This window comes from Amphiura filiformis, chromosome 17, assembly GCF_039555335.1.
Source record: "Amphiura filiformis chromosome 17, Afil_fr2py, whole genome shotgun sequence".
NCBI lineage: Eukaryota > Metazoa > Echinodermata > Ophiuroidea > Amphilepidida > Amphiuridae > Amphiura > Amphiura filiformis.
This window is the reverse complement of record NC_092644.1, coordinates 15,980,747-16,115,480: the sequence shown is the minus strand read 5'-3', so window position 1 is coordinate 16,115,480 and position 134,734 is coordinate 15,980,747. Positions and strand designations below refer to the sequence as shown.

The 134,734-nt window shown below is 36.2% G+C and overlaps 3 protein-coding genes across 3 annotated transcripts; all 3 read right to left on the bottom strand.

The window, feature by feature from the left end:
* Window positions 1-17,746: 17,746 nt before the first annotated feature.
* Window positions 17,747-29,676, bottom strand: LOC140137366 (uncharacterized). Its single transcript, XM_072159006.1, has 12 exons — window positions 29,303-29,676; window positions 28,574-28,721; window positions 25,572-25,696; window positions 24,609-24,744; window positions 24,045-24,140; window positions 23,096-23,226; window positions 22,400-22,500; window positions 22,079-22,235; window positions 20,505-20,606; window positions 19,583-19,741; window positions 18,548-18,643; window positions 17,747-18,193 (listed from the first exon to the last, which is right to left on the bottom strand). The coding sequence occupies exons 1-12, from the start codon at window positions 29,435-29,437 to the stop codon at window positions 17,762-17,764; spliced, it is 1,818 nt and encodes a 605-aa protein (XP_072015107.1). The 5' UTR covers window positions 29,438-29,676; the 3' UTR covers window positions 17,747-17,761.
* Window positions 29,677-42,687: 13,011 nt separating this feature from the next.
* On the bottom strand, window positions 42,688-56,064 carry LOC140138239 (uncharacterized). The gene is made up of 18 exons (XM_072160153.1): window positions 55,962-56,064; window positions 54,752-54,805; window positions 54,310-54,363; window positions 54,033-54,086; window positions 53,198-53,251; window positions 52,390-52,497; window positions 51,649-51,702; window positions 51,450-51,512; window positions 50,354-50,425; window positions 50,014-50,049; window positions 49,520-49,537; window positions 49,144-49,161; window positions 48,732-48,749; window positions 47,580-47,669; window positions 47,185-47,317; window positions 44,505-44,620; window positions 44,147-44,359; window positions 42,688-43,247 (listed from the first exon to the last, which is right to left on the bottom strand). Exons 2-18 carry the CDS (start codon window positions 54,782-54,784, stop codon window positions 43,086-43,088), a joined length of 1,296 nt encoding a protein of 431 aa, XP_072016254.1. The 5' UTR covers window positions 54,785-54,805; window positions 55,962-56,064; the 3' UTR covers window positions 42,688-43,085.
* Window positions 56,065-56,233: 169 nt separating this feature from the next.
* Window positions 56,234-122,869, bottom strand: LOC140137003 (uncharacterized). Its single transcript, XM_072158664.1, has 46 exons — window positions 121,953-122,869; window positions 103,173-103,285; window positions 101,690-102,207; window positions 89,254-89,307; window positions 86,416-86,469; window positions 85,543-85,596; window positions 83,889-83,942; window positions 82,764-82,817; window positions 82,158-82,211; window positions 81,984-82,028; window positions 80,690-80,743; window positions 79,690-79,734; window positions 79,193-79,246; window positions 78,926-78,970; window positions 78,459-78,512; window positions 77,400-77,444; window positions 77,150-77,203; window positions 74,343-74,387; window positions 72,318-72,371; window positions 71,662-71,715; window positions 71,090-71,143; window positions 70,258-70,311; window positions 69,762-69,815; window positions 69,470-69,514; window positions 68,723-68,776; window positions 68,061-68,105; window positions 67,860-67,913; window positions 66,433-66,486; window positions 65,978-66,031; window positions 65,272-65,325; window positions 64,657-64,710; window positions 63,820-63,864; window positions 63,447-63,491; window positions 63,224-63,277; window positions 62,503-62,556; window positions 61,839-61,892; window positions 60,623-60,676; window positions 60,312-60,365; window positions 59,653-59,706; window positions 59,035-59,142; window positions 58,617-58,724; window positions 58,338-58,391; window positions 58,028-58,081; window positions 57,209-57,262; window positions 56,550-56,603; window positions 56,234-56,290 (listed from the first exon to the last, which is right to left on the bottom strand). Exons 1-46 carry the CDS (start codon window positions 121,988-121,990, stop codon window positions 56,234-56,236), a joined length of 3,021 nt encoding a protein of 1,006 aa, XP_072014765.1. The 5' UTR covers window positions 121,991-122,869.
* Between the last annotated feature and the right edge of the window lie 11,865 nt (window positions 122,870-134,734).

The window sequence follows — 134,734 nt, the reverse complement described above, 5'->3', positions numbered from 1 at the left end:
AGCTTTAAAGTTGTAAAATGACATGTAAAGGACTAGGGTTTGGCTCAGAAAATGCTAAATTTGAGTGCTTTAGATGTAAAAAATATTTTGTTTTCAATGGTAAGTTAAAGTAAACATATTTTAAATCAATCAAAAAAAACAAAAAACTGAAAAACGAAATCTGCAAGATTTTTCACCCCTTTCCCAACTTTGACTCGCCGTATCTCGAAATGGCCGAGTGTGACTTATGACGGGTTTCATCAGAGCGGGTCACATATATTTTCACGTCAAGACATTTGACATCAAATTTCTGTAAACAGACAGCTAAAAAATAATAATTGAAATAAATTGAATAACAACAAGTACATGTTGAATGAATATTCTATGTTGAATATTAGTAGTGTATATAGCTCTTAAGAAATGACAGTTTAGATTAGAAACGAGGCTAAAAAAATTATGTCTCAAAGACATAACATTTTTTTAGCCCAATCAATTTGGATTATTCTCATCAAAACCAGAAGATGTGTGTGATTAGAATACCACCATGGTTATAATTCAGCAGGTGGTCTTAAATTATCAAAATTTAAGGGGCTGTGTGATAATTATATGCCCATGGGGAGAAAAATTCCAAAATTTCCTTCTAAGCCTGCTAAAATCGCTTGCCCCCAGCCTCTCGGTGCATATTTAAACGTTTATGTATTGTTTTCCCGAAGGCTTTTAAGAGTGTTTTATCTAAAAGGTGCCTCGTAAATGTATGCTTACTCCCCCTGCTTGGCTTGCACCCACCCCCCCCCTCCTTTTCTGGCCAAAAGAATCCCCCCCCCCCTAATTTTACCCCACCCCAAGGGCTCATACTTATTGCACAGCCTCTAAGGGTTTAGTGCAGGAACATTGTCATATCTGCAATAGCTGCCCTATTAGACAATTTCTGCACATATATTGTAAACGTTTGACACATGGCAGCTATTGCATATGGCCTGCTTACACTAACCTCGATATGTGAAATGTGTGTGATATTTAAACTTGCTACAATAATAATTTAATATAAAGTAATAAGAATAAGAAACTATATACAAAATGTAGTAAAAGTGTCAATATCTTGCAAAACATTTACATGTAGATATTGTTTTTAAATATCTCTAAATGTAATGACGTACATGTAATACATTTTCAGAAAGGAAATGATGCTAGGAATCCAACTAGCATGACAGATTCCTGCAAAAAATTAAGTTTTTGAGAAAATCTCGAAATTGTATTTTACTTAACTGACTGGAGGAAAAAGTAACACTAGATATCATATGGTGTTTTTGTGCCAACTTTTCATGTACACATATATGTGATGCGATCAAGCAACTCGGAACTCGGAAATATTGATTCTGAGATTTAGCCAAACAAAGGAAATGTTTCCTTTTGTTTCCTCCTGTTTTGGAAACTTTTTAATTGCTTATATCTTTGGAATTGGTTGCTCAATGTCAATGGGGTTTTCGGCAAAATACAGCTGTGTAAATGCTGTTTACTATCCTATAAGAAACTGAAAATTTAATATTTCCGAGTTTGATCGCATCACATATTACTACTACAAGTTAAAAATGGTAAGATAAGTAATTCTTAGATCAAGTGAGTACCAGTCATACTGGAAAGAAATTAAAATACAATAAAACCTATTATTAATTAGTTTAAAACATTGTTATTTGTACACATTAGTCAAAAATGTGGAATACAGTCTTAGTCTTCCAAAAACAAAAAATCCAGACCGACCGTCCCACCCAGTGCCCCACCCTACTTGGCATCTCTTGTCTACCTGCCAGTAGAAACACATCAGCACAGCAAATTTTGAAATAAAGGCATTATTAAATTCAAAAGAAATATACCATCAAGATTGGTCCATTTCTTTACTGATATGTTGAATCATTGGTTGTGATACTTGCTGTACTTACATTTATGTTAACCCTTATTCAGTTAGTTGGAGAATGCATTGCTATATTTCTCAGTTTACAGTTAGTAAAAGATCTCTTGGCAAATTGTATCTTCAAAAGTATATAGGTATATGCTGCAAAAATAAATCTGGTTTCATAAAGCATATAAACTATAATTTGAGACAGAATTTAAAAGACTAGTTCGCATCTGATATCACTGTTAATCAAACTTCCCACAACCCTTGGTTGGATACCCAACAAACACAAAACGTTTTTTTTTGGTAAAAACGTTTCAACAACATTAAATATTGTTTTATATAAGACAGCGTTCAAGCTTTGACTTACGTTTGGCGGACAAAAGTGTGAAAAAATTATTTAGGGGTGAAAACAATAAAAATTCTTGATTGTTTATATGTTTTCAAGGGTAAAATATCATGTAGTTTCAGATTTTGGCACTTAAAACTTCCTATCTTTTATAGATTTCAAGAAAAATTCAATTTTATGTCAGATTTTGGCCGAAAACAGCTGTTTTGGGGTGACAAAAAAATTGACTTGCAGATTTCCTTTGAGTGTATGAACATGAACACTATTAACTAGAGCTTAATTTTCTATACTAATTGTGTAACAAGGGTACAATTGTGATATTAAAAGCATTGAATGGGATCAACATACTTCTTTATTTTCGTAACAGCAGTAGAAACTCAAGCGTTCGGGTGACAATTGATTTGGAAAAAAGTACGATATTCGCCTCATTTTCTATTTGAAAAGGCCATATCTCCCCATTGGTATGAGCTATAGGGATGTTTTAAGTGTCTTTTTGTTCAGTATTTCAATAGCTAAATGGTAATATAATAAATAAGTAAGCTTCATTTACAGAAAAGAAAATAACTTGCAATATACTACCCCCACCCCTAAGAATTTTGAGGGCGTGAAAAAATTAATGGATTCTCTAAAAAAAATAAGTCCTTCAAAACTGGGAGGTTTAAGGCTAAACAAATACAAACTTGCTCTTGCCAATACCTCCCTCTAGAGCAAGTTTATGTTTATTTAGCCCTAAGTATCCCCATTTTGAAGGACTTATTTTTTTTAGAGCAAATTTTCACTTATATTTGAGGATTTCGGGCAGAAATATGCCTGTACAATGCTATGGGGAAAATTTTCAAGTTGATAATTATGCATTTTTTATGTCAGATTCAGTTTCTGCACAAAATTTCACCCTAGAAAATGTTCCTTTAAGTAGGATATCTTTCACTTTATGTTTTCACCATTCTGGCCACAAAAAGTAAGTCAAAACTTGAATGCTGTCATAAAGAAATTATAACAAAAAAAAATCCACATCTTCAATACGAAAGGTCAAAATTTTCAATTGATCGTCGGCTTTAAACTTTAAAGTATAAATCATCAGATTTATAAAGTTTACTTCAGTACTGTTAAATATCAAAAATATCAATTTTTAATCATTTGCCATAAAATGTGTATTACATTGCGTAATTTCAAAAATCAAAATTATTTGATATCGGAAGGACATTCTTCGTATTCAGAATGCAATTCGATATGTCTGATGTGCTCTAATGTCCCACAATAAATACTGTCCAAACGCTCATACCCCATCCCTTAACTCTGGAATTATGGAAATTTTATCTGGACCTCATAACTTTTAAATTGTTGGTGTAAAGTATATAAAAGTACATATATTTAGAATGGAAATTACTTGTTGAATCCATCTGTGACGCCAAATTTGGGCAAAAATGGAGAAACTTCCCTCCCCCAAAAAATATTTTTTGACCCAAATTTTGTCAGTCACCGTAGCAAAACATTTCTTGAGTAAAAAAAGCAAGTTAAAAAACTAGGAACGGTTTATTTATTTTTTTGAATTTTGAGACATTTGCACCAAGGTGCTCAATTTTGCACAAACATAAAAAGGCTTGATTTTCACCCAAATTTCAAACATTTTTGGTGAAGTTGATCAAAATTCAAGAAAATAAAAAAACTGTTCCTGGATATTTTATCTAGTTTTTAAAGATTAATAAAAAAAAAATTACTCAAGAATTTATTTGTTACAGTGACCGAAAAATGTTGGTTCAAAAACCCTGTTTTGGGGGATTTTCTTAAAAACGGAGCACTTTTGCCTAAATTTGGCCTCGGGGAAAACCCAACAAACTTTCGTTTTTTATTATTGGACTCAAAGACATGGAAATATAAATGCAAATTACACTATTAATTTTTTTTTTTCTGGGGGGTGGTGGTGTGTGTGTTTGGTGAGAAGCTCAAATAGAATTACTTCTTACCCCGTAAAACGTTATATCAGGATCGCCTGTCTTATCCTCAAAAGTTGTCCCAAGCCACTGTGACCAGTCTAGACCCAGGATGCCAACCGTAGGAACGGTAAAGGTTCATCAAGCCAAATTTGGCTTCTGAAAAATAACAAAAGGTGTGTAATCAGTATCATTATCATCATCATGCCGTCGTCATCATCTACATGATCACCATCATATGAGCATCATGATTCACATCGTCATTGTCATCATCACCCCCCCCCCCCCTCCCCCAAGGAGGGGGCGGGTGCATCATCAAGTTTTTGATGGGTACGCTCCTCCGGAATTCGGAGATGGTGGGTCTATAAAGCTGACGACGTACGGGTATATAAGGCTGAGCTGCGAACGATGAAAATCAATCAAGGGGCCTTGGCTTTCTGGTTGAAAATTGCTTGAAAAAACAACCCAGAAATGAGAGAAATAAGCAAGTTAGCTTTTAGGGGCCTTTTAAGCACTAGAGCTGAAATGATCAAAATCGGAGTCTTTCAGCGCTTTGTTATTACGGGTCTTTCGGAGCTTTTCGGACCTGCGCTGTCCGTCTTTCCGGGAGCATACCCGTAAAATGGCCTGTTAAGAATGCTTCCTCCCCTCTCTCGATCTGCCAAAATGTCATACCCCATGCACATGCTAAATATTTGGGCAACCCAATTTGAAAACCTGAATATAATGCAAGCGTAGAGAGCAGGACATTTTGCATATTGAACGTTTCCATACTGTTTTTCATGTTCTAAGCCTTTTAGAGCAATTTATTTAAAAGGTGCGCACTCCTTTCTCCAAGCTAAAAGTTGTTTGCCCCTCTTTCGATATGTCACAAATTGATTTCCCCATCCACCTTTTAGCCAGGGGTGGGGAGAGGAGAGGAGAGATGATTATTACACACTAGTACTAACGCCTATGACGTATAGAAAATAATGCTTTGAATTGATGAGGGAGGGACCGGCGGATTTTGTTCAAATTAATGTAAAGTTATCAAATGCGGTCTTTTCCAACAGTGCTCGGAAAGGAGTACCCGTCCTTTTTCTTTTTCCTTTTTTGATTTTGAGGTATAAACTCCCTATAAAGACAACAACTTCGAAGTAACCATTGTTATATCTATTTAACTGATTTATAAGTCTTAACAGCAACAAATTAACATAAAAATCTAACAAATCAACAACAAAAAATAGGAGGGAGGAAGCGAGAACCAAAACATATTTGCCCATATAGAAACGATAAGAAATTAAAAGAAAGGTTATTTGTTATGTTTTTTAGCTTTTTTTTAACCTATACAATACCATGACATAATCTTTTGAGATCCCTGTCACATAAATCTTCTATTTCATATGAGGTATATCCAGCCCACGCAGCAGATATGGCACCAATACTAGCACCAGATATACGACGGATATTCTTCCACACTCCAATTTCCTCTAAAACCTGGAAAAGAACAAATTTTTAATCTTTACCCAGAGCAGCCAGTGCACACAAACGTTGCTCTCATTTTTCACCACACATTTTCAAAAAGATACATAATTATTTAAAATATGTAACAATATTGGGAACAGCTTCTCTAAACGCTGAGAAATGTAACCTTTCAAACTGGGTAAAGTGTTTTTGGACCACCATGTATAGAGCTCCATGTGTTGAAGCAGTGAAAATGTAAGGAAGAGGAGGGTTAACAGAATTATACAATTGAGATAATCCAGTAGGGGGCACTCAACACAAATGACCATACGGATATGCTCCCCCGGAAAGACCCACCTTTTTGGGTTTCGCAGCTCCGAAAGACCCACTATATTTGACAAAAATACAGCTCCGAAAGACCCTTGATTTTGATAATTTCAGCTCTAAAAGACCCAAAAATTGCTCATTCCTCATATTTCTTGTTTTTTCAGGCGATTTTCAACCAAAAAGCCAAGAAAGACCCTTGATTTTGACTTTTCGCAGCTCCAAAAGACCCCATTTTACTTGTTCACAGCCCGGTTCGCAGCTCCGAAAGACCCCTTTTACCGGTACGCCATCAGCTCCCAAAGACCCACCACCTCAAAATTCCGGGGGAGCATACCCACCAAAATTTTTGATGTGCCCCCCCCCCGGGTAGGTAATCCTGTCGCATCTATTCATATAGTTCTTTATTCTGAAGTAGTTGGACATCCACTTATAGTAGCCTTTGATGTAATGTGTGAGACCGCTTACGGTTGACCGATTTGCACTTCAGAATGGGAAATATTTCCAATGTTTCTATAGAGATATTGTCGAAAAGTTATGAAAACCGTGTATATATTAAGGACCTACTGTTGAATGGGATACCACATGCATGTGGGTAATACAAGAAAGAAATCGAGTATTGTAAAATTTCCCCCACAATCCGCACTTTTTTGTAAACATATAAATTTCTAAAGAAGAATTTTTTAGGATATTGTTAAAGAATTGATGATTGTTGATCATTTCTATTTAATTTTTTTATGTATTTTCCTGTCATTTCCTGTAAACCTAATAAAGATATTCTGATAATTGAAAGCACTCTCTATCATAAATAGTAGAGGCTGAAAGTGACAAGAAGCGACGAAAATTGTAATTTGCCATGGAACTTCAGTCATATTTTATCTGAAAAATTACTGCATGACAGGGCCTGCATGTATGATACGCATGGCATGATGACATTCAAGCACTGACCTATCCCTAAAACTAGTTAGCTGCAACTTGTGTATCACATCCGTCCCGGGTTCAAACCCCATTGTGGTATTCTATTGTTTAGCGGCTATAGAGGGTAATGCATCATTTACTTTGAATGAGCGGTCTCACACATATTTTGTCTGAGGATAGCTGGATCAACCTCCTCTTCCTTAAGCGCGCTTCAGACTCCATATTGTACGTACAATATTGTATGTACAATACTTTTCGTGACGTCAAAAAGTATTGCACGTGCAATAAATAGTATGTACCGGGAAAATATATATTGTGCTACAATCGTTGGTTGCTTAATTGATACGTAGTTGCCAAATTTCTAAGAGTGGTAAATTTAGTGAGTGTTCGTGCACGGAATGATGAACATCTTTTATGTCTTTTTGTATTCAACTGTACTTAATATTAAAAGGCCTATTAATACTAACGATATCAATAATATTAAAATTGTAATAATAATATAAATGGCGCATTCAGTTCTTATTCATTTATTTATAGATTTATTTATTTAGGCCTATTTGTTTATTTATTTATTTGTTTATTTATTTATTGATTGATTGGTTGATTGATTGATATTAATATTAAAAGGCCTATTAATACTAACGATATTAATAATACTAAAATTGTAATAATAATATAAATGGCACATTCATTTCTTATTTATTTATTTATAGATTTATTTATTTAGGCCTATTTGTTTATTTATTTATTTGTTTATTTATTTATGTATTTATTTATTGATTGATTACTGATTGATTAATTGATTTAGCGATTCATTTATACTGACATTTAGTCATATATTGATTTAGTCAGTTTCTTAAGTATTATTTGTAGGCCTATGTATTTATTCTGGTTTTGATTTGATTGATACTGATATTTTTATTGTTTTTAAAGTTTTGGCATATAACATTATACATTATAACACGTTGTGTTATGAATTTGCAACAGCTTTTACATGTTGATATCGTTGAGGCATGTTATGATGGTGTATGTTATAGACCTACTTATGATCATCCCAATACATCCATAAACGTGTTAATGTGAAACGAGATTACTTGAAATATATATTTCAGAGTTGAAAGAGTTTCAACTACGAACATAATTCTAAAATATGTCTCTCTGATTGGTTGATTGTCAAGAGGATTACGGCATCCTCAAAGCCTCTTGCTGTAATTCTCTAATCGATATCTATTATAGGACCGATCTTTTGAAATCCATACAACCGTGTCAAATGAAATAGTCTCGGATCATAGTTTGTGGACGATACAACATTGATACGTCAGATTTCGGAATTGTATTAAAAATAGGCACAAATCACATTGAAAACAGGTTGAATGCTGGCAAAAGTAGATAAAATAACTATGGGTCGAATTTACATTAATCAGTGTCCTGGGCCAGGATAACATTTAGGACTCCTTCGCATTCTAAAACAATACTTTGAACACCAAATGTCCTTGCTTTCATTTTCTCATTTAATTTGTTTTAATTGTAATTAATTTCTTTGTCCACTGGCTCTGTGGTAAATCCGGTATTGCCCAATATTTATCGCCCATTACCCGTGTTAATCTATTTATTTATTAAAATGCACCATCTATTAAATTCCTGTAATACAATGTATAGGCCTAGTGTATTTGATAACAAATTTGTTTTTATTTTTTATTGGAATTTGGGTGCCATTACACGATTTCATATATATAAAATATGTTTGGGCATGGCGGAATTAGTATATGATTAAAGATAGACATACTCTTAGGCCCCCCTTTTTTAATGTTTGTACATTTATTAATATTAATATTTATGTACAAAATGCAAACGAATGTATATATATATTTGATTGTTTTGTAAACATTAAATTTGATGTTTACTCATAATTATGTCTGGAAAGTCAGGGAAAAACTAAGCAGCATCGGTATTTAGTTTCCTGGGAAAGTGGATCAGATGAGCAGTGAGTAAAAGCATTCGCCCTAAATCTTTATTTGATTTTTATCTTTTATGAATTTATTAGGCCTACTGGTAAAGTGCAGAAAAAACCTCAAAACGCACTCTAGGATTTTTCATCAGCAGCAGTAGAAATTTATCTTGCATAGATTTTCTGGTGTCCTCGCTTGGATTTAGCAAACAATGAACCGTCATGGTTATAGCGCGGGGATTTAATCTGATTCAACTAGTCGTGGCACGTATATTTATTGCACGTGTAATACTTTTTGACGTCACGAAAAGTATTGTACATACAATATTGTACGTACAATGCGGAGTCTGAAGCTAGCCTTAAGGTGGGCTTACACGATGAAATTTCCATTGCAAGGCCCATTACTTAGTGGGTGAGATTATGTGCTCACTGACCATGAAGCTGTGTAATTGATCAAAATAGACGAAGCAATGTTCGGCCTTGCAATTCCTTGAGCGTGGCCATAGCCTCATTTCAAATATATAGTTTTAGTTTTGGTTTTGGTTTTGGTCACGTGGTTTCCTATTGTCCTGCCTAACCACTTGAATCATAAGATATCGAACTCATTGTTTCTACCTTTTGTTTAAAACCGAACATTTGTGTCAGTCAGTTTCGGTTTTGGTTTCAGTTTCTTATAAGTGGCGTGGATCGTAAAATTATTTGATTTGAAGTTACCTACTCTAAGTATACAAAAGAAATGTTTAAATTTCGCAGTGCAATATTCACGAGCAGAGAAGTCGAACAAAGCAGTCTACATTTGAAAGCATTGATTTAGTTTGAAAGCATTGACTTGAGACTACGAATTAGCCTAAGCTGATTTCACTGTGAAAATATATAGACCATCGAAATATTTCCACAGACATTACAATAGGCACTTGACAGATTATGACTTTAGTGATATAAACACTATTATACACAATTCTATTTATGTGCATGTCGCATGACGGAAGATCAATATCATAGAAAGCTGGTTTAAACTAACTTTTATTCAATTTATTTATTGGAGAATAGAGAGAGATAGAAGAGACCGCCAGGGAAAGAGGGTATGTGTGTGAGGGGGAGGGGGTAAGGGAAAGGGAGAAAGAGAAACAGAGGGGAGAGAGCATTGGAAGTGGGAAGGGAAGGAGGGGGAGAGGGGGGCCCAAGAGTGGAGTGGAATAATAGGGAAGAGTCGATATCGAGTGTGGGGAGGGGGAGGGAGGAGGTTATATATAGGTGGCGGAGGGAACATAGGTAAGAGGTATGGGTTGTGCTTTCCGGGGAATAATCTAATTCATAATCAAATCATCTACATCATCATGCATCGTTTATATTCAGACAAATAAACAAAACACCCCCACCCCCACCCCTCAATATATGCACATGATGTCTATGCATAACTTATCAAACGAATCTCGGAACTCGTGGGTGTAATATTATGGTGTCATGGAAGTGTGCCAGCTACGGCAGAGAACATCAAAAGTCGTCCGCGTTGATAGATATCGATAATGAAAATGTTAGCACAATAGGCTATTATATGGTCGAATCCAACGAAAAGTGTACACGGCATGTTCAGGGCCATAACTTAAAAGTATTAATCAATTGGCATTCGTTTTTGTATTGTGTTTATTTGCCTTGATCATACGCTTCGCGCCATATATAATAAGACCCCTTCTGTGAAAAACTTAGACACAGAGACCCCAAAACATGCTAGTTTTACCCATTTTTTCAAAATATTTCTTAAAGTATTTTTAAAAACATCTAAATCAGTTATGAAAAGAAGTCATTGGATTGAATCTAAATAGATTTCCTGAAAGGTGTGTATTCAAAGATTGCCTGTTCATTTTTTCACATATTTGTACATAATTATGAATTTTTTGTGATAATTTTTTGAGTGGTATTTTTTTTACATTACCTACGAATACAATTTTTCATAGCACTAGATATATCTTTAAAAAATGGAAATCACTAATAAATGCGCAATTGATACAAGCTTTGATATGTCCAATACTGAAATGCATTGCATTCGGACATCTTTGTTATTGTGTTTAGCTGCCAGAAATTCTAAATGGCACAAAGGTAGGTTTGGTAAAAAATATGCATTACCTCCGAATACATGTTAAAAGCTGTGCCATTTCCACAAAGTGAGAGAATAGTAAACAATAGTTAAGCAATAGGTGCAGGGTAATACACTCTTTATTTCTACCAAGTTTCAATAACCTGCGTTTAAATATTTCTGAGATGTCAACAATAAAAGCAAGTATTCGTAGGTAAATTTCGGTAACCGAATGTTACCTACGAATACACTTTGACATCATGACAGTATTGTGAAACACCGCCATTCATGCCAATGCCCATATTGGTACATAACGAAGGCCTGCATGTTTGCTATCAAATCATATCACAATGAAAGTTGCGAATTCACATACATGCCCACCATGCAAAACTGAATACGGCTTAATTGGTGAAAAATATGTACTGAAATAGACAACGGTCTGCTCATTTGAAAGAAAAATCAGATTCAAAGAAGATTAGAAGGGATAAATACTTGGATTTGTCAACTGTCATGTGTGCTTCATTTTAAATGTTTACCGACCTTCCGGTTTCTGAGTAATTTGTGTCCAAATTGATTTATTCGAAGATAACTTTTGACGTTTTCGCTAAGGTTACCTACGAATACCATGGAAAAAACGACTGTTCTCATTGTCTCATGATCTAGACAACACATTGATGGACCCTGGTATAAAGCTAATTGTAGTTGCCCTCAAACGAAAGGCCACAAGACGTAACTGACTCCAAGATGGACTTCACAAGTCTGCAATAACGGTTTTAAGCGATTTGTGTGCAATTAAGCAAATTAAAGTCACTTTAGTGCCTTTGTTTCTTACTTCAATTACTCTTTCAACCGCTGTGAACCGACATTATTAATACATGATAGGGTCTAAAGTATCAATAAACGCACATAAAGAAAATAATACATTCAAAGTGCTTTATAAAATGAAGTTTTGATTGCGATATCCACCAAAAGTCTAATTCTTACCTACAAATACTGAAATGTTACTTACGAATACAGCATAATACATGACATGTGTAATGAAGTGTCCCTACCAATGGAAATTAATTGTCAAAAACTTTAAGCGGTACCCCAGGACACTATTATTACCCATATACGGATTCATTCAACAATTATTTATTATGTAAAATTGCTGATTAACTACTTGTATATCAAAATGAAGTGGTCAAAATCTTGCTAAAAGCATCAAAATTTTTTGATCTAAGGTAATAGCATTTATTCATTTGGACGTACCATCTGAAAGAGATCTAAAACTACCATTTTATTAATTCATTACCATAATAGCAAAATTTAAACCTATAAACTCAATATAGATATTGTTAAATCGCTCATGTTACCTACGAATACCCGGGTTTCTTCACCTTTTCATTGTATAAAGCGTTAGGTGTATGCGTATAATTCCTAATATTCTTGAAAACATATATCATACTCGTTCTTAATACAATGTGTAAATTGATTCATACTCATTTGATAAATAAAATACAGAAACTGACCTAAACTTCATTTTCAAAAAACTAGCATAAATTGACTAAGATCATATTGATCGCGTTATAAAAATAAAAACAAATATTTTCTGGTTGAGCTAGCATTTTCCTGACACCCTGTGGTCTACATTACACGAAAAAAGCATTAATGGGAATATTCCATTTGTTTTAGGCTGATTAGTATTGCGATAGTGAAAGCATCCTAGTGGTATTCGTAGGTAACATTGGGTTTTGATATCACATTTACTATCACACGTCCTGGATTTATTTTTCAAGATTAGTAATGGCACTTTTGGTTCCTATAAGGCCAATATGTCATCAATCAATGGGCAAAAGGAAAAATGGTGGAGACATCTTTATTTCGGACTTTTATTTTTGGCCCGTGGACACTTTTGGTTGGATTCGACCATATACGTATGGTTATAGGCCATTATACTTTTGATTATATATACCCTCTTGTGTCCTCCCAGCACAATAGTGTTATGATTGCACACCAGTTCATCTCCACATTTTAATCCCTTGATTTTTGGTTTCTGAACAATAGAGAAACCAAAACTATATATTTGAAATGAGGGACTGGTTTGGGATATACTCAAAACATAAGTAGTGGTTAATGATTTTCGTAATCATATCCAAATGGCTCATGTGTTGTCCTGAAAGCAAAAGATTGCCATCCTCTCCTGTATACAATTTTCCATAAAGAAAAGGCCAAGGACAAACTAAGATCAAAAGGGCTAAACACCACCACCGCCAACAACATAGGCCTACAAGTGTATAATGTAGCATGTGCACACATTTATCATGTTATGGATGGTGAATCAAGTTGGTCCCTACATTTCCAAAATGAATGCAGCGACCAGCTCGTGTTCACTCAGCTGATTGGCTGAAGGAGGTTAGATTGCATGCAACAACCTTGAAAGTAGAGCATGTCTCTACCTTTTTGCCTGTTGCTCGGGGGATTAATTTGCCTGATGCCTCGTGTAAGTCGGCCTTTACATCTTCTCTGGTTGAAGCGATTATCTGGAGTGTTTTTGTTGTTTTGTTTTGATTTTGAATAGCGTAGTTCAGCTCCATAAGTCAAAAGACCCATGAATTTGACCAAAACAGAGCATTGAAATACCCTTGATTTTGATTAGCTCTATAGACCCTAAATAGCGCGTTCTTCACACTTTCTTGGTTTTTCCAGGCGATTTTCACAGAAAGCCAAGGAATTTAGACCCTTTTTAGCGGGAATTTACGTAAGTTACATATTGAAGTTATGAAGGATTGAAAGACTACAATATGTACTCGAAGTTCATGTGCTGGTGATAAACATTTTCTATAAGTTTAAACTGACTTTCAGCACAGATATCCAACTTTGAATTTTCGATGTGTGATACACATCTTCATCAGGAGAACATCATAGGACTTCCTCTGATGAAGATGTGTGTCACATATCGAAAATTCATGGTTAGTTGGATTTCTGTGCTGAAACTTCAGTTTAAACTTTTAGAAATACAATATCATGTAAAAACAAGAATGTTTTGGTCATTATCTTGTTGTACTTGATGCAGATCACATAGGTTCAGGAAATACTACTAAGCCTGTAGAAATGATGACCAAGATAATGTAATAGAGTAAAATGTAAATCTGTGTTTTAGCTAGAGTATCTCGAGCTATGTGCCGCTGTTTCCGAGGCTTGGGGGGAGGTTTAAAGTAACTTGAACTTACCCTTATAGCCCCTATGTATGCGCTGCCTTTGTTGCCACCACCTTCAAATGCCACATTTTCGAATGGATAGTCGTAGCCACTCAATTCCTCTTTCTCCTCATCAGTTAACATACCGTAAACGTTCGCCTAATAACGCTCCTGGGCTCCTTTACCTTGGGGTAAATTTCATGTACAAATAGAAAGCTCCCTCCTCTAAAAATCCCAACAAGAATTAAGGGTATGTGCCTTTATTTGCTGGTGGAATTTTTATGGGAGAGCCCTTTTAGTTTGTGTCCAAAATTTCAGTTTTGTCAAGGGAGCCCATAGCGCCATTAGGCGAACGTTTACGGTAGTCGCTCCTGTGCCACTTGCCATTACGCAAAGCCAGTCACTTGCTGATGTTTATCAGGGAAAGTGAAATTATGCGTTTTTGTGAAAAGAAATAGAGAACCCGTGAACAATTTTACGCATGAACAAATCATTCAAGTTGCACGCTTTGTGGTCAAAATATTAATATATCGTAAGGACATTCATAGTTATTCATGACATTATTTCTGAAGGCCTACTTATTTTGTGACAAAATACAGTGGATGCCGTGGATCGTGGAATTATCGGCAGATTTGTTTTGCATACTGCATATTTCTAGAGTTTCTTAAGGGATCTGGAATGAGCGTTTTAAGCGTTTCGACAGTATTTTTTGTGGGACGTGAGAGCACATCAGACAAATCGAATTGCATTCTGAATAGGAAGAATGTCTTTCTGATATCAAATAATTTTCATTTTTGAAATTCACGATATAATACAAATTTTATGACAAATTATTAAAATTTGATATTTTTCACATTTTGATATATAACAGGCCTCGAAGTAAATTTTACAAAGCTAATGATATATTCTTAAAGTTTATGTAGCTGGGAGGAAAAGCCGACGATCAATTGAAAATTTTGACTTTTCATATTGAAGATATGGATTTTGTTCCCAAAAAGAACTAATTGTTTTTGGTGTTTTGGGAAAAAAATCCATATCTTCAATACGAAAGGTGAAAATTTTCAATTGATCGTCGGCTTTTCATCCCACCTACATATACTTTAAGTATAAATCATCAGATTTGTAAAATTTACTTCGAGGCCTGTTAAATATCAAAAATATCAAATTTTTAATGATTTGCCATAAAATGTGTATTAAATTGCGAATTTCAAAAAATCAAAATTATTTGATATCAGAAGGACATTCTTCGTGTTCAGAATGCAATTCGATATGTCTGATGTGCTCTAATGTCCCACAACAAATACTGTCCAAACGTTCATACCCCATCCCTTAATGGCGAGTTCAACAAAATAGAGTTACACAAGTTAGGTCTACAGCAGCAGAATGGGGTATGTTTGTCCCGGTGGGTTCAGTTTGTATTTAAAGGTAGGACGTATGACCGTTCCAGGATTTGAAAATGACCCCTATTTCACGGGGAATCGAGGACATTTGCAGCAAATTTACCCCCTATTTTGCGCGAAATCAAGGAAAATTTTCCCCCAAATACTTCCCCTATTTTTATCATTTTGAGGACGCATTTTCATTTCACCCCCTTATTATGAGGAATCGAGGATATTTTTCCGAAATAAATACCCCTATTTTTACCATTTCAAGGACGCTTTTGAACCCCCCTATTTCACGGGGAAATGAGGACAATAACGAAAACAGTAGCGGTAAAACGTGGACGGGGTGTGTGTGTATTTTGATACCAAATGATATTTTCTTTCAATGGTCCCTTTAAGACTAAGATCGATTATACTTTTTCTGAGAGAAATAATTTGGTGTGCTATTTAACCTGATTTGATCAACTTTGAAATTTGACCTCTGTGTTGACCTTTGACCATGAATATGACCGGAGTGTCGGGAATTATATTTTGGTAACATGTGTTATCACTGGTTATAGGACCATAAAAGAAAGGCTAAGAAGTTGCTTTGGTAGATAGGAAGAGTCCTGGGGGATGCACTTTAAATCTCTCTATAAGCTGATGGTATAAAAATCTCAACTTTTTTTGGAGAAAAGTTAGGGAATGGGCTGGGGATCACAAAATGCCCCTTTAAACTGTAACATATCATTAATTTATTTACAGGGAAATATTCGTAGCATTATACAACTCGGTTGTCTTAAAATTTGTATAGTTTATTAGTTCTTTTATTTGAGTTGATCAACAAGTTTATGATATTAAAATAAGCTTATATATTCTATATAGAATACTGTGGTTACTATATAATCACTCAAAAAGCATTTTATGTGAATTTTACATCAGAACTAAAGTGCTATTAAATTTTTATGAGCCTTTTTATTTTACATATGGACGGCAATATTGAAAAACCCTCATTTTGGGCCATTTTAGACACTAAAATGCCCATAAAAACAGAATATCACCTAGTTCGGATGTAAAATTCACACACAATGCTACATGAGTGAGTACAAACATATCAAATACATTTCATTCGGGGGCTATATCAAAAACAAAAAATGTCCAATACCTTAATGGTTATGGAACAAAGGTGCCATTAAGGGGGTACTACACCCCTGTGGTAAATTTGTTACTATTTTTGTATTTTTCTCAAAAATAATAACACACTGGTAACAAAAGTTATGTATATTATTGGGGCAAGGAATCCAATTACTACACTGAAATTTCAGTGATTCAAGACAAGCGGTTCGTTATTTATGATAAGAAATGAGGTACATCATATCGGTACCTTATTTCTTATCATAAATAACGAACCGCTTGACTTGGGTCACTGAAATTCCAGTGTAGTAATTGGATTCCTTGCCCCAATAATATACATAAATTTTGTTACCACTGTGTTATTAGTTTTTGAGAAATATTCAAAAATAGACACAAATTTATCGGAGGGGTGTAGTACCCCCTTAAAAGTCTCGAATTACGAAGCTCTTTTCTTTACTTTATTTGTGAATATTTTACAGGAAGAGAGGTACGTGGCACTACAAAAGTTCATATTTCTGACCAATTAATCTGACCTAAATCACTATATTTATAATGAAAGACAGAGATAAAAAGCCTAGTTCGCGTCTAAAATTCTGGCAACTATACAGAAAATGCCGTACTGCGCAGGTCGGCAACCAGTCACGGCGCGCCTTTGCCCTGACGTCAGACGTGATGTAGTCTTTTTATCTGTCTTTCATTATTAGATCTTAGGAAATGCCCAGTTGTGAAGCATTAGGTCGATTTTATTATCAACGTTGTTGTCAAAAATAAATTCCAGGTAGAAAAAAAGTGGAAAATATTTCTTGAATCTTGTCTCATGAGCTTCAGTTGGCTCTTCATTGTCTCTTGAACCAGGCATGAGAATGATCATCCATGAAAAAAACCGGGAAAGTTTGGAAATGCCTGAAAAGCACGTGAAATTTGGCTAAAAAGGCCAAAAGCGGACTGAAATTAAAAGAAAGTGCGAAAATTTGGACCAAAAATGGTCTGAATTCAGGCTTAAGCATGGGGGGGAGTTGGGGGGAAGTGGGGGGGTAAATTACAAATTACTCTGCCCATCCTTCCCATTCCACCCCTCGCTGAAACGTCCTTCACTTGGACAAGCGAAGATTTTTCATCTTGGCCAGGCGAAAGTTTGTCATCTTGGTAAGGCGAAAGTTTGTCATCTTGGTAAGGCGAAAGTTTGTCATCTTGGTCAAGCAAAAGTTTGTCATCTTGATCAAGCAAAAGTTAGACCTCTTGGTCAGGCAAAAGTTTGACCTGTTGGTCAGGCGAAAGTTGGTCACCTTGGTCAGACGAAAGTTTGCCATCTTGGTCAGGCGAAAGTTTGCCATCTTGGTCAGGCGAAAGTGTGTCACCTTGGTCAGACGAAAGTTTGCCATCTTGGTCAGACGATAGTTTGCCATCTTCATCTATCTTTGTTGTAGTTGTAACAGCTACATCATCAGTATTTGTCTTCTCATCTTCTTCATGTCTGTCTATCTCGCTTGTCTTCACTTCGAGAGTGTCCTTTTCTGGAGACTTTTCAAGATCAAAGGATGTCTTGACCGTCGGCGACTGGCACTGCGTATGACCATTTCTATTCGAATCAAGAGACTTTTTCTGTGGTTTCTTGGTTTCGATGTAGTACCTCAAGAATGCAATGCAGCCTAGCTTGCCTTGCTAAATGAAAAATAGAGACGGATAAAAAGTGAGTACGTATATAGTAAATTTAGCTTGTATATGTTATAATACTGCGCTATTATCATGATTATTAATATAGGCCTGTATGTTTTTTATGTGTATTTTTCATTAACTGATTAACATCTTATTCTTTCTGATGCCTACACATATATTAGGGGCCTATCACTCCCTCGCTCTCCTTCTCCCCCTCTCTACCTTTCTTTTTTCTTATTGTCTTTCACCCCTACCTCTAATCTCGATAACCCACCCGCTTCCCCTTGATAACAAAATCTACGAAACATATACCCGATAGCCACACCACGTTGTTACGGGTAATCAATCAGCTTGAATTACCTCAACAAGAAAGAGCTTATCCTGGCTTTCGAGATCAAAGTCCAACGTGTCCAGATACTTTGTGTTAATGCCAACTGTCCTGTCCAAATCATCTCCCTGAAAACAGATCATCAGTATTTTCAGAGTATTTGTTACATATGGAAAGGTTTCTATACGAAAACGATTCTCCTATAAACCATCCATGCACAGTTTCCACCTCGATACACCTGAGCACACATTTTCGTCCAAGAGCTTCCAAGCAGAGAACAGCAAGCAGTGAACTGTCTTCACCACAGTCTTTGACTGAGCACACATTTTCGTCCAAGAGCTTCCGGGCAGAGAACAGCAAGCAGTGAATTGTCTCCACCACAGTCTTTGATTACACTACACGTAAACCTCAAGTATTCCTTACAATATTTGTCAAATTTTATGTCATTAAATGAAAAAGCACACTTATATTGTCTATACGCTAGCCATGCTATATAGCGTCACTAGAATGAGCAATGGCAAATTCTCTTTAAATTGCAAATCTTGTGCAAAACGTTACTATTGTCGCCTATTTTGTCATACGGTTGTAAATTCAATGAACTATGACTTTGCTAAAGAGCGCTTAAAAATTGATATGTGAAATATTGTTACGGTGACATTCGTAAGAGGCAAAAATTATTATGGTTAAATTATGTTGTTAAAACACGTAATGTGTTTCAGCAGACAGGATCTGTTTGAGTATCACTTTTCTCCCAAGTGTCGGAGAAAGACGGAAGAGTATAACTCCAAAAACTTGTACAAAATAAAAAATTCGGTATAATACCAAAACATTTTTAGTATTAATTTCCACAGAATCTTTGGTATTATCAAACTAGAGAACTTTGCTAATTACCAAAAACCCAGAAAACACACATTTTGCTACTTGATAGTAACACCTTTAATTCCGTATAGCATGTATAGGGAAAAGAACAGTTTGAGATTAATATTTAACATTAATATGCCAAATTCCAGAAACCGCGAACTTGAAAACTGTCATGATATCATCACAAGAAAAAAAAACATACTTACGTTGACTACCAGTCTTTTGATATTGATCATTAGGCTGTCCATGATTGCATTGAAGTAATCTCCGACACTGTTTATAGGGCGACTGTTGAAACCACGAAAGTTGGACATCAATGCTACCCCTCGTTGTTCAGCGAAGTAAATGAGTTCTTGAAATGAAAGCTGCGGTATTATGGCAAAATGTGGGATTGTGTCAAAATTATTTGCACTTGACACTATTACTAAAGAACTTATAACACAGGCCAAATACCCAGCAAACACAAAAACGTTTAAAAACGTTTTATCAAAACAAGTTATATTTTGGATTTTGGTTTAGGCAAAAACGTTTTAATAACATTAAATGTCGGGTTAAGCTCATGAAACATTTTAAAACGTTTATTTTTGCAAACATTTTTGCCAAATATTTTGTCAACACTTAAATTACATTATGTTAAAATATTTGCAGAAGGTTATCAAAAAATGCTTTTAATGTTATTTAAACGTTTTACACCCTTTATATATCCCGACATTTAAACGTTTTTTGTCAATCTTTTATAGCGAACCTTTTGCGAATGATGTCGAAAACGGTTTGTGTTTGATGGGTAGTAATATTAGATATTTAATATGAAAATGATAAATTGAAATCAATCATTATTTTACAAGTCTTGACAAACATTAGCCATGAGGCTTCCTTAGCCATTATACCAGTGCTTACAATTTTGACATCGTATATCACCTAGAAAGATAAATCAATAAAATGGATCCATATTGGAAGCCTGACTGACCACTAACCAAGCTTCGAAAAAACGGACCTTAGAGAATAGAACCATTTTTTAGAAGATACGTCTTAAACTAGATCAGTTATGCTTTAAGTACAAAATATTGGACATAAAATATCGCTTGTTTTATTTTCAAAATGAGAAATTAATGATTCTGTTATACTCACGTCCCCGCTCTCATCTGTATCAAGCCGTTTAAACAATTCATCAACTGTGGCATTTTCACCGAAAAGGAGATCTACCTGAGCCTTGGTCATATGTCCATTTTCCTGAGATAGGAAATAAAATATTGATACTGTCTACACAATAAGCTCCATCTCGATTCTCGATCTTGTCCCCTACTCTTTTGGACTTACTCCGTATGCATTACGTGATAAAGATTTAGGGTTGTAGATCGGGATATAAGTTTCTGCACTGTCCTCAACGCAGTATCTCCTTTGGATATACTATACTAGTATATTACTACTCCCTGTTCCAGAAAAATACAGCGCTAATATTTTTTTTGATTAAAACAATCATGTTTTGTCATTGGCCGTAGGACATTTTTGAGAGAATAAAATCATTATGTTCAATTCGCCGGCATGAGCTGTTGTGGCGTGTGGTGGTGAATTCAACAACATGTAATCGTGGGTGGCGCTGGTTCGAATCCGAACAGTTCTGATTTTTTCTCTCCTTTATTATAATGCAGTCTGTCTGAGCTCCATTTCCTTATTTGCCAAATAAAACATAGCTTTTCCGCTTCATAAACAACCGAACAGGTGGAACCAATATTTTTTGATGGTTTGAAAAGTGAAGAGCTAAACTAATGGGATTATAGGCCCTGGCAACCAAAAACCGAAGCCCCCCTCCCATATGCGCGCATGGCTATGTTATTTACTAGATTACTAAACATGATAAAAGATACTCGTGTGGTGATTCAAACAGAGAAGTGGAAAGGTCAGTAACTAAAGATATAATGATAAGTATTTTGGGTATTGTATCCGGTATGACACGGTTTTGACACGTGATGTTTCCAACGACAAGTGCCTGCGAAGTGGCAATCAAAAATAGAAACCGCTATATCCAACCAAGCCGTAAAATCTTACGCTTTTACAGGTCGATCGTGTCAGAAAGCATTACAAGCTAATCCTTACCCTAATCCTAACCCTATCCGTAATTTTAACACTAAACCTAATCCTAACCCTACATTTCGCGTGTAATCAAGGATTCTCGAGTAACAATATACTGGTATAATTATATGAAACATGTGAAAGGGTGGCCCATTTAGACAAGAGATATATATTGACTTTGCATAGAGATTTTGATCTATTTGATTCAGATTGAAGACGGTGATTGGTCAGTGTTATCACTTGGAAGCTCAACATTTTGCAAATTTAGAAAAGTAACGTTTACCAAATTGAGGGTAAATGCTGGTTTCATACTTTCTGCCGCTTGCCGCTGAGCGGCGTGACGCTTCATCATGCCGCTTGCACTTGCACTTGTAGTCTGCAAACAAAGCGGCACACCGCTGAAAGTTGACTTGAATTCAACTCACAGCGCGGGTGCTGCCGCCGCGGCAAAGCAGTGGAGTGATCGATATATCGGCTTGCCGCTGGTCACCGCTAGCGTTTCTGGTGCGACTGGGCAGTGAAGTAAAATCATCTTCATAGCGGCAAGCCACGGGAAAGTATGAAACCAGCATTTGATTGATTTATCCATAGAAGTGCTAGAGTACTTTCATGACTTATCTTGAATCTCTCACCTTATTCAATACTTGTTTGAGTTCTTCTTTAGAGATAGTCCCACTACAGTCAAAATCACAGTTGGAACATGCCAACAGGAAGGCTTCCATAGCTTCACTTAGTTTATCATGAGTCTCGGCATTTTTTGTCCGTCTCGCAATCAACGTCTTGCGTTTTCTAGATTCAAAACATATCAAAAGATAATTATGTACTTTATGATCACGCACTGCCCCCTGGCTACGTCATTATTTTTCCAAACTTTGCCAAAATATATTTAAAGTTGACTCCCCCCCCCCCAAAAAAAACCCCCAAACAACGGGGATGTTTGTGTGTATTCATACCTGGTCAGTGCTGTGTCTGGGAATACTGAACTATTCTTCAAATATTTTTGTTCCCGCTTTTCGAGTTCCAGCTTCATGAGTTCCTGCTCATCTTCCGAATACTATATACAAATATCAAAACAAAGGGTGATTTTCAAGAACTCATAATGATACTTGTTTTAATGAAGGAACATGGTCAAAGTTCTTGATCGTGCATTGATGGAGAGAACCAACGTCTTGGATAACATGATAAGGGCTCAATCTGTAGCAGGGTTAAATAAAATTCTAGGTGACAAAACACGGAATGTAAACAATATTTTATGACACAATAGGCTTTCTAGAAATATTGGTAGCCTACATTGTATAAGACTGCTCTTTCCTATATTTCCATGATCAGCTTCTTCATGGAGAAAGTATCAAGTTCGACTCTCTCCCTGCTTCTGTCGGTTTCTCCCTCTCCCAATCTATATTGTTTTCCGCAAAGTCTCTGATCCTATCATCTTGTCAGTATTCGTGTCCTCCTCCTTCTCCTCCCCATCTCATTCTCTTTCCTGACCTCTACAACTCTCTCTACTTCTCTGTCTGCTCGTCTCTTTTCATCCTTCTGTCTCTCTTTCCCCCATCTCTCTCTTCTCCTCTCTGTTTTCTCCCACCTGCCGCCGTCTGTTACGCTTAAACTAATGTAACACTGAATATAGTTCTAAAAAATGTTCTTACCAACAACATCCCGATCGTTCTATCATTTCGTTCACCAAACCTTTCACGAATATCCCATGCTTGAGAGAAATCTTTAGACCGAGGAATTCGTTTTAGGAAATTGTCACCTGGTTCCATAGAGAGAAACCAACCTGAGAAAAAATCAAATATATCCAGAAATTAATATGAAAAGCGTACAACTCATTTTGATCGAGATTTAGTGCGGTTAAAATTTAATTGCAGTTTTATTTTATTTACATGTAAGATTTGTGCAACTGTATGCACTTTTATTGTTCGCGAAACGTGCGACTTGAAACGATTTTATATACTTTTTATCCCCTGGCTTTAGCCATGGCAGGGGATATTGCGATGGTATGTTCCTTTGTGTAAATTGCTGGTAAAATGTTTGCAAGAATTCTGCTGAATCGCCTTTTCTGTCATCAGCTTCCTGGGAGTCAAGGTGGCTTTAGACAAAATCGAGGTGCAATAATGATCTTTGCAGCTTGACATCTTCTAGAAAACGTCGAGAATAAAATGTTGATTTGTATTTCACCTTTGCAGACTTTACTAATGCATTTGACACCGTTAGCCGTGAAAGAGTCTTTGCAGACTTTACTAAAGCATTTGATACCGTCAGCCGTGACGGAGTCTTCGGTTGCCCTGATAAATTATTCATAACCATTGTTCGTCAGTTGCATGATGGCATAATGGCTAATGTACAAGATCAAACTGGATCATGCAAATTCCCTGTTACAAATGGAGTCAAGTAAGGTTGTGCTCTTGCACCAAAACTCTTCAGCACGATGTTGTCTGTCATCTTGGTCATATCATCATTTGCATCACGGTGAACATAGGTCCATATAAGGTGTATAATTGCTAAGAAGTCCGTAAATGTTTAAAAAAAACCTGTCGTCGTTTATCATGTTTATCGTTATGAAAAAAGATAAAATAAGAAATACTATATACTTACCATCAAATACTTGGATTGGATAGTTACATAGCAGACCGCCGTCGACAAACAAGTCCGATGTTGTGTACATATTATATTTTACAGGACTGAACACACCTGAAAAAATACAAAATATTTATCAATATGTCGTGTTTTGTCGGATGATAATGGTGATTAGGATGATGACGACGATGAAGATCATGTTATTGTTGTTGTTGTTGTTGTTGTTGTTGTTGTTGTTGTTGTTGTTGTTGTTGATGATGATGATGATGATAATGATGATGATGATGATGATGATGATGGTGATGATGATGATGATGATAATGATGATGATGATGATGATGATGATGATGATGATGATGATGATGATGATGATGATGATGATGATGATGATGATGATGATGATGACGATGATGATGAAGATAATTATATGAAATGGTGATGATGATATTGGTTGCTGTTTATGATTATGATGGTATTGGATCATGATATAGGATAATGACGATGATCATCGCATGGCTGTAAATTGACACTTTTCACTTGAGCTCTGTAAACCGAGTTCTCATGAGGCGTATTTGAGTTTACCTGGTATCGACAGTGACATCCGAATCGCCATTCTGATAGGAAGATCCGGGGTAGTTTTGACATGACAATATACACAGTCTAGCTGATTCAGATTGGTGGTCGTGATACAAAGCTCTCGGCCATACTTTCGGTATAACTATATAGAACATAAAAAGTTCCAGTTTATAGGCTACGCACATATAAATTTATGCAAACAACAAAATGATTAATCTTTATTTATACTCATGCATACATATTCGAAGTTCTTTCAATCATCATAAAAGCCCCATACAAATATCATATAAACACAACAAAACAGATGAAGCAGCTAAAAGTAACAATGTCTGACGATTGATGCACTGCTATACACAATAACCAAACAAAAGTTGACAAAAGTTGCTACTTTACGGACAGGATAAACAAAACCACAAACAATTCCACATGGGCAGACATTCATTCATTCATTCATTCATTCATTCATTCATTCACTCATTCATTCATTCATTCATTCATTCATTCATTCATTCATTCATTCATTCATTCATTAATTCATTCATTCATTCATTCATTCATTCATTCATTCATTCATTCATTCATTCATTCATTTATTTATTTATTCATTCATTCGTTCATAATTCATCAAATGAAAAAGTTTGGCTACAAACGATTCTTTTTCAAATTTTATGTCATTAAATGAAAGAGCCCCGGGGAAAGAGCACACTTATATTGTCCATAATACTAGCTTCATTTCAATAAGCAAATTCTCTTTAAATTGCAAATGTCTTGTGCAAAAAGTTTTGCCTGTTTTGTCATACGGAGCGCTTACAAATTAATTGATTATGTAATTCATTGTGTGCATGGAATTGCTTGCCGTGGTGCTGTGTGTGAGAGGTGTGCGTCTACCCAGGGGGCTGGGTTTTCTATCTTTGATTTGTATATTGGCCTATATCTTACCGATATAAAATAACAAAACAATAAATTTACCTCGAAAAATGTAATATCAGGGTCGCCTGTCTTATCCTCAAAAGTTGTTCCTAGCCACTTGTACAGTCTAGACCCAGGATGCCAACCGTAGGAACGGTAAAGGTTCATCAAGCCAAATTTAGCATCTGAAAATAACAAAAGGTACACGATAATGCCAAGAAAAAAAACAAATTGTTTGGCTGTCCTATACATCTTTCTGGGGTAGGAGCGGACAACCTTTTCTAATCATAGTCCAAAACTGTATGTGGAACTGGCAATGAAATAAGATTAAATAAAATAAATTTACAAGATATATAAAAAAGAGAGAATATTTTCACTTTTAAATTACTTCATTAATGTTTTAAACCAACTTGTGGTCTAACTGTTTTAACCCGAAAACTACCACCCCCTATTTGTTATCCGTCATCTGGTCATAAAACACCACCGCGTTTACGCCCAAACGTCCTAAGCTAATCATAGCTTCATCCTTAAAAATACACATAACATTTTTTACCCCAGCAGCCAGCACCTTTTACCCGGAGGTAGGACCGGCAATCAAAAATGACCGTGATGTGGAGGGGGGGGGGGTGAATTGTAAAATGATTCCAATAGCTACTGACTTTTTACTTATTAGTGAAGTTGAAATAGTCATGTCATATAGAACATTATGTGAAAATCCCATTTTCGCAGAAATTCTAGCCGAAAATCAATTATACTTTCGTGCATCGCCAGAATTTCCCAAATTTGCATGGACGCCCTCACATTATGACGTCATAACGACATTATGCGGGGAATGTTTGTACTTATTTTGGTATTACTGGATAAAGGAGCCCCATAACCATAATTGGTACCAAATATAATGGTATATGACGTTTATAATTGAAAATTACTGGGGGGTTCAACCTCCCCTTCGTAGTCCGTGTTGCAAAATGTGGCTCAGCAGTGTTTGGTTCAAATCGTAATTTAAAATGCAACATTTCTCAAAGAAAAAAAAAAACATTTTTAAAATTAGGGTAGGGTACATATGGGCTATTCCAAAATATTAGCGCACTTCGCCTTAGAGGAGTAACTCTTCAACAAAAGAAATGTCTGGATTTCCAAGTTTGCTTTCTGAAAACGACTGGAATTCCAGCTGTCAATGTTTCTGCAGAAATGAAATAAATAAATGAATTGGCAAAATGAGCATCGCAAATTGAGGATGTTTTCCGATTTTGAACTATTTTTCTGCTGTTTTGTCCGCCTTTGGGCACTTAAAGGGGCATTTCGTGATCCACAGCCTCATCCCCCACTTTTCTCAAAAAAGTTGAGATTTTTATATCACTGGAAACCTCTGGCTACATAATGTTTATGTACAAAATATTTCTTGCAGATTAATTCGTTTTGCAAAGATATCGTGAAATTTGAACTTCGTTCTGGTGCACCAGAACGAAATTACAACGCATTGTCTATGGAGCAGTGTAATACACATAATCATGCATAACTCGCAAACGCAACATCGGAATCAACTGAAATTTTGGGAATAGGCTTTTTTCGTGGATATGTACTGAAAAATGTCATAAAAAGAGGATGCTAGGATCACGAAACACTCCTTTAAATGTCTGGATTTAAATCCAACAATCATGGCTGGACAAAATGTCCGGAAAATACGAACTCTATACGGGGTGTACATTTATTTTCCGGAATAGCCCATTCATACTGCGTGCAGTAAAGGGAAAATAAATGTTCCTAGTTATAAAAAAATTTGGCGCGAGCGTTTGACGACCAGCCGAAACAACGGAGGGCTCACCCTTTTCTGAAGTGGAATATACCCGATGACCCCTCTTTTTGCAAAGCCGTACCCGATGACCCTATACCCCCTTTTTTAAGGTTCAGCGACCCAAAGACATACATTTTTAGAATTTTATCATCAAAATACCATACATTAATGATGAAATTTTCAAATTCTCTTATTTCAGCAAATTGTATATTGTAAATATTCCCAATTTTGGAAGAAAATATTTGCTCCATTTAACAGTTAAAAAAAATTGATACCCTTTTCTCAAAATGTTACACCAAATGACACCTTTAAAAAAAAATGTTTATCACCCAATTAATAGCCTATAAAGCAAAGCCTTTTCACAATTATTAATAAGAGTAGGTATAGCATGTATAGTGTACACACATGTACTAGTACATTCTTATACAGAAAAGGCAAAATAAACGGGAGCTAACGGGTTAATCCTAGTTTTCACAATAAGGTGCTGGCGTTGGACGACCAAATAATAAAAATAAAAATAAACGGGAGCTAACGGGTTAATCCTAGTTTTCACAATAAGGTGCTGGCGTTGGACGACCAAATAACTGTTAAGTTTAAAGTTAACGCATAATACGTAATCTTGAGCAATGATCAGACTTCTATTGACCAAATAACCTGCTTCTGGGCAGAAACAAGAATAAAAGGTCAAATTTATCTTTTATAGCTTTTTATATATTGCATACCACCAAAAGGAAGTGTTATGGTCGAGCACCCTTACCTGACAAACAAGGCCCTATGTCACATGGGGGAAAATGGCAAATCACACATAGTTAGCCTGTTTTCACAGATTTCGTCATTATTTTAAGAAATCTGGCTGTTTTTGTGTGATCTCCCATTTCCCCCATGCGATATGGGGCCTCAAACAGTAACAGTGGCGGCGACAGGAATCTTTTTTTTTTTGGGGGGGCTAAGTGAATTTCGGAAGGGGTGCAAAATTAACTAATTCTGCGCAAAATTGACGCAAAATGGAAATTTTCGTAATTTTGGTGTTTTACTTTGGGGAACTGGGGGGGGGGGGGGGGGGAAAAATCTGGGGGGGAGGCCCGCCTTGCCCCACCCCATAGTGCCACCACTGCTGACAAAGCTATACCATAATGAATAATGTTGTTAAAGTTTAAAATTCATCATTATTAAAATTAATATGACGAGAGAAGGGCAATTGAGAGGAAAATTTGAGGAAGGGGTCCGGGTGGGGCATAAAATGGATGAAAATAATATAATGGCGTACCATGACATATTCTTTTGAGATCCCTGTCACATAAATCTTCTATCTCATATGACGTATATCCCACAGCAGCCCATGCAGCAGATATGGCACCAATACTAGCACCAGATATACGACGGATATTCTTCCACACTCCAATTTCCTCTAAAACCTGAAAAAGTTCAAGAACAAATTAAATAGCGTTCTAAGTTATGGGCTGTGCTATAATACTTGTAATGATAAATATTTTATATTCAAAACTCTATTTGGTGTGTCTTATGTGCTCTCGATCTCAGGTCGAAGAATACGTGAAAATGTTGCTTTCCGAGCCCTTAATATAATGAAATTAATTTGCCACACAGCGGAAAACAACAATTTTCAGCAGGGGGGAGGGGGGCTAAAACTTGGCAACTTTTTGGTAGGCCATCCGGGGGGTGCCCGACGGAGTCAAAAATGTTGAACTTCACCTGGGATTATGGGGGGGGGGGGCTGAAAGGTATTCCAGCTCCCGCACATTGAGCGGGCTGAGCCCCCCCAAAAAAAAGCCCCCCGGTTCCTATAAAGCCTATGGTCAAAAGCAACAACAAAACAAAACCGTGAACAAATATGTTTATTACAAAATAGACAACACATACCATAAGGCCTACCAATACCAATACCAAATGATCTAACTTTACTTAACTTTGTTGTTGTTTTTATGTTATTTGACATAACTTAATACTAATGGTAAATAGTGGTGTATGTTAAACTTACCCTTATAGCCCCTATGTATGCGCTGCCTTTGTTGCCACCACCTTCAAATGCCACATTTTCGAATGGATAGTCGTAGCCACTCAATTCCTCTTTCTCCTCATCAGTTAACATCGTTGCTCCTGTGCTACTTGCCATTTTTATCTGGTGTCTAAATGCTAAATTTACATGTATACTATTCTGGTATGGCCCTATAGACCACAGGCATATCTCCGGTTCGTCAAAAGCAAGTTATTGTTTTTTTTTCTGCGACCAAGGCTACCTTTTGTATTATACATTACATGCAATACAATGAAGTACAATTCTCCACAACAATGGTTTTAGTGAATACATACAAGGTATTTGATAGATATCCAGAAAGGTCACGATAAGAGTTTGCACGTAATTGCATAGATGAACTCCTGGATGGGGCAGCTTTAATTAGCATGAGGCCGCATTGATATGTAAATAGCGTATTGTTATTTAAATTTGCGCCCAGACGTATTGAGGGCGACAGTCATGTTATCCAGACGGAGAATGGCTGCATATGCCGGGCATGTCAATTTGCTGAGTGAAGGCTGATAATCACCTTTATGTATAGGTAAATAAGCTAGTATATTTCGTGTACCAGTTGGTTATAACAAAAAATTAGTATCATATAATATATTAAATGTATAAACTTTGAAATTTACATGAATTTGAAGAGCAGAGCTTCGAAATGTAGCTAAGTCAGGCGATGTGAAATTCTGCTGCGTGACCCCCTCTGCGTGGTAGAATTATATTCATAAAACATTGAATTTAACAGATATCATGGGTAGCCAACCACGATTTATCAGCATTTAAAATATATGTTAATTAACAAAGATAAATAATAAAGAGTACAAATGGCAATTAACTAGTAAACAAGCCTGAAATCTTAAAATGTTGCCACGTGATTTCCCGAACACATGATATGTTAACATGTGACCACTATTCAGATTTACCGTAAATATTTGGAGTATGCTTGCACATCATGCACATACACTGTGCATTTCTTTACTTCCGTATAAAATCAATAATTCATGCTGGGAGCCAAGTAACATTGTCTGCTCAGAGCAGATTGGTATTTTATTTTACTTGAGAGCATAATAGAAATACATAAAGACGAATAAGGCGCCATGATGGAAGGTCAGGTCGGGTATCAAAGGTTATTATAACTTAAGGGACCGTTCATTATTAACGCGGGAGGGGGGGTCGGAGGAATGTTGAGCTTTATGGGTGAAAAATACCTAACCCCCTATTGCGATGAATCAATTTCACGTAACCCCCTATTGAATCAAACAAAATCACATAACCCCCCTCCCTCCCCTTTCAAGCAAACTTTATTAATTCAGTCACAGAGATTGGGATTTAACTTTGGGGGATAGAATAAAAAAAAAATTCTTAAAATCATAGTAGTCCAGGTCTTTTTGGCGACAAGTCTATTGTACAAATGCGCGCAAAGCGCGTGGAAATTGTGGCAATTTTGAAGCTAAACTGATGAAAATATGGTGCAAAAGTGGAATAAATTCATGCAAAGCACAAAATAATTTGCAATTTTTAGACTAAAATGGCCATATGTAAGGTTAATTTGGTCAGAAACCTACATAGGCATACAGGCCTCAACATTGGGGGCAGTGGCGTAACTAGCGCCCGGGGCAAGAAACTGCAAGAAATTGGTGCCCCTACCCCCCCGAGAATATCTTAGACGCGGGCAGTGGCGTAGCTAGGGGTTGTGGCGCCCTAACCTAAGGATAATCCCCCAAATCTTGAAACAATTGCGCGCGGAGCGCCCAAAATTTTGGACAAAGGCCTACCACTAATTAATTATGGTTACTAGAAGTTGAATATCGACGGTCTTGAAATGTTCTTTCAATTGATTTTGTGCTAAAATGCGCGTGAAGCGCGCATAAATTTTGACTTTCATCGCTTGGAAGGGCACAGAATCGATGCTGAATTGGTCAATTTGGCACCCCCCTAAGGCTGGCGCCTGGGGCACTTTGCCACCCTGCCCCTAGTTACGCCACTGATTGGAGGGGAATAATTGTATGGACCATCCCCCTGGCAAAATATTGGGGATTTACTGCCCCACCCATCCCTGGGATCTACGCCTATAGATCTAGGGCTAGGCCTACTTTTGGTGAGAAAATTTATAGGTGTGTGCTTGCAGGTGGGGTGGTCATGTGGTGAGGAGTGAGTTGTTTGTGTGTGTAGCATCTGGCAGTGGCGTAGATTTCTTTTTTGACATTGGGGGATGGGGTAGGAAAAAGAAAAAAATTCTTGAAGTATAGTGAATCCAGCACATTTTGACCGTTGACTATGTATATGGAACAAATGCGCGCGAAGCGCACAATTTTTTTTGCCCTATTGAAGCTAAAATGGTGAAATATGATGCAAAATTGGAACAATTTTGTGTGAATAACTGAATAAGTCATTAGACAATTATGTATGGTATGATTGACTATTAAATTTCACATGACCCCCTATCAGGAAAAATAAAATTACATAACCCCCCTTGTTTGTCAAAGTGAAAATCACATAACCCCCCTACATTTCCTCCGGCCCCCCTCCCACATTAATAATGAGCGGTCCCTAAATACTACTTGTATTTCCCACCTTGCCTCTGTCACATAATTTCCTTCATATTATTGACAGCAAGTCCTAATTTTGACTTTGCTATTGCAAAATGTCATTTCATATCAAATTAGTAGACTTTTTGAAAAAACATATCACTGGTGCCTGATGGGAATACCCGTTCGCCATTTCATTAAACTGGATCGTTTTCGCCTGTTTTGTGCCCAGATGTATTGGGGGCGCGCTATACTCTCATTGAACAGGCAAAGTTCGCAAAACTAACAACGTTGTTATTTGCCAAACTCAATTAACATGATCCAAGGGGTCGAACATGAATTATTCATAACGAGCTATAACGGATCGATAACTGGCCTCACTTTCTAGCTAGTAAACCAGCTGAATTTTTCATAGATTTTGCGTTGCTAAATAGAACAACCGTGAATTTAGTGTCACCCCCTTGGGTAATTGGTATCAAACCATAGAAGGAGCACTCGGTCTGTGGATATATATGTCTTTACTCTAGGGGAGTGAGTTGGCAGAAATATGGCTAAGTGGGTTATAAGGTCAGGGGAGTAACACAATTTATGCAGGACTTACTTCTATGTTGAAGTGCAGTACTTAGTATTTTGTTTATCCCTATTAGTGGACACATACCTCTAGCAGTCACTAGAGAATAGTTCAAGAAACACGTGCATGCACCATAATGTCTACCCAGAATCCATTGCTGCAAATTATTTTTGAATTTCAAACTTTGTCCGAATGGTCTGCAAATGGTAGAGATTTGTCATTTCTGTCTGTTGGTAAGGGTATGGATGTGGTTGTGTAAGGCTTTTAGCCTACCCATAATGCAATGTGAAGTGGTTGTTTACCCATGATGCAATTTGTAAACTTGCTCCTATCGGGTTGGAATTCGGGGGTAGACACTCTGGGAGTATAAAACTGCAAAAGTCAGGTCAAATTTAAAGTTGCTCCGATTGGTCTGTAAACCGGGGAAAATAATCCCTACCAAACTGCAAAGTTCATCCGAGGTCAAAGGTCAGGTCAAATTTGGGCTGTATCTCGGGGAAAATGATCATCCCCAACACCCGGGGTGTCTAAAACCGCAAAGGTCATCCGAGGTCAAAGGTCAGGTCAAATTAAAAGCTGCTCCGATTGGGCTGTAACTTGCGGAAAAAAATCCCTGGCTCCCGTGGAGTATAAACCTGCAAAGGTCATCCCAGGTCAAAGGTCAGGTCAAATTTAAAGTTGCTCCGATCAACAAAGCTCATCATCAGGGAACACTACAGTTTGGAACATTTTGCAGCAGTCGTGTCAAAGGTCAAGGGTCCACCTCCCCCAACTTAATTTACGGTCTACAAGAAGGAGCACTCGGTCTGTGGATATATCTGTCTTTACTCTAAGGGAGTGAGTTGGCAGAAATATGGCTAAGTGGGTTATAAGGTCAGGGGAGTAACACAATTTATGCAGGACTTACTTCTATGTTAAAGTGCAGTACTTAGTATTTTGTTTATCCCTATTAGTGGACACATACCTCTAGCAGTCACTAGAGAATAGTTCAAGAAACACGTGCATGCACCATAATGTCTACCCAGAATCCATTGCTGCAAATTATTTTTGAATTTAAAACTTTGTCCGAATGGTCTGCAAATGGTAGAGATTTGTCATTTCTGTCTGTTGGTAAGGGTATGGAAGTGGTTGTGTAAGCCTACCCATAATGCAATGTGAAGTGGTTGTTTACCCATAATGCAATTTGTAAACTTGCTCTATCGGGTTTGAAATCGGGGATAACACTCTGGGAGTATAAAACCGCAAAGGTCATCTAAGGTCAAAGGTCAGGTCAAATTTAAAGTTGCTCCGATTGGTCTGTAACTCGGGGAAAATAATCCCTACCAAACTGCAAAGGTCATCCGATGTCAAAGGTCAGGTCAAATTTGAAGCTACTCCGATTGGGCTGTATCTCGGGGAAAATGATCATCCCCAACAACCGGGGTGTCTAAAACCGCAAAGGTCATCCAAGGTCAAAGGTCAGGTCAAATTTGAAGTTGTTCCGATCGGCCTTTAGCTCGGGGAAAATGATCCCTGACCCTTGGGGAAACCTTAAAGGTCATCCGAGGTCAAAGGTCAGGTCAAATTAAAAGCTGATCCGATTGGGCTGTAACTTGCGGAAAATAATCCCTGACTCCCGGGGAGTATAAACCCGCAAAGGTCATCCCAGGTCAAAGGTCAGGTCAAATTTAAAGTTGCTCCGATCAACAAAGGGAACAGTTTGGAACATTTTGAAGGAGTCGTGTCAAAGGTCAAGGGTCCACCTCCCCCAACTTAATTTACGGTCTAGTAGTAGACTATCACCGCGATGTGGTTCTAGTAGGACTATAATGTTCCGGTGTAACGTTAAATTTTCCACTCAACCAGGTCTAGTTTCGATCCACATTGTTAATGTAGGGTCGAATCTCTTGGTCGAATCCACTTACTTTGTGATCACACTACACGGCGAAGTGGTTTCGATATGGGGTCGACCCCACGCCCCTATATCAAAAGGGCCTGATGTGATCACGCCCTTAGGGCGATCATGTTGAGGCTGTTCTGTTTTACATGTGCAATGAGCAATGAGCTGGTATTATAGTTTCAGTTGGGTGAACGATTATGAAGCGAACGCAAGCTAATAATACTGTGTGGGCTTTTGTTTACGAAACGAGACAATAGTGTGCTTATTGTTAACCAGCGTTCTTGAAAATGAGAAGCATAATGGTCTGCCGACTTAACACGGTTTGGAAATAATTTCTTCATATTTTTTGGTGTTATCTGTCGTTTACATATCCTTCCTAAAAGACAAAAGTGCGAATATTTCCAAACACCTAAATTAGCTAAAAATTTAGGACATGTTAGAAAACTATATTTCTAGAATTTCAGAGAATACTTTAAATATTGGCCGGCCTTATTTTTCATACAGTGACGTTAACTAGGCAATGTCCTATTACCTATAACATACACTAAAACACCGAAGTGCGAATATTTCCAAACACCTAAATTAGCTAAAAATTTAGGATATGTTACAAAACTATATTTTCTAGAATTTCAGAGAATATTTTAAACATTGGCCGCTTATTTTTCACACAGTGACGTTAACTAGGCAAGTGCCTATACTTCTAACATACACTACTTGTAGAGGTCACGCGTCAATTGTGAGAGCTCTGTGTATTGTGTATAGGAAAACGGACAGTAACTGCAGTTTGATGTGTTACATTGAACTCAATTTTAACGTCTTCCATAAGGGGCTGTGCAATAATTATGATCCCGGTGGGCTCAAATTTCCGAACGGCCCGCCAAAAATCGCTTCCCCTTCTCGGCTTGCCAAAAAATCGCTTGCATCACTCCCCTTTCGGCCCGCCAAAAAATCGTTGCCCCCCCCCTCCCATTTACACATGCCAAATTTTGGGATCCCAATTTGCAAACCTTAAATGGTGTAGATGTTGCGAGCGGAGCAAACAAGAAAATATGCATATTAAAGGGGAGTTTCCGTACTGTTTGCCTAAGCCTTTTATTTTAAAGGCGCCCCATGAATGTGTACCAAAATCGTTTCCCTCTCGGCTGGCCAAAATTGCTTCCCCCCTTCCTTTCGGCTCGTCAAATACCCCCACCCCCATTTTGCCCTACTCTAGTGCTCATAATTATTGCACTCAATCACTAAGCAGGAAAACTGAGCGCGTGAATTCAGCCCCACAACGGGCCTGGCTGGTAAAAACTGCGTTAATTTGGACAAGACATATTATAATAGCCTGAATTCAGACTAAAGCCTGAAAATTCTCATACCTGGTTTCGTTAAATTTATCGAAGGCTTAGAGCCAGAATCACCTATGTCCATATAATTTCTCAATTACATGTTATTCATTTCGGCAACAAATGGACGGTTAATTATGCCCTCCATAATAAATGCAAGTGACTTTGGGGTATATGCATGCCCAGCAAACACAAAAACGTTTTAAAAACGTTTTAAATAAGTTATATTTTGGCTTTTGGTTTAGGTAAAACGTTTTAATAACATTAAAATGTCGGGTTATATAAAGGTCATGATAACGTTTTAAAACGTTTTGTATGAAAACACACTACAACAATACTTTTAAATGTTTTCAAAAAATGTTATTGTAAACTATTTTTGCAAACAATTTTGCCAAATATTGTGCCAATACTTGAATAACATTATGTTAAAATATTTGAACCCAGCAAACACAGAAATGTTCTTAAAATGTTTTTTTCAAAACCTTTTAATAACATTTAAATGTCGGGTTGTATAAAGGTCATGAAAACGTTTTTAAAACGTTATTGAAAATATTTTGGGCAAACATTTTTCGCAAAATATTTTTTCAACCCCAAAATAACATTCTGTTTAGAATGTTTTTATCAAGTTTTCAAGAATGTTTTTAGAATGTTATTAAAACGTTTTTATACCCTATATATGTAACCCAACATTTAAACGTTTTCTGTAAAACATTTTTGTTTGCTGAGCAGTAGATTATCAAAAAATGTTTTTTAAGGTTATGAAAACGTTTTATAGTCTTAATATACCCTTTATATCACCCGACATTTAAACGTTTTCTGACAACCTTTTATAACCTTTTGCGAATGATGTCGAAAACGTTTTGTGTTTGCTGGGTGGTCACTTAAATAGTTGTTAGACACAAGTGACCATACATATACCCCAAAGTCACTTACATTTTCTTATGGCCGCAGAATTAACCGCCATTTGTTACCTTAAATGAGTAACATGTAATTGAGAAAACAAATGGACTGTGTGATTCTGGCTCTAAGCTCTCGTTATAACACGTTTATGCTAGGAAAGTCGGTACTGGGCATATTAAATATAACTCATGCCCTGTAATAATTTCTTTGACGATTCTCGTATCCGTATATTAAATGAAGAATAATACACACGCATATACATACAGAAATTTATTTTAAAAATGATGGAAAGTCATCTGTAAGTTAACAAAATTAATAAAACTTTATTGACAACTCATATAACTACACACATAATAGCCGTATGCTTAAATTGAAAATACTCACAAAACAACGAACACTTTAAGGACTCAAGTTGCTTACAGTTGTAAAATGGGCTTGCACACTGAACAGTCTTGAACAAAAGTTGGAAAAATGTCCACCTTCTTACCATGAACTCTCTTAAAACGTGTTTTACTCAATAATAACTCAAAACATGTGCAAATCAATCAGGAGAAGAATGAAATATTCACGTGCTATGGTTTTTTAATGACGAGTTCCACAAGAAAGTACCCTGGATGTATAAACACATTGCTACAAAATATCTTGTTTTTGTACTTTTTCCATAAAAAACGCCATATTTTAAATTTATTAAAAAAATGTCCCACAAACATTACTGTGCAAACGTTGCTATCCGATCCCTTAAGACCTCATTTTTGTCTTCCTGGTAACTATTTTGTCTGAAAAAGATATATTTTTTTTTATCACGACATGTCACTAAACGGGATCCATTTTAACACAAAATGAATACAGCCCGCCGTGTCACCTTTTAAGGACCCCTTTATTTTTCGCTACCTTTCAAAAATTATCCGCCGTGTATTCGCAATTACTTTCATTAATACACGTTTAGCCCAAAGATAAAACACACACAAAATTAATAATGGAGGATTTTTGTGTGCTAAGTAATGCGGCCAAAACTTTCAAGGGCCATTTCGATGAACTTTGACAATGACATGTATGAAATTATTTTTCTAGGGTCCCCGTTAATTTGTTACGGACCCGAAAAAGATATCGCTGATCAAAGGAGTTGTACATCATTTAAAGAATACGTTGACCAATTGCGATTTTTATGAATCTATACTGGTCTATAAGCGGTATTTAAAAGCAAAATGCATTACACATGAAATATACAGCAATGCATAGAAAGCAAGTTGGCGCAGCTGACAGATTCCTCTTTAAGCCTTCAATCGCCCGGACGGACTACTCGCGTAAAGGTAAATATGCTAAATAGGGAATGTACTAAATAGGGAAGGAGATGACGAGGAAATAGATGGGGAGAGATAATGAAAGGATAAAAAGGAGATAAGGAGAGGGCAAGACATAGGGAAGACTGGCAATATACATCCCATGCATAATAGATGCAGGTTCCATTCTCGGTCCATGTCCAAATTTGCTGCTCTTTGCAGAAAACTGATAAACAGACCACTTTGGAGTGAGAATGGCCCGGTTTCATCTCATTCTATTTCCTCTTTGGTTAAATAACCTTAACCTCCACTCCCGTGGAGTTTCATAACGATATTTCAACCCTTTTTTATATTATAAAGAGTCAAAAATGTGCATTTAATGGCCCATTCGGAGTAGGGTCTAGCAAACCGACATGAAATGTAAAACCAGACGTAGCAAGAGCCTCGGGGTCCATGGACAGGGAGCAGTACGGGTCCCCTTTTAACATCTCCTTTATCAGCCCTATCTCTAACCATTTCATTTTTGCTTTTGCTCAGGGCAGGGCCCTCGGGCCCCTGGATTTCGTCCAACCTGTCCACCCGCTTGCTACACCCCTGAACCCACTTAAGACACATTTTAGCATACGAAATCCACACGAAACATCTTGCAACCCTAATATTTCACCAGTTCGCAGGATGCGAAGTGTATTGGCTTTCCACTGATACCAAAATCTCCATGGAGACAAAGTGGGGATGAGGCTTTTGTTCGGACCAACATGACCAACCTCCTTAAATATTTTCGTCTATGATGCAACCATGGTAACGGTGACAATAATTATATGTTCGTTATAGTTTAGGGGAATTAGCGAAATTATTAGGGTTAAAGGTAACGTATATTACAAAACAAGATTTACAAATTTGGATCGTTATGATTTTTTTTCATTTCTCTTAAAAGCGCTACTATTACTTAATATACACTACTTATTTTGTTTTTGCTATCATATTATACTTCTCATAAAAATGCACAATACAAGTGTTATATTTGTGATGATTAAAATCCAAAATATTTTCTCAGCTTCCACCACAAATACACAAATCATATACAAATATCACAAAACGGTAGATATACTGACAATGCATTTTTAATTAACATACTTGATATCTTGGTGCAACCATAGCAACGAACCACTCCTTGAAAAAGACACTCTCAGAAAAAAATTCTATAGCGACTGCTCAGTGCCAGAAGTGGGTAAGTGCAATAGCTACCATGTGTAGATGCCATGTGCAGTATTGTGTGTAAATTGCAAAATTTTCATATGGCAGCTATCGCACTACCCACTTTTGGCACTGAGTAGTCGAAAAGTATCCTCTGGGAGAATCCTAAAAAAAATTCCCTTTCGAGAACATGTTCTGCAGCCTCTTTAGAGAGCAAAAAAGTTATGAAAGTCTTCGAAGTAACCAAAGATCCTTCATGGTTCCTATTAAGAACCATCAAGATTGTCCTTGGAAGACATACATAAAGAATTGTCTTGGAATACCTTTCTGATAAGGAAACATTACAACAAGAACTATCACAGTATCTCGTCATCCTGCTACGATAATTGCCTCACTCATTTATTACAGTTTGGAGAAGAAAAAGTATTATGGTTCAAGTATGCATATAAACATATTCATTCGCCAATCTTTTGGCAAGAACTAATGATAATGAGGCAAATTAAAAGCAATTATCAACAACAGCTGATTTAGGCATAATTATGGTGTAAAAACTCAGCTGTCAAAATTGCCTAACTCACCCAAAATCCCCTTTATGATTGGTCAATGTCAATGGCATTATTACAGTAGTTGCACATGCTAATAGAGACACGATTTAGACAAAAGCTCAATTCGGCTGAAAAGTGAGTTTATCGTAGCAGGATGACGATATGGAGCTTGTTTCAATAGATTTTTTTTTTCAATCTCAAATTTAATTTAGATTCTGCGAGATCGGATAGCCAATTATTTGAAACAGTTTGAAAGGTACTAAGTGTACATGTATCCAAGTTTTTAAATAGACGAACCACACCCATGTGCTGAAATTGGAACAAGTTACACATACGAGCACACCCCAACACAAATAAAAACATATTCAAATACATCCTCACTTACCCCTACACAACATATACACACCCCACGTGTACACCCACTCACCCCACCCCTTTCACGCACACTGACAAAATAGATCTCCCACCCACACACCCGACCCTAAATTACACACTCTCAAACTTTACTGAACATGTTCATGTACTCTCAAACTTCCTCTTTCTTTGGCGGGACTTCCCAAACGAATCATTTATGAAAATCTACTTATTTGTAACTACATGTACGACAGTATAACTTTAAAGCTAATTAATTTTAATCAATCTATTCCAGGGGTTCATTCTATTCCAGCCAGCCCGCTGACCATTCATGAACAGCTCTGGAATGTACAGTAAGCAAATCAAAGTGTAGTTTGTCCTCAAACACAGATCTTTGAAATGCATTTACAGTTTGATCAACTCGTAATCGGTGGGAATTGTTAGGCTTTTATCACAACGCCGAAAAGTAGACCCACATTAAAAGTGTCATAGTTGATCTGTCTGGTCTCTATTGTGCGTGTTAAAGAAACAGACAACGTATCGGACTTGAATGAATAATTTCTGATGCTTCTGGCAAGATGTCACGAGACAATTTTCGAAATAAAATATATAGATATTAATCCGCGATTACGAGCTGATCAAAGTATAGCCCTTCGTGGCCGCCGAGCAAAATAGAGGACCCCAACAATTACATATTCTTTATTATTAATGCTGTATTCATCTAATGCAGCATTGTGTGATTCAATCTAATGATAAAAATATTTACAATGATTAAACTTTGGATACTTTTGTTAAGGTGACATAATTGCCACTTTAAGTCCATTCCCCTTTGTCTAGTAGGACTTTTAAAACACTATATATACAGATGGGATCCTAACTATGATTTAGACTAATTGTGGTTTCACATTGCTGTACCTATAACTATTTAGTGATTTGATTTACTTTCCATCAAGGAAAATGTTGGCACATTAAATTCCTCTAAACTTTCGTCAATAAGTTTCTAACTAAAATTCACTACTGAACTATACATTGTCTCACCTTGAGTTTGGCAGTGCGTAGGTGCGCGTTTCGAAGTCAAAGTTAAATCGCGCACCCGATAACCCGCTAATTTCGCAGAGCGTATACACACGCGTACAAGGGCGTTTTCTTTCGACACGCACAATTGCGTAAAGGCACTGACTTCACCACCAAACTCGAGGTGATACAAAGTGTATGAAATCTATTATTGGTTTTGTCTCCTCCATGCATATAGTGACGTAAATGCGTGTTTCACTTGATGCAGCATTAATCACTGGTTCTGTGACTCATTATATGGACACATGCGCACAAAGGCAGCACGTTGATACACATGCGTCACAGAGTTGACCTCACTTCCTCAAGGAAACAAAAGACACTATAGGAATCGAGAAATATAGCACCGTCTGTACATTTTTAATGTAAAAATCAAATTGGTATCGGAAGTTGGATTGAGGTAGTTGTTAAAAACACCTTATTACCGCGCACAGCACATTAATACTTCATTTGATTTTTATTGTTTTCATGTAAGCTTGGAACCACTTATATATGTATCAATCACATATTTATATTATGATACAAATATGAAGTCTTCTTACAGATTTTCATTTTGCTTTATTAGATTACAAAATGATAGTCACATACCGCAAAAACTCGTTAATTAGCATATGTGCTTACTATCGAAGTTTTACGGTACTTTATATGTAAGAGAATTATTAATTATAACGATGTAAAATTTGGCCCTGATTGAACGCTCATAATGCATCCATTTTATCACCTGCCTGCGATAATTACGAGGTTTAGTTAGTAGTGATATGTGCACGGGGCAGAGTGTTTGCCATGCGCAGAGTATAGTTGGTATAATTAGCTCATGCGCAATTGAGTCCAACATTAACTCGATCAACATCAATCGCACTCTGCGCATGACAACCAATCTGAAATCCGCGTAGCATCTCTCAACTAAATCTAGTAAATAATCCGTAAAGTTGTATAGTCCCTTAGCAGCAATCGTGTGTTTTTACAAAGGTTAAGTTACGGTTATATAAGAACGTAAATAAATTAAATCGAGGCGGTTCATGAAAGCCTAATAAACAAGCCGAAAGAATGTTAACAGCACCATACACTTGAACTTCCGAGTTCCAAGTACTGTACACGCACACAAATAGCAACCCACCCTCTTACAATATTCTTTCTTAGTTGCATCAATATTTATTCACAAAAATACAAAATGTAAAGTTTTTTTCACTTTTTTTAAACATTATAGCACCAACAGTGTATAAAAAATACTTCATAATAATTACATCAATAATATTAGAGACTGAAAAGAAATTCCAGGCCCTATCAAAAGTTGAACAAAAATAAAACAAAGTTGAACTCCTTAAGGGATCTGGAATGAGCGTTTCGACAGTATTTTTTGTGGAACATGAGAGCACATCAGACATATCGAATTGCATTCTGAATACGAAGAATGTCTTTCTGATATCAAATAATTTTCATTTTTGAAATTCACGATATAATACAAATTGTATGACAAATTATTAAAATTTGATATTTTTCACATTTTTGATATAATAACAGTCCTCGAAGTAAATTTTATAAATCTAATGATATATTCTTAAAGTGTATGTAGCTGGGAGGAAAAGCCGACGATCAATTGAAAATTTTGACCTTTCATATTGAAGATATGGATTTTTCCCCAAAAGACCTAATTTTTTTTGGTGTTTTGGGAAAAAATCCATATCTTCAATACGAAAGGTCATAATTTTCAATTGATCGTCGGCTTTTCATCCCACCTACATACACTTTAAGTATAAATCATCAGATTTATAAAGTTCACTTCGAGTACTGTTAAATATCAAAAATATCAATTTTTTGCCATAAAATGTGTATTACATTGCGAATTTCAAAAAATCAAAATTATTTGATATCAGAACGACATTCTTCGTATTCAGAATGCAATTCGATATGTCTGATGTGCTCCAATGTCCCACAATAAATACTGTCCCAACGTTCATACCCCACCCCTTAAGGTGAAAGAAGAAGGTCGGAGCTTTACTTAAAATCTGTTAAAATTAAGATTAAGCGCCATTAAAAAGACATTTTAATTGATATGTCATGGAATTTCATTTCAGTCTCTATCATGAACCATACTTAATGATTAAAACATACATTGCCTATTTCTACTCTATACTTATTATATTTGCTTCTTTTTTTCTTGAGATCTGAGGGAAAAACTACTTCTACAATTGGAAGTTGATTTACGTCTTGTCGACTAATGACGAATGTGCTAGTTCTCCATTCTGCTACTTCTTCCTGAAATTAACAAAAATATTAACAGAAATACTTAACGGTTGGCCAGAGATAGTCATAAAGTTATGGGAATCTATGGTAAAAATATTTCGCGAATACTCACTGATCAACTCATGCTCATAGACATGCGAGCAGGGTACTGGGGGACTCATGTATAAGATGAATGGTCGAAATAATGAATTGCCCCAGACAGGCTAGGAAAAACGGATCCAGAACCAACGACACATAATATACTGTGTAGTGTGTGTATGTAAAAACACGGTACCTGTCTATTGCGTATTGCATTTTATTTAGGAGGCAAGTGTGTTTGAAATATAAATCGGTTATCAAAAATACAATATTTACAAGTAACGTAGCAGATAATATATTTAAGGCAGAGTACCAGTTTGCTACAAAGTAAAACACAATCTGCTAGAAAAATGAATACATTGCAGCTCAATTATATACATAAGATAATTGCGCTTTCGACAGATCGCTGAACACAAGATGCAACTTGAACTTATATAAGCAGCCGGGATCCGCTCCCCGAGTTTCATACGGGTTGACTGGGGCAATTGGCAGTTAGTTCATTGCACAGGGGAATTTCAAACTAGCTCAATTTTTTACCACGAGATATAATAGACTATACAGGGACTCGAACTGGCACCTCCACACATTATAAGTACTAAACAAGACGCTACATGGGCTTAATGGGGGAATATATATATATTTCTTTTTATGTCAAAATGGTAAATAAAAACATTCAGTAATGGAATATTGCTTCCACTTTTCACAGTAAAATCTACAGAATGCAAAAGTTGGTTAAATTTTGCACTGCTCTTTTCAGAGCCACCACAAGAAGCTGACCTTAAACACAGGGCTCCCTGAGCTTCAGTAGCTTGTTCCCTGCTCGTAATTCTTACCTTGCAATTATCAATAACATGTTGAGGTCTGAATGCCCCAGTTCGTTTAAATACTATTCCATTCCATCCTCTAAATTTGACTGCTTGTTGAAAATCTCCCGTCTTACTTTCCCAAATTGACATATTAAAACAGTGTATTCTAATTTCCTGATATGCGTCGGAACTGAGGAGATGTAGAAAGTTCAGCTGCGGTTTTGTAATTCCATATTTTGGCTGAAAGAAAGAAAGAAAGAAAGAATCAATGAATGAAAAAAATATCAAAATGTAGTGTTCCAATTTTACTGAGTTAAGATTGGATATTTAAATTAATTATTATTTTTTTATCAGATCCGATGGATAAACAAGGATAATAACTTACAACTGTGCTATCAGGTGGAATGAGACATGATTTGACTTTATCTTTTGAAGTAAAATTACACAAAACTTGTAGAGCATCAGCCTCACATCCGCGATCTGGATCGATCCAATACAAGCCTGTGGAACAGAAAATACAATTAGTTTATTATACATATAATGCAGTTTTGACTCAAGATTTCTTTTCCAAAATCCTGGATTTCCACATTAATCCCAGTCTTTTTATACTTTTTATACATACATGTATATATATAAATGTAGAAATATCGTTTTGCCTATCTGGGATCCCATTGCCTCTGTTACTTTCATTTAACTCAAATAATTTACACAACAAAAACCATGTTGTGCTTTTTAGGGTAGCTCGGAGAGTAAAATTGTTCACTAGATTGGTTAACAAAGTTCTTTATATCTGATCCAGAATTTTCACTTACTTGTGTACGTTTCAACACCACCTGTTGTCTTTATCAACACTTGATGGGTAGTGACTGCTACTGACAACCGACGCTAGAAGTAGTTCCAGCGTTGATCTTGGAGTTGTCAGTTGGTTTTCCTCCAAGAGATTTTTTAGATCCCTGTTTCAGAAACTCATCAAATATGTGAGATAGTTGGTACTCTCCTTCGTCTCTGTTCATGGTGGTGCCCCTCCTCTTTCTTATTTCTATAGCCTCCTTTATCCAGCGAGTGTATCTATTTTGCTCCGTGCCGATGACCTCAGCTTCCCCCCAGCCAATGACGTGATTCTTGTCGACTACATGGTCAGTAATGGCCGACTTGTGCGTAGTTGATAGCGATTTCTTTCTACCTGCTCTGGCGGTTACCGTTTTGCTCATTTTCTCAGCCTCACTTCTGTGCTCTTCCAGTCGCGTACCAAACTTTCTACCTGTTTCGCCTATGTAGGACAAATTGCAGTTCTTGCAGGGGATCTTATAAACCGCGTCCGTGGTGTTATTAGGATCGCGTTTGTCTTTAGGATGTACCATATGTTTTCTGAGTGTGTCGTGCGGTTTCATCGCAGTAGAAATGTTGTAATTATGACTCCAGAAATTCTTTCTGTAACACCCTTAACATAGGGAAGCACAACCATGCCTTTCCTTCTGGTTTTGTCATCAGTCTTTTTGTTTACTTTCTTGGGCTTGACACACTGTAACTGGTCTTTGACCTTTTTAAAGGTCCAATCAGGGTACCCGCATGTTCTAAGGGTTTCGTTGACTTTCTCTTCTTCTTCCACTTTGTCCTCCTCTTCAGTCACAACGCTATCTTTCCTGTTGTACAATGTGCGTATCACACCAAGTTTTTGATGTAACGGGTGATGAGACTGATAGTTCAGATATTGGTCTGAGTGTGTTGGTTTACGATAGACCAGTAGCTTTACAGTGCCGTCGTCTTTTTTCACTATCAGCGTGTCCAGGAACGGTAGGCTACCTTGGGATTCCTGTTCAAATGTAAACTTTATTGACCCTGATTTGTCAACTTGGTCATGTTGGTTGATGTGGTCGGTAAGTTGCTGGACGCAATCTTTGTTAATAACTTCCAACACGTCATCCACATAACGCAGCCATAGCTTCGGTCTACAATCTAAAGGTGCCGTAGCGATCGCCTGCTGTTCAAGAGCTTCCATGAATATGTTAGCTGCAATTGGAGATACGGGGCTGCCCATCGCAGTACCAAAGAGCTGGCGGTAAATTTAACCTCTAAAGGTAAAATATGTGGTAGTTAGTATGAACTCAAGAAGTTCTACCACATCCTTACTTGTTAACTTAAAGCCTGTTTCTTTGTTGTAAACTCGCAACACGTTTTCTTTCTTCTCCAGTCTACTTTGAACAATGTCTAACACTTGGTGTGTTGGTGAATAAACTCACCACATCATGGGAATTGAGAATATCTTCCTCATCTATAACCACTTTAGCAAGATCTTCCGACAATTGCTTGGAATTCTTAACATGGTGTTGAGTATTACCGACCAAGGCACCTAAAATATCAGCGAGCCATCTCGAAGTACTATAACCGATGGTTGCCGTATAGTCTACAATTGGACGCAAGGGGGTGTTAAGCTTATGGATCTTTGGCGTACAATATAATCTGGGCACATTTTCGGCCGTGGGATAGAGCTGTTTGTACTTCAATTCGGTGATCTTACCTTCCTTCTTGAGACCTGTCAACTTGGTAACTAATTTCCATGAACAGAGACGAAGGACAGTACCAACTATCTCACATATTTGATGAGTTTCTGAAACAGGGATCTAAAAATTCCCTTGGAGGAAAACCAACTGGCAACTCCAAGATCAACGCTGGAACTACTTCTAGCGTCGGTTGTCAGTAGCAGTCACTACCCATCAAGTGTTGATAAAGACAACATGTGTTGTTGAAACGTACACAAGTAAGTGAAAATTCTGGATCAGATACAAAGATCTTTGTTAACCAGTTTACTATACCGATCCTGATGAATCTGTTCAATCATGTTCACTAGATTGTTGGGAGTGGCCTTTTCCTTATTCTTTGTGTTCAAATATGTTCCCCAATTCTCTTTCCATATAGACCAGCATGCTTCTATAGGCTTTTTACCTTGGTTTGAGCATTTTGTTTGAGCCTGGTCTCATCAGGACCCAAGCTTGTCTCCACACGGAATGACCGTTTAACCAAACAATGTGATTTTGTTAATATATTAATATATTCCATTTTCTTACCATCTGTCATTTCTCTATGGCATCCAATTAAATCTCTACACGTTCTTGCTGGCATGTCTCTGGTTCCCAAAGGGTGTTTTATACCATCAATGTATTGAAATATATATCTCATTAAATAAAATACATCCATATCCTGTAAGTAAGGAAAAGATAAAATGTATTAAAGAAATAACATTAGATACACGGTTGCCACCGGTGCAGCGCTTAGTGGCTTGCTCTAACTGGCTCTCTGATCAAAAACCAATTTCCACCTCAGTGATGTAGAATGTTTTCAAAGTTCCAATTTCAACATGATGTATTTAGAACTATAATCAAAACTGATGCTACTGGTTTTGAAATTAGTGATGCTGGTTTGTGTAATTTGAAAGTGTAAAATAAGAAATGGAAACACCTACCCCAATATCTTTTGGCCTTGGTACGCTGAAAAAGTGATGTACCATAACAGCTAAACCATCTGGATCCCTGAAAGCGTTGAGGAAAGATGCCTGTATACGATAAAATAAATATATGATGAATGCGTCAGATACATGTACAGGGTGTCCCAGAAAAAATTACCGAGTGAATAAAATTGAACGTAAGTCGAGAAATAGACATCAGAATCAAAAAATTTAAAATGTAGCGCATAGCCTATTTTATTGTACATCACGTACAAAATTTTTTATTTGATTCGGTTGACTGGTTGCAAAGAAATTAACGATTACACAATGCGCGCATCAATGCAGTTCATTCCAAGTTTGATCAACAGGCGCTTATTTCATACTCGCTCACCGCTTCCTAAAGTTTGTGTATGTCATTAAATTTAGTCCACATTATCTATTTTATAATCCGACGGTGTTATGTTATTAATGATTTAACTGAAGATGAATAACAGTTTGTCCGAGAAAACTTTGATTTCTGCAATTCGAAGCTTTCCAACTTTAATTCTTTAGGTTGTGCAAATATGCTATATTTTAACTTTCTATAGAACATTTGATACAAGAATGACAATGACCAAGTGCTTCCAGCTTTACGTGTGATTTTTGATACCATGTTGAAGTTTTAAAAGATTTAAACTTTGCATTACAAATTCTTGGAAATATTCCAAAAACATTAATGTGTGTGAGAAATTTTTTAAGCCAGCTAGAATTATTTATGCAATAATTCTTTACGCAACATTTATATCAACATTAACGAAGAAAGATATTTACAAGTACCGAGCATATTCTTACTTGCAAGCTTTCAATATCGTGCAGGTTTCTTTCAAACTTGGAATGAAGTGAATTGACACATGCGGTATGTAATTGCTCATTTCTTTGCAATCAGTCAACCGATTCCAGTAAAATTGACGTATCAGATGCAGAATAAGATGTGCTACACGGTGATGTTTAGAATATTGGATTCTGATGTATATTTCTCGACTTATGTCCAAATTCATTCGCACGGTAATTTTTTCTGGGACACCCTGTATGTGGTGACTATGAATGAATTTTATTTTAAGAGAGACAAAATGTATCATTAAAATTATTTTTGTTGTTGCTTATTAAATAGGTATTTTAACTTATACTTACCGGAATTTCTGGACTTCCCTGAAAAGAGAAAGAAATAAGATCATAATTATTTGAGCATTGGACTGGCAAAAATTAATTTGTTGTACACGTATGTATGTAATTTAGATCTAAAAAAACACTGGTTATATAGGCCTGTATATTTTGACCTGAATGATATATACATTGAATACTGCTCACATAATATTATGAAGTTTTCTTGTCGAGTGGCGCACTGTAAAGAAGTCTTCATTTTAGAAAATCGAATTAGAAAACCTTTCTATTTTTGTTTTACTATTATGCCTCTTAATCCTGCAAATAAGTACTTTAATGTAATTCTATAGACTTATCCTTTGTTTACAAGTTGATGTGGAATTCATTTTAGTTAGTTGATAACAGGAAAATAATATATTATAAGAGCAGCAAATTTACTTACCGGTGGCCCTGGGTCGCCCTATAATGGTTGATTGAATAAAAATATGAAATAATGAATTAATGAAATCATATACTTAGTGCACATTTTAAAATGACATCAACATCTGACGAACATGTTTGTTACTTTGTTTTGTTGTATTCCGTTTAAAAATCTTCTCTTTATAACTCAAGTAAGGCACTGTCTTTTGTTATTAATGTTGACTTTGAACATAGTCGGTTCTTACACTCCAACAAAAAATACACACATAATTACAATAGCCTTACTCTCGATCAGTAGAACTTTCAACGTCACAATAAAATATTATAAGATGTGTCTTGCTTTAAATTGTATCAAATTTGCCTATGATTATCAGTTTAACTATTTAAATAGTACTTACCGGTCGACCAATGTCTCCCTGTGGTAAAATAAAATTAAAACGGATTAGACTATATCACAAATGAACCAATACATTTCTTTCATTGATTGTCAATATTGAAGAATGAGACCTCCTCATTTTTCATATAGGCCTAAACAGTGAACGAGTGAGCAGTCATGACCAAATGCGATTACCTCAGTATCAGCAACGAACTCAGGTAAAAGATCTGATCAGTAATTGAGCGACCAGGGTTTAATTTATCACAGGCAAATGTCAATTTGTCCGAGCATAAGTCATTTTATAATTTCCATATAAAACAAAATGTAAGAAGGGCCCGTTGGAGTTTCAACACAAATTAATCATGGCAAGTCAATATATGTAGGAAACATGAATAGCGCTGACACTTTAGCTCAACAGGAACATTTATTCCTGATGCAGGAGATCTGATCGAAAGTCTTTAACAAATTTGACAAGCTTATTAGATACAAAAACAAAGAAAAACAGCATTTCCTTACCAAAAATCCTTTAAGACCAACATCGCCATTTGGGCCCTGAAAAAAGAAAGTATTTAAATCAATTATATTATAATTCTCAATCGGTACCAATTGCACTCCAGGGGCGCACACACAAACTAAAGATGCCAAGGTGTATAGCGTGAAAAATATAGTTTGATTTGCATGTTTTTAGGCATATACCCCAGGAGCGAGCGCACCTTCTGTACCCCCTGAATAGGTCCATGTTATGTACTCTCGCGTGACTCCAAACTAGGATGCCCTGAAAATCACATAATTATTTCAAGTGTTATAATGAAATAAAAAGCGAGTATTATGCCCAAGTAACATTAAAATATCTTACCCTTTGACCCATTGTTCCTGGTGGACCTTGAAGTCCCGGGTAGCCTGGTGGTCCAACTGGACCACGATTGCCCTGAAAATCAAATGAAAAATATTAAGTCATTTACGCAGTCCCTCAACTTTTTTTTCCAATTAAAACTAGCAGTATGATCGTATAGCCCTCTACGATAATCAAGTGTATCAACAGAAGAACAAGTGGAAAAACAGAAACAAACATTTTGGTTTCCCCCATACAATTTGTTTGTAGTGATTAAAGCTTAGTTGGCATGCTGCCGACATTTCTTAAACAAGAAACACATTTGTACAAATTCTTGACTCCGCGACGATTTTTCGGTAAAGTTGCGATTCATTCATCCTGTCTTCACCAGACTGCGCACAGACTTGACTGGTGGATTTGTCGCATGATGGTAATCGCCGACAAAGTGGCTTCACGGTGTGGTCACATGCGTGCTATAGCAGGAAACGGAGACCTATCTTTTTATTAATGATGGCTACATGCTAGAATCTTTCCCGGACGGCTTCCATGAAACAAGTTAACGCCGATTACCATCACATGATCAACCACCAGTCAAGTCTCTGTGCAGTCTGCATGAAGACCCAGTGAACGGGTAGTAACGTTAACGAAAAATCATCGATGAGTCAAGAATTTTGATCCACATTATTGTCCAGTTACTGGATGACGTACACAAAACATTCACAAAGATTTTAAACAGATTACAAATTTTTGTAGCACCCCCTTTCTTCAGCAGTATGGTACAGTTGCTATACAACTCAAATGAATGTAAGGCTGTCAGAAAATCAACAATGCTTTCTTTTATTTGGATATGATATATGATTTACAATGTTATAAAACTCAATTTTTTTTGTAATTGAACAGCCTAATTTTAACCTCCAAGAGGCAAACAGAATAACGAAGAAAATTGGCCCACCATACTGCAAGACAATAATGCACGCAGTCACTCACAACATGATCATTTATTATAATTAAATTTAAGATCATTTAACTGACATAAATTGTTGACTTCTCAGAAGATATGTCATTATGCTTCACTTTCCTATCATGCAAATGCATGTTTTGGACACTCAGCAATACGTACCTCGCTTCCTAAGTCTCCTGGTCGTCCTATACCTCCTGGACTTCCAATATCACCTCTTTCACCCTGAAAAGAGCAACATTCCATTATTAAAATTGCATATTTGCCCATTTTGATAAGTGTGCCATCGTTTCGCGTTTCGTATGTATGTGCCATAATTTCGCATTTATTTTCTTAAATAAAATGTATGTGATATACTTACTAGAAATCCAGGCAATCCTTCAAAACCCCGTAATCCATGATGGCCTCGTGTTCCCTGTAGATCAAAGGAAAACAACATCCATCAGCATGACTCTAGTGCGATAAAGGTGTAGTCAATTCTTCTTTAAAATGTTGGAGAGTGCTTTGATATTATTATGAATACAATAAACTGAAAAATACACTCCCAGATTCCTATTGCTGTCACCCGGAGGTACACAGTTTATAGGCGTATGAGATCCTAGGGGGGGGTGGTCCATACAATCATCCCCCCCCCCCCAATGTTGACGCCTGATAATGGGTTTCTTACCAAATTAACCTCATATTTGCCCATTCTAGCCCCAAAAGTGCACATTTTCGCACGCTTCACGCGCATTTATTCCACTTTTACACCATATTTCATCAGTTTAGCTTCAAAATGGCAAAATTTTCGCGTGCATTTGTACCATAAACTTATTCTGTCGCCAAAAGGTGCTGCATTGACTATACTTTTAAGAATTTTTTCCAACTCCATCCCCCGCCCCCAAATGTCAAAAAGAAATCTACGCCACTGCACCGTATACTGCACTGCTGCACAACTACTATATTTGGCAGGCTCACTGGCTTGGTACTGCAGCACTGGTAGAATAGCCACAAAGTAGCTGGGCAGCAGTGCGCCTCTAGGAATCTGGCGGTGTATGTTCAAAAAGAGTATACTTTTAAGATAACTAATTTAACTTCGCTTACGATCTATGTGAATGTTTACCTTTTCTCCCTCATCGCCCGGTTCACCTCTAAATCCTTGTAAACCACGTGGTCCCATTTCTCCTGTAAGCCCTGATATACCGTATTGCCCCGCTATTCCTTTTGGACCCTACAATAGGCAAAATTATTGAGGCGATAATGGGTGAATGATATTTTCAAAATTAACACAAAAATAACAACCATTGACAAATTACATAACATCTGGTACATTACATACATCTTACTCCATTCAAATAACTTTCAGAAGATGATGACTTTTATGGTATCCCTACAAAAGTATGGCGTGTTTGTGAATATAGTTGTCTCATGGGCAGGCAGGTGAGGTTTTACGTGTTGGATCTCATTTGCCTTCGCACTTCACTGATTTCACTTTGTTGTTATTATATGCTTCAAAACGTTTGTATTGCTGTTAAGGTGAGTGACCCAATTGACAGCCTCGCCCCCATTTTACCTCATCAAAATGCAGATTTTGGTACCAGTAAAAAACTCATATTTTTCTCATTAACATATTGAAATTAGGCGTTCCAAATCGGTACAGTTACTCAGCGTGGCCAAATATGCTTTTATGGTTCTTTTTATACATACAAACCATCAAGGTTTCTCCTGACAAAAAAAAGAAACATTTGGAACTTTCCCCCTAGAGTGTGTAACTATTGTTTTGGTTATTACTACTGTTTACTTATGCTGTTGATGCATGTTGTAGTTTTTTAATTGATACTGTCATCAATTACCATATGTTGTATTCCCATACATTTATAATCCATGTATACAATCTAAATTTGAATAACATAAAAATATTGTTCTCTTACATAGTCTCCTGTTTGACCTTGATCTCCGGGTGGACCCTGTGGACCAAACTCTCCCTGAAAAAGAATAAAAAAGGCAGAACCCTCGATTTTATTAACAAATATATTATATGGTTAGTAGGTTTAACATTTCAATAATTGTGACCCGGCAGCACAAACGAGCCGTAAATTCCCTAAATTGTATTCTGAGTTATGGTGTAAAATGTGTACGAAGGTCGTATTCATCGGTCACTTATGCTGGCGCGACATCTGTCTTATTTCGATAGTCACAACACCAATCAATAATCCTATTATTGAAGTGGATAATAAGCTTCTACCTTAGATGGCTATAGAACTTTTAATAGCTCTGGTCTTTGTTTGCTTTTTACTAAATCCTTTTCAAGTGGTGGGTTACCAGGCATTGTATTTTGTATAGGTATGCATAACCAACAATTAACAATGAGAGAACCTTCTTAAACCTCGTTGACTTGGGGATGATTTGAAATGACCGCCAATTATGACTGTTTGATATTTATTGCCAGCAATGTGGAAAAAGAGACACCTGTAAAAACGTAAAAGCTATAATTTTGTTGAAGGAGCAAAGTTTATCAAACCATAACCCCGCTTCTGGATATCGTTTGAAGTCAAATGATATACCATTTTTAAGTTTATGATGTTTATTTTTAAACACGAAATAAAACAAAATTGACCGGGGAGGAATTTACGGCTCATTCGCCGTGGACGGTCACATATAATATTGGTAATGAATCTTTTGAAAGTATTGTTATCATTATCGCGGTTATAGTTTATACCACAGATCCAGGATCTGTGGTTATCCTGAATGATCAAATTAACTTACACGTGGGCCAGGTGATCCAGTCTCGCCAGGCATACCAATTTCACCTGGTTCTCCCTGTAAAGAAAATATACAAAAGTTAATTTCTATTCATGTGGACAGTAATTCATTTGGATGCTGTTGAAGTGGAATAATCATATTTAATTGAGAATTCTATACGAACAACTTTGGTATGTTAACCACTGAAATATATAAATTATAACCAAGCGGATTAAAACATGCTGGCGAAATTAAGACTACGTATGACTAATAAATACTATGTCTGTCGTATATGTCTTACCTTTGGTCCTTTACTACCTGGTATTCCATTCACGCCATGATTACCTGGATCACCCTAAAAGGATATTAAACAAAATATGCACATACAATATTAGTGATTTGCTGATTATATATTAACATCATGTCACTCATCTAATAGACTCTATACAATGAATCAACCGGAACGGTATAACAATTGAAATGGCAGCCATGTTGGAGGACAGGTCTAAGATAACTTAAGATGACAGAGGGACAGATCTCTAGATTAATTCCACAACCATTTAAATAGACATCACCGGTTTTATTGTATTATCATGCGAATTGGCCTGTGACCTTATGAGGGACAACATTTAGTTAAATGAGGAACGATACCCTTTATATTTCTGATTTAAAAAGTTTTTAAATACCTAACATAAAACGCTATCATGGATAAATTGATATATGGGATGTCAATAATTAGTTACCTCATCACCAAACGCACCGTCAATACCCGCCATGCCTTTCGGTCCTTGTATGCCCTGTAAAATAATAAAATGATTCATACGTGTATAAAGTTTTAGGAAATTACCCTGTTTTTATACATTGTGTGTGTACAGTACTTTGATTGAAGTTTTGGTTTTGGTGTTTGTAACTTGTAATTCCATTGAATGTACTTTGTATCTTACGTAAGACCTGATCATCATTTTTATGGGTCTTATAACAAACATTTGGATGACATTTCCGTAAAACTAGTCATTTGATGTTAATTTATGAACTCCAGGCAAAAAATCTGTTGAAAATATATACACCCACTGCAAATTCCAGGCATGTAAACAAAAGCAATGTAAGGCAAAACTGGGCACACGCGCCCACCCATGTTTGACCTGCTACCACGAAATGAGCGTAAAGTCGCAAGTGATAGTTTCAAAACGCCCTGGCTACTGCGTTGGTGTTCTTTGTTTCACACGCACCTGTTCAAGTCAGAAGTATGTCTGTATGTCCTTTGTGAATGGTGACACAATGGGCCATTCGCGTAGGACATACTACTGGCTTGTACAGGTGCGCGGCAAACAAAGAACATCAACTCAGTCAGCCAGGATGTCTGCAACTACCAAACTACCAACTTGCGACTTAATTCGTTGTAGCAGATTATTATAATCGTTACGCGCTGAGTGATATGCTATACTTCCAAAACAATAGGTTATCTGGTCTGCTACTAGAAGTGTACCAAAATGATCAGTGCAGTTGTAGTGTCATGAATGGAATTACAACAGATTAAAAAAATAATGAAAGGCCACATTTTTCTCTGACTGCGAGTACAAATTGTAAATCAGATATTTGAATCCAACTAGTGTGTATAATATAATATAGTGGAAGTTCCGTTGAATTGCAGTTACAATGTTAAGCCCGCTGATAAGAACTTCCTACTAAATCCTCCATAGCAGATTATGTACATTAACTTTGGTTTTATCATTTTCCAATTAATGATCATTTGTTTTTTAAATATTTCTGTATTCTTCCATAACTGCCTCACATTTATTTACGCATGACTATAAATACTCCATTTTGATGTTGTGAAATTATTATTCTTGATCATTCATTCCGTATTAACATTGCAAATAATGTTAAATGTAGAAAACATATCATTAAACCTTTTTAAGTGAGCTTCATAAAAAATCTTATGAATATTACTACCCTTGGGCCGGTCGATCCTTTTGGTCCTTGTATCCCAGTTTCTCCAGGTTCTCCAGCTGCCCCGTTTGAACCGCGATTTCCCTTTGGTCCTGGTAAACCCACATGACCCTAAAATATGGACATTTTAGTGGGAACAAAAGGTTAATATTATGGTATAATGTATTTATAATGTATCAAAACATGTAATGATTTTTAAAAATAGAAAGATGGTTTCATCAAAAACTTTCATCTTATAGGGAAGAAAGTGAATTATTTAAATGAATGAAAATTACTTACCAAGGGACCAAATGACCAATTGGTCCAGTAGGTCCGACAATACCCTTAGCACCCTATTGAAAAGGACAAAAGTGTATCAATTAAATCTGACATGATGTGATAAAGTATGGTGATTTAAATACTACTTCATCTACATCCTTGCTACTAATAATATAATTTTACCCAGAAATGTTCTTGTTGTCTGTCTACACAATACATGTGCATTTATGTATTCAATATAGGTTCTGGTTTTGTCTTCCTATGGTCTTTATTCAATACCTTTTTGTGAAAAAATCAACACAACTGATATGACTGAAAAATAATAACACTTACTGGCTGCCCTCGCTCACCGTTAGATCCATCATCACCACGCTTACCAGGTGATCCCTAGAAAATAAATATAACTTTGTTATTATATCTTTATTGATGTATAAATCGTTCATCTATATCCACTGTGTGGTATAAATTCAAAGTGATGATATGAATGAATATACTTTTAATTTAGTGCATTTATTTACAATATGGCAATGGACATGGTAGCAAGTCATCATCATCATCATCATCATCATCAGTCGGCTGCGGAGCAGGCGACTACAAGCTTTCTCCAACTATCGCGATCTTGGGCAAGTGAGACAATTTTGTTTGGCTGCAGCATCCCTTCAGTATCTCCCAGGAGGTGCTGGACATACTGTAAGTACACTGTGCGTGGCCGTCCCGGTTTCCTCTTCCCATGTGGTGGAATATAAAGGGCATATTCTTTCACAGGCTCGTCGTCTTCAAGACGCAGTATATGGCCGAGAAATTTGAGTTGATGAATCTTGACTCTGTCAACCAGTGGAGTGGTGTTGGACAGATTGTAGATAGGTAGCAAGTATCGTGATTGAATTCTTGGCAAGTTTGTGTTCATTTGGCTTCTCATGATTAATATGGTATTCGCCCGTATGCGAAAATTGGTACGATATGATCTAGTAAATATTAGAATATAAACTTACTCTCTTGCCTTGAGCACCAGGTCTTCCTGGAGGACCGTCGTCTCCACGGGCACCCTACAGTTAAAAACAATACAGAATTAGAACATCAACAAAATAGCTCATTACTTCATAAAGTCGATTTTATGACTAAACCGAGTGCTTTTCAAACCTAAGTGTATTGTTACATATCTATTTTTACGCATCAAGCCACGGGCAATATAACAAGTGATGGGTCGCTTTAATAATTATAGATACGGTCACAATCATTAGAGATTACCGTACGTCACAGACGGATCAAACTACATTTTTCCTGAATCCTTATGACTAGAAGAGTAGTTTGTTGTGGTTGACTCCTGTTTAATCTTTGATGACTTTTTCTTGCAATCTTTGAAAGAAATTTTATTTGGCCCTTAGACCAAATCGATAAGTATAATTTATCAAGAGCTAGGGCCTTGCCAATTCCTAATCCTGAGCTTTTCCGGCACTTAATGCACAATAGGTTATGCAGCACTACTAGTCTAGCATGTCTAGTAAGTTAAGGGATCGTTCTAAATTGTTGCCATTTGCACATAATAGCCTACATAATATACAAAGTGATATGTAGGCATTTTGTCAACTCCCTCTGAAAATGACGATATTGAACAATCCCTTTACTTATAGTAGACTAGCAACTTACATCGGAGTTACGCTGAGGTAATACCCTAGCGGAGCGGCATCAGAGAGACGCCGCAGACATATAAACGTACATATAAAGCGTACAAAAAAAGAAACCATACACAAACCCCCATCCATACGTGCACCATTTGTTTGTACTACCTATTTTCATTCATGGTCACTTACTATGGGTCCTTTGAAGCCGGGTGGACCAATTTTGCCTTCTCTTCCTGTAGCGCCCTGAAAGCAATATGCAAAGGAAAACACATTTGAAGGTATTGTTATGTTCAGATGTTGTTGCGATAAACAGAAACCCGCAGGTCAAATCGCCGGTTCTGCTGCCAGTGCGCCGGCAGTCGACCAGCAGTTGGGTTTGAAGTCATCCCTTAATTATTAGTGTTGCAATAATTATGATTGTTTATTTATTTTATTAATTTTATTATTATTACTCCTTTAAATTATCGTCTTCTACACAAGCAGGTAAACTATCTCATACCTGGAGTCCCACTTCTCCTGTTGGTCCATCCGCACCAAGGTTTCCGATTGAGCCCTAATAAAAATAAAATTGAACAAAAGAAAGCAAATCAATAATAAGGTAAATTCAAAGAACATTACAGGTCAAGCAAATAATACTATTGTAGAGAATGGGATGAAATCAAAATTCGACCGGCGGTCGACCGCCAGCTTCTATTCTTCCAAACAATGGAACGCGGTTCAATCGCTGGTCAATCGGCTGTTGAGTTTTGATTTCATCTCTAATAATGACATCACGTACCATAGGTCCCGGTTCTCCTCTATCTCCTATTGATCCTTTTAAGCCAGGTCTACCGTGTGGCCCCTTTTGACCTTTATTTCCAGCTAAACCGCGTTTACCAGCCTCACCCTAAAAAAGGTAAAACACAAAGTCAAACAAAAATTATTATTGCGAGTGCTTAAAGTTTAATTCAGTGTTCAATTATTGTCCACCTGGTAACTATAATGCCTGATTGTCCAATAGACCATAAGAAGTATTTGTTTAATAGTGGAATATATCAAACTGGATCAAAAATGAGTCAAAATGAATCTTACAATGAATAACTTCTACATTTCTTACAGTGATTTTAAAACCACCTTGAGAAGTGACAACTTAGAGAGCCATACATTACCAATATGTCTTCTATGGTGATACATTATTGTTTTAAACATGAACATACCTTCGGTCCAGGTAATCCTGGTGCACCATGAGCTCCAGGTCTACCTCGCCCTCCATGATGTCCTGGTGGTCCTTTTTCACCTGGAATGCCAGGCCTCCCAGGTAAACCCTACGTAACAATAATTATGAGAAAGGAAAAGTGTATTCATTAGTACCCCTACGAGGTTTGACTAAAAGTAGAAGCCCCACTTTTGGTTCAAGTTCCTTAGGGAATTAGTTAAGGTTAAAATTTATACATGCGAATTATGTTATGTCTGTCATCAAAGTAACAGATGTAAGTCAGTTCTTCTGTGGCGAACTGGGCAAGTGGTGCTTCCTGCTTAAGTATTTTAAGCAGTTAATAAAATACACCCACACACACCCCACCCCACACACAAAGGTAAAGAAAGATAACGACGACGACAACAACAACAACAATTACAACAACAACAACAACACCAACAACAACCCCTACTGCCATCGTGACATAGTCACTCCCATAATGGCTCAGAATGTTATGTCAATACTTTCCCAATAAAACGTGAACTGCAGAAAATATTCAACATCAGTAATTCATGTACATTTGGAAGGGCAAAGTCAACCAGCCAAGCAAACTAATGAACTTTGAAAACACACTTACATTATTGCCTTGGTCTCCCGCTTCACCTTTGGATCCAACAATGCCTGGTTCTCCCTGCCCAAAACAAATAATGAAAATCAAATGGTAATTATGTTACAAAAACACCCTTTTTGATTTTTTTTTAAATCAACGCTTAGCTGTTACAAAATAAAAGGCCTTAAAAGGGTATTTCGTGATCCACAGCCTCATCCTCCACTTTTCTCTAAAAAAGTTGAGATTTTTATACCACTGGAAACCTCTTGCTACATAATATTTAAGTACAATTATTTACGTATGCAAAAAACGTATTTCAACAAATTGGCCTATTGAGCAGTGTAAATCATGCATAACTCAAAATCGGAATCGTGAATATCTATGTCATAAAAAATGTCATAAAATGAGGTTGATGTAGGATCACGAAATTCTCCTTTACGATCGAAGGCTACCGAATAGCACACTTTTGAGATGTCATTTTACATTATACTTGAAATTACTTGGTACTCTAGGTTGGTAAACATAAGTAAGATTTAGTCTTTCCTTAACTAGAGAAGTCTTTTTCAGGGCTCATAAATATTGCGCAGCCCCTATTTTAAACTTTACATTAGTATAGTGAGCTGAAAATAAGCAAATGACAAGGGAGTACTTTATAATGTACACGTAACTAGAACTAACTCTCAAACCTTGTGGCCCTCGTGTCCTTCATCACCGGTTGGTCCCTCGTTACCAGGTGGTCCCTGAAAAACAAAAAAAAAATCAAAATGTTTGGTTGGTACTTGGTAGTTAAATTTTACAAACACTTAACAGATATATTTTCACATACCAAACTGTAAAACACCAATTTTCATCTAAAATCAAAACCCATACTCTTGCGTCACTGATCACAGTAAATTCTAACATGAACAACAACGATGTGATTCGGATTTTATATTATTTTTAAGTTAATGACATTGAATCAGATGTTCTTGTGATATCATTTTCGGTATTTACTCACCCTTTCACCCTTGGCACCTTCAAATCCTTCCTCACCTCTGGGGCCTTGTTCTCCCTAACATAAAAATATATTAAAGTGTGAATTATTAAATGAATAGGGAAAATACAGATTTCTTTATTGGAACGCAAAAACAACGAATGCATAACGAAGAGGCAAGTTATGGAAAGTATATCTTTAATAGTTTCCATATTAAAATCCTATGAATTACATGTAATGGCAAGCCACATATTCAAGTTTGTTAGTGTTCTCAGCTATATATTCCATATGGAAAGACACGACCTTATATTTTCAAACGTCGGGCGTACGGTTTCAAATCAATTCAGGGAATTTATTAGTAATTTGAAGTACATACTCTCTGCGTGAATAATTAAAGCAAGTCTTCAATAGGTGGTGTATGGATTTTGATACACTATGATCCACAGCATGCTCATCTATCAGGGCACAGTTCTTTTAACCCCATACATTTGCACATTCATTTAATGACCTTTGAAAATTTGGGTACAAAAACTCATACTCTGCAACTTGAGGTCAAAGTTTGTACTATGATTGTTTGATTGGGGTTATTGAATTATGCCATTAATATGAGGCCATTATGGTCCATAGTGATAATAGCCCATTCAATATTGCCTTGCCTGAACATCTCAAATGTATTTGGTAGTATTTTTGGCGCATTGCATTGCAATTATCCAATCAAACGCAAGAATTTGCCATCTAAATACGAAACAGACACGTCTGTGCGTTCTGGTTTCTCAACACTACTTCAAAACAGGGTTTTGCACACGCAGCTAAACAATTTAGAAAACGCAAAATTATGGTAAAGAATCAACCGATCCCTACATATACATGAAATGAAGAGTTTCAACTGCCACTTTACTTTCCAAATCCCATTGAATTCTGTGCAAAAGATGTTGTTTTAGAATTGTGCGTGTGTCATTATTACTTGGTCGATTTCAGATCTAAAGTGATGTATGCATAAAGGATAATTCACACCTTCTATAGATAACATAAAATGTGAAATCGACCAGCTTTTTGAAGGTGTTTTTATTGTAAATATATCTGTCCAAATTCAAATTTAACCATGCACGTGTATGCAGTGGGCGGGCAGTGGTGTCATGTTCATTCACACAGCTATGCTAACCGCAAGACTTGCTGGGTAGTGCTTAAATCATCCTCTGGTCTGATCTCAAAAAAAAAAAAACAAGAGCAACAAACTTACAAGTGGTCCTTTTACTCCATCCTCTCCCATTGGTCCTTGTTTACCATCCGGTCCCTGATCAGTACAATATAAAATGGGATTATTTTTCGTGAGTGATCACAATAAAAAACAGTCTACTATTATATTTCAAACAGTTTACGTAGCACAGACATGTATTAGGTTTGTTTGATGGCATATAAAATGCGGATAAAATATAGTCATTTTTAAGAAAAGGTGAACACCGATGGCGCTATTTATCTTAAATTTTGCTTTCATATTTACAAGGTGTATAATAGGCCTACACTGGTATAATGATATTAAAACATCAGAAAAAGAGTAACAAATAACAAGGAAAACACTTTTTTATCATGATATGTAAGGAATAACTTATATTTTTTGGCTAAATTGAATTAAAAATGTGTGTAAATTGCACCCTCAATTTGCAAACAAATATACCGTTTATAGAATTCAAATTACCACAAATAGCAGAAAAAGATTAATAAGTTGATAAAGATACGAAAATCTATGTTAAAATAAGTAAAAATAAATGTGTATGTTTGTGTGATAGCTGTTGGCATTTGTCTAGAATTGAACATTATATGATGTTTTTTAGACAATTTATTAATGATCACATCAAACAACCGTGAATTATTAATGTAAAATTTATTTCAATAAATTTACTCACCATCAAACCACTAGGCCCTTTGTTCCCTTGTAGACCTTTAAGACCGGGCGGTCCCTGAAATAGTCAACAACAAATGGAGACGTTAAACAAGATTGCAACATACGAGCCAATTCTATTTAAAACCGGGTTTAAAACGGACAATTCTTTCAGCAGCTACGATAAGCTTGTATATAAAAGATAATTTTTGGCGTTGAACCACCGCAGTAGTAACCGCAATAAATGTAAACTCCTCTAACCTCCCACATGTTTATGGCGATAAATGAGGAGTGATGACTGCACACAGAAAAATATTTACATACCGCTATGTAAGTATAGAATCTCATAATAATTAAGTAAAATTTACCTCAGAACTATGTAAGGTGCGCACCATTAGATTTCCAGGGGGGGCATGGGAGTTTTTTGAAAAAACAAACTTCGCCCACTAGTGAGACAAAAAAAAAAACTTTGCCCACTAGTGAGACGAAAAAATTTGCCTCACTGATGAGTAAAAAAAAAATTTCCCCCACCCAACTTTGTATAAAAATTTACACTAAAATTGAAAAAAAAAAAATTCGCCGCCAAAGAAAAAAATTTGGTGCTCTCGGAGGCGAAAAAAAAAATTCTGCCTGACCCAAACTCCCATGCCCCCCCTGAGAATCTAATGGTGCATCCCTAACATTTACCAAATAATAATTGGAGCCATGCAAGGGAGTCTTATAGCTGTATACCATAACCAACGTACCTCTAAACCAGCTTTTCCAGGTTCACCAGCTTCTCCTAATATTCCAGGATCGCCCTTTAAATACATAAGAAGCAATAGTCAGTGTTATTGTAGACCTACATTAAATAATCACAATTTAAATATCGCTTCATTTGGTTTGTACGTTTTTGTGTAAAATGTGCATATGGTGATATATATCCATTATTTTACCAAGATATAGGAAGGCTCTATGTTAACTACTTACCCGAAAACCTTCGTCCCCACGTGTGCCTCTTCTTCCACGTTCACCCTGAAAAGCAACAGTCAAGAATGTATTATGTCGTCGACATTCGCATACATACATACCTACCTACCGTATCAATGTTGTCATGGTTGTCCAATTTGGACATTGATTTGACATACTACAAATGGGAGTTAAAGTACCGTAACATTCCCATTTTATGCCCAAGTATTGTGCGACTTTGTGTAAGGACCTTTTCCATTTCTTAATTATACTTATAATGTTTAAGTTACATGACTTGTATTTTTTACGAAATTGTTGCTTAAAATATACAAATGATTACGGCAATTAAAGATCTCAAGCAATAATCTATATTATAGGTAGGCTATACACTTACAGGAGGCCCAGGCTCACCAGGTAATCCCATATCTCCTTGTAAACCCTGTAGCGAAAATTAAAAGTTTTGTAAATAATATAGTAAGTTTTTTGGCAGAACAAAATGCACAATCGTAATAAATTATAAAGCATTCAATTTTTAAAACACTAAATTGCACGTTTGCAAACATACAGCTACATTATACTAAACATAAAATGACTCCGCACGGAGCGACCGTGTTTACAAACAAACAAACAAACATGTCACTGTTAACATGTTTAGAAACGTGGTCCAAACCGTCCAATATTTAAAATGTTTCGAAAAATATTTTTTAAAGTGTAGGCAAACCACGTATTTCAAATATCGCATAATTTACAGTTGCTATTGAATACTAGCCTACAAGCACGTGCATTTCACCATTTCGAATCCTTATTATCGAGATTAATTACGACTATAGGTGCTCCTGACGCAGAAGGGAAATCGCTTACTTTCAACGATCTGGCAGACGACCGTCAGCAAGAATAATACGGCCCATTTCGCGGCAGTGAAATAAGATGATGAATATGACGAAATTACGGAGCTACGAGCGAGGTAAGTCAGCTGCATTATTAATTAATTATTATAATAATCTCGAATGCTGCATGTATTATACTACTGAGAATAGAAAATTAATTGACTACAGTCTAACAGTCGGGGAAGAGGCGCGCCGGTTTGACGTACAGGGATCTGATCTCTGCAATGTCTGCGTACCGGTCTCGTACAGGTACATCTAGTCCCCCATCTAGTACAATCATTGGTGATATAAGGATACGTAAACCTAAATCCTAGTCGTGAAATATTAAATTTAAATACACTTACATGTTGTCCGGTATTTCCACGAGGTCCCTGAGGGCCTTGTGGACCAGGTGGGCCCTGAAAATAACAGAAAAGAAAAGTTAAATCTCAATTACCCATATCGAATCAACGCGAATAGGCTATTCTGTATAGCTGATATATAATCTATGGATTTGTATATCCATTTGCATTTGGGGTGGATGTCCGAGTGGGTGGGTGGGGGTGTGTAGGGGGGAGTATAGGCCCTACTCCCATACGGAGTCAGGAAGTAGGTCTCCCTAGGCCTAGGGACCTATTATAGTTGGTCCCGATCCAGCTATTTCCCATCGGTTTAATGATTTAATGTTGTTTAACACAGGGGGCCATTGGGTAGAAAAGGTTATAAAGACGGGGCGGGACGGGGGCCATTAGGTAGAAAAGTATGAAAGAGAGTCTTGACATTGGGATGAATATTTCGGAAGCTAGGGCAAAATGTTCTCTTTTTTTCTAATTTTGACAAAGTTATAAACATTTTGCTGAATAGTAAGACTAAGAGGATTTGAAAGTTTCTACAGTACGGTAGCCTATTATATCATGCACTTATCCAAATGAAAAGCCAAGTACATGATCATAAAAATCCTCTAAGGGTAATAAACTTACCCGAAGTCCCGGTGTACCTCGATCCCCGGGAGGTCCAAGATTTCCTCTGGGTCCCTGTTAAAACAAATCAAGTCATTAATATGAACAATAAATATTAGGCCTTATGACTTATAAGGCCTAAGGCCTAAAATATTGTTTGATTGGCGTAACATAAACAAAAATAGGGTAGGTATGTAGGGATTTTTTAATATATTTTTTTACTTTTACAGCTGTAAATTGCTGTAAAAAAGGCCTTGGAACTTGTCTTCCTCTTCTTCTTTTTTAAATACCGGTAATTTTTTTTAATGAGTTATAATATGGCCTAAAAAATTGTTTGATTGGCGAAACATAAACAGAAATAGGGTAGGTAGGTAGGGATTTCTTTCTTTCTTTTTTTTTTTTTTTTTTACTTTTAGGGACATAAAAGATGTAAATTGGTGTAAAAAAGGCCTTGGAACTTTTTTTCTTCTTTTTTTTAATAATTTATTTTTTTTATTTATTTTTGCAAAAAACAAAAAAAAAGTCAGGGTCGGACCTATTTTTAGGGTAGATCGGGTTACGCCAATCAAACAATTTTTTAGGCCTAAATGTAGCAATTATTTGCCAAATGATTATCACCACCAACGATTCTTTATTATTATAAGACCAAAATATCGCATACTTCATGGACAACGTGTGAACCAAAGCATTATCAAATGAATTGAAAAAAAGTTTTCTCCTTCTTTACCTCATCACCTGGTTGTCCAGGAAGTCCCGGTCTTCCAACTAGTCCACGAAAACCCTGTGAAATTAAATAGATGTTTGAGTAATGATTTTGAATTTACAAAACAGTACACAGTCAAAACTTATTTATAGTTATAGAACCAAAAAGAGCGGAAATTAAGGACAAAATAACTAACTAAATAAATAAATCAATCAATCAATTAGTATTTAATTTAAAATAAAATAATTAAAACAGAATTTAAAGAACAACTGGATGTGGTAACCAGCACCATAAGCAGTAAGAAAACGATTCCACACATTGGATATAGAATTATTAAAGAAGTAAAGAAACGACTGTAAGCAGGGCAGAAAATAATGATAATATCCAAGTATCAGTAAACTAAATAAATAGTTAATTTAACTTTCATTTTAATTAATTAATTAATTAAATAAATAATTAATTCACAAATGAGAGCTTACCTGATCACCCTTGGCTCCGTCTTGACCCGGTGCTCCAGTTGGCCCAGTGGGACCCTGAATGTGAAGAAAAAATATGAACAAAGTCCTATAAGTTAAGCACTTTTATATACCACTTAGTTTGTTATTAATCTAATGCTTTGTGTGTCACTTTAGGGCCGCTACAGACTTTTTAGTGGATATAGAATAACATGTTTCGGTATTTAATCTATTCCCATTCTATTTTCAGTAATGTTGAACTTCTAACGAAATTATTGATGACTACCGGAAATGGGAATATATTGAATGACGAGAGACATGCATAGAATACTCTGCATCAAATTCTCGGAGTCTGTATGGCCCTTCTTCTATAATTGAGTGAAATTCCATAGCCGTGGAGTGGCTGCTTCCTGACTTGATCTGCAATCGACGTTTTTAAGGAAGTGTACAGATGAAGCAAGTTGTTGTTTGCTGTATCAAGTCCAGGTAGACATATTATAAATCCTGTTCCATCAATCTAACATTTTGCTGCACTACCCCCGACTTCAAGGACGGGCGGTGGTGGGTTGAGCGCTTTGTTCCCGGGAACCCTCCCTCTCCAGTGCAGCAACTGTTGACATCAGGGAATCACATTGCAGTAGTGGCTACTCCCTTCTTTCAGACCAGGAACTGTCGGTAAGGTGTTGAAACCAACGTGCCAAGCCACCACAACCCCTTCGTATACCAAGCAAACCCTTTGTCATGGATCTGCAGGGCAGGACTTGCACTGCCGGAACATCTTGATGTGTGCAAGTTCCATTAGAGGTAAGACTGGTCACAGGGAAGTAAAGCTTGGTCATTTATTCAACTTCAGGTAGGTCGAGTGGTGGCATATACGGACGATTCACAAATTCCCAGTTTCCAAAGTGTCTGTTGTTGTGTGCAAGCCATAGGGTGTATGTTGCTGTTAATGCTGTTCTCGCCACAGTATCCACTATCCAGTGCCTTTTTGGTTTCTTTGTTTGTGAGGCCAAAGAACTTGAAGCAGGTTCGAAGTGTGTTGTTTATGAATCCTCTTGATCCCACTTCTACTGGGAAGTATTTCAGTTCCCATCCTGCTGCTTGTCCTTCCTGGATTAGATCTTCATACATTTTTTTTCTGAGGTTGGCCTGTGCTAAATTCTCCTCAGCAGGTACTGTGAGTTCAATTATGATGCCTTGCTTGTCTGATGATGAGTAGACAGTTATGTCTGGCCCTTTCGATGTTGTTACTCTCTCTGGAGGGAACATAGCTGGGCTTCTGGGTTCTGTGGCATGCTAAATTTCTGTACTTTGTTCCAGTCTCAGTTCTGAATGAAATGCCGGTGACTTTCACAGTGCACATAAATAGTTATATTTAGGCCTACGCTCATACAGAATCCTTAATTGTTGTGATAATTATATTTACAATAATCATATTATTATGTTCTTACTGGTTCTCCAATATGTCCCGTTGCTCCAGCTACACCCGACACGCCCGGATAACCCTAATAAAAGGAAACATGTACCAAAACGGAATACGTTAAACTGTTAAGCCTAATCAGTTTTATTTATCTTATCACAAGTATATCTTAAAAATATTATAATTAATACAGTCATGTAGGTCTATAGTACACAACACATGTTTAATTTACCTTTACTCCTGGCATGCCTTGAGGTCCAATTTCGCCTTTATGCCCCTGTGTTACATAAGGAAATAGCAAAAGCAATATTATATGGGTTTAACTACAAATCTCAATGTAGATGAAACAATCTATATTACACATGTTACAAAAAATTATAAAAACTTACGAGCTCTACCTCACAATCAGAGGGTTGCCATTGTGTTGTGTACATGGGCAAGGCGACCTCTCTCTACATAGGGGTGAACAGTGGCGTAACTAGGGGGGAGGGGATGGGGCAACGTGCCCTGGGCGCTACCACTAGGGGGGAGGCGGCAATTCGGCCTCATTGCAATTTATTTTAATATCATAATGCTGATGCCATTCCCACACCCCCGCGTCTAAGATATTCTCGGGTGGGGGTAGGGGCGCAAATTTTGTTTCTTGCCCCGGGCGCTACCAACCCTAGTTACGCCACTGGGGGTGAAATGGGGAGCTGTTAGGAATATTGTCCATTGAGCGCTACCCAAGGGTATGAGCATGCCTCACATATTCTAACGACAGCGGAATATTATGTAAAGCGCTTTGATACGCTTTTGTGACATGAAAAGCGGTGTATTAATGTCAACATTTATTTATTTTTATTTATAATGTCATGCTGGTATAATAGGTTATGTTCAAACATATAGACCAACCTGTTCTCCTCGTGGGCCACGTCGACCTTTTCTGCCATCTCTGCCAGATCTACCCTGCAAATAATTAATCAAGTTCACTTTGGTCAAATGGCATCTAAGCTTCTATGCTTAGCGCACTCCACATTAAAGCCATATTGTAACATAATTTGCCACAGACAAACGAGAACCAGTGGTATGTCTATCATCATGGCATTTGCTGAGGAGGACCCCTCAATATTTTACAAAATTCTGATATATTTTACACGATTGTAATTATTTTAATGTAATATAGCTTTATATCAGAAAACTAACAAAACCTGCTCTAGTTTGGTCAAAATATATGATATTTTGAATAAAATGACTGAACGAGACGTTTAATTATTACGATGGATACTTGTCGAACGAGTGTACGCGATGTTCATCATGAACACACTCAGTACGTACATGGCGTACGGGACTGTCACATATCAAAAAAACCGACCCGAGTCACGTTCGACAGAGTGGCTCGCATTGGCGACATATGCACTGGTGTCAAATAGCGATTTTCTTTGTTTGCCTCCTCTGTTTGGGCCAAAGTTAAAAGAGGACATTCTATTTCTTATGGAAATGTTACAACTGTACAAAAGAAAATGATATTGGCAATGTTCCGTGGCGGGGCTAGCTACATTGCATTAGCATTTATGTGTACAAATACCAATCTAAAAAGTTAATTATTCCAGCGTAAGGACGTTTGAAACTGATATTTCTTACTGCCAAGTAAATACTTACGACATTGCCAACATCACCGTCTGGTCCTATCGAGCCTTGATCGCCCTGAAGAATAGAGAGAAATATTATTCTGTTTGCTTATGGCCTAAGTATGTAATCAAAAATAAAGCAACTATTCTATTGTATTGTAGATGGAGAAAATACTGTATACGCGAGAGTATATTGAACCAGTATAAAATGCGCGCAAACTGTATCATGCAATTAACATTATTTACAAATACTTTTCGTTATCCTTTAAAAAAGTAGTTAATACAAAATAACAAACGAATTTAATAGCAAACCAGTGACTAACCATCGACCCCTTTTCACCAGAAGGTCCAGGACGACCAGCATCACCACGAGCACCCTGAAATACGTGAATAAATATATAATTCATTTGTAATGTGTATCCGAGCCAAAAACATGAGGCGAATTTTGCAATTAACAGAGTAGTTGAACGAGAAGAACTTTAAAAACTTAAAAGTTTTACCTGGTCTAAACTTAACAGTATTGTGATATACTACCGTAATGATTCGCCTGATGGCGCCATGGGCTCACTTGACATAAGTGGGATTTTAGGCACAACCTAAAGTGCCCTCCCGTAAAATTCCCACCAGCAAATAATGGCACGGAACCTAAATTCTTGTTGGGCTTTCAGATGAGGGAGCTCTCTATTTACACATGCAATCTACCCTAAGGCAAATGAACCCAAGTGCGCCATTAGGCGAATCGTTACGGTATATTCTATTTATAATATTACATGATACAGGTTATTCATATGTATATATTCTTCATATCACAATACTTACAGGTCCACCAGAGGGTCCTGCGCCACCTTGTTCGCCAATGTGTCCTGGTTCTCCCTGGAAGAAGTAAAGCGAAAGTAAGTGATATCATATTTTAACACAGTTCGTCATATTTTAACACAGCCCGTCTTAATTATGTGTGTTTAATAAATGAACAAACCGTGTTAAGTCCACAAACACATGTTTCTGATTTACCTGTGCGATATTGCAATGGGCTATGATGCTGTTATAATTTCAGTTGGATGCACCATTACAAAGCAAACAGTGGATGAATGCACAGTAACATTAACAATACTGTGTGAGGCCTTTGGTTCCCAAATGAGAACAATAGTCTGCATATTGTTATGCAGCATTGTTGTGGTAAATAATGGTTGGTTGATGGTACAACTAATTGTTGATAATGTCAAACTTGTCAAAATAATTGTGATTGTATAAGTAAATGAGAAACATGTGGTTGTGGACTTAACACGGTTTGGAAATAAGCTCTTCAAATATTACACTATACGCTGGCGAAGTTACGTAATAATCGGATTAACTACCATAGCAATAGGTGAAAACAATTTTTGAATATACCGCGCTGCACTGATACGTTCACGCGGTACCTCTTCATTGAACCATATCATGCTGATTACTTGCACCTGTAAGATTAGTATCTTTGAAAAGACCAGTATTGTATTCAATCTATGATTGCAGACATACACAGGTGATGAGTGTAACCTGCTTGTAGTGCAGCGCGATATGTTCAAAATTGTTTTCACTTATTGCTATGGTAATTAATCCGATTAATTACGTAACTTCGCCAGCGTATATTCAAAGCAAAAGAGGATATACATACCCTGATACCATAGGTGCCTGGAGATCCACGTGGGCCGTTGTCTCCTTCGATACCCTGAAAAATAATTTGTGTTTATTTCATTATAGATATTTTGAATCTTTAGAAGAAAAAAAAAAGGAGTTTGGTAATAATGTCAAATTGTTAGGAGGTATTCCTAATGCTTGATGCACAATTTGCACATGCCTTCAAAACATGAGTGATGTTAGAGTTCGGTATGTGATTACATTCAATTGCTGATTTTATTTTACCACATCGCGATTTCAGTGCTCATAATCGCGGATCATTTGATGTATGTACAGATCATTGTATTAGACTTCATCATCATCATCAGTCGGCTGCGGAGCAGGCCACTACAAGCTTTATCCAACCGCTGCGATCCTGGGCCAGCGAAGCAATCCTGTTCGCTGGTATTTGACTTAGAGCGTGGAATGTGGTAATGTTATGATACAAATTAAACCTATATAATTCGAGTTAAGATATAGTCCATATTCGCCTTCCTACGAACGAAGTTTCAATTTCCGATTCTGTTTTCATGATCTGCCAAAACAATAAGAGAAAAAAATTGTACTTACCGGTGGGCCCGTATCACCAGGATTTCCTTTTGGTCCTTTTTTTCCCTCATCACCCTGTTGACAAAAGACAGGGAAGTAATGTGTGGTTAATTAGCAAAATATGATTCTGATCAAGAACTCCACCGATGTAATTTCATTTAGGCCTTCTAGGGTGATGATAATGATTGTCCCATCCGTCTCACCACGATAAGATGCGTCAAGACTTTGGGACTTCATCCGTATTTCGATACTTCGCAATCCTGAAAATGCTACCGTAAAATGGGGTAACTTCGGTCAGCGGGGCGGGGGGGGGGGGACTTTGGTCGATATTTGTGAGGAAGGATATGTGCTTGATTAATTTTGCAAGGGGTCAAATGTCACAAAAACAACAACTCGCCCATATTCAGCGAAAATCAATATTTTTTTTCTTCATGGAATGTAATACTGTGACCAAAGTTGTCCCCAAATGCGGGGTAACTTTGGTCAGGCTATTTTTTTTAACCCCTAGGGCACCCTTATTAATAAAAAATCTTGTTCAGCTTCAAGGTGTAGAAGGGAACTCTAATGTCATAAAAAAAGAGTTAATTAGAAATATAATTGGTTTTGTTTGCAAGCAGTGGTTTAAAAACTCTGAAAAGTGCCCAAAGTTACCCCATTTTACGGAAAATCATTCTTACCTCCAATCCAGGTTCCCCTTCTTCTCCTTGATATCCTTGAGTGCCACGACTGCCCTGACAATGTACAGAAAAAAGAATAGTCATGTTAGGAACCTCTTGATTCACACATTGCAATTATTGAAAGTTTGGAATTGATTAGGAAAGTCCAAACATTATATTCAACGCCCGTTGGTCAGTTGATGGTAAACTTAAATTTTAATCCTATCGTACTAAAAATTTAGTCTCTAAATACTGAGAGACTGAGCCTAGAGACTTTACCTTGACGAAAAACCTGACTATCGCTAAAGTTCAACAGTGTTCTTTTACTGTAAGCAGGTAAGTGCCAAATACACACAAAAATGTTTTGGTGCTACCACAATAACGACATACAGGGTGTCCCAGAATGATTTATACCGGGAAAGATGGATTTTTTTTAGGTATGAACGGTATTTCTATTGGTCATATTGTTTTGCATTTTAAGTTCTATATATATTTAGCTTTTTCAGATTTTTTAGATTTTAAAAATTGGACGTTTCTAGTAGACGTTAGAGAGGATTGCGTAAAAATGGTGAATTCCAAGTTTTGACAAAGCAACCTATTTTGAAAATCTGTTAAATTACTAACCGTTCAGCACAATGTTATTTGGAAAATGTTATGCAGTATATTTGCTGTGTCCTGTTCTTCTACTAAATAGTCGATATTTATCGTTTATTTATGATGTTACGAAGCAATCCTTGCATGGAATAAAGGATTTGCTACGCTTGGGTGACCTTAAAGTTTTCTTTCTTTGGCGGCAGCTTTGAAGACAATTATTGCGGTGTGTGAGTTTCATCATTTGAAATGCCGGCAGAGATGAATTTTTCATAAAGGTATAGAGAAGGTTCGTCCTTTATGTCCACAGTATATTGGCAAACCCACAGCTACGTAACGAAGAAGATTAAAATTTACTGCGGAGGATCCTTGGGGGAAGTTATAGCCTCTGTAATAATGACATTTTTGGGTAAAAATTGTGGTAAAAATCACATAAAAAGTATGGTTTTCAACCTAAATATCTGATGTCATATTGAATTGTTTCACTTAATCCCATATCAAAAATTATTTAGCAATGCAAGCTCCACATCTGTGCCAAATTTGGTGTATTTCCTATAAAAGAATGTAGGATTTTTCCAATATATTGCACAGTGCGGCTGGACGAGTGTAATAAAGAATCCATGTGTTATGATGCCTTTGCACTGTTATTACACACATGCAGTTTTCGTCCATTTTCAGTAATAGCAATGTCACGCCAAAACGAATCAAGCTATTTCCATGAAAGTCACAGAATAAGTAGGAGACATGTGTGGCATTGTATTGCACTTATTAAGATTAAGATTAGATACACTGTTGACTACATATTTTTGATATTTTGTTCAAACACGGTATAAATCATTCTGGGACACCTTGTAGTAAAGGATTGGACGGGTTCGCCGTTTGTGAAGTATAAATTGCCAGAATAAATTCTCACAATTTTGTCACAGAGTATGAACATAACTGTATTGTATATTAGTACACATTTATAGGCTCTGTCGTGTCTCCGATGGTTCTGGCGAGACACAAGTAGATCAGCATTAGTCAAATTAAAAATATTGAACAACTCTTGTCAATTTCAGTCATATAGTATTAATGAAGAGGAAGCCTAAAACAGTCCATTGCAAATACACCATTTGTCATAATGATCTGGGAACAAAGTCTAACGTAATATTTAAGTGAAGTGAACCTAATTATTGAACTGACAATGCGTTTATATTTACTCTAAAATGTAATGTAACGAGCATTGATTAACTCACTTCAAAAGATTAGATGTATGATTTTTTTAAGTTTTAAAAACTCAGCACGAAGAGATCGATTGCGCCATCAAATAAGATAACAAACGACCCAGACGCAAAAACCAAAGGGGTTCTTAAATTATTACTTCGATGATAAAGATCGTCTAAATAAGAACATCTATAGTACTAAAAGAGACATAAACATTAAATATGTAAACAAGGCACGGGTAATTTGTGTCACCTTTTCACCTTTTGGCCCTTGAGATCCAACGTCTCCTGGAAAACCCTGCAAGAAATAAGAAGTGATTACTGACGATGTTCATTATTGAAACATGATTGCAGATTTTTCTAATCCAATAAAACATTTCTCACTGTGGACGTTTCGAAGTCTTGCAGACTCCTTTTTCCACACTATTGTTGATGTGATCATCTTCTAAAGATGGCTACTCAACAACGCGGTTGCCTGTTCTCTTTCTTAGCAGTTCGTCGGAAACATGACTGAGATTGTATTGCCCCTCGTCTATGTTCATGATAGTTTCTTTCTTAGAAAAAGGAGTCTGCAAGACGTCCAAAGTGAGTACTGTTTTATAAGAAAAACAGACATTCGGCCTATAAGCTGTTTACATCAATATGAACAGAATCTGTGGCTTTTGCACTGAATGTAACATTGTGTCTCCTTGATATGAACAGATTCTGTAGCTTATAGGCAGAATGTAACATTGTGTTACTTGATATGAACATAATCGGCAGCTTATAGGCCGAATGTCCCATTGTGTCTACTTGATAAAAACAGAATCGGTAGTTTATAGGCTGAATTTCACATTGTGTTACTTGATATCGGCAGCTTATAGGTTGAATGTCATATTATATCTACTTCATATGAACAGAATTTGTATCTCATAGGTTGAATGTAACATTGTGTCAAAGTCATGAACAGAATCTGTAGCTTATAGGCCGAATGTCCCATTGTATCTACTTGATAAGAACAGAATCGGTAGTCTTTAGGCTGAATTTCACATTGTGTTACTTGATATGAACAAAATCGGCAGCTTATAGGTTGAATGTCATATTATATCTACTTGATATGAAGACAATTTGTATCTTATAGGTTGAATGTAACATTGTGGTCGCTTGATATGAACAGAAGCTGTAGCTCATAAGTCAAATGTAACATTGTGTCTACTTGATATTAACAGAATCTGACAGTAGCTTATAGGTGGAATGTCATATTGTGTCTACTTGAATGTAACATTGTGGTCATTTGATATCAACAGAATCTGTAGCTATTATGTTCGATGTAACATCGTGTCTTCAATGAACAAAATTTGTAGCTTATAGGTTGAATGTCCCATTGGGCTATTCCAGAAAATAGATGCACACCCCTATAGAGGAGTTCGGATTTCCGGACTTTTTGTCCAGTCGTGCTTGTTGGAAATCCAGACTTTGAAAGTGTCCAAAGGTGAAAAATCCAGCAGAAAAATTGTTCAAAATCGGAAATCCTGAATTTGAGAGATCATTTTGGACAATTCCGTGATTTTTCATTCATTTCATTGAATTTCCAAGCTTTTTTCAGCAATATTAGCAACTGGAATTCCAGTCATTTCCAGAAAGCAAACTTGGAAATCCAGTCAATTCTTTTACTGAAAAGTTAATCCTCTATAGGGGGTGTGCACTTCTTTTCTGGAATAGCCCATTGTGGTCACTTGATATGAACAGAATCTGTAGCTCAGGCCGAATGTAACATTGTGTCTACTTGATATTAACAGAATCTGTAGCTTATAAGCTGAATGTAGCATTTTGTCCACTTGATATAAACATAATCTGTATCTTATATGTTAAATGTACGCATATACCATTGTGTCTACTTGTTAAGAATAGAATCTGTAGCTAATAACCTGAATGTACATACATGTAACATTGTGTCTACTTGTTATGAACGGAATCTGTATAGCCTATAGGTTGAATGTCACATTGTGTATACTTGATACGAACAGAATCTTTAGTTTATAGGCTGAATGTCACATCGTGTCTAGCTGTGTCTACTTGATATCAACAGAAATTGTAGCGTTATGTCCACTGTAACATTGTATCTACTTGATAAGAACAGAATTTGTAGCTGATGGGCTGAATGTCACATTGTGTCTACTTGATAACAAGTGAAGCTGTAGCTTAATATAGGTTCAATATGACATTTTGTCCACTGGATATGAACAGAATCTGTGCTTATATAGACTGAATGTAACAGTGTCCAGTTGTTATGAACATAATCTGTAGCTTATAAGCCAATTGTCTCTACTTGATATGAACAGAATCTGTAGCTTATATAGGTTGATTGTAAACATTGCGTTTACTTGATATGGACATTAGTCGGTAGTTTATAGGCTGAATGTCACATCGTGTCTACTTGATATTAACAGAATTTGTAGCTTTTAGGTCCAATGTAAAATTGCATCTTCTTGACAAGAACATAATTTGTAGCTTATAGGCTGATAGGCTGAATGTCACATTGTATCTACTTGATATGTAGCTTTATAGGTTCAATGTATTGTGTCTAAATTATATAACCAGAATCTGTAGATTTAATATAGGGTGAATTTAATATTGTGTCTACTTGATATGAACAGAACTTATACAGACTGAATGTAACAGTGTGTCCAGTTGTTATGAACAGAATCAGTGGCTTATAGGCTGTAACATTGTGTCTACTTGATATGAACAGAATCTGTAGATTATAGGTTGAATGTCACATGTGTTTACTTGATATGAACAGAATTTGTAGCTTATTTATAGGCTGAATTTAATATTGATATTAACAGAATCTGTGGCTTTTAGGCTGGATGTAACATTGTGTCGACTTGATATGAACAGAATCTGTAGATTATAGACTGAATCACTTGCGCCTACTTGATATGAACAGAATATGTAGCTTTCAGGCTGAACGCTGTGTCAACTTGTTATGAACAGCAATCTGAATATTACATTGTGTTCACTTTTCATGCATGTGATGGCCATAAACTTGGTAAAAATTGAACAAAGAAAATGACATACCATGTCCCCTTTGACTCCGCGTGGACCGTGAGGACCTTTGGGACCAGGATCACCCTGAGAAATAAAACAATTTGAAAACAGTATAAATAAATAGATAAATAAAAAAGAAAGAAAGAAAGAAAGAAAGAAAAAGGAAGAAAGACGTAAAGTGTGTAATGTACATGTTACAATACAAACAAATACACGCATTTTTCAATTTCTGCAAAATTAATATTAATTATAATTAAAAAGGTAATATGAAAGAACTCACATTGTCTCCTGGAGCGCCTGGTTTACCTGATATACCGTTTAAACCCTGAAGGAAATTATAGAACATGTTAGGTTACTCACAATTAAGTATTAAAACTTAAATTTTTATTGTTAATAATGTATTAAACAAGGCACAATTAAGACCCAGTGCCCATTTAAACAAAAGACTTACAATAATAATAGGGTTTTACGTCTGATAATTCACGTAGGCCTACATCTTTGTGAAATGGGCCTCTGGACTATTAACTAATTATTTACTGACAATGGATATGTGATTTAATACTACAATAGACTTACAATGGATATGTGATTTAATACTATAATAGGGTTTTACGTCTGATAATTCATGTACATCTTTGTGAAATGAGCCTCTAGACTGTTAACTAATTATTTACTGATGTAAGTGTTGAAGTATAGTATGTATCACTTTATACATAAAGGGCTAATCTGCTGGCTTAGGAAGCCTGACCGTACCAAGCTAGCCAAGCTTCGAGAAATCGGACCTAAGGGTCAGGTCAGTATTTTACCCAACACACACAAAACATTTTAAAAACGTTTTAAAATGTGGTAATATTTTTGGGTCTTGGTCTTGTGTCGGGTTGGGTAAAGGTCATGAAAACGTTTTAAAACGTTTTGTATGAAAACACACTATAACAACCATTTTAAAATGTTGTTAAAATGTTGTTGTAAAATATATTTGCAATAATTGCAAATATGTTTTGCCAAATATTTTGCCAACACTTAAATAACATTACAATATTTTGGAATTACAAGCTTTACAAAAATGATTGTCAATGCTATCAACCTTTTATACCATTACACCCTTTTATAACACAATATTTTAAAGTTTCTGATAACCTTTCCTAACTTTTTGCGAATAATGTCGAAAACATGATATCCACTCGTGAACGTCGAAAACGGTTCGTGTTTGCTGGGGTATATATAATATAATACTTAGTACCTTTTTTTTAATGATGTAAGCTTAATTACTTGTGTGAGCATGACATTCTGCACATGTGGCTAATACTACGATATTAAAGAATTAAGTCATGTGACTCACCGGTGACCCCTCAGTTCCAGGAAGACCAGAATCGCCTCTGTCGCCGGGAAAACCCTGGGAAATGAACATTGAACGTAACATAATGTTAGTTATCACATTGAACGTAACATAATGTTAGTCATCAAGTCATCTGCTGATGGTTATGTAATTAAGTTATTACTGGCAGTATTCATGTAAATTAACAACAACCAGGGACTTGCAGCTAAGAAGTGCACATCCAACATATAATATGCCACAATTAACAAACGCAGCCAGGATCAACTTCCCGGGTTCTCCTCGGGTAACTGAGAAAATATGTAGTTAATTCCTTGTCTATAGGAGAATTTCAAATATAAGGCTCAGTATTATTTCACGAGTGCAAACAGGGATTGCGACTGGACTCGAAATAGCGCTTAATTCGTCAAACACCAATAGATACAGTTTAGCAGTTGACAAGAATTGAGTGGACACAAAAACAACATTGATACCTGAAAGCCTTGTCTTCCCGGAGATCCTTGAACACCATCAGGTCCCTGTGGATAAAAAAGAATAGGTGATGATAAATCTAATTATGCTATTTTATACTTTGGTTGAATATTTAATATGACAGGTATTACTAGTAAGGTGTTTTTCATTATAACAAAATAATTGTTTTGGTTTACAAGATAAATGAGAAGTGGTAAAAATGCATGAAAATGTATTTATATATATTTTAAGTAAAACTTAAACTTGCACAAGTATTAAACCAGCCTTACCTTGCTTCCAAGTGGACCGTCGGAACCCTGAGGGCCTGGTTCACCTTGGTCCCCCTAGGGGCAAAGACAAAAATCATAATTTGAATTTGAAACAACTATGTATAAGTGTAGTGATGCATGCTTGTGTTTTGTTGTAGGTCTATTAATTTGCGAATTTGAAAATAATTTATATGCGTTTTGAACACGCCACCCAAATAAAGGTGCAGGCGTTGCACTTTTCCGTATCCTTACGCCAATAAATGAACATAACTTGACAACCACATAAGACATAAGTTTTATGCCATTGTAAAGCTGAAACTAACGCTACATGTTAGACTAACAATCATGGATGTATGTTCAGTGCGTTGGAGAAATGTCAATGGATATCAAAATAATTTTTGATATGGGACACGCTGCGCTCAGGATGGCGATTTCTAAACGCAAAGTCATATTTAACACTTAACAACATAATCATGATAATTGACAATTGACAATTGTATGAAAATGAAAATATTTACCGGAGGTCCTGTTGAGCCAGGTCCACCTGGTTTGCCTGGTAATCCCTGAAAAAAAGTTGAATGTTACGTTAATATTTGTGATGAAAATGGTTTGGTGACGTCATCAATTAACTGGTTACACAAAATAACGGTGTCAAATAATGGATTCATCAAAGAAGCGAGTGATGTTGAAACCAAAAGCTTGCAGAATAATTTAGGTGATAATCCGTTTGTCCAGAATGCAAAAACAAGACTTTTTCATAAACAGTGTGGCCCTAAAACATTACAACACTTCAATGACCATAACCGTTAAAGATATTAGGTATTGAGGTAAGGTAATTATTTGGCTAATTTTTAGCCAATTTTGCATGCATAAATTCGACTGCTTGATGGTCAACACATTGCTATAACATACCCAAAGTGAAGAGTATTTCTTTTGAAGGTTATGGTCTTCAACACAAAGTTTTGCGATTTTGTTTTGACACACGTTCAGATCAGAGAAGATATCTTCTCTGTCCAGATGAAACAATTTTTAATCATAATCCTCTGGTAGTTGTCATAACTTGGAATAACCTAGCATAACATACATTTTAGGGTGTTTGCCGTACTGCAGCAATCAATATAATTATGTGATCTGCCACAAAATGAGCGTTAAGTCGCAAGTTAGTAGTTTCGAGACTTCCTAGCTGACTGAGTTGATGTTCTTTGTTTTCCGCGCACCTGTACAAGCCAGTAGTATGTCCTTCGCGAATGGCCCATTGTGCCCCATTCACAAAGGACATACAGACATACTTCTGACTTGAACAGGTGCGTGAGCAACAAAGAACACCAAAGCAGTAGCCAGGGCGTCTCGAAACCACCAACTTGCTACTTTACACTTATTTCGTGGTAGCATGTTACACAAGAGAATTTATTTGAAGCATAAAAGCACCTGTACCTGCACTTCAGATGTAAAAATCAACGTCAGACCATGCAACGTTAAGGCTTGCATGCAACAACACCCTCGAATTATTTAACTTACCATTAAACCTTCAAATCCACGTTTCCCTGGTGGCCCTTCAGGTCCTTCTGATCCCTGTCATAAGAGTTAATAAAAAAAAGTCGACAAGAACAGATGAATGCAAAGAATTCACTAAATGTCATATTCAACCAAGTTGGAAGGTTTTGAGAAAAACGGGACAGTAGGGAAATGTGTTCATGGTAAGAATGCTTTTATCATGTTTACCAGAATCTTTGGATATGCTTCGCAATAAGTACCATCACAGGTGAAAGAACTGTATCGTCAGAAAAATTAACTTTTGGGCATATTAATGTAAAAACCAAACGAAACTAAATAGTTGACGTGGTTATGGGATAAAACAGCTATGCCATACCATTTGAATTTTGACAATTGGCCGCTCCGTTTTTGAAATATAAGAAATTTACGAAAAAAACACCATGATCAGTAAGTTTCGACATTTATAAATACGCACATGACCACCTCCGAGCTGCCATAACAGCCTATAGACAGTAAGTTTCAAATTGACCTTCTACATAGGTCTTCCTATACATTTGAATGCAAAGGCGGAACAACATGAGATTGTCTATTTTGTCCAACTTTGTGATTATATTGTAAACGTTTCTGTCGTTGGATATTTTTTCCGTCAAATACTTTCAAAATGTTGTTTTTGATAACATATTACAAATTCGGAATCCCCCCATGTGTAATAATTTGCTATTCAATTAATACTTAAATTTGATGATATTTATCCTATCCTTTTCTGCATAGTGGTCAATGCATGAGGATTTGGTCACGCTTGCTGGTCTTGGAATGTCGTACCCATGGGTCACGTGCGTATTTATAAATAGGTATTCATAAATATAGTCGAAGCATACTGGTGATGAGGTGTCTGTTATCATTGATTGATATGTGGTGTTTTCGTAAATTTCATATAATTATTTTAAGAACGGAGCTGTCACTTGTCAAATTGAAAAAGGATGTCATGTATGTGATAGTTGGTTTATTCCTCATAATACATCAGCTATTTACTTATGTTTGGCTTGGGCATTAACATGATTAAAATACCCAAAATTTCTCACGGAATAGACAATGAACTGGTCTCATTCCAAGTGGCATAGCTGAGAACTCAAATGTAATATGAATGTTTGTACCCAAGATTTTAATGAATGTACAACCATATTGAGGTTAAAGTTAAAGAAGTGTGTCCTCCATCAGTTTTGAACGTTCTAGATCTTAGTGTCAGAAGATGTTCTACATGTTCAAGTTTAATTTTGACGAATGCTGAGTTATAGACAATTATTGAAATGATACTCACCGGAAGGCCTTTTGTTCCCGGTTGTCCATTTTGTCCCTTTTCACCCTAAATATAAAAACAAGAGCAACGCAAAATAAATTGGTAGGAAAAGTGAAATGAGCACAACTGAGATACTGCTTCAAGTCCGTATTATTTATAATCAAAACTACGACATGTATGTTGCTATGAACTTACCTTTGGCCCAGTTGCACCTTTTACACCCATTGGCCCAGGAACACCTGGTTCTCCCTACGAGAGAAAAAAACAAATAACATTGTGTATAAAGGAAGATTCAAAAATCTATTAAAAGAAACATTGCTATACGCTGGCGAAGTTATGTAATAACCGGATTAACTACCATAGCAATAGGTGAAAATAATTTGTGAATATACCGCTCTGCACTGGTACCTTCACGCGGTATCTCTACATTGAACCATATCATGTTGATCACTCGCACCTGTAACTGTAAGATTAGTATATTTGAAAAGACCGGTATTGTATAATTTGTATTCAATCTATGATTGCAGACATACACATGTGATGAGTGCAACCTGCTTGTAGTGCAGCGCGATATATTCAAAATTGTTTTCACCTATTGCTATGGTACATGTAGTTAATCCGATTTATTACGTCACTTCGCCAGCGTATAGTATGCCGGAATTATACCACCGTGGCCATCAACATAACAGTACATTACTACGATAGCTATATGGCTATTAAAAGCATATACTAAGTACCAAAAATGTGGAATGTAAAAGTTTGAGATGACTCTAAAGTGTTTATCCTCATCTTATAGTATACCTGAGGTCCTGATGGCGGATTTAGTCCATGTCTTCCTGGGTTACCTCGATGTCCCTGCAGAAAAAAAGCAACACCAAATACAAAAGCTTATAAAGTAAGTTAATGTCGAAGGAAGGTGTAAATTCATTTCTAATAGCTATGTATGTTAAATTATTGTTGAAAACTATGTTAAACATGATGCAGTTATGTCTACAGTAGAATTCACCACGACCTTTGCAGGCCTTAAACATGTTAAAAGCTATTAAAACAAGATAACACTCATTGAAAACAGCTCATCAGTATGTTAAATCAGATCTTCTCTGGTTAAATCCACACTACACATGTTTCAGTTTTACCTATGCCATTTGCAATGAGCTAGTATTATAGTTTCAGTTGGGTGAACGATTATAAAGCAAACGCAAGGTAACAATACTGTGTGGGCCTTTGTTTCCCAAATGAGACAATAGTCTGCAAAATGTTAACCAGCGGTACACAAGTGAGTGATAGTCAGTAAAAGATGCATTCGATTTACACAGAAAATTTGGAAGGCCGTGCCGTGCCCTTCCTTCCTAAAACATCAAAATGCGAATACTTCCAAACACCTAAATTAGCTAAAAATTTAGGACATGTTACAAAACAATATTTTCTAGAATTTCAGAGAGTACTTTATATATTGGCCGGTTTTTTTCACACAGTGACGTTAACTAGGCAATGACCTATACCTATAACATACACTGTTTGTAGAGGTCACGCGTCAATGGTGAGAGTATTGTGTATAGGAAAATGAACAGTAACTGCAGTATGATGATAAGTTTGATGATGAAGCACTTTGATGGCAAGTTGGTCTTTTTGGTCTCTTAGTATGTTAGCTGTTTGTGGAGATAACGAATAAAATAGCACAGGGTCCATTTTGATATGTGGGTGCGCCAAAGTTAGCGGGACCACCATTTTGGGGCTTTCACTGAAGTAAACAAAAAGGCCTTTTTAAAATTGTATTTTTAAAAAGTGCTGCAAAGTAAAATCGCTTCACTGAAAATCAAGGATGTTGGGCTCATAATAAATACCAAAACCATAATAATAATAATAATAATAATAATAATAATAATAATAATAATAATAATAATAAATAAAATGTAAATAATATACCTTTGCACCTGTTAATCCCGGGCGTCCTTTTCCTCCTGGTTCACCCTCGTCACCCTGGAGTGAATTGAAAATTTGCAAATAAAAGTGACTTTTTAATCGTATTGTATTCAAATGCGATAACAGACAAAGTATGCTGGCGAATAAAGCACATACATTTTAAACAATGCATATTTTTTTGTTTAAATAATTTAACTGATAGTATTCTTTACAATATATGTGATGCGATCAAGCAAAATCAGTCGGAACTCGGAAATATTAAATTTTCAGTTTCTTATTAGATATTAAAATTAATTTACAAAGCTGCATTTTGCAGAAAACCCCGTTGAAATTGGATAATCAGTTCCAAAGATATGAGAAATTAAAGAGTTTCCAAAACAAGAGAAAACAAAAGGAAATACTTCCGACTGATTTTGCTTGATCGCATCACATATGTTATTTAGGCCTACTTATTAACATTTATAGTAACAATTTTTCATTTTATAGAATATTGTAATACCTATAGTCTTGAAGTCAGTACACACATGTGCCACGTATGTTGGAATCGCCGACAAACAAATTAGAGTTTAACTTCCTTAACATACCTTTTCTCATGAAATTCTACACTGTCTAACTTGTGTTTCCAGTCAACACATTGGACTAATTAATGGATATGTTACGCAATTGTTTTAATTAATGTTCTAATTAATTACGTTTAGTTGCACATGAAACTGCAAAGATTGTAAATTGTGTTGTAAACCATGTGTCGGACGCTTTGTGCAGTTAATAGACCTTGAGAAGGTTACAAGAAATCGTTTTTATCTTGTCTAGTCGCGTATGTATTGTTCAATTAATGTAATTAATGTAATTAATTGAACAACAGTGAAAATGTGATGAGTCCATGTGTTTTTCAATAAGGAATACGGATCATGGCATAACTTAGAGTAAACATTAATGTTCAAAATAGACCATCGTTAGGTGGTTATAAAACCTGCTGATTTCAACAAAAATTCAAACCATACATCAAGTCATGATTTATTTACGGTTATTTGAAACAAAATATTAAAAATAATGGGTTTTAGGACCAAGAGTATAGTTTGTATTAGATCGCAAGCAAATTAAGAACAAAATTAGTTAACATGCAATTCAAATGTTAACAACAGGCTACAAAAAGCATGGATGTACAAACTCCATGGCTAGCCTATAAAATACCATGGACATAATATGCGTTCTCATAATGCGTTAAGCCAAAAAGAACACTCACAAAAAGTAACAAAAAGAGAACTAGGCAACTAACACCGTGCCTTCAGTGCAACTTTTCTATTCGGTGGGTTTTCGATCGCCCGTTTCTGCAATTCTCAACCGATTTCAACAAAAATGAGGTCATATAATATCAGAGCTATATGATACAGGTATTGGCTGCTGGTTTTAATTTTGACATGTTTGTCTTTTGTTATTATTATCACAATTATCTTTGAGCTGAATTCAATTCAATGAATATAATTTACTGCGAAAATAAAAAAATTGGGCATTTGTCACCATCAAACTTACACTGCTCAACGGCCAGAATACTCAATAAAATTTAAGAAACGAGGCACTTAAATTACCGCAACTAAAATTGTCTGTTCTAATAGCACACAAGTACTACAGCGTATCACATTACTTTTAAGGTACCTACCTCGTAACCGCGTTTACCCTTTTCACCTGGAAGCCCTCGCCTACCCGATGGACCCTGAGTGCAAGATAATCAAATATTATTTTCAATGAGAAAATATATGGTATTACAAATTAGAAACAAAATGTGTTCTGAATATGGAGGAGACTATATACTCCTAACTGGTCAAAATGTAAATATATATACAAGTTTATAAGCAAAACACGGAAAATGCTTTCTATACGAGCGTAGCCTAAAATTATAAATGCATTTTGTTCATGCGAGGGTCGGTCAACATGTAATGAAAGTTGACTTGTGACCCCATGGATTATTTTCGTGACATTTCAGTCTCCATGATATAAACACTCTACCTTTGTCTTTCAAACAACGGATATCCAAATGATACCACACACTTGATTAATGTAAAAGATGTTAGTATAAAGCAATGGTCTCCAGTCAAAATGAGTCGGTTTATTGAGGGAAATACTTAGTAAGAGGCTGAAATGAGGTAATGTTGTATATTTTGAATATTGAATTCATGCCATAATGCTGTTACGTAATCAAGTATGCGGTGTCATTCATATAAATGTGGTTTGATCATAAAGAAATTCCATGAACATTTTCAATGTATGGGGTGATTGGGGTCAAAGGTCAACGTTCATTACATACTAACCGACACTCGTACCTCGTACGGTCCACGAGAATATGTTTCTTTGTTCACTAAATACATTTTGTAGATATTAGATTTTTTACCATGGGACCATCCACACTATAAGAAGTATCGGTATTATATATGGGAGTCCATAGTTGCCAGTAATAATACTGTTTTGTCCCCATTTCATTTTTAACAGTGTAATACTGTAAAATTGGGGACATGTTAACAGTGCATACACTTACCGTTCGTCCTTTTTCGCCCCTTTGACCAACTTCACCAACGTAACCAGGCGGACCCTTTATGAAAAGAAAACCCGAAATGAACAGTCAAACATTTAAAAATTCAAAAATTGTAAATTTGCATGACTATTTGGAATCAGCATGAAAATGCATTAAAATGAGTAAAAACAGGCCTAGTATTGGCTCAGAGACTCTTGAGATAGCTCTTGATAAGTCAAAAGTTGAGAAATATTTCAAAATTTTGACTTTTTGTGATGAAATGACGAGCAGGCAGAGCATGTTTGTTTAAGGTACTGGAGTGTTCCTTTAATGTCATCATTCAACAACATCGACATTGCCTCCAGGTCCAAGACATGCTTGACTTTTTAAAGATTATTGTCCAAATCTTATGATATCGATGGTTTGCAGATGTGAGGTGGAGTAAGGGTTACGGACAAACCTAAGAAGTTTAAGTACCAACATGACCAAAGCTCAAAGAATTACCCGGTGTTAAAAGGGTTCGTTTTTATTATAATAAATGTAATCTCAAACAAGTGCTTTTGATCATAGAAAGTAGGTCTCTATCAATAGCGCACATGTCAAAGTTTGAATCAAAGATCACCTGTAAACGTGACTGTTCTTGATTAGGTTCTCATAACAATGACCGTGATAAGAACTTGAGCAAAGTTAGTTACAATGGAAGTGATCATGGTGATAAGTAATTAACACTTCTCTTGGTTGGTGTATGATAGTGAGAGACAGTAAATACACGAGGTATGGGTAGCAAATTAATTAATGTAACTGGTTCCGTGCGAAGATATGCCAAAGACAATTAAGCTATTAATTAAATCAACATGATCAATGTCAAGGTGGTACAGATATGGTTTAATCACAGACCCTAATGATGGTTTCGATCCTGTACGAGAGTTGAGCTTCAGGACAGTTTTGAAGTCAACTATCAACAGTTAAAAGAACCTTTACACAGATTGGCAGAAAGAATACGTTTCAGCAAGTTGCTGCCAACCACATGCTCAGTAGCTCTGGGTGTTGCGTCGGGTGTTCCGTATAAAAGAAATAATGGTTAAAGCAAAATAGTCGTCTAAAATTGCTCCTTGAACTTGAGAATGCTGCTTAAGGTATATATATTCAAAGATAAAAACCCAGGCGAACTATTCTCCTAATCTTGCACAAGCCTTACCTCATCCCAACTTAATTTATTTACCATCCTCAAACCAACTCAGCCAAACTAAATACCCTAAACCAGAAATTTTGCCCCTAAACCTCAAAACAGGAGGGAAATAGGTTTCTGCTGAAAATCAGCCACATTTTTCAATTTTGTTTTCAATATTTTTCTTGAGTGCAAAGGTTTTTCTAGAGTGTTTGAATTTTAGTCTTGCATGCAAGAGCTTTTTTCTTGCATGTTAGAAATTCGATAAATAGGTCATACTCATCATATACCAAACTAATGCTGGGACCTATTTATCAAATTTCTAACACACAAGAAAAAAAGCTCTTGCATGCAATACTAAAATTCAAACACTATAGAAAAAACGTTTGCACTCAAAAAAAAAAAATATTCAAAAATTGAAAAATGAGGCTGATTTTCAGCAGAAACCAATTTCACACATGCAAGAAAAAAGCTCTTGCACTCAAGAAAAAATGAAACATGCGAGAAATGTTTTTGTTGGTATATTCGAAATAGTGGAAAAGGTATTTTCTCTATTGTATTACCAAAAATAATAGCAATTTTGATGAAATGAGTATGAATAAAGTAAACATTAGTTACACATTCAAGCATATTAATCATGTTAATAACACTTACAATAGGTCTGGTTTTTGGATGATTTGAATTAGAGGGTTAGGTTTAGGGCAAGGTTTCTGAGTTTGTATGGTTTGGGTAAAGGTTAGTTTGGGCCGGGTTGGGTTTATATACTAGTAGTATTGCGGTAAGGATTTGGAGATGCCTGGGTTTGGGGTTGTGGTAAGGTTTGGGTGTCCTCATCAACTGCCAGTTTGATTTGTCTCGCTCTCCACCATGTCCACACGAACTCAACTGTCTGCCAATTGTAGTGTATAATGTCATTTTTAAATGGCTATTCGCTGTAGAAGTAATGATGTAACAGGATGAACTACCATAGCAATAGATGAATACAATTTTTTACTATATCGCCCTGCACTACAACGTTCACGCGGCACCTATGCATTGAACATATCATGCTGATCACTCGCACGTGTAAGATTAGTATCTTTGGAAAGAGCGGTATTGTATTCAATTATGATTGCAGACATACACAGGTGATGAGTGCACCCTGCTTGTAGTGCAGGGCGATATAGTCAAAATTGTATTCATCTATCATGATTGCTATGGTAGTTAATCTGATTTATTACGTCACTTCTACAGCGATTTGTCGCAGAAGTGATGGTGTAAAGTGTAACAGGATTAACTACCATAGCAATTGGGGAATACAATTTTTGAATATATCGCCCTGCACTGCAAGCAGGTAGCACTCATCACATGTGTATGTCTGCAATCATAGATTGAATACAATGCCGCTCTTTTCAAAGATACTTATCCTAAAGGTGTGAATGATCAGCATGATCCAGATCTTTATCCCTGTTCTTTGACATGGTTCAATACAGAGGTATCGCGTTCTAGTGCAGTGCGATATATTCTAATATTGTATTCACCTGTTGCTATGGTAGTTGATCATGTATACATCATTACTTCTACGGCCATAAACACGTTTTCAATTCCGACCTTCTCTATTTCCAATTTTTTCCCAAATGTAAATAATAGTTTAAATATGTTTCCCTGTCTTTCCTTCTTTTCTATCTATTTTCCTGTGTATATGGTGTACTTACACGTGGTCCCGGCCTTCCCGGTGCTCCGGGTGGTCCAGGTGGGCCTTGTAATCTCTGAAATAAAAAGACAACGAAAACGTTTAATAACACAACTTCTTACAATTCACAAACGCTTCACATTGGTACAATTTTGAACATTTATTTGGAACAAGCCTTTATTCTGGGACACCTTGTAAAAGGCTAAAAACTACCCCCTAAATTTACAAAACATTTTTTCGCATAACTTGCCATACGTTTTGTTGACTTGAAAAATTTAAAAACCTATGAATAGAGGAAACATTTATATACCCTCCCAAAGTTCTTCCCTCTCAAAATCATTTTCTTTGGCCAAAAAAATATCACGTTTTCCAAAAATGACGCTTTCAGAAAAAGTTGCATTTTTCAACATTCTGTGCATGTAATGTACAAAAACGTTCTCGATATCAACGTAATCAATGTTTTGATTGATTTAATTGCTTGTTTGTTTTCTTTAAATTTACGTGTCCGATAATGACATTTCATTGACATAAATTAGCACAGCTTTTTAACAAGAATAGACCACCTTTTCATCTCTGAAGGAGGTTTCACTGTATTAGACCCATTCCATGTCAACTCCAGGGATGTGCACCGCAGCACCTCTTCAATTTTTTTCTTTTTCTGTGTGGTGGTAGATATTGATGAGAAAGTACAATCCCGAAAATTTGAGCTTCATACTCCATTTCGTTTTCCCGTGGCATCGATTTGAAATTTAGGGGGGTCAGCATAAAAAATGTGTCGCAACGCGAAAGACGACGTTTGGAGGTCCATAAATGTATAAAGGGAACCCTTTACAACTGTGAAAAGTATGTATCCTGGGGTACTTATTTGTGTAGAATTCAAATCTGGCATCAGAAAACTTGTAACTTCTTTACTTTAAAAGATATAGGGCCCTGAAAATGCAACTTCGTCCATCCAGGACCAACTTTGGGGGTCAGAACTCCAAAAGTAAAAATTATTTTCTTGTCCATTTTTTTGCCAGTCAGAGCCCTTTGGTAGGACATTACTCTTATCCAATATTGAGCCTATTCGAATAATTTTAGCTGAGATATTACCCATGCGAAACCCCGCGGGGGCTTTGAGACGAACCACATGTACAAAGGAAAATAAACCAATTAAATCAATCCTAATATTGATATCGAGAACGTTATGTACATTTAATGTATGGGATGTTGAAAAGTGCATCTTTTTCATAAAGCATTTTTTAGGAAAATGTGATTGTTTTTGACCAAAAAAAAATGTTTTTGAAAAACTTTGGGAGGGTAGCAAAACGATTCTTCTATTCACAGCTTTTAAATTTTTCAAATCAACAAAATGTATGTCAAGTTATGCAAAGAATTGTTTTGTATTTTTTTTTTTTTTTTTTGAGGTGGGGGGGGGTATTTTTTTTAACTCTCTATATAACCCAGTATCTCATTTATGTATATGTATTAAATTTAAAATTTAAAGAACAGGCATAGCAATACTGCCTACTCTCCTTATTTACTCGAGAGGGCATAATTTTTATACAGGATATATAGCTAGGTCTACTTGATATATACAAATATACACATACGAAGTGAACTTCAGATAACATCATAAATAGCATTAATGTCGCTGAACTTGACTCCTTGACATGTACCTTGGGAAATCCCCGTGCATGTGGAGGCAAAAGCATAGGTCGTGGCGTACTGAACATTCCTCAACTTTGTACGTAGCACGAACATTTTTTTTTTTTTTTAAATGCATTTCTCTCATGCATGCATTGAAATATTTTCATGATTGATATTACATTTTAATATCACAAATGCGTCACTTGGGAAAACGGGGTACATGAGCTGCATCTGAACATTATATGATTTGAACAGGTCAGACGAATTGAAAAGGTTCAACCATCCAAAAGCTGCCGTACGCAGATCATGACGCTAGCTTAATGCCCAGATTATTGCCGAGAAAAGAAAGAGGAGGAGGGGCTTTTTATTTTTATTTATTTTTTAAATAAAAAAAATAGGTGTAAACACCCATATGGGTATTGGCGTATAGAACAAATCCTGAAAAAGGGCCTTTTTAATTTTATTATTCTAGGTAGATAAGCCCCCCCCCCCTCTATTGATCACAGAACCTTCCAGAAGTGTTTCTTATATCTTTAGCAAGGTTTTAGAAAGTATCCCAACTTCCTAGACATCTTTCTTCAACTACATTAAAAAAAGCGGGGACGAGTCGGAGGGGTGCATGACCTAGCAGTGTTTGCACTCAAATAATATAACAAATAAAGCTGACACACAAGAGGAATTGTATGTGTTCTATAAAAGAGATTACAAGGTGTCATTTTCGCCCCATGTGCACGATTTTTCTCGGGAAGGGGAAACTTTTGGTTTAATATGTTAAAGGCCCATTCAGTGATTTGCTCATCCGGAGGTTCGTCGATTTTGGCACCTGTATGTGCTAACATAGCCTGCTAGTGGTACAGCCGGAAGCGGTGTATTAAAGACAAAATAAGACATTTTACACGAAGCTAAACTAACTAATGGGGCTTCAACTTTGTCAATACTGCTGTTCCCCTCGTTGTTTGCCATTTTTTTTCATTAAAAAAATACCTTGTGACAATTATTATAATAACGTATCCTTTTAAGCAATTACATCTATTTTTTTACACTCTCACTGTGATCACTGAATGGACCTTTAATATTGGCCTTATCTCAAAAACCTATCATGTTTAATCATGTATTGGGTATTTACGCTAAATATTACATCGATAGCAGAATGACAAGTTAAAAAGATCTAAACACTAAAATATAAAATGCTAACAAAAAAATGTTGATAATAAAAACATAGAAAGCTAACGAAAGCAAAGTTGATCATAATATAACGTAAAGCAGCAAATGGCGAGTTAATATCGCATTTTGAACATGAACTTGCCATATGTACTAATAAAACAGGCGTACCCTCATACTTGGTATACTACTTTCCATATGGACCTTCTAATAACAGGGACTTCCAGTGGTATTTTCACATCTTTCACCAACATGTTTAAAATACGTTCGTATGTACTCTATAGGCATATAGCAAAAACAGCTCCAAGGAAAAGTTGCTTAAAGAGCCGATAAATTGGCTTACTGAAAGGTGTCTTGCTCAGAGTTCAATTTTATTGTTTGCAATTTATTTAGCACCCCCCCCACACACACACACACCAACACACCCCGGAGATGTAGCATTCCTACTTTTTCTTGCTTACAGAAGAAATTTAAAAGCTATCATTTGTCATTTAATTTTGATCAAAGTATTAAATTTATTACCATTTACACGCGTTAAAAATAGTGTGAAAGCCCCTACTCCACAACGCAGGGCGATGCGATGCTGCGATGCTTTTAAAACCTAGAGATGCCAATGAATGGGTAGATAAAAATGAAATGGGGAAAATTGCGGGCGGAGTCTCGCGCCTCACAGTCGGGGGCCCAAGGGCCCGCTTAAGGGTTCCTGGTGGGGTCCAGGAGCAACGCATCGGAGGGGGTCCATGGGGCGAAGCCCCTTTCAAATTAAAGCTTTACTAAAAAAATGACCAGGGCTTCGCCATCTGCGGCTGCTTATCAGAAAAGCAAGCCGCGGAAACTAAGTACACGAGACCCTAAATTTCTTGTTATTCATGGTTGGAACCAGAGAAAATCTGCTATTAAAATAATAAATAAAAATTCTGAGGTTTTTTTTCAAAGCTGGATAAAGTTGTACATTTTAATTACTGTTGCTTCTATTGAACAGCCAGGGACATATTGAATTAACGTGCATTGCTAGCTGTTCAGTAGAAACAAAAGTAATTAAAATGAACATCTTTATCCAGCTTTGAAAGTAAAACCTCAGAATTTTAGGGTTTTTTTAATAGCAGTTTTTCTCTGGTGCCAACCTTGAATAACAAGAAATTTAGGGTCTATAACTTAAAAAATAATAAAAATTTAAAAGTATTTGAAAAAAAAAAAAAAATCAGAATTACAAAAAAACCAAAAAAAAAAACATGGAAAATTGGCATCTCTGAACAAAGAAGTTCCCCGGATTTTGGGCGCCAAACTGACCAATTCAGAATCGATTCTGCGCCCCTCCAAGCGATGAAAGTAAAAATTTCGCCACGCGCATTGCAGCACAATATAATCATTTTAACCTATTGTGCAAATTTTCTCGCCATCCAAGCGCAAAATCACTTTAACCTATTGTGCAAATATTCTCGCCCTCCAAGCGCAAGTGTTTCAAGACTTGAGAAGGGGCGCAATTATGTATCCTTAGCCATGGGCACCACAACCCCAAACTACGCCACTAATGACATCAATGCATTATGAAGAAGTATAATACGCTTTTTTTATTTAGTTAAATGACAAAAAATTCAAATAAATTTGTGATTCTTGCCATCCCTCTCGCCATCACATTGGATTTGCAAAAGGTACACCAGAAAGACGTCATTCATTCCTCCTTCATTTATTCTCAATGTACTCTAAACCTAAATTTAAAACATGGCAATGTATTTGCCTTGGATAAAACGAAAACACCTGGTGACCAGGTTCTTTCAAAGGTTGAACCATTTTCCGGTATGGTGTAGAATACCACCCACCTAAATAAAGTACAATTTCAGCTAGTGTTTCGAACATTCAATATGTGCCTATTATACTAAAATTGAATGCATGCCTTACGTTATTTCTTGCAAATTGTCTTCAAGATTAAAACACAACAACAACAACAACAACAACAAAACAACAAAATAAACACACACACACCCCAGCATATCATCACCAAGACAGCTGAACTATAATTTTGAAAATTCAAAACCCCGAAGTTATTTTATCATTATTATCGCCTGGTTACATTATGAACATGATTTCAGACACATATAATATCCTTATGTTCATTGTCTTAATATTTGTAAACAAATGGAAGTCACACATGGTCTCCAGATTCTATTAAGTGCTACCATGGTGCTACCATAATAGCGTAAGTGTTAACCTCTAGACCTATTCAAACTGGTCAGAAGCTACCAGAAAGACCACAGACTGTGTTCTTGTATCGTTCACTCCTCTCGCTAATGTAACAATAGGTTCAAGTTACATAGGAGCAATTGAGAAAAGGTTCAAACCTAATTTTTAAATATGGCACCCGGCGAGCACCTTGACACACGTGTTGCCCATTACCATGATTACTTCAGCACTGTACTTATTACGACCATAAAGTATTAATTAGGTTAATTTGAATAATGGGTATAATGGAGAAATTATCGCATTTTCAAGTTCAGCTGTGTCTGGTGACCGTTTGGGTAAATCGGTCTTAATTCTCCATAGGTTACTGGTCGGGTTGATTAGTGCAAATTTTACGTTGCTGCTATCTACTGAAGATAGCGGATATCGTCTGCGTTGGATAACATTGCTCAATTTCTTCCTTTTCTGATAACGATGGCGTAATATATATATAGGATATATCAGTTATGTAATCTACATAGCGTTACATAAAAAGTTATTTATTGCAATTTTGCACAATTATGTTACATGCAATAGATACTTTATATTTTGCAGGGTAGTTCGTGAATTTTGTTTATTCATAAAAACAAACTTTCTAGTTGAAATTCAGTTCAACGCGAATAATTTGATCAACATCCTACTGGTCCTAAAGCGTTTACAATTATAGTTTTAACCTTGACTTTCAAACTTTGTACAAATTTATCTACAAAGGAGTATCTAAGCAATGTTATAAAATACCAGCCGTGTTTCACATGAAAATGTTGAATCTAAAAATATCTTTCGGTGGACGTGAAGGTGACGTGATGTTATGAGACAAAAAATCAGTAGTATTTGAAACAAAAAAATGTTACTGTCTCATTACAAATGCACAGTCTGTCCCAATAAAAACAGTGCTACCGAAGTGACTGATTTGCTAATATAGAAGTTTTGATCTGGTTGATTTTATATGAATTTTGTCCTTTTAACTAATTTGCTAATATATCAGCTTTCCAATACTTTATAAATACTTTAGTAGCAAAATTAGGTGTTATCGTATGTCATTTTAAACTAAATCATCCAAAATCATTTGGTATTCGTTGGGTGTTATGCACAAGAGTGCCGTCAACAACAAGACAATAAGAAACATTTTCTGCAACGAATGCTAATCCCAAATTTGGCACACAATTAACCCGTTTTGGAATGGTCATTCACAAAGGGGGTAGTTTTGGGGTTTTTTTTATTTGACATGTTTACTTAACACCTAGTTCAATATGTCAATGACCGACACGCTCTGATTATTATCTGAATCCCTCCACCTGTCCTATCCATGAAAAGTGTCTCAGCCCCAGCCAGTTTGTGCTCCTTGACAAAGGAGCACAAACTGGCTTCGAGCGCCTTTTGGCGTATTCACTTGCTAAGTGTGTTGGCGCAGGTGGCGTAAAATGCAACATGATTTTGATGATTTGAAAATCATGAAGTTCGAGGATGTACAGTACCACAGTGGTACAGTACTGTAATAAAAACTTGGATTTATGCAAACTAGAAATGTGGTCAAAGACCAACACAGACAAGTAGGGCAAGGTTGCCGTCTGACGTGGCTTAAAGTTATGTAGCAATAAAATTAATGCAGGTATTCAAGACAACAGGTGTAAGAATTGATCATAAATCAACTATTGCTCCCTTGAGCTAAAAATGGTCTCTTTCCAACCAGGGAAGTGCAAGTGCCCACAATAATAGCCTATGCCACAATAGCTAAAGATTTGACAATTCTTACGATTTGACTTGAAGTTGTGCAGTATTATGCGATGTCAGGTATAAATGTACTTAACTGTGCCCTGTTAGATGAAAAATTAGCAATTTTGATCCGACTTGTGCATCGTAGTCTGGAATAAAAATGGGACTTTAGCCAATGCAGAGTTTCTGTCTGCAACACGCAATTTGAATGTTTTCATGCCATGATTACTGATGTTTTGTCAACTTTTCCAATGAGAAAGTGACCTGATGAGTCCTCGCGAACACCTAACCTTACAACAACAACAACAACAACAACAAAAATAACACAACAACAAATACAACATAACACCTTATTGTTTGATCAACTCGTACAATGTATATCGGCGGGAATTTTTAGGTTCTTACCACTATGCCGCAAAGTATACCCACGTTAAGAGTGACATAGTTGACCTACCCGGTCTATGTTGTGCGTGAAACAACATATAGAACTTGAATGAATAATTACCTAGCTGGGGGGTTTACACCCCCCAGCTAGGTATTGTAATCGTTCGGGTTCTTCCGCTGGCAACAAACCACTGTAATCTTCCCGTTTTCTTCCGCTGGCAACTAAGTGAAAATGCACATGTTTTTTTGTTACCCTTTGAGTATGAAACCCTGACTTGATGCTATGTAAGAATTATTTGACTAGTGAAGATATGGTTTGGTCTTTTTGAATCATTGTTTTTCTAAAGGAATGAATGTGTTTGTTAGTTTGTTACTGTAATTTGTTATTTAACCTAAGGCACTTAATTAGTTGAAAAGGTAATTAATGACCTGTTGTTTCTGCAAGCCCAGGGAATATATGTGTGGGAGGATTGATGGCTAATATGATTTTGGATGTAGTTAGTTGGAATTGAAAGGTTGTTGCAGAAAACTTGGATAATAGTGACAGTAGTTTGTGTAGGAAGCAATAGTTGAAATAATGGCATATGGGCACATGAACAAAGTGAATAACTTTAGGTGATTGCAATGCCAAAGGTTTTCTTTAAGGTTGAATGTCAATGCAGTGGAAATAAGCAGTAATGGCATATTTATATAGGTTTTTTTAATAGAAATTTGATTTTTGATATGAACCATGCAGGTGTGTTAAAGGCACTCCTTAACAGTAATTGTAGTATAAATTTATGGGTTTAATATTATGTTTACTATTAAAAGTACTAGTATTAGGCTCTGGCTTATCTTTTGATTTTGATTTTGCACCCGTATTTTACAGACTTTGGTGGTATGTTTGGAAACAGGGGATTAATGAGCCAGGCTTTAAAATGTTTAGCATTTATTTCTGTATGGTTATGTCCGACCTCTTTCTTTGTATTAATGAAAGTGTTCTCTGGCCTCTTTCTTTGTAATGAATGTGTTTTTGGCTTGATTAGTAATTCCAATGTTAGTACTGGTATATGAAACTATCAGATGTGTTTCCTTTGCAGTAGGAACTTTAATTCTTTCAGTGCCATTATCATGGCATATTTACAGGCTCTATGTTTTGCTTAAGTAAATGATTGTTGGGGATTTTCTTGTCTTCTGATGTTAGGTTTTTTTGTTTTATACTTATATCTTAGAGTATGTATCTTATTTTGTTTGATTAAAAACATCTTGCATTAATATATATTTGAATCCCAGTTCCTATTAAATTTGTGTGGTTTAAAACATTAACAATTGGTGTTCTTGTATTTTACAGGGAAATTAAACATGGTTTAAGATTATGCGCAACACAAAAATAGCTTGCAAATGGAATAGACCTACATGAATGCGGGACATGAATTCATTTGTTTTCCCTACCTTTTTTTGTTTGTTTATGAAGTTGGGGAAAATAGTATAAAAGCCTTTAAAAGTCTAGTAATTGGTAACTGTAAAAGAAGTACCTTCATGATACCTCCGAGTCCACTGGGTATTATACTGTGCGTGCGCGGCAGCACTATTGTGGTGCCACATTACATTTGATGTAGTATATATGTCATGGACTGTAACATTTGAGCTGTTTAAGGGGTCAATGGGTCAGGGTATACAAGTAATATTGTAAATAATTTTTATTGCACAACCTTATGCCCTACAACAAGTTAACTGCATTTCTAAAAGGTTTCAGTGTTAGATGAATTGGTCACTGCATCGTGGTATGATAAAATTCCTTCTATAATCTGTGGATAAATGTTTATAATCTGTGAGTTAATGGATCATGGTTATCACCCATTTGCTGTTTTCTGTAATCATGGTGATCTTGAATGAGAAATACTAGCTAGTACTAACAAGGTAAGACTGATCATAGTTTAATTAATTTAATTCTATAGTGATAGTTACAGGACTATTCATGGGTATTGGAATAATTCTGGTAGACCCTGCGCACAAGTATAACCCTAACCCTAAGCAACCCCAATTATAACCCTAACCCTAATCCTCACCGTTTATAAACCTAACCCTAATCCTAACCCTAATTTAAATTTAAATTATAAGGGGCTGTCATTTTCTTTGGAAGGGGGTCATGAATATACTGGGGAGTGGGGGTCATAGAATTTTAGACCAATTATAGGGGGTTATAATTTTTCAACACCCAAAATAGGGGGTATAGAATTATTAAGGGCTGGTGACTCAAACTTTTCGCGCGCTGTGCATGTATTCTTGCACACAATCTTTCATTATATAATGCAGATATTTTGCGCATATAGCGCGCCTTCCTTACACACACAATTAAATTTTAACGCACTCCACACACTTTCTTTGCTCTAAAGTTTTGATGCGCTCCTCGCCTTTGTTCCGGCAATGAATAATTTGTCTTGAGTGTGTGTAGGTGGAAGTGGGGGGGGGGGGTCATAAAAAATTTCGACCCAACATAGGGGGGGGGGGCCTAAAAAAAATGTGCCCGCAATAGGAGGGTCATAAAAATTTTTACTCCGGTCACCGACCCCCCACCCGACGAAGAAAATGACATCCTCTAACCAAACCCTAAAACACAGGGTGCACAGGGTAAACCAGAATTATACCTGGGTAATAATAATAATTCCTATTCATGTTTTAGTCCAAGACACAATCCCAGCAAACACAAAATGTTTTCGACATCATTCACAAAAGGTTATAAAAGGTTGTCAGAAAACGTTTAAATGTCGGGTTATATAAAGGGTATATTAAGGTTATAAAACGTTTTCATAACCTTAAAAAACATTTTATGATATTCTACTGCTCAGCAAACAAAAAAAAAAAAAAAAAAACATTTAAATGTCGGGTTATATAAAGGGTATAAAAACATTTTAATAACATTCCAAAAACATTCTTGAAAACTTGATACAAAACATTCTAAACAGAATGTTATTTTGGGGTTGAAAAAATATTTTGCGAAAAATGTTTGCCCAAAATATTTTCAAAAACGTTTTAAAAACATTTTCATGACCTTTATATAACCCGACATTTAAATGTTATTGAAAGGTTTTGAAAAAAACATTTGAAGAACATTTTGTGTTTCCTGGGTTCAAATATTTTAACATAATGTTATTTTAGTATTGACACAATATTTGGCAAAAATGTTTGCAAAAATAGTTTACAATAACATTTTTTGAAAACATTTAAAAATATTGTTGTAGTGTGTTTTCATACAAAACGTTTTAAAACGTTATCATGACCTTTATATAACCCGACATTTTAATGTTATTAAAACGTTTTTACCTAAACCAAAAGCCAAAATATAACTTATTTAAAACGTTTTTAAAACGTTTTTGTGTTTGCTGGGATGTTTATCATCACCGTTCAACATCTTTATTACCACTCCCGTTTACTAACTGCTCCTGTTTACTCTACTACATTGTAGCTCCGCTAGTTTTGAATAAAATAAACCCACTATCTGTGGTCATCTTGTGACTCCCTACATTTTGGTCATCAAAAGTATTATGCCCCCCCGTATTTTTCTTTCCGAAAATTTATGACCCCCTGTATATTTGGGATCCTCCTTCCAAAGAAAATAATAGCCCCTAAGGGGTATTTATGGGGCTCAAACTCAGTGACAACAAACCTCACAACCAGGGGACATTTTGCAGGGGTCATGTCAAATCTTAGAATTGCTGCATTTTCTGGCAATATGTAGGGGGTACGGAGCTCAAACTCAGTGACAATAAACTTGATGAGAAGAGTAACATTTTGGAATATTTTGCATGGATCAGGTCCAAGGTCAGCTGGGGTCAAATCTTCGAAATTCAATATCTGGACATCTGTAAGGGTACGGGGCTCAATCTCGGCGACAACCTCATGACCAGGGGAACATGTTGGAACATTTTGCAGGGGGCAGGTCAAAGGTCAGCTGGGGTCAAATCTTCGAATTTCAATATCTGGACATCTGTGAGGGGTACAGGGCTCAATCTCGGTGACAACCTCATGACCTGGGGAACATATTGGAACATTTTGCACGGGTCAGCTCAAAAGACATCATTCTGGGGCCAAATCTTAGAATTGCGTTATCTGGACATCTGTAAGAGGTACAGGGCTCAAACTCGGTGACAACTCATGACCAGGGGTGAATTATGGAACATCTTGCAGGTGTCTGGTCAAAGGTCATCTGGGTCAAATCTTAGAATTGCATTTTCTGGACATCTGTGAGGAGTACAGGACTCAAAACTCGGTGACAACAAACCTCATCACAGGGGAACATTTTTGGAACATTTTGCAGGGGTCAGATACCTCCACAACACCAACATGCCCCAGCTAGGTTTGTGGTCTATGACCACCATTTGCCTCTAGTTGATGCTGTTTCTGGCGAGATGCCGCAAGACCATTCTCGAAATAAAATATATAGCCTTGATATTTATCCGCGATGTTATAAGGCCCGCCGATTACGAGCTGCTGATCAAACTATAACCCATCCCAACCCTTGCCCTAAATGTTAAATTCCAAACCAACAAAGACTAACTAACAATTTACCCTAACCCAGAAACCTTGCGATTTATAACTCCAAAACAGGATGATATTGATATCACCTGAACATCGGACCTGTTTTAGCGTTACTATGCCTCATAACATCCAACTTGCTATTGTAATTGCTTATGAAAATAAAGGAGAACAAAACAATCTTCGTTAATATTTTTGAATGGTTTTCTTGAGCTTTTTTCTTGAGTCTGAATTTTTGTTTTGCATGCAAGAGCTTTTTTCTTGCATGTTAGAAATTTGATAAATAGGTCATGATATGCAAAATTATTGCCTGGACTTATTTATCAAATTTCCAACACATATTAAAAAAAGCTTTGACGCAGGACAAACATTCAAATATACAAGAAAAATGCCCTTACACTCAAAAACGTTTTAAAAATGTATGCAAGAAATGGTTTTTGTTATTTCCAAATGTGTTTGAAATATTCTTCTTTATTTCAATTGCAATAACAAAAGTAAATTGTGCTGAATATAGTAATTAAAACATCAGTAACACATACATTATAAATAGTTCTGATTTTCCGAAATTAATTTCCCCCGGTTTTGGGGTTAATCGCAAGGGCTCTGGGTTCGGGTAAAGGTTAGTTGGTCTGAGATGGGTTTGTATTGTTAGGGAAGATTGGGGATGGTTTAGGGTTTGCGTAAGGTTGGAACACAAATAAATGCAAAACAAAGGAAGATTTTTCCAGTTCGGTATCGGTACTGATTATGTTGATAATTACATTGCATGAAATTGTTGGAGCACTGTTCCTTAAAACAGGCTCATATCGCTTTTACTTTGACATAATTATCAAACTTACCCATTGTCTAATAGGACCTTTTTCAGACATTTGAACAACCGGGAAAGCACTATGCGTCATCAAATAATGTCCAACATCAGAATCCATTGTTCCTGGAGGAAGCTGTTCTCGCCATGCTGATTCCGCTAACTTCATTAATTGAAATTGAATAGAAGCACTACCATTTCCACTTTTTGTAGAATTAGATAAATTTTGATAATTATTTACACCCTGAGAGCCTGGACGGCCATAGTTTGAAGTTCTACTTCCTGATCCCTCATTGTCACCAATTATATCAAATAAGGATCCATGATCATATACATCATATTCATATATAGTGTCTGCTACCATCGTTGTAACATCTAAAATCATTTCTGTATAGAAATATTCCTCTGCTGCCTTCGTAGGTAAAGGTGTTACATAATCTTTTTTAAGTTCTCTCGATTCTCTTGAATAGTCCCTTGGTGGTGACGACGAGTATCTGTGAAGTTCTGTTGCATCTGGACTAATTGTTGAAGCTGCTGTTAATGTTGGAGCATCTGAAATAAGGGAAAGAGATCGCTTTACAAAACATTCATACACATACGTTTTGAAAATCGTGCGAACATCTATATAATGTGCTTGTTACGTGCTCGTTGTGAACTATTTCAGTACGCGCTATTTTGTGAGCTAAGCTATTTTGTGAGCTAGTTATGTGCTATTACGACCACTTTATTGATCAAGCGCGAGCGCGTACGTATTAGGAACGCTTGCAGTTAGCTCGAGTGAGCCCCACTTGACATGCTTGCAACGAGCTCGTACAAGATTGCACAAGCATGCATATGTGAGCGCGCAAAAGCAGAAGAAGAAGGAAAAGGATAGTAAGAACTAGAGCTGCTGTGCTTAAAGAAACACGAATATTCGGTGGTGGCTGATGATCTTTAACATCAACCAGTTAACAACATTACGTGTAGATTTATGTTTGAGCCACTGCCTCTTGTAAACAATTTTGGTAGTTATAGAATTTGATTTGGACAAATGACCCCTGATGACATTTGACCCGAACAATCTTAACAATGTTTTTATTTCAGTCAGTATTCGGACCAATTTTGGTAACCATAGTAAGTCTCGTGATTTTCTGCTAGTTGACAATTCATACTATTCTGTTGGCTAAGATATCCTCTGCAGATTCAGAAGTACAGAATATTAACAAGGGGATGCGTACATGTGGATCAGTCCATATCAAATCAACAGGATTTTCAGCAAGTTCCACATTGACCCTCTTGGAATTGGCTGATTTGCTCATGATGTGTTCCCAATATGCCAAAATGAAGAAATCCGGCGAAAAAAAATCACAAATATTTTGGTTGCTAAGGAACAGCCCCACCTAGCAACCATCAAAACTGCACATGGACCTTTTTCCCCTTCAATATTTAGGGGTCATATTGTCACATAAATTAATGAAAGGAAGACACTGTTGTTTTGTATTTGTAACAATTATGTTTGAATACATTAACACTCTTACCTGTTGCATATTTTATTTCATCATCTCTTATAACTGAAACATTGACCGGTTGAATCCATATCAACACGGCTAAAAGAGGTAGATATTTTATCCTCGTCATCATCCCCTTGTCCCTGCAATAAATTGTAAAGAAAATTAAAACATTTTTATACTAAATATAGAGTACTGAAATTCCTGAAATTGAGGCGGGAGGGGACGGGAACCAAAACATACATTTTTCAGCCGAAATGGAAAATGAAGCACACCACTAACATGATGCCTTGCATATTAGATTAATAGTAATCCACAGAATATTTTTACGGCGTGCTTAAGACACAGTCTGTGTTTACTCAACACGGTTTAGTGCATAGCATCATAAGAGCTGTGTGAGATCTAGTGGAAAATAGGCATCTGTGATTGGTTTTTGCCAAAACCTCAAGTGTTCCCTTCGTCCAACAGCCTATTCCAGAAAATAGATGCATACCTCCTATAGGAGTTCGGATTTGGGAGCTCATTTTGGACATTTTTGTGATTTTTCCTTTATTTAATTGGATTTCCAAGCTTTTTCAAGTGACTGACATTGGCAACTGGAATTCCAGTCGTTTTCAGAAAGCAGACTTGAAAATCCAGACATTTCTTTGATTGAAAATTTACTCCTCCATAGTGGGTGTCCATTTATTTTCTGGAATAGCCCAATCAGAAAATTGTTTATATCGAACGAAAGCTTACACTTCCCCCTAAAAATACTTTTTTTCATTACATCAACAGATGACGCAATTCAATGTTTATAACAAGACGAATGTGGTTGAAAACGACCTATCAAAGCACAATTTTTACCAAAAAGTAGGTGTTCCATACAATGTTTTTCAAATGTTATGTCATTAAATGAAAGACCACATTTATATTATTCATATACTAGCTTCATTTCAATGAGTAATGGTCAATTCTCTTTAAATTACAAAAAATTTCTATTTTCGCCTGTTTTGTCATAATTTTAATTCAATGAACTATGACTTTGCTAAAGAGCGCTTACAAATTGATAGCCCCCCAATATTTTGCTAGAGGGATGGTCCATACAATCATACCCCATCCCTGCGGGTTTATGACCAAATTAACTTCTTATTTGGCCATGTTAGCCTAAAAGTGACCTTTTTTGCGCTTCGCGCAAATAAATTCCAATTTTGCACCATATTTCATCAGTTTAGCTGGTGCTGGATTTACTATATTTCATGAAAAATGTGTTTGAAGGTTTTATATTCTCAGATTTATTTTAGTGACATTTTATTATAAGAGTTTTTGTAGGCTAATCCATAAATTTGCAATGTGCACAATATTAAACCCAGACACTGGAATCCACAACATGCTCATCTTTCAGCCTCGGGGCACATTTCTTTAACCTAATATGTTTGTACATTCATTAAGTGAGCTTTAAACATTTGGGTACAAAAACTCATACTCTGCAAATTGAGGTCAACCTTTGTACTATGCTTGCTTCATTGAGGTTATTGAACTATGCCATTGGGATGAGGCCATTGCGGTCCATCGCTACGGTTAAAATTGGTGTATAACAAGGTTATACAATTTCTCCAATCTGTTTAGTTCTTATGTTGAAAGAGGTGCTTATGGCCTACATGTTGGAGTATAATACGGTTGAAGACGTGAAGAAGATTAAAGGATACATGAGGTCAAGACAAATAGAACATAGAGGTGAAAGAAGAAAATTCAATATACAAAATGAAAAAACCAGATCATGACGAACTTGACATGACTTATAGTCTCATGAATTGGGTAATGGTTATAATGCATGTAGGGTATTAAACATTCGTGACTATTGTGGCAGAATTGTACTATCTATAACGATGATGATTTGTGTCTGGCACTATAAATAACGAGTGCTTCCCCTTAAAATAGAGTTTCGCGTTCATTTTTGCAAAACGCAGCATTGCTAAAAATAGCCTAGCTGTTGAAACTAATAATGGAGTGCTAGGACTTCATGATGAATCGTGATGGGTCTTTTGTTATCAGATTCCGGCTCATCAGCGTTTCGTCTTCAGCATCATCTTCACTTTCATTATCAGAAAGAATCCCTGTACTTTTGACCTTGACACTTGAGACGAAAGTTTTGCAGCTTCCACTTTATATTAGGAAAAAAAGTTGTAGGTTTTAGACGAAAGTTCATAACTCGTGAGACTTCGCCCCTGTTGTTCGCTAGGTCGGTTGCCTACAGGGTTTCGGCTTCTTCCAAGTTCATATGGTGTCAATTAGGTATAGAGTTGCTGCTGTCTTTATTTCGTTGGGCAAAGATCCTGCTGAGAACGATTGTAGACTCATTATTTATTGTTTGACTACAGTTACCTTCCATACTTCATTAGCACGAATAGTACGTCTTACGAAGGCGTAGAAACTGGTCTCAGTTTTCATACAACAGGTATTTATAAATATTATGTTATAAAAATATTTTCTACTTTATAGACAGTCTATATGAATGGTCTCATTTTTTAGTTTCACCACTTGTCACACCACGAGTCAATGAGTCATTGGTAACACATCCTTCATCGTTTTATGGTACTTTTAAAATAAAATTATTACACAAATAACTATTGTCACCCGGGTATTGTCAGTATGTCAGTATTGTCAGATCACAGATATTGGAAGATTGTATGATTTTTTTATCATTGAGTAGTAGGTGGTCTATATTTTGACGCAAAAAATGGCGGTGGTGGTGGAACTAAAATATAGGCTTAGGTTAAGGGATCTAAAATGAGCGTTTATTGCGTTTCGATAGTATTTTTTGTGGCACATGAGAGCACCTCAGACCTATTGAATTGTATTCTGAATACGAAGCATGTCTTTCTGATATCAAATAATTTTCATTTTTTGAAAATCACAATATAATACAAATAATTTTTGATATATAACAGTCCTCGAAGTAAATTATATAAATCTAATGATATATTTTAAAGTGTATGTAGCAGGAGGAAAAAGCCGACAGTCAATTGAAAATTTTGACCTTTCATATTGAAGATATGGATTTTCCCCAAAAAGACCTAATTTTTGTGGTGTTTTGGGAAAAAAATCCATATCGTCAATACGAAAGGTCAAAATTTTCAATTGATCGTCGGCTTTTCAACCCACCTACATACACTTTAAGTATAAATCATCAGATTTATAAAGTTTACTTCAAAAATATCAATTTTAATGATTTGCCATAAAATGTGTATTAAATTGCGAATTTCAAAATTCAAAATTATTTGATATCAGAATGACATTCTTCGTATTCAGAATGCAATTCGATATGTCTGATGTGCTCTAATGTCCCAAAATAAATACTGTCCAAACGTTCAAAGGGGCTGTGCAATAATTATGTGTGTACCCCGGGTGGTGAATTCTCAAAGCGGTCTGCCAAAAATCGCTTGCCCCCCCTTTAGCCGTGCCAAAAAACCTTTCCCCTTTGACGTGCCAAAAACCATTGCCCCCCTTTGGCCGTGCCAAAATCTTTGCCCCCCCTTCACACACCAAGATTTTGGGGAACCCGCGTTTAAAAAAGTGCCAAGTATGGTATTATTGGTCAAAATGGAAGGGTTAGAAGAATGGACTAAAACAGTACTGACAAACCATATATATTTGGAAAGCTAAGATATAAAGCTATTTATCAAAAATGTAACATTTGATGACCTTTGACCTTGAATATGCTAATTAGCTCAATGTTCCCAAAAATGAGGGAAAAACAAGATTTTCAATCCAGTTCATTCAAAATCTATCTCCTCCATCTTTTAAGTTATAAGAATTCTACTTATCTAAATATTTAGTATAAACCTTTTCCAACAGAGCTATGAGTATGATGGGGTTTTTTTTAAATTTCCATCCGGAAGTATGAAAATTCAAAAGAACAGAAAATTCAATGATTTTTCTTAATATCTCCCCTCAGGGAGTAGGGAGGCCTATAAAAAAAAGACAGGATTGTGTAATAGGTCAATCTACACATTCTGTGCAAATTTCATGGAATTTGAATGATTGTTTATTGAGGAGATAGCTTTATTCCCAAAAATCCTTATTTTGAGAAAATCAACATTTTAGTTTAAAATGTGTAATTTTGCATAATTAAATAATTAGAATAAGAAATATTACATTTTTAATTATTGCTCTAGAAGTAACTTTAATTTTAGAAAGTATCTACAAAAATTAAAACTTTCAAATGAGTACATATCCCATTTCAAGAAATTCTTCACCAAGTGATTTTGTAAATTTAAAAAAATCACTAGGTGAAAAAACAATAGAAAACAAAAGAAAATGTAATATATTGTTTTTCTCGCGGGATTTGTATCACATGTGAAACAAAATTGATGATAACTTTTGAACCAAACATTGTATTTGAATGGGGTAAAAACCATTGCAGAGAGATGGAAATTCTCCTTTTTATTAACGTATAATCTCAAATTTGATGAAAAACAAACAAACAATAATACCACATTTAGCACCTTTAAAACCTTAAATGGTCTTATCATATAATGCGAGCGCAGCGAGCAGCAAGTTCGTACATTTTAGGGCGTTAGGCCTATTATAGAAACGATGCCCAAAATACTGTGCCAAAAATCGCTTGCCGCCCTTTCAACATGCCAAAAATCGCTTGCCCCCCCATTCGACCTGCCAAAAAATGCTTTCCCCCCTTTTTGGCCCGCCAAAAATCTTTGCCCCCCCCCCTATAATTCACCACCCAAGGGGTACACATAATTATTGCACCACCTCTAATAAACAATGATGATGAATATATTTAAATGGTGCGCCTGAAATAAAGTAGGTGGTAAATAACTGTACTCTCGGCTACTCAATCACACTCGTGGGCTGTATGAGAACAAAAGGTACCTCTCACTCAAGTAGGCGCTCTCACCATGTTCACGTGACTTTTGTTTGATCACTTGTTGATTGTTGCCTGTCTGGTAAAGCGTCAATACGCTGTCAGGTAATTTATTGATTTAATGGCGGAACCCGTTACGGTACCTCTCGATGAATGACTTGTCGGCAAATCAAATCGGCACAATTTCGCACAAACGAACAACGTAATCTATTGCTCCTCTACGAATATAGAAACTCTTTGGTTCATACTTTCGTGGCATTTAAAGATATGTCCAGTTCAGACCAAAAGGTAAGTAAGCAAGCTAGTAAGTAAGCTTGTAGCATACACTGAAATAGTCTGATATCATTCCATGGTTCAGCAAAAATAAGGGATTAAACCACCACTAATTTCAACAGGATCCATTTTATTGGCATTCATTACAGAAACGCATAATTATTAAATAACGCATCAAAAGTCCCATAGAAGCCAAGTAGTGGAACAGTACCTCATTGTGCATAAATCCATTTTGAAAGATAGGTGACAAATTGACAATGTTACTCGTAGGAAGCAGAGCTGCTTTTGACAAAGGTATTGTTAGTCCTCCAGAACTAGTATAAATCAAACGCCTTTTACTTTCAGTTGTCCTATCTCTTTGGATACCGATCCCAGATAAGCAGGTACCCAAACACCTACTTTCCTTTATCTTCTGCATATGATGATATCATCGTTTGATGATATGATGTCACTCTTGTCTGCTTGTTTTGTCGATTTTAATCTCTATTTCAATCTCTATGTCTTCTTTGTATTCAGCATGTTAGAAGACCGTTTGTTTGCTTGACATCGCAGTAGCAGGTCAATAACCCATCTCTACTACATAAAATAATGTGGTGTCGACACGACTCGTCGACTCATTGACTCTAGGACAACGAAATAAACTTAAACTCATCCCTGGAATCATTTTAAAGCCTCTTTCATATAATTTCCTCAGAGGAGACATTGAATATACATGTACTTGGTGACAGGGGATATATATATATACAACCCATGCAAACATGGCAAAGTAGCTCAAAGTCCTTTCCATTCAGAGCTGAAACAAGACATTTCCAGCTGATTATTGGTCGTCCAAAATGATGTACTTCGGGAAACCCATTATCTGCATGATTTCCCCACATTTCATTGTGTCTAACACAGTCATATGCTTTGGCATAGTCAATTAATACAGATACATGGGGAGCTCGTGTTTTCTGTTGTTTTTTTCAATGATGATATAGGGGGCTACCTTATTATTGACTATTTGATCCAGTTCCTTTCTTCTCTTTAAAATCGGCATGTGGTGAAATCTCTTCCTCTGGCTTTACCTACTAGTACCCCTACCCCTGCCCCATACTCCTGTCCGATTTTTCAAATTTTATAGTTCCTCCATATCTAAACTCTCTTGATGATGTCTGTGGGACATTCAATGTCTTGTCAGCTGCCTTAGCTTTCCCCACCTTCACGTCTTTTCCATTTTTAACTGGACAGATTAGTGATAGTGAATCAAATCAATCACATATCAATTTTTAAGCACTCTTTTTTAAAAGTCATAGTTCATTGAATTTAAAACCGTATGACAAAACAGGCGAAAATAGTAACTTTTTACACAAGATTTGCAATTTAAAGAGAATTAACCATTGGTCATTCTAGTGACTGTAGTATATGAACAATTTAAGTGTGCTTTTTCATTTAATAACATAAAATTTGAAAAATATTGTAAGGAATACTTGAGGTTTTGAATTTTAAAACCTACATTTTGGTAAAAAAAAAACGTGCTTGGATAGGTAGTTTTCAACAGATTCCACATTCGCCTTGCTATAAGGCCAAAAAAAAAATTGTTTGTTTTTTTATTTTAGATATTGCACTTGAAACTGACAATTTGAAGACTGGTAAATAAGTCAAAACACAGAGCACTTTACTGGTTTAACTCTTGAGATGGTTCTGCATGTTATACTGTTCATTTTCTTTACATTTTCTTTCTTTAAATTTATACTAACCACTGTTTTATACGATGTCCCATCGAATGCAAAAAAAAAAAAAGTGACGAAAAGTGTTTTTAGGGGGAAGTGTTAACTTTCGTTTGATTGGATGAAAGGAACACTTGAGGTTTTGACAAAAACCAATCAAAGAGGCCCATTTTTTAGCTAGAAGCTTCACAGCTCCTACATTGCTATGCACTCAACCGTGTAGTGTAATCAAAGACTGTGGTGGAGACATTCACTGGTTGTTGTTCTCTGCTTGGAAGCTCTTGGGACGAAAATGTGTGCTCAGGTGTGTCGAGGTGGATACTGTGCGCATGATGGTTTATAAGAGAATCGTTTTTGTATAGAAACCTTTCCATATGACCTCAAGGTGATACAAGGAATATAATTGCCCGGGTGATTCTTCGAAAACTTTTGTACGAGGATGTGCCACGCAGACTTTCGGATGCTGACTTTCTCTATATCTACAGTACTTTTTGCTGTTTTTGCAACCCATCAGTATACAAATTTCACACAAAAAAAACAAAACAAAAAAACATCAAAATTTTCCTTAATTTAGCGCATTGATCTCCACTGAAAACCCACCCATCAATATACCGAAATAGGACTCCAAAACTGTGACGCATCCCGTATACCATGTATACCTTCAAACAGGACGAAACCCCCGGTTACAGCGTAGATAGTGACGGCATTTTGCCGCCAAACGGCTCTAATTATCAGACTATATGTATGCCCCTGTTTGGTTGTAACATAATTAATTTCAAAAGCAAAACATTATTTAATTTTCATCTTTTGTCTTGAATAATAAATAGTTATCAAATTCATGTTACCTGATATTTTTGCACTATTTATAATGCTAATTTTTCTTCATTTTCATACTTTTTACTTACCGTATCTAATTAATCACAAATCATCAAATTAATTAATTTGATTTTAATGTTATTACTGTTGAACACTTGTTTCATGATTTAGCCATTTGTTCGTGTTATTTAAATCATTTATTATTTTTTTCTTTTAGTATTAAAACAAAATGGGCAGAAGTCTTTGCCACCTGCAAATATGCAAATTAGGCAAAATAAATAACGCCCTCCATATTCTAATGTAGTTATAAATAATGACACACATTTTTGTAGAAAAAATAGTCTGATATAAAATTGGATCGATTGAGCCCATATTTATTGGTCGAGCTATGAGTTTTAAAATATTGGACTCGACGTAAATATTTTAAAACTCATAGCTCGACCAATAAATATTGGGCGTAAAGCATCCAATTTTATCATTATTATGTTTTGGATCCAATATTTTTACACACTTGGATCCATCAAAACATAATAATGTACTGTGGTGACACATCCTTTGCGCTCATTTTTAGCGAAAAGGGACTCTTCCACCTTTCGAGGAATAAGGGTTAGTTTAGGAATAAGATTAATTAGCAAAAACAGTCGACGTTCATAGTTGGCTTCATGTGGGTATGAAACACGAAAATTTGTCCGATTTTGATGAAAAATGGTCTATAAATTTTCGACTTGATAGTTTTCTTAGTTTGCAATAGTCATAACCAAAGATCGATGTTTCGTTACCTAGGTAATTCAGTGAAACGGATAAATGGCCAAATCCATTCTATTGATTGTGAACTATCTGCTATATATTTAGCGTTCTGACTATCGGTCAAAAAATACTGTCCATGATATTGTAAACTATTCTTTTTTGAATTGCAATAGTACAAAACAGATAATTGAGCAATGTCATCAAAACAGAAGGATATTTTCTGTTTTGTCCGGTGTGGAGCCCAAATGCTGACCTTCGACCTATAGGGCTAAAGACATATAAGTCTTAGAAAGACTGAATAAGTCTTAGATACGTCATATATTTTCAGAATCCCTGTGACCAGACTCCAGAGGAATATTTTGGAATTGATTTTAAAAAATTTCACACATCTTAAGGGATCGGGAATGAGTGTTTTGAGCGTTTCGACAGTATTTTTTTGTGGGACATGAGAGCACATCAGACATATCGAATTGCATTCTGAATACGAAGAATGTCTTTCTGATAGCAAATAATTTTCATTTTTGAAAATTCACGATATAATACAAATGTTATGACAAATTATTTAAAAAATTTTATTTTTTACATTTTTTGATATGGCCATGCGTCGTGAACTCGCCGACTTTGCGTCACGATGCACCTTTTTTGGTATAAATTGTCATGGAAATCTATACACCCTATGATAGTAAAAGTATACATTTTTAGAAAGCTATTGGTCCAAGGAATCTAAAAATGGAATCAGAATTAGTGTAGGGTATAATGTGAAAAGAAATAATGTAAAAAATGCAAGCCCATTTTATATTTTTGATGAAGCTTACTTGGGGTACTGGTTTTCATTCATATGTACCCCCTGCATCAATTCTTAATGCAGTTTTGAACAGTTCAGACAATTAGCTTTCTAATGATATAGGGCTTTATGATAGTAAACCAATATGTATTTCAGAAAATGGCTGGTGGAATTTTATAACCGATTCAACCCATCAGTCTAGTACATTTTGAAAAATATTTTCTTAGGGTAACACCCTACACTAATTTCAAGCATTTTTGGATTCCTTGAGCCAAGAGCTTTACAAAAATGTATACTTTTGCTATCCTAGGGGGTATACTTTTAAAAATACAGCGATGGTATTTCTCTAGCAGTATATTGCGCTTGAAAATTTGGGTTTACTGTGCAGAGAATACGGACGAATTTGTATGTCATGTGACTTACCTGTGACTACCAGTCCTCTCATTTTCTTTTAAGAAAGTTAAGGTTTTAAAATGTTTACATGGACAACTAAGCTATCTGCAACAAGAAAACTGAACATTTCTTCAACCCTGAGGAAGCGGTTATTCTAGATAAGGAGGAGAAGTGGTTTGAGCGAGGAGTCAGAGAATCCATATGGGAGAGAGTGGAGGATCCCGCCATTAACAGAAAAGGGGACTCCGCTTCCAGTTGTCACGTGCATGGGACCCGGCGTTACGAGACATTCCTCGCCGTCTGACGTCACAACATCTGACGTCATCACAACATCTTCAATCAGATGCCTGACGAAGTCCGATGTTTTCGGACGCAACGTAGCAAAGTGAGTTGCAAATTAGTTCCAGTATTAGATTCAATTTACAAACTAATGTTTTGAACTACTGGATGAATAATCTACACCAAGATATAAGCTATCTTTTGATACCAAAGTTATAGTAATAAGGACACATTTGAAGTACTTAATTGCAAAATTTTACAATTGTGTGCACTTAAAATACAAACTACCCATAGAGTTTGTACATGAGTACGTGCACCGCTGCCCGTGCACCGCTGCCACCACCACCCTGACTTGGTCAATTGGATTGGGTGCCATTCTGCCAATGTTCAAGATATCTTAATAATGAAACTGTCCATAGTTACTAATCAATATCTTAGCCTTCATTTGATACCAAATTTACTGTCATACCTATATTTCTTCCAAAGATACACTCAAAAAACAAAATGATCACAGTGAAAAGTGTGACGCCACCACCCTTTTTGGGTGTTGAGTTCAAAACGCATGGTCCTATATAAATCGATAATAATTTCCTCGAAGTAAATTTTATAAATCTAATAATAAAAGCCGACGATCAATTGAAAAATTTAACCTTTCATATCGAAGATATGGATTTTTTTCCCCAAAAGACCTAATTTTTTTGGTGTTTTGGTAAAAAAAAATCCATATCTTCAATACGAAAGGTCAAAATTTTCAATTGATCGTCCGCTTTTCATCCCATCTACATACACATTAGACTTCTCCGTAGCCCACTTGCCCATTTTGCATACTCTGGCTATTACATTTAAACCAGGGTCGTAGCAAGGTTGTAAAATGTGGGGCGGCCATGACAAATGTGGGGCGGCCAAAATACAAATATATCACCAAATTGAAATAAAGATATAAAGAAAAACATAACAAATTTCTCAAAAAGTGGGGCGGCCATGGCATCCCTGGCTGCCCTGCTTGCTACGGCCCTGATTTAAACATAAAACTCTGATTTGTATTAATTTGTGTGCAATTGATAGATGTTCACATCTGATCTTTTCAGTCACCGTACTCCCTCTGTTTATTAGCTTCCCAAGTGAATTGTTCAGTATTAAAGTGAGCCATTATTCAAGATATGTTGCATTCAATAACATAAGTATACTTACTTTTACTGTCACTAATTATATAAACTCTTTATGACCATTTTACTATTAATTATAATACACATCAGTATAATTTTGAGCTCCAACAGGATGCGTTCATCATGATTAATAATAACACATTTTTATTTAAATCAAAATTCGACTATGGCATAGTCTACATACACATCAGATTTATAAAGTTTACTTCGAGTACTGTTAAATATCAAAAATATCAATTTTTAATCATTTGCCATAAAATGTGTATACTATTGGCCATGCGTTTTGAGTTGGGCCAGTAAATAGGTGGAGATGTTACATGCGCGCAACATTTTGGGGTTCATCTTTTTAATTTTCTCAGTTAATATGCAGCCCATGTAGTTAAATTTGGTGTCAAATTAAAGCTTGTGATGAGACCAATACAGTAAACCAGAAACCTTTAAAAAGTTGTAAAAAGTTATTAACATTTGAATAATTTGCATCTAATTAGCATAATGTGCGGGGTGGAGGAGGATCAGGAGGAGCAAATTTAATAAAAGTGACCCCCCAGGGGTCATATGATGCAAGAGGTCCATTTCTTTTTTCACCTTATTACAATTCACTTTAAACTGCATACTATAACACCATACAATCATATTCCAGGTAATTTAATTTGCTTTGAGAAATTGAGAAGCAATTTTGCATATTTTATTTTCCGTTCGGGTTACACATTGAAGTCAATGGGAAAATATGCCTTGAAAGAGGCTGGCGCAAAATCATTTTAATTTTATTGAACCCTATGATGTTATATGTGTATTTAAAGCTCTGACTGAGAGGAATTCAAATATGGAACTTTTAAATATGTGGGGTGAAGCTGACTTTTTTTTTAATTTGTCAAATTTTACATTTTTTCCCTAACATATTTAGTATTTTCAGTTTCATAACTCCTTAGTGTTACACCCTATGTCATTTTAAAGTGCATTTTTGGATTCCTTGGTTCATTTGCAGCCAGAAAATGTATACTTTTATATATGTTGGGTATAATATGTGAAAGATATTCATATCTAAACGAAAAACATGCAATGTTCATTCATCTCGCGAAAACATGTAACGCATTACCGGCCCAACTCAAAACGCATGGCCTATTACATTGCGAATTTAAAAAAAAAAATCAAAATTATTTGATATCATAAGGACATTCTTCGTATTCAGAATGCAATTCGATATGTCTGATGTGCTCTAATGTCCCACAATAAATACTGTCCAAACAGGAGTAAGGACACGACGTCACGTGCCTATACATAACATAGGCTATACAAGACATTTTACACACATGTCTCTAATGCATGACAGGTCTAAAATGTAAGACATGTCATTTGAAGCCAGTTCAATGAGACACGTTTTAATTTTGAGTTTTCTGCTTAGCCATGATCTTGCCCGAAGACAAACCCCAGGAGACAAACTTCTCAAATTGTCTTGTCTTGTCTTCAGACACGTGTGTAATGTTTTTAATTGCTGACAACATGTCTAATTTGCAAAACTAATGGTAAAAGCTTACAAAGATGTTATGTACAATTCAATGAGTTCAGGAAAATCCTTTCTGTCATAAGCAGATGTATATTTGCGTACATTACACCAAGTTTGAACTTACTTCATGTAGTTAATGTGCTCTACACAGTATGAATTTGATAGAACCTAATTTTAAGGTCTCTTACATAAAGTCAATTCACTAACTCGCTCAAGTGGCTTCCCGCTGTAAAGAATCAAGTCAATTTGAAAATCTGTCTAGGATTCTGACTCGGATTCGAAAATGGTGGTTTGATTTTGGCCGTAAGGTCATTATGGGTCATTATTCATCTAATATTTATGAAAACAAAAGGGGGCCCATGCCCTACATTTTTATATGTATTTGTGTTAAACTCGAAATGTGACTCTAAAGTTCAAATAAAAGGTTAACTTTTGATTTCGTTCAATTTTTGTGTTGAATTTATAAATAAATATTAGATTATAATAGAATGAGGAGATTCTATCACATTGTAGCAAATGCTTTGTAACAAGTAATGTAATAATAAATGTTTAAAATTAAATATGTTTACAATAATATATTAGTTGGCCGTGTGTGTGCCGGGGGAGGAGGGTGCCGAGGGTGGGTGACCTACAGGTCTTATTCGATGGCACGTGAAAATCGCTACTTTAAAGAAGCACCCGAGAGCCATAAACTCATGATGGAACTAGCAAATAATTTGTTAAGTCCCTATTCGGTATTAGACAAAAAATGGTTTCAATATTGACACGCAATATTTAATTCTATTCATTTAGCTTCGAGTAGCAAATTGGCTTTAAAAACAGCATGGTCATCTTCAATTGAATATAGTCCATGCCGACTTCATATATTTTGAGGATCGTTGAATTTTTGTCAAGAGTAGGCCTATTTGGGAAATCCTTCCCCTGGTATTATCATGATTATCATTATGTAATGGCACTGACCTATATAAACCTGACTTGCAGCATGCTTGCAGTGATTAAAAATCCTGTACCGCAGGATCTTTTCCTACATTTGTTTTTAAAAAGATAAAAAACAAGTTGCAAAGGTTTGTTAAATCATTTGTATTTAGTATCATATAAATCGATTGTTTTCATAATTTGTTTATATCATGTTCAGGCCTACATAATATAGTATTCATTTTAACCTTTAGTCCCGCGTTTATAGCCGTGTTATGGTTAAATATTTCAAATAAAACAGGTTGCATGTTGGCTAACACCTGGACGCAATTCGTATCACATGCTGGCTCGGCACTCTTGCTATCTTCCAATTAACCCGGACAACTTCCGAATCACACAAGCACAAAATAATGAACATTGCTTTATATACAATTTTGTTCAAAAGGTGCCTGTTCCTCTTTTTTTAAATCCATGGGCAACTAGGTGTACATGCGATATGGTATGTCCTGTACGTTTCAGAAAGTGGGTAATTATACTAATAAAATATTGAAGAAAGAATTAAGTTCTACACTCTAAATTACAAGGATTTAAAAATAAATCCTTAAAGTTGCAATTTTTTAGGGACCAATCAATTTTAGATTAAAAATTAATCTGACAGAATTTTAAATTTAAATTTAATTTTAAATCTTAAAGATTTGATTTCAAATCTATTACTTGATTGGCACCTTATCACAATCCCTAAAGGATAAACCCTTGAAATTTGGAGTATATGCCGCTTTAGATTTAATAGGGCCTAGCGCCTATAAAAATGTTTCAAGCATAAATATAGCCTCTTCCGAATCACATCCGCCGATTCCAGTGCATTCACAGTACAAGTCAATGAAAATCACTTCCAACTTTCTCCAACACCCTACGCGTGTTATTAATGAGGTCATTTGACACCCTATTAGCGATAATTGTCTAACAATAATCGTAAATGGAGCAACCTGCATAGGGGAGATTAACAATGGCATTATAATGACGGGTTGCACTTTGCTAGGGGTACCTATTTTATCATCAAGATTTGACATAGGAGCGATATAGGGTAACACCGCCCCGTGTTATGTACCACAGAAGGTCATCACAGGGAAGGGCCAGGGTGTGATCTGGTCATTTTAGCTAGAACCAGATACTACATAAATTATTCGCTAAACAAACCTATTACATCGGGGAAAAAATTCTGATTTTTACTGTTTAAAACAGTAAAAATCAGAATTTTTTCCCCGATGTTAGGTTTGTTACCTCATACCATGCCAATAAGTATTTTGAAAGGATTCCTTTCGCAGAGTGACTTTGTAGTGAACCATTTCACATCAAGGGTCCAGTGAATGCAAATGTCACACAATCATGGCATTGATGAAACACCTTCAATCACAATAATTGTTTTTCTTCAGCTGGAGCTTCCCCATGATTTTGGCACCTTTTTTCTGTTTTGGTAATGTGCTTCACACACACACGTGTTGTCTTTCGCTTTCATTGTCTGGCTTATTTTACAAAGGTACATATTTTATCAACCAGCGTGATAAACCATGTCATCAGTACGTACCAATAGCCCTGCTGACTATTTTGTTAATACTATAAGTTTTAGGTTCGTTCCTAAACACGAACTTTCATGCTGCTATAACTATACAAATCAAACATTGGATACTTCATTTGATATCGTGGAATTTTAAAACCCTAAATCATAATGTTATTTTGATAATACTTAAATTTCATGGCTCTTACGTGCACACCAGATGTCCACAGAAAAGCGGTGGCCTGTGTAAATGTAAGCTCCGTTCAGAATACCATAGTCGAGAAAACATTTAATTGGTGTTAATTAGTGCAAATTCCCTACTTGTTATATAAGCATAAGTTAACCGGTCATGGGTGCTGGTAGAAGTGAAATAGTAATCCACAATGCTGGTCCATATGGTTCCAGGAAATAGACCTACTTGTTGTATGTTAAATTAATTTTAAATGTTACTTTACCCAGCAAAACAAAACATTTTAATAATATTAATTGTCGGGTTATATAAAGGTCAAGAAAACGTTTTATAACGTTTTGTTTAAAAACGCACTACACCAATATGTTTAAAAGGTTTTCAAAATGTTTATTTTAAAATATTTTTGGGAAACATTTTTGGCCAAGTATTTTGCCAACATTTAAATAACATTTATCTAAAATATTTGCAGTAAGTTACCAAATAATGTTTTTGAATGTTATGAAAATGTTTTGTACCCTTTAAATAACCAGACGAAAACCTTTACTAAATCGAACCTTTTGCGAATGATTTCCAAAACGTTTTGTTTGACAAGCTTGACGATCAAACTTCTAAATCTCAGATGTAGCCCTATTTATTCAGAGAAAATACATTTTCCGAGAGGTCTACCAATTCATACCAGGCTAGTATTATTACTCGTATCTTATTTTGTGTACAAGATTTAATATATTTGAACTCTTTATTCAGGCTTGCTTTTGTGGTTCATTCGTTACTATTGGACTGGCCACTAGACTGGCAGTATGAGTGCGGATACAGTGATATTTTATAGTGTTACATAACTAATTCCGTTATTTATAGTGTTTCATCATAAACCTGTCAAAACTATTAAAAAGGCCTAGTCCTGTTAATTTTGTCAATTGTGTTCATGACTGGGTTGACCATATAGACCCTGGATGACTGGAAAAGTTTACATACGAACAATCGAACATGACTGATCCTTGACACATGTTTTAATCATAATCAACATCAAGATCCAGTTGGCCAGACAGCATTAAGACATTATGTAACATTGGATAAAATATTTGACGCAATATGTCGCAATCACAGAGAACCTGCAACATTTTCAGTACACGTGGACTTTGCTGCTGAGTTGACACATATACATGTGCTACATTTATGATGGCTGACATGATGAACATTTAATGCCCCCCCCCCTATTATTTTCTTTGATTAAAAATAGTAGGCTTGCACTTTTAATTGCCAAAGTTTGAGACGGTTTATTTATTTTTTGGTTAGGTATTTTACTCTTTAGGTCGAAAACAATTACTGTTACTCCCGCCTTAATTTCTGGAAGTTGTCACATTTTAATTTCTTTTTTTTCTTTTTAGATTTTTCAAAAAAATTAAGACTTTGGAATGCTTTCCTAAATATGTGTAGGCCTCCACATTTTAATTAGAGAACAAAAAAAACTTCCCTCCTTTCCTCAAGCACTCTTGCTTTTATTGTTAACATTATTGTTTTTTATATTATTATTTAATATTATTATTATTATTATTATTATTGTTGTTGTTGTTGTTGTTGTTGTTGTTGTTGTTGTTGTTGTTGTTGTTGTTGTTGTTGTTGTCATTATTATTATTGTTATTATTATTAGTATTATTATTATTATTATTATTATTATTATTATTATTATTATTATTATGTATTAGGTTATTATTATTATTACTCTTACACTCTAAATAAAAAATAGTAAACAACTCAATGTTAAGTAAAAAAAAAAGTGAACAGCGCAACAAAACGATTCAAATGGAACTCAATATTGATTAGATTTTTACTCAATCATTAAATATGAATACAATTTAATCAACACTGAGCTCAATTTATTCATTTTGTTGCTCTGTTTCATTTTTACTCAACTTATAATAATCAATAAATTATTTGCAATGTAGGCCTATGTAGGCCTATAGGCCTACCTTCTGAACCTTAAAACCCCACTGAAATTAATTAATTAATACAACTGATGATATCCAGGCTGACATCCCGGGGCTGACATATGTATATATTTGCTTTAAATCGAGATTTGTATTTATTTCTGATCATAGAAAGTAGTAAAATATTTTATGCTTGATTTCAATGCTGTTTTACCAGATAAAATACTAACTTTTCGTGTCCCAATTCTGCACAGTACTAAATACACCTGACTGGCCATAAATTATCGAGTCAAAAGGGTTGCCAAAGGTTTAAATGGTTCAGTTTTAGTGCCACGGAACTCTGCAAGGGAGTCTGTAAATCATCCGAAAGCAAGAAAATATTATGTCACACATTGTCTGGATTGAAACATAGCGATACAAGGTGTATACGTGTAACATACCATGCCATTTATTTGGTATTTTAATGGAAAAATATAGGCCTAAATGTACAATAAGGATCATTTTATGCGAAACTTCGTTGCCAAATGTTGAATATAATTTCAAAACAAAGTAAATGATCTAAAACCCTAAACCACTAATAATGCGTAATTGTATTTCATATCATGAGCTAATATTAAACCACAACGTAATTCAATGTCAAAGACTTCTGTATGCCAAGCCCTGCCCAAACCCGAACCCATTTTCCTGGGTCGTATTGTGACATGTTTGATATCATTAATATGAGATAAAACCCGGTATAGAGTAGCGATGTCTTCGGGTCATCGACTTTTGGGGAACCCTCTCCTCTGGTTAATACCATATGTTTTTAAATCGTAAGTTATCAATTCAGAATCCCCAGTTATCTGGTGCTGGTGGAGTCGAATAACATGCTCACACCAGACTACAATACTAGTTATATTACTAGCTTTTTACTGGCATATTATTTTGTCCATAATTTCTACGACAGGTAAACCAAAACATTCTTCTATAAAATGATTCCACTCTCGGGAAGCACTTTGGCGTTTTGCACGAGTCAGCAAAATTCCTTGTAGTACATGTAGTGAACTTATATAATAAAGTTTAAAACAAATACATGTACTTGCTACCCAATTTCAACTTGCACAAAGTTCAATTACATGTACAGTGTTGATGAGCGAAATAACCAATGATAACTTTCAGGCATATCATCAAGACATCAACACAACGAACAGACAAATCATCCACGTGGTCTTCATTTCTTTCATTGCAGACAAAAACGTGTTCTCTTTTGCCGATGTCAATGAATGTTTAATGTTTTCCTTTTAAAAAGTTTTTTGGAAAAAAACCCATTCGTCCCCCAATTGCTGATACATGTACATGATGCACATGACCAATGCAAGCAATGATCAAGTCATGAAGTGAACACCTTCCATCACTGTTCATGACCTTTAAGGTTAATTAAACTTCCAATAACTGTGATTCATGATCTTGGCGCTGACCTATCTTCAAGAGTCTTCTCCACGTGTTTATTTACCTATTGACTACAGTTATACACATGTCTTACGAAGTTTAGATAACATTAATCTATCATCATTCTAAACGTGTCTGACTCTGACCTTTACTCTTCAAGTCATACATACTTTCATAATGTACAAGTCCATTAACAAGTTGGGCATTAAAATTGATTTACTTGACAAGTTTATGAATTCATGATATAATAAAACCGACGACTTACCACCACCACCAATTCTTTTTGGTCCTCGTGAAATACATTGTGTCTCTCCTGCTGCATACTATATATCCACCACGGTAAGGTCCATTCAAATCAGTTGCTGCCAATTGCAGATTTATAATCACAAGTTGGTCCTTCAAAGACTCCAAAGCTCTCCAACAAATAATATATATCCCGGCAATTAGTAACGATATATTCAATAATGCAATATTTCAATTCTACTGCAACTACCAGGGACAACAGATGCTTCGGTTTTCACGCCATCAGTATAGCCATATCTCCTCAATCCTCCTGTTCGTTACAGCATTAACATAGAATTAAAGCAAAATATCACTCTGCTACCAGATTCTGCTTGGGCACTTACAGGAGCTAGTGGTATAATCTTTGCTTATTAGGACTCCTGAAGGAAATTTTATCGATGTTCAATTTGACACGTGTGTCCGGCTGAGCACACGAGTACCTTACCCAGTTCAGTCTATGCGCTGCAACTGTCTCAGCTCACACTCAACTCAGCTCACTGCTTGCTCGCCGTTGGAGTACATGAATTCCTGTTTTTGCCCCAGGCATATAAAATATCACTGTTATTCCAAATTTGATGGTTTACTACTTACAAGACGGCTAATTGTACGTGTATATTTTCCTTTACATTATTTTCAGTCTCGACATAATATTCCTTCTCCATATACCGGCTTTTAGCGGCGGCGATGCGTATTTCTCTCTTTGGCAACAGCCCAGATTTTTACCATTTCATGCATTGCAAAACCAATCGGCACACGCGCCAAACTAAAACGCTCCAGACTGTCGATTTTTTCTTCCAATTTATTTTTTCCCAGGGATGACCTACGCTGTTTCTACGAAGAATATCTGAAAGTTATCACCGTAGGTCGTAGCCCAAACTCGGTCGACAGATTAACCAATGAAAATTCTTGGCACATGTAATACGTCATCAAAAGGAAGAAAAAGTTAACCCACGTGATTGGCAGAATACATGCAAGTATCAAACCAAATGGGGTGTGTTTTCCCGGTGTGTTTTACAATAGTTATGATTTTAATTAATCAATTAATAAAAGCGGAAGGTGACCGCCGGATTGATTTGATTATTATGACATAATAATGACAAGAATCTGAACTTCCTGTTTAATGAATGTTTTTATTATTAACACCATGGCGAACTTCACATATTAGGTGGTTAAAGTGTGATACAGGTTTGATACCCTGGTTTTTGGTTTTACATGCATAAATAACATATTTTATAGCAGATATAGTAATTAATCTCAAACTACAATTTGAATGAGATAATAATCCTAAGAAAATATTGATGCATATAAGTATTCTTGTTTTTTAGGCCCTATATATTGTTGTTGAAAATAAATCCATCGTATACATTTCAGGAAGTGACAGATTTTTAGGAATTGACATCGTGATTATCTGTCAAAAATTCCCGGCAAGTATCAGTGGGGCAATTGCACCGTGACATACGATTTCCCTTTTTTGACCTCTTGAATTAATGGTACCATAGGAACTGGTTTAGCGGTTTTCAAGGCAGCAACCCAGAAAGCGACACATAATTTCTGGAAAATAAAACATCATTTCAGAACCAGTTACCGTTTCTTTTGTGCAGGTTTAAAATTAAATCCATTTCTAGGCCCATTGAATTGATTTTCTTAAACACTTGAGAAATGTCCTGCAATCTTCTCAGCCGTGTGATATGACACGAAATAACACGGTTCAGCGCGCGCGGGTTGACGTACGCATATTCGTTATTTGAACCAATGGCGGGATCGCATAGCAATAACGGGACCCGGGTAACGGGACTGATCGATTCTAAGCTACAGGTAAAATTATAATTTATTTGATTCGAATCTGGTATACTTATGATATTTTTTTTATTTGAATTGAAGACAAGTGTTTAAGAATGAGAATAAAGTTATTGTTTTTATGGCTGTCGAAAGATAAAAAACGGGTTTTTTTTGCCGCTGTCGTGCATATCGTTAACACGGGCGACGTCATTATATTTTATAATGAAGTCGCCCATGTAATATGACGCGATAGATGCACGCGGCTAAAATAATACCTTTTAGTAGGCTTTATCATGATTATTCTCTAATTATCCTAAGAGAATAATGAATATGATTGTTCTTATTGTTTACGTATTATTGGAGAAAATAATTGCATCGTATTGTTGCTACCCAAGTGGTGATATTTCAAGTGATAGATTTTTAGGAATTGCATGGGCTCTGGTAGCAACGTTTGGACAGTATTTTTGTGGGACATGAGAGCACATCAAACATATATCGAATTGCATTCTGAACACGAGGAATGTCCTTCTGATGACAAAATGTTTACCTTCAATATGAAAGGTCAAAATTGTTTATTTGATATTAGGCTTTTCATCTCAGCTACATACACTTTAAGTACATATCATTAGATTCATAAAGTTTACTTCGGAAAAAAATTTTAACATTTACAATTTTAATCATTTGTCATAAAATTTGTAGTATATCGCGAATTTAAATCATTATTTTTGATATCAGAAGGACATTCCTCGTATTATGCAATTTAATATGTCCGGTGTACTTTCAGTTCCCATAAAAATACTATGAAAACGTTAATATCCGATTCCTTAATCGTGAATACTTGTCAAAATGTTCCGCCAAGTATCAGTGGGGCAATTGCACCGTGACATACGATTTCCCTTTTTTGACCTCTTGAATTAATGGTACCATAGGAACTGGTTAAAATGGTTTTCAAGTCAGCAATCCAGAAAGCGACACATTATTTCGACTAAGTTTTCTGGAAAATAAAAACGTAATTTCAGGAAACAGTGTTATTGTTTCTATTGCGCAGGTTATCTAAGTAGTTACCATGTTATACAACCTTCATTAACCCTAGAACTACCGAGCCATATTTTGTAACACGGACTACGAAGAGGGGTGTTTCTGCACCCCCCCCCCCCAATTTTCAATTATAAACGTCATATATACCGTAATTATACCGTTATATTTGGTACCAATGGATATCTTTGAGTCCCCTCTATCCATGCAGTGATACCAAAATAGGTACGACGTCATAATGTGAGGTTCCTCACCCCCCCGGTCTAAAACTTTAATCACTAAAATGAGCACAAAGGATGGATCTACGCCAAGCAAACACAACACCTTTTCGACATCATTCGCAAAGGGTTAGAAAAGCGTTTAAATGTCGGGTTGTATAAAGGACATATAAAGGGTATGAAACGTTTTCATAACATTCAAAAACATTTATTGATAACCTCATACTGCAAATATTCTAATATAATGTTATTTAAGTGTTGACGAAATATTTGGCCAACAATTTTTGCAAAAAAATATTTTACAATAACCTTTTGCATGTTTTGAAAACATTTTAAAAATATTGTTGTAGTGTGTTTTCTTACAAACGTTATAAAATGTTTCCATGACCTTTATATAACCCGACATTTAATGTTATTAAATCATTTTTATCTAAATCAAAACCCAAAGTATAACATGTTTAAAACATTTTAAAGTCATTTTTGTGTTTGCTGAGCCTTAAAAATAATCTGAAGGAGGTGGCACAACCTCCACTTCACATTTTACATTTTTAATTTACAATTAGCATATTTACTATTTTGTGTCTCATTTCTTTCTTTCCTATTCCATTTATTTCTTGGGAAAATAGTGTGGTAGGCTGCATCTTTGTTTTAGACTGTTATTGGCCATTAATATGCTGTACATGCAGTGGCGGCGCCAGGAAATTTTTTCGGGGGGGGCATTAGGGGCAAAGTGAATTTCAGGGGGCAAAATCAACAAAGTTTGCGCAAAATTACCGTAAAAAGTGGAAATTTTCGTAATTTTGGGTTTTTTCTGGGGGGCAACAGGGGGCAAGAGTTCTGACTGGGGGCATTTGCCCCCCCATGCCCCCCGTGGCGCCGCCACTGTGTACATGTACTGGGATCATGTATGCCTACTATACTACATGTACACCGCAAGATGACTGGTGACAAAAGTTGTTTATAAAGTTATCCATCTATTTTATTAAGCGCGAACATCATTTGACAAAAGAGGAGCACTATGTGAATATTTAACAATGTCCGTCTGAACCTCCACCCCGCATAACGCACATTGCAATTGCGAGTGACAGCACAGGGTAACATCATGTTCTGACATCGTAAATCTACATGTGTATCTGCTTTTCTGACAAATGATGTGCTGACTGTATAGAATAGAAGGTAAGCTAGTGAAACAACATTCGGTGTTAGTGATCTAGCGTGATTCGGGGCTTATTTATTTATTTATTTATTTATTTATTTATTTATTTATTTATTTATTTATTTATTTATTTATTTATTTAGTATTTATTATCATTTTTTTATTAATTGACAGAAAAATTATTTGCTACTCTGCGTTTTGTACTATTCAATGACTTACTTGCTTACTTACTTATACTTGCTTGCTTGTTTACTTGTTTACTTGTTTACTTACTTACTTACTTACTTACTTACTTACTTACGTTCTTTGTTTTTTTCTTTCAGACGTCAATGGATTAATCAAGAACCAAAACAGAGTGAAATAACGGCAACGCTTTGAGAAATGTGAAGAAATTGTTTCACAGTTGGACTCGATGGGTAATCCTAACATCTTCCTTATAGAGTTGCAACAATTTCTTTAATCAGCCATTTCTGGTTTTAATCACGAAATTTGGGAGTTGATTGTCATGATTGCGATGCGCAAAACCCATCATCATTAATGCAATCATGATGTCCATCAACAGGGAGCCACGATGGGTGTCTTACTATTTCATTGAACTTTGAAATCATAAGAGTTGTCAGATATTTGGAACATCTTCGAGGTAAACAATTTTTAATCTTTGGGAGGAGATAATTGTTCCTTATGAAATGTGAATACGAATCCACATGATATTACGTGAATTGAAATCCTAACCCAGCATGACTGACAATGAGTGTTGCTTAGTTTTGTTCCAGAACGCAAGGAATTTCCAAGAAACAAAAGAAGAAAATAACCACTATTCACTGATTATTGCTTTCTAATCGTCATATCAATCAGATAAATAACAATGTTAGTAGACAAAGATGCAATAAAGATGCCTTTATCATTTAGGTGGCTCCAGGATTTAAATTTAGGGGGCGTAAAGTGTCATCCAGTGTAATTTTCACTCTTTCATTTTCCCTCTTTGTGAAGTTTCTTCAGGAATTTCCCGGAGGGCATTTTCCTTCTTTGTTGAGTTCTTTCAGGGATTTCCCGGGAGGGGTTTGTCCCAGAGGTTTGTCTGTAAATTGTCTCAGTGTGATGCGATCAAGCAAAATCAATCGGAACTCGGAAATATTGATTTTCAGATATAGCCAAACAAAAGAAATACAGTACATGTATTTTCTTTTGTTTCCTATGGTTTTGGAAACTCTTTAATTGCTCATATCTTTGAAACTGGTTGTTCAATTTCATGGGGTTTTCTGCAAATTGCAGCTTTGAAAATGCTTTTTACTATCTTATAGAAACTGAAAATTTAATATTTCCGAGTTCCGTCTGATTTTGCTTGATCGCATCACATATATCCTTGTTATTAGTAGTTCCAGAATTTTCAAATCTGTCCAGCTTATAGAAGAAGGTCCTATTTCTTTTGTAATAAAATTACTATAATAATATATATTTATGTGTATTGTCACTATTGATGTCATTGACTTATTTTTCACTCACTCTGAAATCTAACACGTCTAGAGAACACATTTATAGCGATATAGCCTACTTTTGTCTTTCAAAAGTACTAGACATACCTTCTGATGATGTTACCACAATGTTCCGTATTTAGACTGAGGCTATAAAAAGTCATGATGTTAACAAGCAAAGTGCTATTTAAAACGTATTTTGTAAATGTATATCGAATGTGTTGCCTCAGGTGCCGAACCGAAGTGTATTTCTTTAAATCAAGATACCCAACTGTGAAAGTTTTATCCACAAAATCTGCGTGTGCATATCACGTATTTAGGGAACATCTGAGGTTAAGGTTGTGATCTGCAAGTTCTGTTTTCCACATAATTACGATGGTTTTGATACTCTTAAATAGTTCATCTAGTTTTCTTTAGATGGGAGATTTGTCTTTTCGCGTCTATGGTTCATGATGATGATTTTGAATTATGCCAAATGATGACAAGGAGCTCATTCGCGCAGCGACTTAGCGGTTAAGGTCATGTTCACATATGAATTATTTACCCGGGACCCGAGTTAATCCGGGTTGTACCCGGGTCCCGGGTTCAAAAAATCTCTGTTCACACTATAGCCACTCTCATGAAGAAAATTGACCCGGGTTGATTATTTTACCTAAGCCTACTGATGATGCAGGCGTATACATATTCTGTCATTGACTATTATTACCGGTATATATAACAGGCTCCGGCCTAACTATGCTAATTTTTTCAATTTTATTTTCATTCCACCTTAAGTAATTTATCTAGTTGCTTCTGTTTTGGGTTAAAAACTCACAAAAATAATTGTTACTTCTTGATTCGATAATACTAGTAATTTGTTTGCATGAAAATAACTTTCTTATCTCAGGAATGGATGTTTATTGATTTTATTGCCAAAGAACTGAATCATTCTTTCCCAGTGCAGACAGACACAATAGAAATGGAGTGATAATGGTTGTGCGTTTACTTCTAGTAATGCGGGTCAAACAGTGAATTTCTGTTCACACTACAATTGACCCGGGTCATACCCGGGTTTGACCCGGGTTTTAACCTACTCTTTCCTAGGTTGAAAAAAATTGACCCGGGTCGATTTTTTGAGGTTTTTTCCTGTTCACACTTATAACCAACCCGGGTCTAACCCGGGTTGTACCCGGGACCCAGGGCAAAACAGGCATAGTGTGAACACGACCATAAAAAGCCAAATGTAATGTTTCTAGCCGGTATTATATTACAAACGACAGTCCAACCACAAACTTGCCTATTGTCTTTCTCCCCGGGTTGTTCTACATGGGATGGTTCTATTGTCTGTGCCAACACTGATTGGACGACCAAGATCCTTCATACCGTAAAGTGGGCCAAAGCTGTATCCCGGAGGAACGTCACTCAATTATCAACGTCGTTCAATGTGTTCCACATTAATAGCCGGGGTTTCCCCCTTCCCATACGCCTCTCTAAACGACTTTCCCATATGCCAGAATTGCAGCACATTGTAGTAAAATAAGGGTCAATGAAATGCACATTGTCCAACCATGTCCATACGCAATATCTTAGAAGTACCCTGAATGATTCAAAACGATCATTGCTCTCAGGCGCGTTCAGCTATTTTCTAAAAATGACATTCTGGATCATGTCATGATGTATAAATATTGCAAACCTTTCGTTGAACCTGTCGCCAATGGGCATAAATTGTTTGTTTTGTACCAATACAAGATGTATGGCGTCATAAAATGTACTTTTTTTTCAAAGACATGAGAAGACATGAGAACATGAATATGGGCAAGAGTTCTGGCGCTTTTCATTGCACAGTACAGTTAATCTCTACAGATAAAGATGCTCATTCTTTAAACCTATCGTCACTATCAACTATAACTTGTATTGGGGAAATTAATAGTTTGCATTTTAAGGCCTCTTATTCTTTTCAGCCAGGTGGTTAATAACTTCTGCAGAATATAATAATGAGTTTGGGCGAATATAGCAAAATATGAAATGCAAGTAAACGCAAATAATAGCATCACATTGCACTCATGCTAACTCCTTGGGTTCGAAACATGCATGCAACTTGCTAAATCTGTCTCCGTCAGAGTATCTGTATCTGTCGTTTCACGTCAAAACACCATCTCTGGTTGTCGCATTCGTATCTGGTTGTTAGTCGTATCAAAAGGCTCATTTCTCTAGGATGCAAAGAATTTCACTAAAGATCTCCTTTATTTATGTGAAAGGCAACATCCAGAAAATAGTATAGCGTGAGCTAGCTGCCCAAGCTAGCTGTAATAGCTGGTAAATTTTTTGCAGAATTAGCGCAATTGGTGACGGTTAAACGCAGGTGGTTATGTGACGATTTACGTGTTAGTTGAAACATGTTGGACAACTGTAGCCCGATAGAACAAGATTGAGCGATGCTTTTATACAGAAATAATATCTCCAGGTGATGATGATGACACGAAAACTACGCAATGCAATGCCTAACTACACAGTTCATTAATCCGTGAACCTATGTCAGTTTCAAAATTAACTTGCCTAAAGTTTGGGTATGATAGTTGATGGCTGTAAATGGCCGGTTGCATGGTTGGTTTCCAATCGCAGCATGGTGACAAGAAACGCAAACTTGGGCAAGAGGTTGAGACTGTGATCTGATGAAATTTATACCGTGAAGGAAAAAAAATGTCGCTTAGTACAAAATGTGGTTTGAATTACCCGGTCAGTGAGAAATGGCAGAAAGGGTAGCAATATTGACTGCACTTCCTCTATTCAGCTTCCTAACCCTCTGGTTTCCGTCGACCTACGACACCGGATGGATGTAATACCGCTCGGGCAATAGGGTGCAGGGACCCCGGACAGGGACGGGAGATTTGAATGCACAATACTATAGTATTCTTATTTTCTATTACATCAGAATCCTCGTGTCTGCATGTCCGGGGGGGCACTCAAATATGACAGTGTACGCATGCGTGACCAAATTATTTTCAAACACCCTCTAAACGAGTTTTACCCTACCAGCAAATTTAGCCCCTTAATAAGGTCATTTAGTGTAGAATTTACCCCCTAATGAGTTTTTGGCTGGTGAAAATGCAACAAATGTACCCTTTTTGGACTCATAATTTACCAAAAATTTGAAAAGGTACCCTAAACAAGTTGTCCCGTTTCAGAAAACTACCCTTATTCTTGAAAATCACTGTTTTTTAGACCCTAAACGCGTCACGCGCGTAACTTGCCTTGCCTAAAAAAACACCCCTTTTACTTGTTTTTTTGGTCACGCATGCGTACAGACCATTTATGTGAGTGATCCCCCCGGGCTGCATGTCCATGTCCCGTGTGTGATTCCGTACAAATCAACTCTGCTAGAGGTCATTGAACTTTGTACAGGGGTCAAAGTTCAAACTTGCTTCGATTGTGATGAAATTTATGTCAATGTAGGCCTAGATTGCGCCTATTCATCTAGCTGTTGTAAGGGTTCAGAAATACATTAATTTGTCCCATCTAGGATTAGACTTCTCCGTAGTCCACTTGCCAATTGTGCATACTCTGGCTATTACATTTAAGCTTAAAACTATTAATTTAATTAATGTGTGCACAATTGATAGATTTTCACAACTGATCTTTTTAGGTCACCGTACGCCCACGGGACTCTATGGAGAGTTAGGCCAATATCTGGCCTAACTAAAATTGGTCATGATGTAATGCATCTTAACGTGAATCTGGCTTGTGATTGGTCGCCCAGATCTCGTTATTGTTTAAATCCTCCCGACACATACTGGTAGTAACTATACATGGTACACAACTATCTAGGGAATGCGGCGCTTTTGTCCTGGCGCGAAAGTTGGTGGATGAACGTACGCATCTAGCGCGTATTGTACCACCATGCTTAGTCTTGTGGTTAGAGTTGATTGATAAACAAGTATGATTGACAATGTGTTTTAGAGAACGAAGTCTCGGGTAAAGTTCTGCTTAAAAGTGAAAGTCCATAGTCGATTTTTAACTCGGATAATAAACTGGCAGATTCTAAAATTAGAATTGTTCAGTATTGAAGTGCCATTATAATTATGCCATTATGATATGTTGCATTCAATAATATATATAAGCCTACGTATACTTTACTTTTACTGTCACAAATATAATTATATAAACTTTTTCATAACCATTTTATACTAGTATTTTGATGTAATAAATATCAGTATAATTTTGAGTTCAACTGAATGCGTTCATCATGATTAATAACATTTTTATTTATCAAAAATCGACTATGGCATAGTCTAATCTAGGATGCACCATTTTTTGGTTATTACCAAAAAGGTCACAGGTCATTTTGCGGCCCGGCCTTTGTGGCCCTATAGGAGTCAAAAACGTGAACATGCTTTGACAAAAGAGTTGTCAAAATGATCGTTTTACAGCAATTCAATTAAATATACTTAGGCCTAGTTGTTTCCACATCTAGTGTGTTTTCTTCTTAAGGTCAATAGGTCGACACATGTGTTATATTTATACCTAATATAGGGGGCATAGGCCTACATATCCAAGATGCGCAACCAATGCTTCATTTACAAAAAAACGAACATTTTAACACCACTCTACAACTTGACCTTTGACATTTTTTGTAATAACTCAAGAACGCTGTATACTAAATGTGTCAAACTATACATTTTCTGAATCCTTATGACATGACTAGAGGAAGACATTGGTAGAATTTAAACGCAATTGAAGCAAGTTTGAACTTGTAAGTTCCTTGTAAGTTGTGCTGAGGCTTGTGGATCAACGTCTAGGCGTTGTGCCTGTGCGTAGCGCACTATAAATCCCTTTTTGTAAGTTAAATGATGTCAAGCAGAGTTGCTTGCTGTCAGGGTAGGACTACATAAAGTCTAACCTCACTTGTTGGTCAGGGTCTTATGATCTAATACATAACTGTGAAGAGTAGGCCTAACTCCAGCCCCCCCCACCAACTCAACACAAAAGTTGGCAACCATGAGAGTTACCAAATCTTTCAAACGCCCCCTTTTGCAATGATTTTCATCAAATTTACCCCTCTTTTTCATACAAAATCGAGGACAAAATTTGGCCAAAAACAGCCCCTTTTTGTGGTTTTCAATGACTAGAATTTCCAACACCCATTTTAAATGACTAGAATTTCAAACACCCCTTTTTCAATGACACTAAATATTGCCAAAAAATTACTAGATTTTCTCAAGTACCCCTTTTATCCAAATTTCGCGGACAGTGCAAATTAAAAAACCCTATTTTGCAGATTTCACAGTCAAATTTCACAGACAATCCAACTTAAATACCCCCTATTTTGCCAATTTCGCGGTCCTTGATACTGGTAAAAAAATTACCTCTTTTCCGCGCTTTTTGGTAACTCTCATGGTTGCCAATTTTGGGTTGAGTTAGGGGGGGGGCTGGGGCCTAACTTAGTGTACCCTTATTTCTATACTTTGATACTCACGGAATCCAGTGGCGTACCGTGCATGGCCGCTCCCATACCGGAGGACTGCAGTAAATTTCCCCCCTTCATCAACAATCCGAAAAGGTTGACCCAATGGGGTTTTTTTCGATGATTTGAAAAAGTGAAAAAAAAGGGGGGGGGATTACAGGGGTTAGCGACGTAAAAACATTTTTTCTTATTCTTTTTGCCGCCCCTTCTTCTTCCGTTGCCCCTTTTTTGCCGCCCCTACTTTTTTTCGCATGGAATCACTCACATAATTAACATGGATCGCAAAAGTTTTATTCATGTTTTAATCGTAAAGGGGTATTTCGTGATGCCCCCATTAAAAAAAAAATTATACCACTCCTCTTCGTCAAAATATCGTCAAATTTGTATTTAATATGTTCTGTTTTAATAGGACGAAATACAACACAGTTGCCTATCATGGTATTACATGTGTAAGGGCGCACCATTAGATTTCCAGGGGGGCGCATGGAAGTTTTTTGAAAAAAAACTTCGCCCACTAGTGAGACGAAAAAAAATTTTTGCCTCACTGATGAGTAAAAAATTGAAAAACAAATACTTCGCGGCGAAAAAAAAATTGCTGCTTTCGGAGGCGAAAAAAAAAAATTCAGCCGCCTTCGGCGGCGAAAAAAAATTCTGCCTGACCCAAACTCCCATGCCCCCCCTGAGAATCTAATGGTGCGTCCCTAATATGATTAAGGGGCTGTGTACCATCGGGGTTGTGAATTCTTAATTCTGCCAAAAATAGCACCCCCCCCCCCCTTCGACTTCGACATGCAAAAAATCTTTGTCCCGGTCCCCCTTCGATATGTCAAAAATATCTTACCAGAATGTTTAGGCCTATACACAGGCTAGATTTTGGGGAACCGATGAAATTGCCTAATCATGTTCGTAGCGAGCAGTAAATTTTGCATAAATGAACGTTTCCTATTTTTTAGGGCGTAGGCCTATGGAAACAATGCCCAAATATGTCAAAAATGTCAAAAAGTCTTAACCCCCCAGGCCACCCGCTGATGTTAATGCCAAAAATATTTGCCCACCCCCTCCCCGCTATTGATAATTCCTCACCCCAGCAGGTGTAATAATTGCACTACCCCTATATGGGCTATTCCAGAAAATAAGTGCACACCCCCTGTAGAGGAGTAACTTTTTAATAAATGAAATGTCTGGATATATCCAAGTTTGCTTTTTGAAAACGACTGTTATTCCATTAGCCAAAGTTAATGGAAAAAGCTTGGAAATACAATTAAATTAATGAAAAATCACGGAAATGTCATAATGAGCCTCTCAAGTTGAGGATTTCGCATTTTGAACTACTTTTTGCCGGATTTTTTCGCCTTTGGATAGGCTACTTTAAAAGCCTGGATTTCCAACAATCACGACTGGACATATAAAGTCTGGATATCCGAACTCCTCTATAGAGGGTGGTGTGCATCTATTTTCTGGAAAAGCCCAATACACACTAATCATCTTCAAAGACACAGTTTTTAAAGATAATCAAAGTTTCAAGACTTTTTCACATGGTGGCTCTGAAGTGTCAAGACGAATTGACGAGTTCATCATGAGTTGATGACGGCAGCTTAAGTTTTTTACAATTGACGAGGTAATTGACGAATCTGAAAATTGGCAAGTCAATTGACGAGTTAAAGG

Coding starts and splice junctions, on each gene's coding strand:
- LOC140137003 (XM_072158664.1), bottom strand. CDS start 121,990: ATGTATTTCACGAGGACCAAAAAGAATTGGTGGTGGTG. Junction 78,513..78,925: donor CGGGAAGACAAGGCTTTCAG/GTATCAATGTTG, acceptor TTCATTTCCCAG/GGTTTTCCCGGCGACAGAGG. Junction 63,865..64,656: donor GTGGAAATACCGGACAACAT/GTAAGTGTATTT, acceptor TTTTCGCTACAG/GGTTTACAAGGAGATATGGG.
- LOC140138239 (XM_072160153.1), bottom strand. CDS start 54,784: ATGGCGGGTATTGACGGTGCGTTTGGTGATGAG. Junction 52,498..53,197: donor AAGGTCAAACAGGAGACTAT/GTAAGAGAACAA, acceptor TGCCTATTGTAG/GGTCCAAAAGGAATAGCGGG. Junction 51,513..51,648: donor AAGGATTGCCTGGATTTCTA/GTAAGTATATCA, acceptor TGCTCTTTTCAG/GGTGAAAGAGGTGATATTGG.
- LOC140137366 (XM_072159006.1), bottom strand. CDS start 29,437: ATGGCAAGTAGCACAGGAGCAACGATGTTAACTGATGAGGAGAAAGAG. Junction 28,722..29,302: donor CATACATAGGGGCTATAAGG/GTAAGTTTAACA, acceptor GAACTTTTTCAG/GTTTTAGAGGAAATTGGAGT. Junction 18,194..18,547: donor ATAAGCTCTTTCTTGTTGAG/GTAATTCAAGCT, acceptor TTTTTCATTTAG/CAAGGCAAGCTAGGCTGCAT.